This window comes from Aulonocara stuartgranti (genome assembly GCF_965226115.1).
Source record: "Aulonocara stuartgranti genome assembly, chromosome: 14".
In the NCBI taxonomy this organism is placed as follows: domain Eukaryota; kingdom Metazoa; phylum Chordata; class Actinopteri; order Cichliformes; family Cichlidae; genus Aulonocara; species Aulonocara stuartgranti.
The window spans coordinates 36,307,815-36,429,710 of record NC_138950.1 but is presented as its reverse complement, the minus strand read 5'-3'; the positions used below and the strand labels follow the sequence as shown (position 1 = coordinate 36,429,710).

General features: G+C 39.9%; 5 protein-coding genes and 1 long non-coding RNA gene across 9 annotated transcripts in view; 3 read left to right on the top strand and 3 right to left on the bottom strand.

Annotated features, from left to right (window-relative positions):
- Positions 1-1,532: 1,532 nt before the first annotated feature.
- Positions 1,533-33,656, bottom strand: LOC309687272 (vascular endothelial zinc finger 1-like). Of its 3 annotated transcripts, XM_082502126.1 has the most exons (7): positions 33,389-33,656; positions 26,910-27,667; positions 12,474-12,543; positions 11,867-12,035; positions 4,774-4,815; positions 4,106-4,171; positions 1,533-3,915 (listed from the first exon to the last, which is right to left on the bottom strand). In XM_082502126.1, exons 1-7 carry the CDS (start codon positions 33,419-33,421, stop codon positions 3,548-3,550), a joined length of 1,506 nt encoding a protein of 501 aa, XP_082358252.1. In that variant the 5' UTR covers positions 33,422-33,656; the 3' UTR covers positions 1,533-3,547. The 3 variants fall into 3 exon arrangements, with proteins under 3 accessions (XP_082358252.1, XP_082358253.1, XP_082358254.1); XM_082502127.1 differs by lacking the exon at positions 4,106-4,171; XM_082502128.1 differs by lacking the exons at positions 4,106-4,171; positions 4,774-4,815 and having other exon boundaries at positions 33,389-33,655.
- A 3,532-nt stretch (positions 33,657-37,188) lies between these two features.
- Positions 37,189-38,616, top strand: LOC309687107 (gap junction delta-2 protein). The gene has a single exon (XM_082501826.1). The coding sequence runs from the start codon at positions 37,312-37,314 to the stop codon at positions 38,416-38,418; it is 1,107 nt and encodes a 368-aa protein (XP_082357952.1). The 5' UTR covers positions 37,189-37,311; the 3' UTR covers positions 38,419-38,616.
- Positions 38,617-48,045: 9,429 nt separating this feature from the next.
- On the bottom strand, positions 48,046-55,920 carry mrps23 (mitochondrial ribosomal protein S23). 2 transcript variants are annotated; one of them, XM_082501814.1, is made up of 5 exons: positions 55,731-55,918; positions 53,892-54,071; positions 52,616-52,693; positions 50,472-50,595; positions 48,046-48,451 (listed from the first exon to the last, which is right to left on the bottom strand). In XM_082501814.1, exons 1-5 carry the CDS (start codon positions 55,772-55,774, stop codon positions 48,338-48,340), a joined length of 540 nt encoding a protein of 179 aa, XP_082357940.1. In that variant the 5' UTR covers positions 55,775-55,918; the 3' UTR covers positions 48,046-48,337. The 2 variants fall into 2 exon arrangements, with proteins under 2 accessions (XP_082357940.1, XP_082357941.1); XM_082501815.1 differs by lacking the exon at positions 52,616-52,693 and having other exon boundaries at positions 55,731-55,920.
- An 8,995-nt stretch (positions 55,921-64,915) lies between these two features.
- ngef (neuronal guanine nucleotide exchange factor) lies at positions 64,916-98,668 on the top strand. The gene is made up of 15 exons (XM_082501813.1): positions 64,916-65,994; positions 70,859-70,964; positions 77,280-77,627; positions 77,948-78,012; positions 81,670-81,920; positions 82,795-82,955; positions 83,057-83,209; positions 85,015-85,144; positions 92,081-92,155; positions 93,477-93,566; positions 95,635-95,792; positions 96,761-96,919; positions 97,549-97,628; positions 97,709-97,813; positions 97,947-98,668. Exons 1-15 carry the CDS (start codon positions 65,787-65,789, stop codon positions 98,159-98,161), a joined length of 2,304 nt encoding a protein of 767 aa, XP_082357939.1. The 5' UTR covers positions 64,916-65,786; the 3' UTR covers positions 98,162-98,668.
- Positions 69,934-70,934, bottom strand: LOC309687092. The gene is made up of 3 exons (XR_014270619.1): positions 70,843-70,934; positions 70,270-70,349; positions 69,934-70,146 (listed from the first exon to the last, which is right to left on the bottom strand). It is a non-coding gene; the product is annotated as an uncharacterized lncRNA (long non-coding RNA).
- A 22,866-nt stretch (positions 98,669-121,534) lies between the features above and the next one.
- nlk2 (nemo-like kinase, type 2) overlaps positions 121,535-121,896 on the top strand; it is a 45,401-nt gene continuing 45,039 nt past the window's right edge. The window contains exon 1 of the mRNA XM_082502125.1: positions 121,535-121,896. This exon is cut by the window's right edge and continues 1,421 nt beyond it. The gene's annotated coding sequence lies outside the window, so the exon portion shown is untranslated.

The following is a 121,896-nucleotide window of genomic DNA, read 5'->3' as shown; positions in this document are numbered from 1 at the left end:
ACACAGAATAAGGCTGTAGTTTATTTCTCTCTTTCTAGCAACCGATAACTTTCCTAAACAAATTACAAACATCGAGAACATTTCTCTGCTGACAGGTTTGATCTGTGCTGCTATAGTTTGATATTACTAACACTGTGCCACGGCTAATGGAAATACAAGCAAGACCTAATGTCCTACTATACTATTGCACTGGGGATTATTCTAGAAGTAATTAATGGCTTCATGTTCAAGCTCTAATTAGTAGCACCATTTGGAGTGGACAACATGTAGATAACTTTGTACTATGACCATTTTCCTATTTTGGTAATCTTAGATGACAGACAACACTCAGTATTCCGTATTGGAGGGATAAGGTATAGTTAAATCCACAAGCATTTGAATAACATTTTTATTATGTTGCGCTTAAAGCACCACACTGGCAATTTTAATTTTGAAACCAAAAAATTAAAAACCAATATAATTAAATTAAAAAAAATAACCAAGATGTGATTAAGATGGACATTTTCTGCCTTAAGTCAATAGTTTAGCAAAAGTATTGCTTTATCTGTTTACTAATGTTTAGCAACGGTAATAAAAATGATTATCGTTTGCAGTCAATGACTGCTGGAAGTCTTCAACCCATGGACATCACCAAGATGTGGACATCTGCCTAGGTCTCCAGTTTTGTCTTTACTAACTGAAAATATGAATTGACAACAGGTGACTGGTTTGGCCAATGAACATATCTCACTTCTTTTTCTCTTGGGCTGGTTTTGCAGTCTACCTTGCAACCTTATCTATTTGCCATTAATAGAAACAGAAAGTATAGTTGTACACTTCAGAATTCATCCTACTAATCCTATCAGAAGCCACGTCATCAATAAACATTTGTGGAAGCCGTACATGCCCGTGCCAAGGCTTTGTTTGACAAATTATGTAGTATGCTTCGGATCTCTTCCTACTATTCTGGTAAATGATAACATTGGTTTTATTTGTCCAAGACAAAACCAAAATGTTTTCTAACCTGGTCTTCTTTTTCTTGAGTGTAACCAATGGTTTGACTCCCACTCATATTGAGGTTAATAACTACCACATGCAAATTCAACATTTGTAATGATGTCCAGATAATTTACCAGCTAAAAATAATCAAAGAAGAGGTGTCACTTTGCCATGAAACTGTTTGTCAGCTGTCTAATTGGGGCCTGTAAAAAAAGCTGCTGTAATTCATAATAGTTAATACAGAATGTATGTAAAACCTCTTAAATTAAAATTGAAAGTCTGCATTTTAATCACATCCTAATTATTTGTCTTAAAATCCAGTGAGATGGTGTACAAAGGGCAAAATTTAAAAAATTGTGAGTGCGTCCAAATGTTTTTGGACATTTGCAGCTGTATAAAAACTGCAGCAAGTAAAACATGTTTTCCTTTTTAGTGGGATTTTTCTCATAATAAAAATAAAGTGACACCAGGCTTATGTATAAGACTCCTTATTCTCCTTTCTCTCCAGGCTGGACGGCCACATCAGTGTTGATGAAGTTTTTGCACCAATAACATGTAGTTAATAGAAAGGCTTTATCTACCATGGGTAAAGGCAATAAAATAGTGTTTTACATTATTGGTTTGAAAGGAAAGAAAAAGAAAAAAGGTCAGTGTAAAATGTCTGACATGTTGACACAAATGATGGACAGTGATGGGATCCACTATCTGCTAAATTAAAAATCTAACCAACTGAACACACCACAGAAACTTTGGGACTGCGCCACTTAAATTTAATGTCTTCTCTTTTGGCTTTCACGTTTAAAAAGTCTTAAAAAAAGCTAAATTTAATGTTTGACTTTTGATAATACCAGGATTTTAACAGGCAAAGCCTAAGTGACATTTTTCAGGAAGCAATACTTTCACCTGTCACGTTCAAATACAAAATAATACAACCCCTCCAAACTTAGTTCCACATAAACTTGTCTCCAGCAGTAAGGAATGATTGTGCTTCCAGCAACTTTAACTGTAGAAATTCTACTGGGGAGGGGCGCAAAATTTATCAAAACATACTCCAAATAAACATATCTTGTTTTAACTTTAAAACATATCAAATATAAAATACTGAGAAGTCCACTAAAATAAAAATCAGCTAAAAAGGACAAAAAAAAAGAAAAGAAGAAGCAACACAAATATTAAGACATTTCCTAAATATCAGTATAGCATCACACATTATCCATATTTTAAGATGTCCAGTTGCACAATATAATTTTTACTTCTCACTCTGATAAGATCAACAGTGTCTTGTCAAATAACTTGACAATAACGATCTTAAATGGTTTGCCTCCCTACAGTATATTGCGTTTACGGTAAAGACTCCTGCACTGAGTTTGCTCAATGTCAACCATTACAGTAAAATTATACATATTTGTAAAAGGGTAAAATGCAAATACAAAGTAGTTTAACATGGAACAGCTGGAAGTGTAATAACTGCCCAATAATTTAAAACCATGTTTAAGTGAAAGAACCTACTTTTTGGTTTGAGTCTATAGGTGTAATTAAAACTGTTCACATGATCAACTGTGAGTAATACAATTGACTAATACATCAATATTAGCATTATCAAACATTAAAATGGTACAAAAAGTAGAATTCATATTTGAGCAATATACTGGGTCCTGGAAACATTTGAGCGTAATCGTGTGATGACCAGGACACGTTAGCATCTACTGTGTTAGTCTCTTTAAAGGCAACAATTTATTCTCTCTGGTTTTCAGATGAAAAAAAAAAAATCTCCATACTGGTTAAAAGATTCCCCCACTTCTTTTTGAAAATATCATTCATGGGCAAAATTACATTTATAAAATTCTTTGGCTTAAACCTATTTCCACTTCTCCCAAACTATGAAATCACATGTTATCTGGTTAAATGATGACGATGTAACAAATTGGAATTACCTGAGCATGAGAGCTCATTCGTGACGTTGAAAGCAAGCAATGACAGCTCTTTAAAACATGGACATGTAAGACTGGCTCTGCCTTCAGGGATCCAACTAATAGGTTTGACAACTATTTATCAATATTATTGGACATATTATTGGATTTACAGATTTTGCATCAATATGATGTAGGACTGTGGTTTTTCAGGTTCACTGAATTAGGCAAAAAAACCCAAACAAACAAAAAAACAAAACAAACAACTCACAATCAACAAAGTCTTCCCCTATTAAAACATTTCTACTAATGTCCTAAGGTAAAATGCATAAAACAAAATGCATATATATTCTATAAAAGAACAATTTATGTACATGCTAGTACTCTGATTAATTAATTTCTGACCATTGCTAAGTTACAAAAATATGTATTTTCTGTATTAACTAAAAATAAAATTCATAATTACCACATAATGTTGTAATAATGCTGACCTCTGTAAGTAACAATCATTGGTTACCATCTACGTGACACATTAGTTCACCTTTTTATGCCCAGTACACTATCAACTCATTTAGAGGGAGATTTTACTAATATCTAATGGCTTTGTCCGTTATTAGGCAGTTAAAACATCACTAACTGTTACATGAGGAACAAAAGATCTACCAAGGAGGGGAGGATGGCAGAACCTGGGAAAGAAAAGGCATAGACTCCATGGGCCTCATAGCAATATTGAGTGGCCCAGTTATATTCATGGGCATAGGAGTGGTGATAGCTACCGGGTGGGCAATATTCATGTGTGCTGTTGTAGGGATTCCAACAGAGGTCAGGTTCACAGGGCCAGTGATGGTGACAGGGTGCTGCAGGTTAACTGGCGATGTAATGTTAACGGTGCTGGTGGCAGTATTAATCTGAGCTGTGATGGTAACAGCATTGCTGGAATTGACACTGCGGTTCACAGCAGAGGTGTTGGCTGCAGAGTTGGTGACAGGTGTCGTAGCCGCAGAGCTGTTGTGTAAGTTGTTGGCATCTGTATTAGAAAAGAAAAAAACAAACAAACAAAAAACACATTTAGGGCTGGTCAGCCTTATAGATACATATTACCCTTTCAAAACAAGGAGACAACAGCCCTCTCAGCTCCTCGGCTGTGGGTGACTGAAAATATCAATACATCATTATCACATAGTGTCAACTGTGGTAATATATTTGAAGAAACCTACCTTTATGAGAGTTGTCAATTAGGACTTGGAAGGAGTTATTTAAAATCTCTCCTACCGTCAACTCACCTGAGGGGTAAATTCAAAAAGCAGGATCAATAGACTAACCAGTTAATTATTGTTAATGTTATAATTAAAAAATTTAAACAGAAACATATTAAGGACATCTTAAGTTCTGCATATTCCTAAGGTTGGACACACACTGCAGTGTAGGTCTTAGACCAGTAATTAGCAGGCCTAGGTAAGCTTAGGATCACTGACTAGTTTCACTCTTGCCCACAGATAATTGGCACATTGCTGGGTCATTTGTGATCCGTTCTCAAAAAGAAAATCTAAATTTCGAAGTCCAGACAGAAATGACAGCTCGGTAATAGCAGATGGCCTGTGATGAAATGTAAAGGAGTGCACATCTACCCCGAGTGCTATGGTCCTTTTTGTGGTTAATTTAATTGATCTACTGATCCTGCTTCATGAAATTTAACCTTACATTAGCAAAATATCTATTATCTACACATGAGAATAGCCTCAACTGTACCAGTGCTTCAAGAAAAAAAAAAATCTCTTTGTACTTAGGTGACATGGTACAACATGAATTAAAACTGGCCACTAATGTTTTGCAGAGGTTATGCTTAAATAATTAGGGATTTCTGCTATTTCTGCTACGGGATTACCTTTTCGTGGCCCTGAGTGGTTCCACTGCCAGTCACTTATGCCTATTCAGAAATACAGACACATATTGGGTTACATAAACAAGGGGAGCACTGCCATTATTCTTGGAATCAACTTGATCAATTAGTCAAGTTGTGTGTAGGTGGGAATGGGGTACAACACCTCGACCAGGGTTTTAGCCTTTCTAGTATAAAATAAAACCAAAATGTTAGTCTCTCAAATTAAACTTTGTGTGTGCGTTTTTTTTTCTATTAGGGTAAGCAAGGCCAAATATATGATTTTCAAATAAATTATAAATGTCTGGGTCTTTGGGTGATTGATTAGCTAGGGCTAAAGAGGGTAACATTCCTCCATCTTGGCCTGTGCTTCGAGGATTCTGACAGTATGACTCATGGTATCAAGTTAAATATGTTGCAAGAATGTCAGTGCTTCTAGAATAAAATTTGGAAACGTGTACAAAACATTCATATTTACTTGTATTTTTTTCCCCACACTTGTGTTTTAAATTTACAGTTACAGAACAAAAATATTGAAAAATGTGTAGGTTGACATTTAAATCATGGCTTGTCTCTCATTTGACCCAGTTACTTCAAACCTACACTGAATTTTGTTACTACAATACACACATGGTGCATGCTTGTACACCTTTATTCTGTCCATAGAAAGTAGAAGTAAAGAAAGATTTTCTAAATGGATCAGTAAGTATTTTAAAGTACAATGGAAGTCAGAGCCTTCACCTTTCAGGCTCCTCTTCTGTGGAACCAGTTTAATTTGGATTTGGGAGACAGACACAGTCTCTACTTTTAAGATTTGGCTTAAAACTTTCCTTTTTGCTAAAGCATATAATTAGGTCTAGATCAGGAGACCCTAAATCCTCCCTTAGTTATGCTGCAATAAGCCAATGGTGCTGGAGACCAGTACCATTTCTTCTTCACTCACCTTTTTCACTCAGCATTCTGCATTAAATCAGTAGTTATCAATAATATCTGTCTCTCTTCCACAGTGTGTCTTTATGTTGTTTTCCTCCCATCACACCCAACTGGTTTCTGCCCTTTCCTTCCCACTGTTGACAAATGTTCACTCAAAGAGGTAATTTAATTGCTGGGTCCATTAAGCGTCTTTACCTTACAATATAAAGCGCTTGAGGCTGATTTGGCCCTATATAAATAAAATTGAACTAACTAACAGTCCTCTTTAACTGACAATGCTGGTAGAAACTAAGTGAGAAGACACTGCTGGCATGTGGACTGAACGCTTGCCAAATATCTGAGCAAATACTAATGTCACAGAAGCATACTGGTCACTGCATTTATGCTGGATAACTCGTTAGCAGTTGCAGATATACAAAATTCTCTTTCAACTTCATTTTTGCTGGTTGAAAGAATGAGGGATTTTGTGTCTGCAGTGATTTGCTCATGAATCACAGGTGCTTTGTGGTTACAAATCCATGTGGTGGACACAGGACAGCTGAGAATGAGACATCTTGGTCCTCTGCTTTGTAATAAACTGCTCGTTCAGCAGGTTTTGCAACATGTTTACCACAAAAAAATTTTTTTTTTCTTTTTACTTTTAGGTAACTGTAAATTTAAAACACAAGTGAAAACATCTTAAAAGTAAAAATGTGAAAATACAAGGTCAAATTTTTATCCTAAAAACTTTCCCATTATGTAACATTTCTCAATTGGTGTTGATACATTTACACCAACATTTTTTTCTCCTGGAAGCAGGTTTCTTTGAGACACTTCGTTGGTCTACGAGCAGACAGTCTTTGGGATAGGATTTTGGAAATCTGGGTGGTCACATTTTGGAAGCTTTAATAAATACTATAAATATCTAGAAATGAAACCTACCATCTAAGGTTAGAGATATGCTATTTCCCCTAATAAGACCAGGTTTTCCTCTGAAAGCTTTCCTTTATAATCCACACGCTTTGTAGACATCACCTAAACTGTCCAACTTCTAACATTTGCCCTTTCATGTGATGTGTGCAGTTTAGTAGTTAGGGATTACTTATAAGAAACATGTAAACAAACAAACAAACAAAAAAAAAAGGTGATCTCAAATTCCACCAGCACTTAAACCTGCACAACCACAGTAAGAAAATATAATTAAAACATGATATTGTACAGTTCTGTGGAGTCCATTATCTCACAAGAAAACAAAAAAAATCATTAAAGACTATTTCAAGTATACAGTACAGTACAAATGTCTTGAGCCAGCTTTCATTTCTTTATGACTTTCCAGGAAAACTGGAAATGGGTGTAGTCATTTTTTAAATGCAAGAAAATAAATGGAAATACAGTATATAAGGGGAAAATTGAGTTTTTACAATTTTAACAGGCTTGAAAGTCAATATACAAGTCAATATTGCTACCTTTACAGTTTAACACAGCCTGAACTCTCTTAGGCAAGCTTTCTTTAAATTTCTTTAAGTAGTCTTCAGGAATATTGTTGGCCGTTGGCTGCCTTTTGTTCTTTTCTCTGTCAAGATGATACCACAGTCAAATTAAAGTTGAGGTCCAGGCTCTGGGGAGGTCAATCCATAACTGTGTCTGTTTTTCAATTGAAGTATGCTTAAGCAATGATGCCAAAAGGACTGGCAGTCTATTCTGGCATCATTGTTGAAGAATGAGAGAAGCCATTTCCAATCAAATACGTTTTTAGATGGTAATGCACGGTGGATCGAAATCTCTCAGTACTTTTCAACATTTATAATTCTCTTCATTTTGATAAGATCCCCAATACCAATGGCTGAAATGGAGCTGCAAACCATAACAGTGCCTCCACCTTGTGGTAAAGATTGCATTAGACTATCACTCCTGACCTCCACTCTACATACTGATGACAAATTAAACCAAAAATCTGAAATTGTGTATCACTTCATAAGACCTGATGTCACTAATTATTAGTCCAGTTCTTGTGTAATTTAGCATACCTCCACCTTTCCCGTTTCCCCTTTCTTAAGAATAGTTAAAGAAAAGTTACCCTTCAAATTAGACCATTTCTGATGAAGCTTCAGTGAATAATAGATGGATAGATGGAATGATCAGCTGAAGAGCCAGATGCATCTTTCAGGTCTCGTGTTAGGTAATAATCTTATAATGATGCATTTTTAAGTATGTAAAGTGTATTCATTAAAAAAAAGAAAAGAAAAGAAAAAAATAGTATCTTCTAGCTGTCAAACTGCTATGTTTGGCATTTTTTCAAAGATTCAACTGGAGAACTGGGAACAAATTATGTGTTTTTGTCACAGGCTACTAAGGGTGGGCGGTATAAACGGTATACGGTAGAAATTATATAAATTGGGCCAACGGTAGAGATTTTGACTATACCGCTCTATCGCGATAGCGCATGTTGATGGTGTCATCAAGTTGCGCCTGTTTTGGTCGAAAGCATTGCAGCGGCTGCAAACAACATCATCATCTGCAAATTATGCCGGGTGACAGTAATAGCAAAGAGTCAAAGCACTTTTGGAATATGGGGAAAGCCAAAAACGGTGCTTCCTCCACTTCCATACCATTGATTCATTAATGCTGAATTCTCTCGCAGCTGCTCTGTTCCCATGTTGTTGCAGTATATTAATGACTAACCTTGTATTGTGGATGGATTATCTCAGTTGTTCTCCTGACTGAATTTTGGTCCGTTTATAGCATCCTGCCATGCAATTGCATTTGTCCCTAACCACCAGAAACCCTCACGTTAACTTTTATCGAGTAGAAAGAAGTTTGCGTTCATCCTTCAGCTTCACTTTGCTAATGTTATGCTAACATAGCTGTTTTGCTAGCGATCACGTAGGACATCACTGCTAGTCAAACTTCAGTAACCCTACAAACGTCACTGCGGTTTAGTTTTCTGTCTTCATTCCACTTCATGTTGGAAATGATAGCAGAGCAGTACGTTTAATTTTTTCAGAAATCTCTCAGTCAGAACATGCTATATCATGTGGAAACTAGCGAGCTAACTTCCTGCTAACTTTAACTGCGTTGAATTTAATAAATTCTGTCTTCATGGATGCCTGGATGTTAAACTTAATTGTTACACCTGGTAAAGCAGCAACGCTGATCATTTTATTAAAGATGAAAGAATTTAGACAGTTGTTAACTCTCAGTAATGCCGTAGTGTTCGTTTGACTTTGGGACCTGAAGCTGACAGAGTTTTGGACCCAGATTACTCCGCAAGGCTCCTGACTACGGCAGCTGTAATGCTCCGACAATCCATCAAGCGGTGCGGCTTCATAGCTTACCAAAGTCGTACTAAAGACAGATTTCTGTGCACATTGTCGATTTTTGAAAAAATTAAAGGATTTTAAGTGTGCCTTATAGTGTGTAAAATACGTTCTACAGAAGAAAAGAATATATCGTGATATATATCATTACCGCACTTGCTTCAAATTATACTGTGATATTAGGACTGGGCGATATATCAAGTTTTTAAATATATCGATATATTTTTATACAAGATTTGAGATGTGACAATATCGTTTGTATGATATAGTCTATGTTATGTTATAATTATACTTGTGGAACCGCAAGTTTGCCTCTCTTTCGCCCACTTTTGTCTCTACGCAACGTTACTCTGCCTCGGCTCTCTCCTTCACTGAACACAACTCCCCCTCCCCCATCGCTTCACCTGCAGGCAACGACAAGATGGACACAGCAGCTATCAAAGAGGAGCTGGTCGGTAAAAAGAAAAGATTTGGAGATTACCGTTTTAGTGCTGTCAGCGTGACATTAACGCCATAGCTGCATTAACGGGGCAAATCTCTGATAATGAGTTACCGTAGATGACCCTGCGCGTGGGGCTGGACGGCATCAACGAGCTGCGCTAACGCGTTGACGCCTAAAATCCTTTCATTTTCTCAAAGACCGACAGTGTGCCATATGTATGAATTCTGGTTGTGCTTACTAACCGCGAACGGATTTTGTGGTACACAGCGCTCAGAAACCTTTCAAAAAATTTTTTGGTACAACTTTGGTAAGCTACGAAGCTGCACTGCTTGATGGATTGTCGGAGCATTACGGCTACCGAGGAGCCTCGCGGAGTAATACGTACTCTGCTTCAACGTAATATTACCGTACTGTGTGTGTATAAGGACCACAAATGGCACCTGTAAGAGACATGGTTACAAAAAGGATTTCAAACTCTATGGGCTCAAATTGTGGTCATAAATATTTAGTACTTGTAAATCAGTTTTGTACTTGTAAATTAGGATTTGTATGTGTAAAAAGAATTTGTGTGCGTGTAAAAAAGATTTGTGTGTGGACTTAGCCCAAAAATACTTGTGAAACTCTGCACTCAAGTTTCAAGTTACAAATACGAATTTTGACCCTGTTTTTCTTCCTTTCATCTGATTGGCCAATGTCATGTCAATCACAAATTTAACTATCCAAACAGAGGGTGGGTTGGATGGGTTTGAAATGAAATAAACATTTCATTGTTTGCAATGATTCTTTTCTCTGTGATTACAGATGCTGCCCTGAGATTCCGACCTCAGCACCCCCAAGTGGCAACAGACAAATGATCCTATATATTCACTCTTTGTAGTAACTCCAAAATTAACTGATGAAAACAGTACTAAGACTAAAAAGTACCACATGAGATGCTGTCAGTGAAGGCTGCAGCCGTTTTATTGATAAAAGTCTAACATCCAGGTGACTGGTCTCACTATACAGGAGCATAAGCAGTAACTCAGCAGAAACCTGCTGATCTCAGATCTGCACAGCCTCTGCTTTTAACACTGACTGTAGTCAGCTGCATGAAAAGGACATGATTTGGAACGTCAAAGGTCTTTACTTGTATATTGAACTAAAAACTTTCACACTGTGTTTTGCTAATAGTGTGTTATTTATCATAAATTAATTAAGAGCCATTCATACAAGAGTAACAAGAGACAATAATGTGTATTTTAAATTTTAATATGTTTCTACTGGACTGAATACAACATTGTTATGTCAAAGTCCAGGTCCTCTGTGCTTTATCTGAGGATGATGTGCACTACTGCTAACATTACACAAGGCAAAGGTCGCCATCACATTGTTTATGAAGTGCTGGGTTTAAAGATGTTCTGTGATGGGTCTACGATGGAGATCTGAAGAAGATATCCCTCTGAGGGAGCTGCTAGTGAAGATAATGAGTCCTGCTTCATTCCTCCTGATGTTTCTGAAATAATGTCTCTCTCAGTGGGACAACCGAAAATCTGGCATAGGACAGCAGTGATGAAAGAAAGGGAGAAAGTTTCTGGAAACCTCTGGCTCCACAACACCTAGCTTGGTCCTGATGGTATCCTTCACTCATTTTCCCCTGGTGAAATGTGTCTGTGAGTAATAAGGTGAACTCTGGATCCTGGTATTAAATGAAAAGAACAAATTACACTTCTATTAACCTTCCACTGCTGTGTTTTTAAAATCTAATATTTTATTTTAAAGTTTCCATGATACCAGACTGCAGAGTGCTCTGTGAGTGCTATGGATCTAAAACTGCTTAAATCTTCATTTTTATATCATCCTCAGGCTTACGTTAAAATCTCAAAGGACAATATTTAAAAATCTAAGTAGTGCTGTATCATTCAAACCAAGTCTATGAAAGTAACATAGGCGTGTAGCATCACTAATTAGCTAGCAACAAGCCTCTAACACAGTGCATACACTAAAGGCTAATCTAGCTAACACATTAACAATAGGGGCTACAGAGTGATGCCAGATGTTGTAGAACTATAAGATGTTAAGCTGTGTCTTTTTAAATTATAGCAACATGGTTGTATTCACCTTCATTTAACGAACCATCAGTCGTGGTAAACCCATCAGCAGATATCCTCAAAATTGGAGCAGCTGGGCTATATAAAAAGTGTAGGCGGGTTTGTTCGCGGTTTCGTCCAGCGGGTGTGTGGGTGGGAGTGTGATGCAGCAACTCCACTTCAAGTCACTACTGTTCATACTTGGGCTCCAAAAGTGCAATATGGCAGGTAATTTTGACTTCATTTTGAGAGGAATTGGAGCCACGTTGTCCGTCTAAATGCTCCATATCTGTAATCATTACCGCAGCAATATTATTGCAAATGCAAAAGTGAGCAAATAAGGGAAGGAGATATGCACCTACCTTTATTGTTACATGGGCTGTTGAAGCTAGCTTGCCCATGGGTCTTGAGGTGACTTGTGATGTAGGCAGCACTTAGCATTTTGCCACAGATGTTGCAGGTCACTTTGCCTTCATGTCTGATCATGTGAGATCGCAGGCGGTCTTTGGTAGCAAAAGCAGACGTACAAGCCTGAGAAAAATGAGAAATCAGGAAATCAATTTTTCTTTTTCAACTTGTATTGTAGTTTCACTTCATTAACAAAACACTTTGCAAAAAGGACACTCTAGATAACTAGTGCAGCTTGTGCTGCATTGGTTGCCATTTTCTGTGATCAACCTCAAGATTGTTCATGTTACTTTCATGAGCAGCATGACTGATCACAAATGTGTTTTGCCAAAAACCATGGACTACCAGCCACTACATTTCAGAAAATGCATATTTGAAGCACAGAGAACTCAGATATTATAATATACAAAGTAACCATAAGACATGATACAAATGGAAATTAACAGTTTCTGAGTGGCAGCTAATCTCTAAACAAAACTGCCCTTTATTGGCCTGTGATGAAGACACACAATGTAAACTTAAAATAAACATGAAAGCAAGAGACCCAGTCACAACTCTTACCGTTACTTGGCATTTAAATGGCCTCTCTGAGGAATGGACGTGCTTGACATGACAGCTTAGATGATCAGGTCTGAAAGGTGAGATATATACATACCAATTTAAGGCTGGGTAATGTGGTAGTTACAGTAACTGAAAAATCCAGGCTAAGTTTTAACCCAAGAATCCCTTATACTATTAGATTTCCCTTTACATAAAACCCAAATAACACAAAACCGATCACAAAAACAATTCCAAACATTATTTTGCTTGTCAGGAGGCCAGAAATATAGATGCATGGTTTTCTATGAAGAAGGTAACACAAACTTAATATCTATCTGGGACGAATCACCTAATTTTATTGAGAAGTTTTATCATTTAATTAAAATCAGTAAAAAACTCACAATGAAATATTATGTATTTTAGGATTGAGAAATCCTACACTGCATAAATAGGTAGATACTTATGGAACACCAGGACTGCCATAATGAATTAATTAAATACACCATTAAATATTTAATTAAATGTGGCAATAATTAATTAAAATGTGAAAGAAATTATTAAATGTGGCAATATTTAATTAAATGTGTCAATAATTACATAAATATTTACGACACATGTAATTAATTAATTAATTACTTAATTACACATTTAATTAATTATTTATTTCACATTTTAATTAATTATTGCCACATTTAATTAATTATTTAATGGTGTATTTAATTAATTCATTTTGGCACAGTTGACTCCTTCAGGTCTCACCATGAAATAATTTTATCTGTCAACCTCACCCATCAAACTCAGGGGGCGGGGTTAACACTGATCGAGTCAAAACCATTGCTTTGGCCTGGTGGCCATTGTTTTTACCACACAACAACCGGCATGTGGAAACTAACAGAACTGAACTTTGAAAAACCCTGTTTGTGTGTCACCAAATACCGTTTTAATATTTTTTTTTTTTAGCCGAGAATGTAGTGGTTTAATCTTCATATGTCTGGTTGGTTTGTCAAGATAGAGCCTCTTTGCAAAAGTGCTTCGATGATTTCGGAGATGTCTGCCCAGTCTCACGGCAAAGCGTGGGACAGACCCGCTTGCCTCGCAAGCAATCGAGCTGTTATTACCACCGACAAAGCGCAGACCCCGGTACACAGCTATAATAACCCCCGCTGACACTGACTTCTTTTACTGAGGTTATATTCATCGGGTTTTTATTTCCTGATGTTCTTATGTGTCCTACGTGTTTCAGTCGCCAATTCTGAATTATAAATAACATTAAAAACATGTTTAAGGAGGAGAGAGAGGAAATAAATTCAATTAACAGCTGATCTTTGGGTTTTTGTTCAGTAATCAGCATGACCTGCGTATAAATGCATAAAAGAGATAACGTTGGCGTTTCTGTCATGTAGTAACTGCTGGCTTTAACTATACAAAGGTTGTTCAACACTATGAAACGCATACAGACTTCATGATGTTCGGCTAATATTTTTATTGTGAATATTAATCATGAGGGTAAACGGCCCTGTACACCACGGAGCGAGGTCAGCATATCCATGATATCTTCAGCTCTCCGAGTTAGCCCAGTTTCCCGGCTGACTAATCTAACTGTCATCTACGAATATGTCACGGGTCATATTAATATGATTTAACAGAAAATCATCCCTATTAATGCCAACTATTCCAGAGACGTGAAAATCTACAGCATAAAGAACAAGAAAATATAGCAGTCTAACGCAACACTAACAGAGATGAACCGTCAGTTTGTCACAGATCAAAGTGGAATAAAAGTGATTAGTTGAACAGGTGTTTGTGATCTGTGTTTTCTGCATTTTCATCAGCATAAGAGACTCAGCAGCAGATTAGAATAACATTTATACATTTAATAAATCACCAAATGAATACACGCAAGAAACGAGCAAACCTGTTCCGACAATTTGAGTTTGTATTCCCTCAGCTGCAGACTCGCTGCCGTTTAAATGTTTGAGAGGAAGATTAGATATAAAGCAAACGTCAAACATAGACTCAGTCTGCGTTCACATTTGATATGAGGCCAGGACAGATAATGGCTGTGTCCTGTTTTAAGATCATATATGTAAAATTGTTGTCTGGCCTGTGTCGATCCAGCCGCTCAGAGTCCGTTGTTACCATGGTTACTGCATAAGCAGCTGTAATGTAAACAGCTGGCACAGCTGAAACCTACCGGCAGCATGGGTGTTTATGTTTTTCATTGCAAAAGAACTGTTTGAATGGTCAACTGAAGTTAACTTGGATAAATTATAGTTAAGGAGTATTACAGATAACGCCCACGTGAGCTGTGTAACTGTTCACCACTACACTGAAATAAGTAGGCTATAACTGAAATACACGTGCTATATCATAAACTATGATATAAATAGGGAGGTCCTATTAACAAATTTAAAGGACACCTTCCTGCCTTTAGTCTCATTCATGAGCAGTATTAGTTTTCTTCTAACATCCAGAAGTCTGCACCATGTGTTTCATAGTTTGTAACAAGCCTTTGACAGTTAAACATAACATGACCGGGGAAGGAGAAAAAAATAAATAAATAAATAAATAATTTTATCTCTCTCTCTCTCCCTCTCTATATCAATCAACAACTAACAAACAAACTAAAAAAAACAAAACAAAAACAGTTAAGCTGGTACACCGGGGCTGTGAGCTCGGTGCACTCTGTCAGCTGACTGTTAGCAGAGCTGAAAACATCTGAGCACTTTTGCAAACATGTTCTATGTCGACAACCTGACCAGACATGTGAAGATTACGCCGCGACATTAGCGGCTAAAACACTATTAAAAGTGTAGTTGGTGACAGAAAAATGGGGTATTTTAAAACTTTACACCACCACCATTGCTGCCTGTGATTTAAAATGCATTCTAGGATACCTGGCTGCCCCAAGTCCACACAAGCAATCGATTATCTAGGATTGACCTGTCTTGACTTACTTTGCAACCAATCAAATGTTAGAGAAGCTGCTTGGGCAGCGTTAACCCCGCCCACTTCGTTTGATGGGTGAGGCTGACAGATAAAATTATTTCAAGGAGAGAGATGAAGGGGACAAAAGTGCCAAAATGAATTAAATAAATAAATTATTAATTAATTAAACCTGTCAATAATTATTTAAATGTGTTAATAATTTAATTAAATGTGTCAATAATTAATTAAATATGTCAATAATTAATTACATGCGTCGTAAATATTTATGTAATTAATTATTTCCGATTGTAAATAATTATTGCTACATTTAATGAATTATTTAATGGCGTATTTAATTAATTCATTATGGCAGCCCTGGCCTTCCATAGTTACTGGTAGTGTTACAGGCCATTTATAACTTTTGACAGCAGCGTCAGAGAACCTCAGAGCTGAGCTTATGAAGTCCTCACACTAGTTTTGGTCAGTTTTCATTTTTAAACCACAATTAAACTAATTAAACCACATTTATTTTTAAGCTCACTTTAACTAGTAGGTTAAACAAACAAACAAAGCCTTTGATGTTTTGTGACAACATCTTGCAAGGCTGAGATTAGGGCTGAAACAATTCATTGAATTAGAATAACTATTATAAAAAGTCCTCGACACAAATGTTTTGCTTTCATGCTTCATTTATAACATGGCTCAGTAGCACTCAGTTGTTACCAAGTAAATTCAAGTGTTTCACCCACATTTGCAACTAAAAATATACCTGCAATAAAAAAAAATATTTAGGAGCAGGCATGTGAATAAAAAGCATGACAACATTAAGCCCACGCAGCCCCAGTATTTCAAAGAAAAGACTGATAACACAACAGCTGATGATGATGTTGTTATTGTTTCATGTGGAGTCGGTCTGCACACAGCGCAGAGCAAAGAGGTGAAGCCATTATAGACATGGTGACCTTGGATAGAGTGAAAGAAAATGTTTTTTCCAGTGTCATCAGTTCCTAACAAGGACAGCATCCTCTCCATAAGCTCGAGAGCAGTACCATCACCGAGGCCTGAGAGAGAGCATTGGCGTTTGTAGGGTTACTAAAGTTGGGCTAACTGGTATATAATGATGTGCTACACAGCTATGGTTAACATAAAAAACATAAACAGTGAAGCTGGAGGATGAACGCTAACTTTTTCCCCCACACGATAAAGATTTCTGATGGTTAGGGACAAATGTAATTGCATGGCAGCATGCTGTAAACGGACCAAACTTCAGTGAGGAGAACAATACTGCTGCATGGGCTGGGCTGTAGTTACATTGTAAGGTTTTAAAAACTGAGCTTTAAAATGAATAATGATGATAAAAACCGAGAGGCCGACAATGATCAATGACTTTTTTTTGGGGGGCTTGTTCAGATTAGATACAACAAAATATAAAGCATTAAAACATGTTAAAAACACAGTTTTATTCAGTGTAGAGTAGCTTGGGCGCAGAAGCAGGTTACATCAGGTCATCATTTAAAGATTGGATATCCCACCTGTAGTGCAGTACAGTAGTTATTATTATCACTTGTCACATCCTGTTTATGACAGTTAAAATAAATAACATTCATATAAGAAATAAAATTGTCTGTGTAAACTGTATGTGGTGTTAAGTAGGCCTATACTACTGTACTTTAATGTTGGTGATAAGGGTGGTACTTGAAGAGCCATATACAGTGGAACCCCGACTTACGAAATTAATTCGTTCCAGAGGGTCTTTCGTAAGTCAAATTTTTTTTAAGTTGAAGCACCTTTTTCCATCGCCTTTTGAGTGAGGCGATGCTGGCTGAAGACGAAGTTCTTCATGCATGCGCGCACGCACGCACGCACGCACACACGCACACACACACGGGGTGCAACGATACTCGTATCGATATTGAACCGTTCGATACAGTGCTTTCGGATCGGTACGCATATTCGGTACGTATCGAACAATACAAAAGTTTTAATTTATTTTATCAACTTTGCTTCTGACGATGCTGTCTGTGTTGAGCGCTCAGTGGATCTGCGCTCGACAGTGCAGCCTAGGCGGAGTAGTCGAACGCAGATTCACTGAGTGCAGGGCAAGCTAGCGAGACAGAAGTTAAGCTCTCCTTGCAACATGGCAAATTGAACCTCCCCCACCCTCATTCAGATCTGGCGTTTGGAACTATTTGGGTTTTCATGTGACGTATGACCCTGAAGGTAAGCGCGTCATGGACAAAAGTAAAACAGTATGTTGGATGTGCCACGCAATGCTCAATTACATGGGTGGGAGCTATTGTGTTAGCGCAGTTAGCTCATTAACGTGTTGGCCGTCCAGCCCCATACACGGGGCGATCCGCGGTAGCTCGTTAACGGAGATTTGCCGTGTTGTGGCGTTAAGGTCATTTCAACGAGATTTACGCTGACAGCACTAGTGGGAACACAACGAATATGACTGCACATTTACGCCGACATCATCCTAGTGCAAAGACAAGTGGAAGCAGACAAAAACAACAAGCACGCATGCTACAAACTTTACCCGAGTCATTTAGACAGCTTTAGCACATGATTCTCCCTCATGGGGACCTGATATGTTTAATATGCTGCTGAGAATATAGCCCAGAAAAAGCGTATAGTATAGCTTTTATTTTGAAAAGAGACATTTCTCTGTAATAAACTCTCTTTTCCAAAGATGAGTGATTCCTCAATCAGATACAGGGCTCGCAAAATCGCTAGCCCGACGTCCCGGGGCTAGCGATTTTTCCAGTTGGGCTACCAAAATCTATCTCTGCCCTGCCCGTCGGGCTATCGTAGGAAGGAAAAATATATGTCAATGCTTTTGCATTCTTTCGGAAATTTAGCTGGGTAATTATGTCATTGGCATCGGTGAGCCACTGTCAATATGTGACATATTGAAATCGCGTTTGAATTTGCGCTTGTTTTTTGCTTTCACTTTGCAATTGCGCGAACTGCGTATAGAGAGCGACAGCACTGATTGGTGAGTGATGATAATTTGCGCACCAATTCCTCTGACATCGTCTTATTAATCGTTAGCTTACTATGCAAACATGACAAGTGAAATCTCCCGCAGCTTAAACATGTGAGAGGTTGATCGCGCAGAGAATCGCTGAGCGTTATGTGAGTGCGTGAGTAAAAGCAGCAGGATATATATTTTAGTTCTGCTGAGCCAAATAAGACAGGTCAGGGTGAAGAAGTGACAGCCAAAGAAAAGCTTACCACAAAACGGAAAAGTTATGACAAATCAGACTATAAGGCAAAAAGAAAGTGCAGCTTTATGGTTTCATGGACAAAAGAATTTCTGTGGCTGCAATATGACAAGCTAAATAACCAGGGGTGCACATAAGTGGTCCGCAGGTGCGCATTCGCTGTCAAAATAAAAAACGCGCACAAGATAAGAAGTTGCAACGCGTGTTTGCGTACATAAGATTTTCAGGAGGAGGACAGACATTTGTTTAGACCTCTTAAAGATGTCGAAGAAGCTCCTTTAAGCAATTACTTTGGTGTTCCTCCACCTCCAAACAAATGTCAGAAGGAGTCCGAACCACAAAAGAAGCGCGTATTCTCGGAAAAGTAGTTGCAGGAGGTGAGCTGGCTTCAAACAAATGATGAACGCACAGAGATGCGGTGCGGAATGTGCCGTGAAAATTTAATAAATGACAAATTAAAAAGGCATGAACATTTTTTTTGTATCGAAAAAAATATCGAACCATGACACCAAAGTATCGAACTGAACCGAACCGTGAATTTTCTGTATCGTTGCACCCCTAATACGTACGTATGTGTACATAACATTATGAAATTTAATTCTAAACATTAAAACTAAAACTTACATTTACGTTAATTAATGTACGTATGTACACTGTGCAATGATATATTTTAACTTTTTTTTTTTTTTTTTAAACTCGCTCATATTTATGCCTTACGATAGGCTAATTGCAAACGAAAAGCACGCGAAATAGCGTCTAATATTGCCCCACAGTGTGCTCGGTATCATGCTTACAATTTGCTTTCCTTTGATACTTGGTCCTTCTTTGCTCCTGTTACATTACAGTAAATCAGGGCTCTGCTTGGTCATTTGAAACCAACTTCACGCCCTCTTGTTGTCCTACCTGCTGCATTTTTCATTAGTGTCTTTGACAATTGGCCCCTGTTTAGTGGAAATGATGAATACTTCTCTTCATACTGGCTTACTTCCCAGCTTCTTTAAACATGCTGTTGTTGAGCAAATATTAAACAAACCTCATTTGGATCAGTCTCCAAACAGTTACAGGCCAATATCCAAACTGCTTTTTGTGTTAAAAATGTTGGGGAAATAAACAGTAGCAAAACAACTATTTCTTGGAGAAAAATAATGTTATGGACATTTTTCAGTCTGGTTTTAGCAAATTGCACTCCACTGAAACGTCTTTACTTTAAGTGTCTAGTGACATCGTGATGGCTGCACTGGAGAGTACAGTTCTGGTTCTGTTGGACCTAGCCTCTGCCTTTGATACCATTGATCATAGTATTATGATTAATAGGCTCAAGGACTGTTTGAGATTACTGGTTTTGTTTTAAAATAGTTTATGTCATATCTGAGAGATCTTTTGCCGTTTTTGTGAATCAAGTGACGTCTGAAACGACAGTTTTGCCTTGTGGGGTACCTCAGGGATCTGTCTTGGGTCTGATTCTCTTTTTGGTCAATATTTACCCCCCAGGCCAAATCATTAGGCATTACAATAATAATTCCCATTATCTCTATGCTGATGACATCCAGTTATACTTTTCTTTCAAAGTCTCTTTAGTTTTGTAAAATTGTCTAGTTTAAGTAATTGCCTGACAGATATCAAGCAGTGGTTAAAACAACTTCTTCCAGTTAAATTAAAAAAAAAAAAAAAAAAAAAAAAGAACTTTGATTATTGCTCATGACCATATGATTTCAGAAATTAGGCCGCATATCAGCTGCTTAAGACTGTTCTGTTTAATCAAGCATCAGAAACCTCAGTGTCATATTTGACAGTTCAGTGTTGCTAGAGCATCACTCCAAATGACTGGTTCAGAACTGTTTTTATCATCTAAGGCAGTAGTTCCCAAACGCTTTTTGCTAGGCCCCCCTTTGTTTTACAAGAAAAATGTTCGCGCCCCCCACCCCACGCGCACACGCACTAACGCATCCTCCAACCACACACACCCATATTTTGTTTATTTCACACCTCAAACATTTAGTAAACAATTAAGCTAATACAAGTAGACTGCAATAAATTACAGGTAGTAATAAAATAAACTACTAACTCTTTTATGCTACGTCCACACCTACTGTATTTTTGAAAACGCAGCTGTTTCGTCCACGCAAACGGCGTTTCGAATCACCAAAAACTGAGATTTTTTAAAAACTCCTTTTTTGCGTTTACGTGTGGACGAGGAATACAGAGTTCGTCACGCAATGTCAAAGTTATGTGCCTTTTTTCACGTCACGCTGTGCGCCACGTTATTGTTTACATGAGATGAATTGCAGAATGGCAGATAGAGAAAATACTGTTAAGCTGAATATCTGCAGTTTTACACGCTTACATACACACACGCAGTCACTGTCCCTCCATTTAGAAAGGCAGAGGCATCACGGTGTAATTATTTTACGTGTAGTTGTTTTTTTCCTGTGTAATAATATTCAACATTGCTATCAATACATTTTTCAAAAAAAATGCCTCTCTGTGCAAAACGGGTTCAAAAACATAAACAGTTGTAGGATACTGTTTGTCCGTGATTTGGACAGGGTGAACAAATCGTGGCAGGATCAGCCTGATATTATTTGTATCCCACTGTAACTTCACTGTATAAAGAGCTAAAACCTCCAAAAATGTCAGGAGTAGTTAGTTATTATGAGAAGTGTTTGCGAACTAAAAATCAAGAATGTGGGATACTGTTTGTCTGTGATTTGAACATCCCAGTGCTGCTCCCGACGAAGGGAAAACCAATTCTGAAGGGGAGACCTACCTCGGCACTTGTGCAGGTGAAACCAAAGGGAAGATATGCTTCACCATATTTTCTAGTCTTTGGCTTAGAATGAAGTCGGTTTGGAAACATATTCAGCTATGCTTCAGCTCCTGCTTTGTGTTTGTGTGGCCACCCGTGCTAGCAGTGTCCAAACGTTTGTTTTTTTCCCCCCCCTTTTCATACCGCGCCAATGGCCCCACACTTTGGTAAGGTCTGATCTAAGGACTGTTTCAAAACTCAAACTTCTAAACACCGCGTCTCTGTGGCTTTTAAACCCCAAAACACGCTGCGCCAAAAACTGGTCCACCCCAAGGATCGGTTCCCCCGTCACAAACAGAGTAACATAGACAGAACACAGAAGAGCTATCTCGTCAGGCCAGGACTCTGCAGTCTATTTACACCTACAGGCCAGTGGACACTCTTTCAATAATGAGGATGTACACATTCTGGACAAGGAGGAATGCTGGTTTAGGCGTGGAGTCAAGGAGGCCAGTTATGTGAAAAGGGAAAGACCATCTCTGAATCGAGGAGGGGGCCTAAGGGTAAATTTTTTGCCATCTTACAATGCTATGATTGCAGCCATTCCTCAACTCTCTGTGAATGGTACTCATGGCAATTGATCAGTGGTCTTTGATCAGTGGGCATAATTATGATGAATGAACTGACCTCGGAGCCCAGTGTTCTTTCAGTGGGGCTAGTTTCAGTCATTATGTAATGTTTTTTTAAGATTGGGGAAAGCTGCAGTCAGCTGAGACTGAAGAAGTCACCTGGATGAGTGACAAAACATTTCTTCCACTGAAAACGCTACATCCAGATGAACAGAATCAACCTTTGGGGATTTATTCTTTGATGAGAAATTTTTTATTTTTTTATTTATTTATTTTTAACCTTGATGGTCCTGATGGTTTCCCAACATTATTGGCATGACAAAAACCTGAGATGTTTTCTATGCACCACAGTGGAGGGGGCGTCATAGTAGTCTGGGGTGCTTTTTCCTTCAGTGGAACAATGGAGCTTCAGGAGGTGCAGGGGCGTCAAATGGCTGTAGGCTATGTCCACTGGGTTTTTTTTTTTTTTTCCTCAACAGGACGACACTACAGTACACAATGCCCACAAGAAAAGGGACTTCTTCCAGGAGAATACCATCACTCTTTTGGATCACCATCCTGCGTGTTCCCCTGATCTAAATCCAATTGAGAACCTTAGGGGATAGACTGCAAGGGAAGTTTACAAAAATGGACAACAGTTCCAGACAGTAGATGCCCTTCGTGCAGCCGTCTTCACCACTTGGAGAAATGTTTCCACTCACCACATGGAAACGCTTGCATCAAGCATGCCAAAATGAATTTTTGAAGTGATCAACAATAAGGTTGGAGCTACTCACTACTGAGTTCATGTTTGAAACTCTAATTTCTGTGGGGTTTTTTTTTTGGAGGTGTGGTCCTAAACTTTTGATCAGCAGTTTCATTCTTGTTTTCAATAAATTGCATGCTCCTAAAAATGTTTTATCTGACTCCCATTTCTTCTTGTTGCACGTTGGAGCTCAACTTGGAACTAGAGCATATGGCCAAAAATATTTATCACGATATGCATTTGAAAATTTGCAATAACGATATAACTGACGATATAATTGATGCAATACAAAATACAACTCCACAACTTTACTAGTGCACAAAACCCCCCCATTTATTTATTTTCACTTAAACAAGCTGTTTTTATGTGTATTAAAGCTATATAAAAATGTAACAGTGTAAATGCAAATTCCTTGCTGAAAGTTTAACCAAAAGGCATTTCCAGTAGAAATGGGCTGATATATCCTGAGCATAACCATGTATAATATCCACTGAAGTTAAAAAGAGGTGCTTTGCAACATTAAACTGCAGTGTGCCAAATAAAAAAGTCAAATACGCATTTTTCGGACCATAAGGTGCACAGGATTAGGATAAGGCACATTAAGCGAAACAAAGCAGACAGATAAATAAAACTTTATTCAACTCATTCTTCTTGCTTCCTCCACTTCCGTACCATTGATTTATTAATGGTGTATTCTATCACAGCTGCTCTATTCCCATGTTGTTGCAGTATATTAATGACTAACCTCATATTGTGGATGGATTATCTCAGTTGTTCTTCTAACTGAAGTTTGGCCCGTTTACAGCATCCTGCCATGAGATTGCATTTGTCTCTAACCATCAGGAACCTTCACGTTAACTTTTATCGAGTGGAAAGTGGAAAGTGTTAGCGTTGATCCTCCAGCTTCACTGTGTTTGTTATGCAAACATAGCTGTGTCGCTAGCTGTTTTCATAGATGCCTGGATGTTAAACTTCATAGTTACACCTGGTAAAGCAGCAATGCTGATCATTTTATTAAAGATGAAAGAATTTAGACAGTTTTTAACTCTCAGTGATGCTGCAGTGTTCGTTTGACTTTGGGACCTGAAGCGGACGGAGTTTAGGACCCAGATTACTCCAAGAATGACGAGCACCTTAGTCTGACAAATACGGCAATAACAACGCCTGCTTGCATGTTCTACCCCCCCCCCCAAAAAAAAGAAAAAAAGAAAAAGAAAAAAAAAAGTGCTTTGGTGGGCATCTGATGGATAAACACCGAACCAGTTCCACATCACTGAAGTGGCACCATTTTTACAAACCAATTCTGGTTCATCCGTTTCACTCAACGATCTGCTTTCTCCCTTCTCATTCTCCGTTGCCACCATGCTTTTTCGTTCATGTGTGTATGAAAACAAAAGGCACTGCGCATTTACCCATATTCTATCGCGATATTTCATTTTCTTATCGTTGCCTAACATTGTACCGGTATTACCGTGAACAGTATAATATGGCCCAGCACTAGATTGGAACCATGTTAAGATCCAACCATGCAAATTATTATTTTTTGGCCATTTTCAAGTAGTCATAAACTGGTGATCGGGACTGTATATCCTCCAAGATGACAATGCTCGTCCACACAAAACAGGGCTTATCAGAGAATTTTGAGTTGGAGGGGCTGGAATAGCCTGCTTGCAGTGCTGACCTCAACCCCAATGAACACTTGTGGAATGAGCTTGGATGTGCTGTTCATGCCAGAGTAACATACACAACAATGTTGACCGACTTGCGAAAAATCCTGGTTGAAGAATGAAATGCCATCCCCAAACAGGAACTAAGCTGATGACAAGAATGAAGAGGTGGTGCCAGGCTGTTATGGATATATATGGTTCTTCCACATGCTTTTGACCATTGTTTGTTAAATGAATAAATTGTTAAATTGCCAATATGTCTTTCTTTAAACTTCAATTATTCAATCCAAGAAATGACACCAAAGAAGAGTCCATAGCAGAATAGGTTGTTTAGCATTGGCAGTGGAGATCTGTTAATTTTTTTTTGTGTGCGCAACCCACATACTCAACTCCGCTTCGGCTCCATTCACTAAAAAGAGCCGAGTCTTTTGGATCCCAACCGGCTCTTCAGGTTGTTTTGTTGCTTTGTTAATTAATTTATTATCAGCAACAATATAAATTTATGCACAAAATGAATTACTAATGTAAAAAAAATGTTTTTTTATTTATATATGTTTATACATAAATATGCTTTTATTTATCCCTTTAAGACCTAGCATAGAGCAAGTCCGCCAGAGCTTATTTTTATGTTTTTACATGCTGTAGTACCATTTTTGGGAGCATTTCAAGTTGCTAAACATCAATACAATTGTTATATCCCAAATGTTAATATGTATGCATTAAGTCTATAGTAACTACATAAATTACAAAGTGCAATAAACTAGAAAAAAAAAAAAAAAAAATTGAAAATCTTTAAAAAAAACAAAACAAAAAAACAAACAAAAAAAAAAACAACATATTTCTAGTTCGAGAAATTTAAGTGTCCCTCAAAACTGTAAATACAAAAAAAGTTACAAAACATAGTTTCCCACCACAGGAAATTTATTTTGAGTGTCTTCATAGTTTTTTTTTTTTGGAGACATCAATTTTAATATACTGCAGGAAAATCGAAAATAAATATTATAATGTAAATTTGCAAAAAAAAACAAAAAAAACAAAACAAAAACCAGCATGTGCATCAAAATAAACTATTTCCAGCAGTGCAATTTGAGTTCTAAGCATCCCAGAAACGATACAGAAAAGCATCAAGTCAACATGATTTAAAAGCACCAGTATAGGATTATACGGCCCCGAAGGTAAGAAACTACATTTACATAACTTCAGGTTTTGGGCAGGCAATGGCAGACATGCAATAGTTCACGCTGACGTCTATTCCAACGTAGGAAGTGTTATGAACAGCTGATTGGATCGGCAAAGCATGTTTCTAGAATATTATGTTTTTGTTGCTACAAATGCTTTTTAGGAAATTTTTGCAAGGCCATATGTGGAAGGAAACCATGACTTGGGACAAGGTGATGGCATGAAATTCCTCTGGTTTCATATGCCAAAAAAAAATTATTGCTCTAGCTTATGTGGTTGCAGTTTTACAGGGATTTAGAAATAGTTACGCAAAATGAAGCGTGCCCGCTTTGACCGGTCACTCCACATAAAATGTAAAAAATAAATTATAAAATACAAAAAAACAACTATTTACATTTCAACTTCTATTTAAATTTTCAGCTTTTTCCTTTTAAACAAATTTAAAGTGAAACAACACAAAACACTGCAAACCACAACACAATAAAATATAAATTAAAATATGCAAAACAAAAAGAAGATGCACGTTCTCTATCATATAGGCCTGTGATGATTTTTTGGAAGAGTGTTTTCCCTCTCTCTCTCGCTCTCTCTCTCCCCCCCCCCCTCGCTCTCTCTCCCCCCCCCCCCTCTCTCTCTCTCTCTCTCTCCCTCTCTCTGCTATTGGGAGTGTAGCTACCGCCCCCCCCCGTTCACGGCAAATACAAGGCTCACGTGGGCGTGAAGCGAGAAAAAAAAAAAAAAAAAAAGTGAGAGAGAGAGGGTGAGAGAAAGAAAACAAACAAACAAAAAACACCCTTTGTTCACTTCAAAGATCCGACTCTAGGAGCCGTTTCGTTTGCAACCGACACAAGACTAGTGGCTTAGGCCCCTTTTCTTTTTAGGTGCCACTTGTTTGAGATATAAATTTTTTCTTTCTGCACTAGTTGCTCTGCCCTCTTATTCTTTCATATCCCCCCCCATTTTTCTGTCCTCTGTCAATACTGGCATTGGGATATTACATATGCACTCATGAATAATGACAGAAATAAATACGTAAATGAAGAAAAGAGAAAAAAAAAAAAGGAAAGAAAAAAAAAACAAAACAACAACAACAACAACAACAACCCCCCCCCCCCAAAAAAAACCCAAAACCAAAACAGTGTGTACCCTCAAATGGAAAAAACAGTGCGACAGCAGCCTGTCTACAGCCTAAAACTGAAATATAAAATTGAAGTGATTTTTTGGGGGGCTGGCTATTAGTGTGATCCCTCAAAAACAGTGTAGTGTAACAATTATGATTCCTTAAATTGTACAAATTTAGAAGAACTATAACAATAGAGAAATCAGAACCACATACCTAGAGAAGCCCTTCCCACAGACAGAACAGATGTAGGGCTTGTGAACCCCCCCATCATGGGAGCGGACATGGTATGTCATGCGATCCTTCCTTTTAAACCTCTGCTGACAGATGGGACATTCAAACGGCTTTTCGTCTGAGTGTGACAGCTTGTGGCGATTGAGGTGATACACATCTCTGAAGGCCTTACCACACATGTCACAACCATGGTTCTTTTTCACTGGCTTGGGAGGCTTTTTAGGGATGCTCTGTAGTTGTTGGTGTTGCATTGGGGTCATGCTGCTAGTGCCTGTGGATGCTGATGTTGTTGCTGTAGTCAGGACACCTGTGGCTACAGTAGTTATGTATGACGGATTTCCACTATTCTCACGTGGTACAGTGGATATGAGTGGCACCATGGTAGGAGCAGTCTGAGCCTTCTTAGGCCGTGACACCATCTTAACGCCAGTGTGGCAAGACTCGTGCCGCCGTAGATGGTAGCTGTCCCGGAAAGCTTTGTTGCAGTAGCCACAGATAAAGGGAGTCTTTGACTTAGGTTCCTTTTTAACCACAGCAACTGGAGCCACTTCACCAACTCCTCCAACAGCCCCAGTAGCCACATTGTTTTTAAGAAGTTCTGTAGCACTGACAGGTGGTTTCTGGTCCAACGGGATTGGCAGCACTGGTTTCTGATCAGGTGGCTCTGTCCCAGAATTAAGAAGAGGCAACAGGCTGTTTCCAGCTACTTGGTGTTGGTGATGCAGAGCCTCATTGGCCTGCTGTAATAACAAAATAAAACAAAATAAAAATCAAGAAGAGGACCTTTGAAAATTATGTTAATAGATACACATATCATCAAGGATTAGTAAAGTTAAGAAAGTACTGTGTATCTACTCTAACGGTCATGAGGATCATAGAAATGCTACAAATTAAAAAACATTAATAAATAGAATTTCAAAAAATAACAAAAAAAAAAAAAAAAAAAAATACTGATGACCACCAGTGCTACCCTATAGCCTCCTTGTAGACATGCCTATCGGTATTAATTTAAAAATCCTACGCTGCCTTGTTCTCGAGTTATCACATTCATAAGATTTTCAGAAAATGTGACTTCGAATTCATTTGAAACTTAGTAAATGCAGCAATGGCAGGGGTGGGCAACTCCAGGCCTCGAGGGCCGGTGTCCTGCAGGTTTTAGATGCGTCTTTGATCAAACACATGAACTAATCATGTGATTCAGGTGTGTTGATCCAGGGTGATATCTAAAGCCTGCAGGACACTGGCCCTTGAGGCCTGGAGTTGCCCACTCCTGACATATGGTGAAAAACCTAGGTGACTTCATTCTTGAGTTTTCACATTCACAAACTTGGGTGCTCATGCTGCCCGCCTAGTAGGGCGACGACAATACCCCATCAGTCTTTTACGGCTGAGGAGTAAAAGGTTTATTAAATAGGTTTGTGGTTTTCACAGTAAAAGCCTTTTTTACTACTACTACTACTGATTTTTAAGGTCATACAGTATGTGGGGAAAAACCAACAAAAACTAAAGCCATACATGTGCTATTGTACTGAAATAAAGGACACCAGGGGGTAATTTTAAATTGGGTTTGAGTTTTTTAAGAGACAGGAAGGAGTTTGTGAAATTAAATGGTTGTTGCTCCTTACGTATGGACACTGCTTGTGGTGTACTGCAGGGGTGAGTTTTAGGCCCCAAATTCTTAAACTTATACATTAATGACATTTGTAAAGTGTTCAAAGCGGTAAAAAAAAAAAAAGAAAAAAAAAGGGTACCATTTGCTGATGATACAAACATTTTCTGCTCTGGTGATTATCTGCAGCACTTATCGGATGAGATGACAAATGAAATAATTAAACTGAAGCTTTGGCTTGATTTTAAAAAAAATAATCAAAAAAAAAATCATTGAACTTAAATGAAACTAAAACTAAATGTATGTGTGCGGGTGTGTGGGCAGGAACACGAGGCAGCCACTACACCTCAAGTCACTACTGCGCAGATTCTGGCTTCAAAAGTGCAACATGGCAGCTTCCACAAACAGGACATTTTGGCTTCATTTTTGTATAATGGGAAGAAGTGCAACCAAGTCGGCAATCTTTTCTACAGTCACTGGTACATATTTACCACAGGTTTCAGGTTTTTCCAATTAGGTCATAGTACCTGGTACTAGGTACTAAAATAGTACCTGCTCGAATGGGTGTTCCAAGCAATCTGAGCAGGTACTAAAATGTGATGTTGTCAGACTGCATGCCCTGCACTGGTGTGCCTAACTTTTTTTTCTTAGGTGCACCCGAATTTCTCAACTGCATCGTTTAACACCGCAGATTTAAATGTACACTTTATAAAAAAAAAAAAAAAAATTGCTGTCCATACAGGCAATATTGACTTGTATATGATTAACTAACAAGCTTGTCAACAAACTTCTTTATTTGGAGCACATTTTTACAAGAAACATAAGTTACCATATTTTTTGGATCATAAGGTGCACTGGATTATAAGGCGCATTAAGCAAAACCAAACAGTCAGATAAGTCAAACTTTACTCAACTCATTCTAGTTTGAAATCCGCTTTGTAAGCATGTCTCTTAAAAGGTGCCATTTTGGGGTCCTTACATACACACAATACAGTAATTAGAGCAGGGCGATATGACCAAAAATATTTATCACTATATACATTTGAAAATTTGCAATAACGATATAACTGACGATATAATTAATGCGAGACAAAATACAAAATATAACTCCACAACTTTAGTAGCGCAAAAAAACCCCATCAATTTATTTTCAACAAGCAGCTGTTTTTTTTTAAATGTGCATTTATGTGCAAATGCAAATTCCTTGCTTAAAGTTTAACCAAAAGGCATTTCTAGTGGAAATGGGCTGAAATATCCTGAGCATAACCATATATAATATCCACTAAAGTTAAAAAGAGGTGCTTTGCAACATTAAACTGCAGTGTGCCAAATAAAAAAGTATTTTTCGGCCCATAAAGTGCGCCGCAGATTAAGCGAAACAAAGCAGTCAGGTAAGTCCAACTTTACTCAACTCATTCTTCTTGCTTCCTCCACTTCTGTACCATTGATTCATTAATGCTGTATTCTATCACAGCTGCTCTATTCCCGTGTTGTTTCTGATGGACAAACACCAAACCAGTTTCACATCACTGAAGTTGCACCATTTTTACAAACCGATTCTGGGTCATCTGTTTCACTCAACAATCCGTTTTTCCCCCTTCTCATTCTCCGTTGCCGCCATGCTTTTTCGGCAATGTGCGTATGAAAACCAAGGAACTGCGCATGCGCGTTTTACCCAAATTCTATCGTGAAATTTTATTTTCTTATCGTTGTGTATCATTGTACCGGTATTACCGTGAACGGTATAATATGTCCCAGCCCTAACGGTAATATTATGCTGAGGCATGGTACATATTACTCTGTGAGGCTCCCGACTACTGTAGCCATAATGCGTGAACAACCCATCAAGTGGTGCGGTTTCAAAGCTTACCAAAGTTGTACTTAAAACATTTTGACAGATTTTTGAGTGCCAGTTACCACATAAAATCATTTCGCGGTCAGTAAGCACAACCGGAATTCATACATAAGGCACACATTTGTATGAAGTCTGTATTTTAAGTGCACCTTACAGTCCAAAAAAAATATGGTACTGAAAAAGTTCCTGTGATCAAAGTTCTTCGCTGAGCTGAAATTTTAACTTAAAATATGATATGATATAATGTGTGTCTGTTGTTGACCACACAGAGACTTTCAGAGTTGCGGAGATTTTTTTCTTTTTTACTCAAACGGCTGGTCGCACTGGCGCTCCCAGCCATGTTTTTTTTTTTACAAAAAAGGAAGTAACCATCAACACTGACATTTCAACCCTGTGTCAAGCTTATAAACCACAAATGTTTTGAAACACTGTTCCAAAGTGCGGTCCAAAACCCCACATCATGTGATCACAGCTAACTCAGATTTTGGTGCAATTCATCCCGGTGGCTTACCTGCTGCTTCGTGGCTGTTTTTGACAATGTAGAGCAAAACCTGATGACACTGCAAACTCACAGAAAGCCAACCCAGCCTGAAAGCAACTTGAAAACTAATATTTTTCTATACAAACATTTACATATGACAAATATAGCCATTGATACTTTTCTTATTCATTTTAAATTTCCGTAAGCGTTATCAGCATCAAACATCTTCCACACTGATTGCTGTGGCCTATGCTTAACTTACCTAATAAAGTAGGCAACATTCAAATCCTCAAAACTTATCAAAATATAAATAGAAATTAGCAACCTTTTCTCAATACATTTTATTTTATGAACTGGATGCACTGAATTAATTAACACAATACGAGGGGGTAGTATAGGCATTACATTATTTAACTATTTTAACTCTTTCAATATTTGAACACTTTTCTTACTGTGTTGTATAAGGAGTTTTCCAAAACATACATTGATCATAATTATTGATATTGAAAAAGCAGGTTCAAATGAAATTTATTCTACAAGCCATCAGATTTCTCAACATGATCAACAGGTTGCCAAGTTGGGGGGGGGGGCGTAGCTCAGGAGGTACAGCCGGTCATCAATGATGCCTGGCTCCCGCAGTCTGCATGCCAAATATCCTTGGGAAAGTTAATAACCCAAAGTTGGTCTCCGATGCATCCCTCAGAGTATGTGTGTGAATGTTAGCTAATAAGAACTAAAAGCAAAGAACAAAGTGCAATGAAGGATGCAAGAGTCTGCATATTGTGTGCTTATGTTTTTTATGTTGATGTGATTGATTTTGTTGTGGTGTGAACGAATGTCAGGTGACTTCTGCTGCAACCCTGGTATAGTATATAGCTTTGTTTAGAATTTTGCAATGATCACCAAATATAATTTTCAATATGTGATCATAGCCACAATGGCCAGCAGGTGTCCCTGTCAAGATGGCTGTAGAACTGATTTAAAACCTTGGCACAATCGCAGCGTAATTGCTTTGACTATTTCACTGATTCACAAAGGCTCACTTTACCTATCATGACTATTTAGTACCGCATTTGTATTAGCATTTTAGCAATTGGCATGGGTCGGCCAAATTCCTCCTTTCCGAGCAACAACAAGTAGAGTAGATTGCTGGATAGTGTAGTAGTAAGACTACACACCTTTGGAGCGGGTATCCAGTAAGGGTCCTGGATAGACCCATGTACTCTGTATGTGACAAATAAAGCTTGCTTGCCAGCTGCTCTATCATGCTGCTCCAAAAAAATATTTATACAAATCTTCTAAGCTAAACATCATTAAATAAGATAATGGAAAAAAAATTGTACAACTGCCACTGTTAATACAATGTATAGATTAATTATGGTAAGACTCCTATTTGAAAAACTGTTGGCATGTCTACAAATCTTATATTGATGCAGGTAAATATTGTCTTGCTGTTTATATTCAGATCTCATGAAAAGACTAGAAAAAAAATATCAGGTTATGGCGCAGGGTTTCTTAAGGTTTTGCAGTTAAGATGTACACAAAGTGTAGATTTAATACCAGTTGTTCAGAGAACATGATACACTATAAAAATAGTGCGTGTCAGTTATACTTAAACAGATACAAAGTTGACTGCGGACAGTAAAAATTAAGCAAAAATTAAACACCGACCTTCTATAATATGGGATTATTTCATAAAACTTAATTTATTCGGCATATAGACTATATACAATTTACAACCTCCTTTTCGTTTCTCAAAACAAGATTAAATGATCAAACAGCATGTGAATTGATTCTGAACTTACTTACAAAACTAATGAACCAGATGACTTTATAGTTTATTTTTCTAGTTTGCAAGTCGTGGCTATTGATCATTGATAAGATAAAGGGTAACGTTTGGAGCCTTGAATGTGATTTAATCACTTCTCTTGGCGTGCTAAGTAGCCCCTTAGTTATAGTGCTAGGGTTAGCTCCGTTCTTGTTAACGGGGCCAGTCAAGAGCTTAAGCTCCCCACCGCTTTCTTGCTTTGTTAACCCTCTGTACTATTGCAATAGCCACGGTGCACACGGGAAAAGTGTCTGGTTAGCGAATCCGTTAGCCTATTAGCTTAGCTTACCTATATACAATAGCAAAAGCTTTGCTTAAAGCTAATTTGCTAGCGCGCGCATCACCAAAATCCGAGCTACAAATTAGCTTTATAGTCACATAATGTGACCATTAAGCTGTAAATGGTACAAATTGCAAATTATGAACCGACACAGATTTCTGGCTATTTAACTGATACCAAGCCTATACTGTATCTAAGTTGGCAACACAAAGTCTGGAGCTCTTGGATTCGACAAAGCTAGTTAGCAGTTCGTTACAGGAAACCACTCAGCGGAGCTATCTAGCAGGGTATCGCTAACACCTTTGTTTTTCTTGGCTAACTCTTAGTAATTTCAGAAACGGATAAAACCCATTTAGCAAACAATATTTACGCTTTATGGCAAACGTTTATGGAGACTGTGCCACTTACTTGAAATAAAAACGTACTCCAGCTCGGTTCCATTGCAACACTTGGGCTAAAATCTGAAGGAAGCCTATAAGGAATCTACAACAAAGCAGCTAAATATGGCAGCGACAACTTCCTGTAACCCCAAGGACTAAATCAAGTCCAATATACTTTTTTTAAACTTTACTTTAAACAATTCCCCTTTCATATAGTTCACATATATTTTGTCACTAGAGACTGAAAAAAAATGTTACAAGACAGATGTACTTAAACATGTGACATACGTGCTGCTGAATCAAACTGTGCTGTACGGACTATTTCGTTATATCTCTCTCTCCTTCTCTCTCAGTCTTTATATGTACTGTTAATAGTAACAAATAACAAGTTATCTATCCCTTATTTATTCCATAATTTAATCCAATATCTCTGCCCCCTGCACAACTGCACCATAAACATAAATATGCAATATATGTTTCTATTGTACATATTGTCTGTTTTCTATTATGTTACATTGAGAACTAATAAGTAACCAGGCTAGTATCAGCTTTACTGACCATAAATAACTACTGGTCAGTAAAGCTGGTTCTGATAGATGTTGAGGGCAATTCTTTTTATTCCTAAAAAATTCTTAAGTGAGTGAAGTAGGTAATTCACTCACTTGGGAATTGAGTGAACCCAGAATCTTCATTTCTAGCTTTTCTTGTTTACAAGCATCAGGACCAACTCATCTTGCTTGATGTTGACTTCATTCTTTGTTTCACAGTGCGTTTTTTGAGGATCAACTTTTCACAAAAGCGCGACATTGAGCGACGGATTCAGATCCAGAAAATTTGGAAGTTCATGTTGTTTTTTTGTTACACGCTCAGTGTGTAAAGGCCTTTAATCCAAAATTGATAGTTGAGTCTGAAATCAAACATGGCACAAATTCCTCTAATTAATCAACCATTTACTTGCCAAATGCTAAAAACTTATAAAAATTCTTTTCACTGCACTCCAAAGGCCATTAAAGGCCAAGAGTGTTGCAAAAAAGCGATACAAAATTCATAATTTTCCAGATCTGAACTTACTGTGTAACGTATATACAGAACTTAAGTCATTCTGTGATTTACTATAATAAATCACAGAATGCTCACTTACATGTTTAGCTTTTTTCACAGAACTCACAGAGAGTAACTGGTCTCAGAGCAGTGAAAGCAGAAACAGCCCAATAGATCCAAACCCAGGATTTTCATGTGAGGCAGCAGTGCTGACCACCTCACCAACAAATCAGCCAAATTTAAATCAGGCAATCTTCTGTTTTATTAGCTATAAGGTCACTTATCAATTATTTTTGAATAAATGTACTCAGTTCATTTTATTTTACTTTGATTTATGATGTTGTTCACATTTAGCTAACTGGGTATTTTAGTTTTATCCTGCTTTGCTGAAGCTAAATCAGCCTTTTTCTAAATCGGTATAAAATCATAAGTTAGTAACAAATTTGAGAACAAGACACAATTCATCGGAGAAGCTGCTCCTGAACACTTCTCCAGCACAATTATTTCCACTGTTAAGGCCCTTGTGACAAGAGAAGAGAGTCTGTGTTATGATCTACAGAGTCTGGGACTTGATTACATATGCAAAAACCAAAACATTTTTTTCCCTTTTGAACTCCGCTGCTGCATGCTATCAAACGATACAACAGATGTGAACATACTGACTCCAGCTGAAACCTGCTATAGTCTAGAAAGTAACAAAATTTGTCTGTAACTTGTACTGTTCGAGGTGGTTCAAGCAGAGCCTTTGCAAAGACCTGCATTATGTTTACTTTCCAGCCTGTTCCATATGCTTTTTGTTTTACAGTTCCCGGGTGTTCAGAAAATGAGCCCACTCATTGTGCTTTGTTGTATTGTACATTGCCAGCCTTTTTGTAAAATAGCACAATGTCAGCTTCAGATAGACTGGCTTAATGTGTGTTCTCTCTTTCCACACTCAGCGGGATTCAATTCATCAACATTTTAAATCAAAAATAGCCATGCAAATGGTGCAGTAAAGGCTACATTATGCGGATTTATGCTGCAAACCTTAAGGTTAGGTGAGTTCAAATGGGATTCTATTGAGTTCAAATGCTGCTTTTTCATGGTTGTATTTTTTTAACACTTCTCTGAGTCTACTAAAAATGCACTAAAAAAGTATGTTATTGTCCAGGAAGAAAATTGAAAATGACCAAAATTTGGGTATCCTAAGGTAAAGTTTTCTCTATATGATTTGTTGTTATTCATATAAAGATTTTCAGTGAGACCTTTCAGTAGATTATAAATAATTTAAACATTTTAGAAAAAAATAACCACCATCAGAGTAAAGATAAATATGTAAATAGCTTTTTCTACAATAACAATAATGAGCTAAATACTGTAAAAAAAAAAAAAAAAGAATAAAAAAGATAAAAAAAGAAAACTGAAATGAGTTCCTGTAAAATCCACTGTTTAGGGTTGAGAATGGTTCCTTGATATATTTCTTTTGAAGGGGGGAGGGGGAAGCACCATTACTATACAACAATAATATTACCAGTGTCAGACATTAGGTTTCACAATACTTCATTTGCTATAATGCTTTATTGATTTGCCTGAGCATGCATGATCAGTAATGTGGTTTTGGGTGTTTTGGGTGAAGATGTAAAACAGATAAAACAAAAACCTTTGGCCATTTGATTTTATTTTAAATTTTTGTCTGCTTGTAAATTTAAATTTCCAAAAAACCCTAACCCTAGCCCTAAACTAATAAAACTGAGAGTTTTATACAAAGATTCTAGGTTTGACAGCTGCAGTTAAGAGCAAAGATGATAGACAGAAAATTGTAAAATATAAAACAATAGTCACATCACTGAGATCAATGAAAAATACTCCCAGGTACTATATTCATCACATAAAAGTTGGGGAATGAAACAGTTCAGTGTCCCACTTGCAAAACGGAATAAAAAATACAGTCCAAATTTCAACAGAGAACAGCAGTTGTCCCCCCAGACTCAACACCCTATACGTAATAGGCTGACAGTCACCAATATTAATTATATATTTCACAGAATAACAGCAAATGATTACTATAAACTGTTTTAATCTAAGCCATCTTGAGTCTGGGGCACATACCTGCAGACAGAAAAATATGACAGCACTGTTTTCAGTGTGGAATATAAACAGTGTAGATTATGAGTACAGTCAGATACACCTGCCCTCAATTAACTCAAGCCAATCACAGCGATTGGCTGACCAATTGTGAAACACACAAAGCCATTTCCCACAGCAAATATGGAGATGAGTTTATGAAGGTGAGTTGCTACATAGGCTGCACTGTAGTCGACCATGTTACAAGAGAAATGCACAACATTTCCCTCTGAAATGAAGTGCAGCAGAAGTAGAAATTAACACATTAAGTACATATTTAAGACATATTTAGATATTTTCATATTTAAGTGTAAGTTCTTCAAATTTGTACCTAAATACAGTTTTCAATAAATGAACTTAGTTACGGTGACAAACCACTCAGAACTGTTGGAAGGTCTCTTTCTGCTCTCTAAAACAGATGTTTCTAAAAGCATAATTGTGATCCTGAGATGCTTCAACAAACTTGACTGTAACAAATATATTTCAATTGTTAAGTGATAACAAAAAAGTGTTTTTACATGGCAAATGCTTTATTGTATATATAATGTATTTAAAATCTAATATATAATATATTATAATGTAATATATACAGTAGTGAGTTAATATAAGTTAATATATTTTCCAGAGTTTTCAGCTACATATCAGAGTCTTCATCAGTGAATAATATTACTGCTTATCATTTTACCAAGAAATTGGCAATAGGTTTAAGCTAGTATATATTACTTCAGTCAGTTGAACCTAGTCTGAGTACACCCTAAGTTGTCCTATTATTAATAGCCCCTTTTACTTTCTGTCTAAGATTAAGCCATGGGTGACTGGTCCATACTTGGTCGCTTTCTGTCTGAGGTCCAGAACCACTCTACAGTGATAGGCAAGATCTGGCTCACTATGTTGCTCATTTTCCGCATTCTGCTGGTAGCCTTGGTGGGTGATGCTGTCTACAGTGACGAGCAGTCCAAATTCACCTGTAACACCCAACAGCCTGGATGCAACAACGTCTGTTATGACACATTTGCTCCTGTTTCACATCTACGGTTCTGGGTCTTCCAAATTGTACTCGTCTCTACTCCATCTATTTTCTACATAGTTTTTGTACTGCATAAGATTGCCAAGGATGAGAAGCTTGATGGCCAGAGGACACAGCTGCTATCCCAGAGAGTTCCCAAACAAAGGTCCGGGGAAATTAGGAAAGATGGCATGGAAGCAATAAAGGTCAACATCCCCACTTACTACCCTCATTACAGTGGGGAATGGAATACAAGTGAGAGGGAAGATGTAAAGAAAAGCCTTCTGGAAGAAGCTTATGATGAAATGGGAGAGGACCCCACCCAGCAGTCCAACCAGGTTCTTCTTATTTACATTCTTCATGTATTACTACGATCTGTACTGGAGATCACCTTCCTGGTCGGCCAGTACTTCTTGTTTGGGTTTGAAGTGCCTCACCTGTATCGCTGTGACTCGTATCCTTGCCCTACTCGTACAGACTGCTTTGTATCACGTGCCACTGAGAAGACCATCTTCCTGAACTTTATGTTCAGCATCAGCTTGGGCTGTTTCATCCTTAACATTGCAGAGCTCCACTACCTGGGGTGGATTTATATTTTTCGCATACTCTGCTCAGCTTGCTCCACCTGCTGCCGTCAGGAGCAGAATCCTGTCAAATTATACTCAAACCATAACCCCCTGATGCTGCAACTCAGGCATTCTGTGAGGGGTCAGGTGTTTCTGCAGACTCAAGCAACCATGGCCCAGGAAAAGAAAGGAAGCCTACTTGGACATGCCCCAGCTATCTCGTTTGAAACAGACTCAACTGTGGAATGCACCTCCAAGAGAAGTCCAGACAGCAAAGACAAAGTAAAAGTTAAACTGGCTAATATGGCCAGGCTGGGATGGACTAGGAAGTCTTGGCTATGAGAGAGAAATTTTTTGTATTTGTATTAGCTTTGTAAAAAAAACAAACAAAAAAAAAAAACGGACTGAAAAGGGAACTAAGGCCTAGCGTACCCCTTTTTTAAAAATTGCTTTTCATTTAAATAATTGAATATATTATGGGAGGGACTTTCTGTGTGGGACTCTACTATTAGTTTTAGCTATTGTGAAATCTAGTGCTCTAAAGTAACCCAGCTAATACCTCTTAAACACCAAAAGTACATCATTATGCAAAGAACACTTTGTTTGGAAACCTGGAGTCATGGAATGATATTACTAGACATGTAATAACTCATAACTGGACCAGGGAAATTTCATTTGCAGTATCTTGTATCTAAAACTTTATTATTTTAACATTTTGAGATCCAAGAGTTCAAAAACTATGAAAAAAAAATCACAATGCAAATGATACAATCACTATATACAATTGACAGTTGCAAGTTTCACAAAGACATGTATAAAAAGTTAAAAATGTGAAATTTGGTGAATTGCTAATGCTAATTTAAATCTGTATGTACAACTTTGCTCCACTTTGGATTTAAAGCGTGTGTAGATTTTTATTATTGGAGTGTATAGTAGGTGAATGTTGAGGGGGCTGTAATCTGCATTGTCAATGGGCTTCTTAGAATTGTTATAGATTGCCTTGTGTTGCTCCTTATATGTATTTATTTAAGTATGTTTCTGTTGCACTATCCAGTGAAACGTCACTTATTCCTTTTGCACTTTGTAAACCTTGGCAATCACCAGAAATAAAATGTTGCTTTATGTTACTTCTGTCTTCAGTGTACTGCATTTGAGTGCACAATTAAACCCTACATTCCACACAACAGTTCATGTCAATATCTAATGGTTGTCTAATTTGGGCCTTCAGGCACTACTGCATTACACACATGCATCTGAATTGAAATTCACTATCGTAACTCAGGAACACCTAAAAATTGTGGTCAGTGTAATCGTTTGTTGCTGCATGTAGAAATGTAATTTTAAAATTTAAAAAAAGAACTTTTAGCTGCTCCCTTTTGACAGTGGGTTGCCACAGAAGGTAGCTTCACATACTTGATTTTCTTTTTTAGACGAAATGCCCTTCCTGACAAACATGGACTGAAGTACTGTGGCAGTCCAGATGAGTCATGAAATAAAGAGTTTTGTGCTTTCATCATGACTTGTACAATAAAGTACATTAGTAAATTCATTTAAATTCTAAATTCTAAATTAATCTCTTAATTTTTTATTTTTCTAATTTTTAATTAAAAAGCTGATTTTCAAAGTCTTTTTGAAAATGCAATTTAAAAAGAGAAAATAATAAATGGATATAAAAAAACAGACAGACAGACTTCATTAATCCCTGAGGGAAGTTGAGTTGTCAAAGCAGCATACATACAACAAAAGTCAAGAACCCATATAAAATGAAGTAATAAAACATTTATCAATAGATAAATATTATAAACTGGACTGGACTCATAATTCAGACGCCTTCTACAGGCAAGTAGTGCGGAGACTCAGGTCTTTTGGAGTGAAGGGCCCACTCCTGAAGACCTTCTATGACTCTGTGGTGGCCTCAGCCATCTTTTACGGTGTGGTCTGCTGGGGCAGCAGTATTTCTGCTGGGGACAGGAAGAGATTGAACAGGCTGATCAGAAGGACCAGCTCTGTTCTAGGATGCCCTCTGGACCCAGTGGAGGTGGTGAGTGACAGGAGAATGGCGGCTAAGCTGTCATCCCTGTTGGACAACATCTCCCACCCCATACAGGAGACTCTGACAGCACTGAGCAGCTCCTTCAGTGACTGCGGCACCCACGATGTGGGACGGAGAGATTTCGCAGGTCTTTCCTCCCCACTGCTGTCAGACTCCACAATAAAGACTTTAACTGATCAAACACACACATCCACACATGTGCAATAACACTAAGTGCAATAATCTTTTCTGGCATCGTTGTATTTTACTCAATTGTATATAGCATCTTATCTTATTCTATTCTATTGTGTACAGTTGTGTACAGTATCTTATTGATATCTTATTCCAATGTTTTTTTTCCTAATGTTTCTATGTAACTTTGCACTGTCCACTGCTGTAACAAAACAAATTTCCCACGCATGGGAGTAATAAAGGTTATCTTATCTTGTCTTATCTTATCTTAAGATAAATATAGATATAGTTAACCTTCCTGTTGTGTTCGGGTCAAATCCGACCAATTTACAAATGAAAAAACTCATAAATATTGTGTTTTAGATCCGATTACCTCGAGTCCTTATGACATCCTCCACACTATGCACTTGAACATATAAAAGTGATGAGCACCTCTTTCGTTGAATTTTGAGTGTTTTAATCAACTTTGTTAGATCTGTGGTGTTCCCGGTCAGAAAAGTGACCGCCATAGCAAATGAATGGGAATCCACCTATGGGAATCCTAGGGAACAATATGAGAACAGCCCCGCAAAGGGTGGAGACTGAGCAATACTGGAAGAGCATTAAGAAGGACGAAACCCATAATGGCAATGCTCAGTGGCTAGTGGATCTAAAGAGCAGACCTCCAGTATGAAGAGTGGGACAGCATCAGGCCCTGACATAGTTCATGGCTACTGGCTGAAGAAGCTGACTGCACTCCGTGAACTTCTGGCAGCACAAATGAACCAGCTGCTAGTCGATGAGACACCTGGAATGGCTAACCGAAGCCTGGACGGTCCTGATCCCCAAGGACCTCCGGAAGGGTCCCATCCAACTACCGGCCACTAACCAGCCTCAGTACTATATGGAAGCTCCTGTCAGGCATCATAGGAGCTAAGATGAACTTGCACATGGTTCAATACATGAGCGGGGCACAGAAAGGAATTGGCAATACCAGCTACAGGTAGACTGAGCAGTCAGCTGAGACTACAAGACTAGACTGACCAACCTGTGCACTGCCTGGATTGATTTCATTTCAATTCAATTCAATTCAATTCAATTCAATTCAATTCAATTCAATTCAATTCAATTTATATAGCACAATAACAGCCACCTCAAGGCGCTTTATATTGTACAGTAGATCGTACAATAATAGATACAAAGAAAAACCCAACAATCATGTGACCACCTATGAGCAAGCACTTTGACGACAGTGGGAAGGAAAAACTCACTTTTAACAAGAAGAAATGTCGGGCAGAACCAGGCTCAGAGAGGGGCGGTCGGCGGTCATCTGCTGCGACCGGTTGGGGTGAGAGAAGGAAAACAGGATAAAGACAGGTCCAAGCCAGCTCCGATCAGCCAGAACCCTATTACCATGGTTCAGAATAGGTAGATATCTTCAGCACTCAGGCTCACCCAAGCCCAAACTTCTCGTTGAGAAAGGGGTGTCAATTGCATTTAGGGACCAGTTGATCCAATCCATAATTCCTCTTTTAGGTTTTAGAGAACAGACTGTGAGAGAATGTTCCAGGGAAAAGTAATACAAAAAACACGAGACTAGACAAGGACATAAGAGGCTAAGCATGGAAGCTAAGGGAGAGGAGGAGGAGGAGAGGAGAAAAGTGTGACCGCCTTCGTCAAGAGCAAGAGCAGATATGGTTTCATGTAAGGAAACCCAAAGTTCCCTAAGGTGGAACCTGTGAACTTCGAATTTAGTTGATTTCCAAAGGCGTTCTACTTTCCTACAGATTCTTTTGACCTTCCTTACGTCATCATTTATCCATGGATGAGCTCTTTTTGAGGCAACAATGACAGATTTCATAGGTGCCACTGAATTTAAAATTTCCAAGCAGTGATTGTTAAAACACTGTGTAGCAACATCAGCATCAGTGCAGCCACTGATCACATGAGGGTCCAACATATTAGAAAACTTCAAAGCAACATCCTGATTTATGAACCGCTTATGGAACATGAGATTAGAAGGTGGTGTGTACAGAGGGAAGCTAAGATTAAAAGTAACACAGGAATGGTTACTCACTTGTACGTCCTTAACACACACATTAGTTATGTCTAAGCCAAGAGAAAACACAAGGTCCAAGGTGTGGCCTTTAACATGGGTGGGTCCAGAGACATGCTGAATAAAATTAAAAGAGTCTGTAATGGATAGAAAGTCAGAGGCCATGCTACAGCTAAGATCATCCACGTGGAGGTTGAAATCCCCAATCATTAAGACCTTCTCAAGTTTAATAATGGAAGATAAAAAGTCGGTAAAATCTTGAATAAAAACACCAGCGGGGCCTGGATCAAATGGCCAGAAGGCAACATTGCAGACATAGAGGACAGCTACAAGTACCTGGGGATCCCACAGGCAAATGGGAACCATGAAGAGGCCGCTAAGAAAGCTGCAACCAGAGGGTCAGAGGGCCTGCAGAGGGTCAGGCAACTCTTGAGGAGTCAGCTGAACAGTAAGAACAAGATCCGGGCTATCAACACCTATGCCTTGCCCATGATCAGGTACTCTGCTGGGATAATAAGCTAGCCAAAAGAGGAGATAGAACCCACTGATATCAAGAGAAGGAAGCACCTTACCATGCATGAAGGGTTTCATCCCAAGTCCAGCATCGTGAGGCTGTACATTTCAGTGGATTTTCTATCACATACATTGTGTTAGCTCTGTGCATAAACTGGCAGTCTGTCCTGCCTTTGCCCTGTGGCAGCTGGGATAGTCAACCCCCCTGCAGCATTGACACATTGTATTCCAATTGTGTAATCGGATCATTTGTGAACTCAAAGTATCTAATCAAAATGTAAGTAATTACCAATTATAACAATGAGAAAACAAACATAAGAAGTAATTGTGTCACATAAAACTGACAAACAAGGATAGCTACATGTTGTTAGGTGAAATAAAAGTGGACAGATTACTCAGACAACCACAACTGGAGTGAAACAGGTTTTTTTTTTTACAGTGTAGTCATGGGAAACACAAGATGGTGAGGCGAGGGAGATGTGCTGGTGGGAAACTCTAACTATCTAGAGAGGGAAAAGGAGCATGAGGTTTGCGAGTAAACGAAACAGGGCATAGGAGAGCAGTTTACGTACCTGAGGAGAGCTTACTTGTCACATGTTTACTCTGTACTGGGGCAAGGGCAGGGAGCCGTGGTGGAGACAGACGTGGTCCAGTGATCATGCGGGTGAGCTGGGTTGCGGGGTCCTGAGTTGATGTATCCAAAGCATAGTAGAGCTGGCAGATGGGGAAGTCAAGCTGGCAGGAAACACAGAATGAGGGAATCCATGAATACCTTGATGAACGTAGTTAAATATAAAGACGGCTGGCTCATTACCACTTAGGCTAAGAAAATAATCTGATACTTGCTCTTTAAATAGCCCATCTGATGATGTTCCACAGATGTGCCTAGAGAACCCTGAGGATCATTGCCTCGCCTACCTGCTCCAAAAAAGGAAATGCAAGCACACATGCCATCCCAGCTCCTAACACATGTAGTCTGAAAAACAGCAGTTTTGTCAAGTTTGCAGGTATATCAGTACGACACATTCCTACATAGAAAAAACTCTTTAAAGTCTCTAATTCAGTGAACCTCGATTAGTTCAGCCTGTTTGGATAAATACAGTTAGTTGATGTATGATCTTAACTGCTTCAGCAGTTCCAGTTCAGGATCACAGTGAGGCTGCAGCTGGATATGTTAAATAAGCTTTACAAAATTTAACAATAAACCTGCATCCATGTGTTTTATTGTCCACGGGATGAGAAAATCAAAATGGTAAACTGTAAATAACTGTGGAATATGTGAATACATGTTTGTGTGCCTCCAACCATTCAGAGTTCCTCCAGCCTCCTCTGAAAGGATGCACTGAAAGGCTCCCCTACCAGTTTATAGCAGAACCATTAAGGATGCTGAACTGCATGATGGCCTTACTCCTGAGAAGCCATCCTGTTATTGAAGGAACCAATTAGAAGCTATTTTCAAAGCAGCTGAGCAGATTTCATCTCAGGTAAGTGATTAACAGTTTGTTCATTTGTTCTGCCACTTAAAATACATTCTTAAATGTACTTTAAGTGTCTGGATCAGGAGTGGGCAACTCCAGGCCTGGAGGGCCGGTGTCCTGCAGGTTTTAGATGTGTCCTTGATCCAACACAGCTGATTTAAATTGCTAAATTACCTCCTCAACACGTCTTGAAGTTCTCCAGAGACCTGGTAATGAACTAATCATTTGATTCTGGTGTGTTGACACATGGGTGAGATCTAAAACCTGCAGGACACCAGCACTTGAGGAGTTGCCTACCCCTGGTCTAGATTAATGTTATTCACGAGAATTCATTCAGAAAATCCTTGCAGAATTTGAGGTTGGTAGATTGGTTACCATACAGCAAACTAGCTATTCCCACTGAATTTTGAAGGGTAGTAGTAGAGTAAAGAGTAAGACAGTTTAAGCTATTCTTGTAAACCACTGCTATTTACTCACCAGCACCTTAGAACGTTCAAAAATTTGGTATTGGGTGGACAAAATTCCACAAGCAATTCCAATTCGCAACAGTCCTTTAAGTTTCAATGGAGCAGAAAATGTCTAATTTTTGAGAGCTGCCTGTGTGTACCTTGTAGAGTTGGAAATGGAGGTGGCTGACCTCGAGACTGGGAAATCAGGTGCAGTAGTGGTAAAAGTGTTTGTGCAATTTAACAGATGCAAATTTATCTGGTAGTAATGGTAAGAGAGCAGCTGTACCTGTAATAGAGCATGAGTTAACAGGATTTTCCTGCATTTCTAGAACTAATTTTGGTAAATAGACTTGTTCTTATATAACATTTTACTATTCTACCTGAGCACCCAAAGCATTTTTATACAACATGCTCCATTCACCCAAGCACTTTTTCTGTATGCTTCTTTATTTCTATGCTAGCTCTTAGTGCTTCCTATCTAATATTCACACACATTATTAATCTTATGGATGCTTCGATGAGCAACTTGGGGTTAGTATCTTGCCCAAGGATATTTGACATTCAGACTGGGAGCAGCCAAGGACTGAACTAGTAGATGACTTGCTCTACTTCCTAGCACCCAAATAATGAACAACAATGGTTCTTTCCTTGTATTGGGTACCTTTTTATGCTTGAGTAATTCATAGGCCAGCAGGTCATTTACTAATCAGAAGACTCATGATTTGACCCCTGGCTGCTCCTTGGGCTCTCTGATGCATTAATCGGAATATGAATGTGTAAGACAGACAGATGATAGAAAGCACTTCCTTCATACAAAAAAAGTTGTTGTATGAATGGGTGAATGAGAGATGTTGTACAAAAAACGCTTTGACAATAAAAAACCACCCTTTTCCCTGAAAAGTGTCAGGCACAAGGCCTGGACTAAATGAATGGCCTAAATAAATGGCCTCCACTCTGGAACAAAGTGCCTGCTTCCTGCCTGTTTAGAATGTCATCATTGAAAGAGTTGCCACTGGTCTGTAGGTTTAACTAGACTGCAGAGTCTCTTCTATATTGTGCTCTTTAGCCAAAGGTTGTTTGGTTTGAAATCCACAGAGATGCAGTGTTTTGAGAAAATTATGTCTCTGTTCCAATGCCCCTGGCACATAAGGGATCACTAAAAGTTTTTGTTTAGATTGTTGTTCTCTCCTGGAGCATTCCTTAGGTACCTTTCCAGCTTTGTCTGGCTGGGATAACTACACTTACTCAGATATGATGTTCTTCTACTTCCCTGGCCGCTGTCGCTGTGGGAATTTTGTTAGCTCTATGTTATAGCGTCCTGATGACACCCAATTTCTGCACCAGTGGATCATTAGATTCAAACGTTACATTCTGATCTGTATGGTAGGCGCCCAGGACTAGGTCTGTTTACATTATATGTGCTTCTCTTAGGTAGTATCATTAGAAGGTGGTAGAAGTAGTATCAGCTTCAAGTTTGGGTTTAGGAGACAGACACCCTCTCTACTTTTAAGATTTACCTTTAAACTTTCCTTTTTGCTGAAGCATATAGTTAGGATTGGATCAGGTGACCCTAAACCCACCCTTAGTTACGCAATAGGTCTAGGCTGCTGGGGGATTCCCATGATACACTGTTTCTTCTTCAGTCCCCTTTTTCACTCGATATGCATTTGTTTATACACCTCTATGTACTTGATTATTAGTTATTATTTATCTCTGGCTTTCTTCCACAGTATATCTTTGTCCTGTCTTCCTCCCCTGGCAGCGCTGTCTGAGGGCAGAAAAAGGTCTAAAAAGGCAGGATCACCGATGGCAAGGATCCACCACATCTAAGATCTAACCCGTACACACATGCCACGTATTTTAACCACTTCTACAGCCCTTCTGTTTCGAAAGATTCCAAGGTGGATCACGTCGATGCAGTTCCTCTGGTACCAACACCAGAGGTGGTGGGAGTCCTCCAAATCGCTGGCAATGCAGGGGAGGATCAGCATTGAGTCACGGATATTAACCTCCTAGGACCTGGCATCCACCTATGTGGACATCACATTTTGGGCCTGGTACCCACTTACGAGGACGTTATACTGCCACTGTTCTATCAAAATTTAAAATGAATGTCCTCATATGTGGATCTAATTTTTCTCAGGAACAAAAATCAGGTAAAAAAAAAATCTTGTAATTCTTTGTTTTTACATTCATCGGGTCCCAATCAGACGAATTGGCAAATAGAAATTAAAAATGAACCGAGAGATGGCACCATCTTGGACTTTTAAATATTACCAATACTTTTGGAAAAGCTAGCTTGTCATTTTTCATATTCTCCCTGCTCAACCTGATGTTTATCTATTTTGATGTGATCAGTGATTGTGGTACATCCTGACATTTGATTTTCACCCAGGTGTCATCCACGTACCCAAACCAATGCGTTTTTTTTGGTTTTCTAGAATAGGACAACAGAGCCCTGTTTTCCACTGAGAAGCTGAACAGGTATATCTAACAAAGTGGCTATTGAGTTTATATCAGGCTAAAACCAGCAGTAGTTTACAAACAGTGGACAAACATTCTATGTCCCCAAATAAAGACAGGTCCGGCCAAGTGAGTGCTTTTAGTTCAAACTGTTTTCCTCTTTCTCAGTCTGTACATCCTCGATTTCTTTCCTTGTAACTTGTCCCTCTCCTCGAGGTTTGGAAGGTGCAAAGAAGACATAAGAAACAGGCAGAGTTAACAGGAATTAATGCCATCCTTTTGTTGCAGCTAAATTATGTCAAAAGATGAATGGCACAGCTGCATTAAAACTATTGCATTGTTTCTCTGCATTTTGTGTTCTTTGGCATAACTGAACTGATGATATGCTTTATTTTAAGGGCGACTTTTAATTAAATTCTCAGTGTAGTACCATCTTACAAAAGACCCAATAATTTCTCTCACACACAAAATGAAGGCCAAAGTTTAAAGGCAGTTGATCATCTTAACAACCAAAACAACTTATAGATATGATAAAGTAGCTGTTGGCATAGTTCTCCCGAATTCAAGCTGTAAGACTATTTTATATATTTAAAGTTAATGTGCAAAGGATACACCCTGTGCATACTCGCTTCCTCCTCTGTCCACGTGGTGCTTGTAGGTATTGAGGCATCATTCAACATGTTACGCAGAAATTAATTTCCAGGTCAGCAAGAAGGCAAGATAGATGAGGTGCAAACCACAAAAACTAAAAACTTGGGAAATTTCAGATCAGAAAAGTTCAAAACTATTACAATAATTTCACAACAATTCTACATGTTATAACAATGTGTTTTATTGCCAGACATAAGACCTCTAAATACTTATAACATTCTTTTCTGGGGTTTTTTTTGTAACTTTTCACCTGCACTGACATGATTTATAGCGCCATTGAATCTTTAATGGCAACATGCTGCCGCTGGTGCAGTGTGCAATGGGCTTTCAAGAAATTAAAAACAGACAATTGTTGGGTGTCAGAAACAAAAACAGAAATACATTGATCATAACAGCTGGTAAGAGAGAAAATATGCAGTTCACCAAATGATTCTTGAGCTACTGTGATCTATGAATTTTTATCTTCTGTTGTCTTCGTTGTGTCAGTCCCAGCGGACTGCTGCTCTGCCAACATGTCTATCAGTTTCAGGTCAAGCACAGGATCCCTGGACTCGGCCAAAACCTGCAGAATAAAAGCAACACAATGATAATATGCAATAATCAAAACAAAACTGTGTTTGTACTTGTGAATTAGTAATCTCTCTCTCTCTTTATATTTTTGTTTTTATTTTGTAATAAAAGCAAAAAAGCAAGCAAACTTTTTCCCTTTTCGAGGTGAGTTTTGAGGTGAAGAATAAAATGAATTTAATCCATTACCTGACAAAGTTGCTGGTTTAAGAAAAAGTGGCTATAGTAATTTATGACAAGAACTAGTCAAAGAAAATAATTTCAGACATTTCTGAAACAAAAAATGAGTTTAACTTCCCCTCACTTTCCCTTCATCCAGAGAAATCCCTGGGTTAGGCCTTTTTCACAGGAGAAAAAGTATTGAAACAATTAAGATGCATTTATTCTAAACACAGCGTTTCAGTGGCTTTTAAACACCAAAATACGCTGTGCCAAAGATTGGTCTACCCCAAGGATTGGGTCTCCCATTGCCAGTGCCAGAAGAATTGATATGATTTAGACATTGGGGAAACCAAACAACCTCTGGCTAAACAGGGACGAACGCTGGTTTGAGCAGGGAGTCAAGGAGAACCCACTCAGGAACCCATTGCACACCCATTTTTCTGCTGTAGCATTGACCCGTATACATGAATTATATGGAATGAAGACACAGTTCCAAGAGCAAACACACTTGGCCAGTGCTGACAGTGGTCATCCCATAATCTCTGACAAACTATCCCCACTGCTTCACTGAATGGAACACAAGTAAGAGAGATGTAACATGTGAGACCATTGTTCAATCTGCCTCCATAGTGACATCTCTCACCTTCTCAACAAAATCCAAACTGTTCTGGATGTGGTGTTCAGAGCTGCCTACCAATGGGTTGAGGATCGAAGCCAGAAACGTTGTGATTTTATAGGTGACCCAGCTGATCATACAGACAATTGGTCTTAAAGGCACACCCTGTTTATCCTTCTTCAGTAAACAATACAGATTTGGTGTAGCTTCCCCTGGGTGTAGCCTGTGGTAGGAGGTCTGGTCAAGGGGTTTGTCTTGTTGTAACTGCTTCAGACAATCTTTCACCCTCTTCTTGTAGTCACTTCCTGGGTATCATTTCAGGGGCTCCTAAGCATTTCTTTTTCCACCAAGCATGGACAAAATTGTCCATAACCTCTTTAAGATCACCATTTAATATTGTGAACAGCAGATGAGACAGTGACGTTTGACTTTGATTAATTTATCCTCAGCAGCAGAGGTGACTCTTGGTTGTCCTTTCCTGGGGCGGTCCTTATGTGAGCCAGTTTTGTCATAGCACTTGATGGCTTTTGCGACTGCACTTGGGGACACGTTCAAAGTTTTAGCAATTTTCCAGACTGACTGACCTTCAGTTCTTAAAAGTTATGATGGACTGTCATTTCTCTTTACTTAGAATTCATATTATGGAAAGAACCAATCAGCTAACAGTTGTCAAATAGGGCTCTGAGCTGTGTACGACCCTGACCTCTGCACAACACAACTGATGGTCCCAACCCCATTAAGAAGGCAAGAAATTCCAAAAATGAACACTGACAAGGAACATCTGTGAAGTGAAAACCATTTCAGGTGACTACATCATGAAGCTCTTTGAGAAAATGCCAGGGGTTTGCAGCAATGCCAACAAAGAGTGGCTACTTTCAGGAATCTAAAATATACCATATATTTAGAGTTATTTATCTTTTTTCCCCTTTGCTCCATAATTCTATATATCTTGCTTCATATATTTGATTTCTTTAGTATGTTTCTAAAATGTAAAAGTGGTAAAAATAAAGAAAAACTATTAAATGAGATGGTGTGACCAAATTTTGACTGGTTAGATGAATCTTTGGATGTACTTGGCACCTTTTTCTTTAGTAAAAACCTTTCGTTTTCACACGACTACATAATTTAGCTGACTGGCATAACATAGTTTGCAGCTGGCAAAAATGTGACCATGTCAAAACAGGGCAAACAACATTTTTGTAGGAACCCAAAGTAATAATTATAACAAGAGTCTTACAGGAGGAGCTCCTCGCCTTCTCAGGATGATACCTTCTTTAAGTAAAGCCTTCCCAGTCTCTTCAAACAAAGAGGACTTATCCAGCATGCCATGGCTTTTTAACTCTCTGTACTTGTCAACAAACCTGCGGGATTAAAAAGATAAGAGGAAGAGTGTGAAAATTGCCTGTCAAACTGTTATCGTTGCATTTTTCATAGATTTAACTTAACTTACGAATGGTAGGTGTATGTGTAGTAAAAATGATTCATGGCGTTACTTCCATTTGCTTTTGACACAGTTGCAATGTATGCTAAATCTGGTTCTTCACACTACTGAATTCCTCTGACCCTTCTTTTCAACAATGTCCTTGTCTTTGAGCCTTGTTTGTTGGGGTCTCATATTCAGTAACGTCACTCAAGTATTCCTTAAAAGTTTCTGTTGTCCTTTTGTCTTTTATTGTCCTCACATTGTACTGATGTGTACAACTGCAGTAGCCTAAGCTTTAACACATGCTCTGCTGGTGGCTGCCCCCCTTCTAAGATCTGTGTATCAACCTAACATGATGTGATCAAACTTTATTCCAACTACATGATTGCTTTGGCATTGTGGGGTTAGGGTTAGTCACTTAGTCCCTAAACCCTAAACCCTTAGTCACTGGTTTGTTGTGTTCTCTGTCAAAACATGGATGTTGAATTTCTACTGGCCATGAACCATTTGTCACCAAGCTCTACTTGAATGAGTCATAGATTATTGATAAACTGCTAAACAAAAATGCAAGTAATAGATTGAAAATGAGTTTAAAAGCATCTAATATCCAGAGACAATTTTAAAAGGTTTTCAGAAAGACTGGAGTACTGTGTGTGTTATTCTGAACTAGGGGTGGGCGGTATAAACGGTATACGGTAGAAACGATATAAATTTGGCCAACGGTAGAGATTTTGATTATAGCGCTCTACCGCGATAGCGCATGTTGATGGTGTCATCAAGCTGCGGCTATTTGGGTCGAAAGCATCGCAGCGGCTACAAACAACATCATCATCTGCAAATTATGCCGGGCGACAGTAATAGCAAAGAGACGAAGCACTTTTGGAAGATGGGGAAAGCCAAAAATTTTGCTTCCTCCACTTCCCTACCATTGATTCATTAAGGCTGAATTCTCTCGCAGCTGCTCTGTTCCCATGTTGTTGCAGTATATTAATGACTAACCTCGTATTGTGGATGGATTATCTCAGTTGTTCTCCTGACTGAAGTTTGGTCCGTTTATAGCATCCTGCCATGCAATTGCATTTGTCCCTAACCACCAGAAACCCTCACGTTAACTTTTATCGAGTGGAAAAGGGTTAGCGGCCATCCTTCAGCTTCACTGTGCTAATGTTATGCTAACATAGCTGTTTTGCTAGCAATCACATAGCATATCGTTATATACCAGCTAGCTCAACTTCAGTAACCCTACAAATGTCACTGCTGTTTAGTTTTCTGTCTTCATTTATGTTGGAAGTGATAGCAGAGCTGTACTTTTTAATTTTTTCAGAAATCTCTCAGTCAGAACATGCTATATCATGTTTAGGTGGAAACTAGCGAGTTAACTTCCTGCTAACTTCTAACTCCGTTGAATTTAATAAATTCTGTTTTCATGGATGCCTGGATGTTAAACTTGATTGTTATACCTGGTAAAGCAGCAACGCTGATCATTTTATTAAAGATGAAAGAATTTAGACACTTTCTAACTCTCAGTGATGCCGCAGTGTTCATTTGACTTTGGGACCTGAAGCTGACAGAGTTTTGGACCCAGATTACTCCGCGAGGCTCCTGACTACGGCAGCCGTAATGCTCCGGCAATCCATCAAGCGGTGCGGCTTCATAGCTTACTACTATGAAGCCGCACGTCGTACTAAAGCATTTTTGACAGATTTCTGCGCGCCATGTACTGCATAAAATCGGTTCAAGGTCAGTAAGCACAACCAGAATTCACACATAAGGCGCACTGTCGATTTTTGAGAAAATTAAAGGATTTTAAGTGTGCCTTATAGTGTGTAAAATACATTATGCAGAAGAAAATAATATACCGCGATGTATATATCGTTACCGCATATGCTTCAAATTATACCGTGATATGGATTTTAGGCCATATCGCCCAGCCCTATTCTGAACACAGTCAAACATACCTCTGACATGTAGAAACAAAGTTTGATTTGGAGAGATCAAGAGCCCGCAAACCTCTCCCATACTGCTCATAGAATCCCCTAGCAAAAACAAAAATCAAACAAAAAAACCCCAAAAACAACACAAGTTAGAAGTTAGTGAGGCCTACAAAAATATTTCACTTAGTATCAACACTTAGTTATCACTGTTTAAAATGTAAAATTGTTCCAAACCAAGACTAAATGCCCAAAACATGTGTCCACTCTGTGCTGATCAGAATTATGGTTTTGGTAGAAAAAAAGAGGAAGAAGAATATGCAAACTACATGTATTTTGTCTATATTCCTGTATTTATATAAGAAAAAAAATCTGGGTTAACATCTGAAGAATATTTCTCCCATTTCTGTGTAGTGTTATTTATTTAGGAAACAAAGTGGACCTATGGCATATTCATATTTTGTGACAAATAACCATTCATTTCTCCTCTCTCAGTCGAGACATTTAACATTTTACTTTACAGAACAGAGTTTTTTTTTCTTCTTTTTTACAGCGCCCATTCAAAAGGCAACAAGTAGGTATTAGTAATCCTTACTGTCATCGTTGTATTTTTACTCAGTTGTATATAGTATTTGTATTTGTATTCTATTTTTATCTTATTGTATATTTATTTTATTTTATTCTACTGTATATAGTATTTTATTCTATTCTGTACAGTTGTGTACTGTATTTATTCTTATTGTATTCAAATTTTTGCCTCATAACTTTTGCACTGTCCACTTCCTGCTGTGACAAAACAAATTTCCCACGTGTGGGACTAATAAAGGTTATCTTATCTTATCTTAGCAATGTTTCAGGTGATTTTTTCCCTTTCTTGTTGCATAATTTGATGACTTATCAATCTTCAGTGAACTGGCTCATCTTGCACTTGAAGGAACTATATGTAATCAAAATGAAATAAATTTTTAATTATAATAATATAAATGAACCTAGCCCATGGACCAGGTTGCATATGGAATAATGTAACATGCATTTCAGGATAATGTATGAAGTATAATACTTTGCATGTTGTTACTGTGAACAGAAACTTATTCTCAAAGAATTCAAATAGAGTATCTGAATACCAGTCTCTTAGATGCTCCGCTTCCGACTTTTAAATGAATGCTATCAATCTGAGAGACTGATAAAGCCAGAAATGTATATTATGTGTGTGCTAAGGTGCCGTTTTCACAATATTTATAAAGGAGCCTTCAGATATAGGGAAAAAGTTATTTTCGTTGCCATGAGTGTGCCATGAACTTACGTTCTAATTTTATCCTCACTGTAGAAGATTTCAGGCACAATTTCCTGTTTCTTAGCAGAAGGGCTGGTAACTGGTTTCACATGAAGTGGGGCCCTCTTTGGTGGAAAAGTCTTGTACACATCATACCAGAGAGGTTTTTCCTTTGGCTTTATGACTCCAGAGCGTATCAGGTCTCTAACCCTGTTGATAATGTGAAAACACACAATTCCTTATCATTAACTGTACAGGAGAATGCTTTACAAAGGATGGCATTACAACTTCTAATACTGAAACGCTTTTTGCACAAGTTGTTTATGCTTTAAAAATAAAATAAAGTCAGATATTTTTTACCAAGTCATCTCTCACATCCCATGATTTTTAATGTTTGCTGCTTGTGACTGGCTACAGGACTTTGACTGGCAGGCCCCAGTCCATCAGGATTGGCAACAGGACTAAAGCCAGCATTATTACAAACACTGGCATTCCACAAGGTTGCGTCCTCAGTCTCATCCTCTACACCCTGTACACCCACGACTTTGTCACCTCCAACAAAGTAACATCATTTTGAAGTTCGCAGACAACACTGCAGTGATCAGTCGCATCACTGGGGGGGACGAAGCGGCTTACAGGAGAGACACCGGTCTGGTGTCATGGTGTGAGGACAACAACCTCACACTCAACACTGACAAGACAAAGGAGATAATAGTGGACACGGGGAAGAAGAGGAGGCCTGTTTATCAGGGGGCCTTGAAGTGGAGAGGGTGAGCAGCTTTAGGTACCTGGGCGTCTACATCTCTGAGGACCTCACCTGGTCACTGAACACCACACAGCTGGTCAAGAATGCTCAGCAGCAGCTGTATTTCCTGAGAAGGCTGAGGAATTTTGGTATGTTGGCCAAGATCCTCAGCAGGTTCTACAGCTGCATTGTATTGAGCATACTGACCAGCTGCATCATTGCATGGTATGGCAGCACTACTGCTATGGACTGCAAACGCCTGCAGAGAGTGATAACAACTGTGGAGAAGTTCATCAGGACTCCGCTGTCCTCTCTGCAGAGCATCTACCATCGCAGAGTCCAGAGGAGAGCTGCCTCCATCCTCAAAGACCCCACACACCCCGAACACAGACTGTTCACACTTCTGCTCTCGGGGCGGAGGTTCAGAAGTGAGAGATCCAGAACATCCAGAGTCAACAACCCCTTGTTCCCCACTGCCATCAGACTCCTGAACAGATGACCTATTTTTGACAGTAGTAATAATATATATATATCTCATATTAAGCCAGCATATTAAGCTATAGCTCGTTTGCACACATCCCTGTTTCAAATCTCCATATTTTGTCTCCCTATCTATCTTCATTTATTTATTTGTATTTGTTATTTTGTTTGTTTGTTATTTATTTGTTAAAAACTCAAACTCCCACATTACTATTTCATGATCACATTATTTCAAGAATGTAATAAATATGTTTGTAAGAATTTTAACGCTAACTAGGTACACGTATTTGCAATATTTATCAGGATCCAGCAAGCGCTGTTTCGGCGCATCAGATAGAGAGCAGAGCTTTTAATGTCGCAAAACTGGTCGCATGCCGATGACGTCATCACGTCGCCCCCTTTTTAAAGGGTCACAGTTCCCGTGAATAATGTTTCTTGATTAATTAAATTATTTTAATAGTTGTAAACCCACGTGTTGGCTGAATAAAACACGTATTACTGCCCAAGGCTAGCACATATACTGTACCAACTAAAGACTCTTTATAGTGCCGGAAATAGTATCACCATCATCGACATTGTGGATACAGCTAAAAGCCACATTAGCTTCATCATTACTTGATAAAAAGCGTAAACATTGGTCTTACCTTGTGAATACCGTTCCAAATCTCTCTAGTCTACTACCTGCCATGTGGAGCTTTTCGTCGACAGATCTAGCTATATAATTCCCCTTTTCTAGAAAAAATCTGCATTAAAGTTGACCATTGTTTGCAACACTGTCGAAACAACCCGTTCGGATGCTGTCATGCGATTATAGTACGGGTGCCTTGAATGGTCAAATTGTGCGCATTGATACTGAAATATTGGTTCATCCGATACCAGACATTTATGTTCCAGAATCGACTTTCCTATTACATTATCGATATTATAGTAATTTAGGGTAAATTTGTAGCTTATAATTTACAAGAACACAGTGGAAAGTAACTATATTATTGGATTGTCTGAATAGGAACTACTTCTTCTGCCTATCACAGTGAGTTGGGAAATACGACTGTATAAATGCATCACGGCTCACGTGTGCGCGCTAGTTCAGTTTTCTATCATAAGTATGGGGCTATTTGAGCTCCACAAAAAGCAAAGATGCGGTTTGTGACACATGTGGCAAGGCCACAAACCTTGTCAAACACAAACAAAAGTAAATTGTAACAGAATATGATGAGGCGAACTGGAGGAGGAGGAGAGACTTTGTGTCTAGGCATTGTGTTCAAATGACGGGAATTCGCCGCATTCTTAAAACTGCAGAATCCCATTTGTTCAAATTGCAGAGTATTTACAGCGTATTATATAGACTAGGTATATATAAAATATACAGTAAAACGGTCATTGTATGCTTTAAAAAACTCAAAATATTTCATACATAAGATAAATAGACAATGACATGTATCTATAATGTTTTTTCTCAGCTTTACTTCATAATTAAGCAAGAAGAACAATAGTCTGATGTCTTGTAGTCATACAGTTGTATTTCCGAATACGGTTTGAAATACACTACTTTTCATTTTTATTTACCAAACACATCAAGTTTTTACGCAAATGGTAAATGACCTGAATTTGTATAGCGCACTTAGTCCCTATGGACCCCAAAGCGCTTTACACTACATACAGCCATCCACCCATTCACACACTGGTGTTGTAGCCACAGCTGCCCTGGGGCACACTGACAGAGGCGAGGCTGCCGGAGACTGGCGCCACCGGGTCCTCTGATCAATGCCAACAACTCTCTATCGAAAACGTTGTACTTATGCAAAGTATTGGTATCGATACCAGCCTGAATTTTACTTGGTATTGGATCCCAACAATGCTGGATCCTTTTCCAGCCTGATCTCTCCAACTGTGGAGGTATTGTACAGACGACACAGGAGCTGTAACTTTCCATTCCGACTTTATTCATCTCCAAACTACAACTGGACACATTGCGCCAAAAACCAGCAGAACCCCTCCCCCCGACCTGAGTGTGAGTGGAGCCCTTTGGTGGGCCACCACACAACCATTCATTATGGAGGTGGATGCCTTGGATCCTGGGGTCAGGGCTGTGGTTTCTCAGCAGTCTGAAGGTAAAATAAATCTGTGTGCTCCAGAAGGAAACTATGATTTTGGTAAACAGGAATTGCTCTCTATTTAGCTGGCAATGGAAGAATTGAGGCATTGGTTGGAGGGGACAGAGTATCCACTGGTTGTTTGGACAGACACAAAATTCTCTCTTAACTGTTGCCAGAGAAGAAAGAAACCGTCCTCTTCCATTATTATGTACATGGTGGTAAGGTGTCTTGTGGGAACTGACGGATTGAAACAAATGAGTGTGCTGTGTGCACAACAGTGTGACAAACATTACCTGTCCTTTTATTAACTGCAATAGTGGTGATCATTAGCCGCTAACTAACTGGGTAAGGGTGTCATGGGCCTGTAGCACTGTCCACTGTTTTAGGGAACACATTTGGTTTTACAGTAAGATACAGGGCTGTTCCCTGCCTTTCTGGGGGGCTTATATTTCACTATTAACAATAACAACAACAACCAAACTATCCAGAATGAATTTTGACATAATTATGAATTATTATAATAATGATATTTAAAAACAACACAGTTTTAAAGAAAATACATTAAGACGCCAATTAAATATATTAGATTTATATTTCAAATATGACAAAAATGCTGATTTTACAGCAGCAAAATTATTGTATCTCTACAGTTTAAATGTGTAATAAGCTCACCCATCTGCCTAGCACAGAGTGGATAGTGAAACTAATTGAATCATTATAAATACAGTATTTTATATTTATTACTTTTTATTAAATTTCTCATTACTTAATTATTATAGCACTAGGAATAAATAATAAGGGAAGGATGTGGATCAGCGCTATGATGCAAACCTGTGGCCATAGTACATATAGTCTTCTGGAGAAGGTAAAAATGTCATTGTGTGTGCATGTGTGTGTTTTATGTGTATAGATTTTTTAAAAATTATTACTCATTGACCAGATATGCCCTGTAAGGACAGGGGGAGGAAACAGCTACAAAAGGAGCTATGTGAGGTTGCTAAAGGTATTGGAGCACCTCACCAGCTGGATTAAAAGAGCACAGGTAACATTAACACATGTACCAGTTGTTGAATTGCAGAGGTATTCAAGAATGAAATCAATAATAAACACAACTGCAATGTTATGGTTCTATAACATGTTTCTATCATTACTTTATTAAGGATTAGGTGCAAGAGTTGTTAAGTGTGGACAATTAAATAATAGATTAATGCAATAGCAAATTGTGCCTTGTTCTCAGATGGACCACAAGTGGAGAGTGACAGATCAGATGAGGAGATGGAAGGAGGAAGAGAGTGAGTCACAGGCAGAGGCAAGTTTATTTTCCACAGTTTTTTTCATCAGTTTCATCACCATATGGTTCCAAGTGCTGTCACCAATCTTTGCATTATATTTTTTATCTCATAACACTTGTTTAATCAGCTACCATCTCTCCTATGGACTTTTTAATGTCTACAGTCTCAGATCAACACAGTCCCGCCCTCCAGCACTATCAGCATGAGCACCACCAGCAACCCTTTAACAGCAACATTGTATGCCATCAGCTAAAACATAGGCTAGGTTTGCTTTGCATTGTCTCCACATGATCACAAAGATATAGTATGATGCGATTCCATATTAGACTCTTCATGCATGTCGGTTGTTGTTATTCAGCCTGGTTCTATGTGCCCCTTTTTAACTTTGAGCACCCGCCCCTTCAAACATCTCTGCATGACCCTCGCCACTCCTGTATGGTCCTTCCAAGGTCAGAGGAAAGTGATTCACTGGGCTCATACTGCCAGATTCACTTGCTATCAGGTTGAGAATCTAACTGCTTCTTTCATGCAACAAAACCTCCAGTTCTCCACCTACCAGGTTATTAAAGCTATTACCCACATTGGGTCATTCTTGGGAACATATTGTGTTTCATTTTGTCACACAACTACCACCCTCATGTAATACTGTAATATTAACTATTAGTGATATTTTTTCCAAAGCTGTCCATTTCATAGTTCTCCTTAAAACTTGAGACTGCTCAACTTCAAAGTGTTTTTCGCTTGCATGCATTCGCTGAGGATATTGTCTCCGACCAGGAGCCTCAGTTCAAAGCTCGTGTCTGGAAGGAGTTGTGTTCCAAACTTGGGGCCCAGGTCAGCCTCTCTTCTGGTTTTCAACTGCAGACTAATCGACAGGTGGCGCTGGCTAATCTAGAGCATGAGGCCACTTTTTGCTGTATTACATCTACTAAGCTATCTCTTTGGATTTTCTAGCTTTTCTGGGTGGAATATGCCCATAACTCCATGACCTACAAACTCAAAAGTACTCTGTTCCCTCTGTCCAGCACCACATTTGTTGTTGCCGCTGTCTATGAAGGTGCATCTGTGCCAGAACAGTATAAGGAACAGAATAAATGCATTGCTGACTGCCCTGCTATGAACCAGACCAGAGAGTGGTTGTCCAATAAATATCCCTCTATGAACAGAATCTAAAAAGCTTGCACCTAGTCTTTTTCTCTTTTTCTCTTTTCATGCCTCCCAGCTCAAAGTGGTCTGGACCAGTCAACTGCCCTTTCCTCCAGTCATAAGAAATATAGATCCCCTTCCCTTATTTAAGTCATAGCTCAAAACATACTTGTTTAACCTGGCTTACTCACTTTAATACAGATCTTGTTGTCAAATCTTGTTTATTTGTTTTTTGTATCTTAATTTATTTTAATCTACTGTTTTATTGATATGTTTTTCTCTCTTTGTAAGGTAACCTTGGCTTTTAGAAGAGCACCCTCCAAATAAAATGTATCATTATTATTATTATAATTATTATTATTATTATTATTGTTGTGTGTAAAGTGATTCTGACCGGTGAATCTGTGAAAGAAAATTTACCTTTATTTTCTTTGTTAAGAGATAAGATGAGATAAGAGAGATAGCCTTTATTTGTTAGTTGCAGTTTTTTTGCCCACAACCGAGATGACAGACCTTGCCGACCGTACATACAATACACAAACATCACATTGGGGAGACAGGTCAGGCCAGGTAGCAAGGAAAAAAACATCAAAATGTGTAACACAAAAATGATAATACAGGAATGCACAGATATCAACACACCATAGCACAGTAAACACAGACAAGCAACATGGGAAAGTGTTCCAGTGTGTACAACTGATCTGGGACCGCTGCAATCTTTGATTGCGCCTCCAGCTGATCCAGTGTCCACATCGGATGGTAGGTAAGCGTTGGAGGAGGCGTTGGATCCGGGGTAGGGAGGGTGATGCATCAGTGAGTGCTTATCAGTATCAGTATATGTATGTGTGTGCGTGTCCATAGTTCAGCTGAGACAGTGTCCTTCGCCCTGCCAGGCTAAGTAAACAGTCTTCCAGCCAACCCAGGTGGCCTTGCATGGAACGGGAAGGAACAGACTAAACACAGTCGTTATCAGGGAGTTTTTGTTCAGCTCCAGCCTTGAGCCCACGGCTGGCGCCGAAGGGGTAACCGCATTATGATGGTGATTTTTCTTTTCTTTTGCAACAACTCATGAGAATTTCAAAGCTGTTCTTTAACACTCCGTCACTGGACTCTCAATCTCCCGTTGGAGAGCTGCGAGCTTCTCCATGATGTTATCAAATTTCCGCTCGGTGGTCTTGTCATTCTTGTGCTCAAAGAGCAGATTCTGGGACCTCACGACCGCAGTGAACTGCTCCAAGATGTAATCCAACTTCCGCTCAGAGGTGTTATTCTGAGTATTCACTGCAGCTGTTAGCTCCTCCAAGCTCTTAACCATGCTGCATTCAGTGAGCGCATTCTGAGAAGTCACGCCTCGTCCCATCATTTCAATCCCAGCGGGCAGCCTTGGGGGGGTTTGAACAGCCGGTTCCGCTTTCTTAATTCTCCGATAAGCCAGGGCCAAGCCAGCTCCGATCAGCAAGAACCCTGTTATCATGGTTCTGAATAGGTAGATATCTTCAGCGTCCTCGATCGACAGTCCCGCCAGGCACACGATCCTCTATTTCTGCCACCCGTCCATCGTGTATCCGGCAGGGAAAGTCCCTCCAGGGCACTCAGGCTCTCCTGAGCCCAGACTTCTCGTTGAGAAAAGGGTGTCAATAGCATTCAGAGACCAGTTGAATCCATAATTCTCTTTTAGGTTTTAGAAACAGACTGTGAGAGAGTGTTCCAGGGAAAAAGTAATACAAAAATCACGAGACTAGACAAGGACATAAGGGCTAAGCAGGGAAGATAAGGGAGAGGAGAGGAGAAAAAGTGCGTCCGCCTCCTCCGAGAGCCAAAAAGAGGAGGAAACCCGTGGAACGGTTTTGGGGAACCCTTGGTGCACACATGTTGCTGCTTATAGTGCTGAGTCTGACCCTTGTATGTGAAACACTTGGTTGGTGCTGACAGTGGTCCTGTTGCTGAGGTTGGGGTCATCCTGTAAACTCTTAAACGACCTCCACTGCTTCGGTGACTGGAACACAAGTAAGAGAGATGTCACTGATTTTGTCACTGAGCAGTGACAAAATTCTCAAGATAGTCTCCCTTTAGAAAACCACCAGGATTTGTCTCAGCATCACAGTAAAGTTCATCCCTTTGCAAGGATGTTTTTCTCTGCTTGAGTGAGTTAGTCAGACAAATTTCCCCCCCACTTGTCCATGTCCCTAGTGTGACATCCTGTCTCTGGCCACTGAGGACACACTCTGTATTTTGTTGGTGTTTCCAACGCACAACAAGTAGGTCAAACGTCTTTCGTTGCCTGGTATTAGACTTTTCATGTTGTGGTACACGAACCTTGTCAGTGAATTCAGAACTCTTTTCAGAGTATTCTCATCTGAAAGAGTTGTAAGTCTCTGTCTTGATCTGCCCCTCTTTTGATTTTAGCACACAATGGTAAAATTTGTTTGTCTGACCCATTCATTGAGCAGCTGGCTGTGTGTTCTGGAGGATTTTTGTTGCTTGGAGTTCCCCTAATTCAAGAGCTCATTTGCAGACAAATTAGATTTAAATAAATATTTTAGACTAGATTTAGGGGTTTTATTCACTTTACGGATTCATGTTTATATATCTTGGGGTTTTTTTTTTAAATGAGAGAAGACAAATTTGCTCAAATTATAAGTTTAATTTTTATGTTATTTATTTCAACTTCGTCATCATCATCATCATCAGTTTCTTTCTCTCATTACTTTTTTTTTTTTTTTTAATTTGTCTGTTTTAGTTTATGCTTAGTTATTACTGTGGTCATTGTTAATCCGTTAATTAATTTCTTATTTTCTCAATCCTTAAATCATATTTCTTAATTTTTTAATTAATTAATCTTATTTTTCCATTCTACCCATGTCTACCAGGGGCTGGGGAGTGGCCTGCAGTATCACCCTCCTTCTACTGGATGGTGGTGCTTTAGCTCAGTCCTACTACTAGTTAGCACTGTTGCATTTTTTTTATGTGTAATACCCTCTTTTGAACACACAATGTCACACTCTGTTGAATAGACCCGTGCTTACACGAAGTCGTGCACCTTTTAAACAAAACAAAGACACGACATAGAACAATAACAAACATTTACACCACTTTCTTTTAAAAAAATTGGAAGTATGTTACCCAAATGACTTAAAAACCATGTGGATATATCAATACAATTGTCACCATGTTGCTTTCATAACATTTTTTTTAAATTAAACAACTCAAAAAGCAGTGACCACTATTTTACCGGCCTCAATTTTTCCCACAGTTTCAAATCCTGTGATTACTTGTTGCTTTAACCGGACCTCAATTTTCCCTGCAAACATCTTTATACGATATCTTTTATGCCGATTATGTGTAGTCGTTGCTTTTCTAATGATTTAGCTTACACGGCTTTAAATGCTATACAAAGTTTATAAGGTCCTCGTGCTTCTGAGAGGAAAATCTCAACACATATGTTGTCGCTTTTCTCCTTAAGGCAGGGGACTTTAAACTTTCTATATTTAAATTGAAAATATTATATCATATATAAATTATGGTTAGAATTTTAAATTGTTTTACATGATGTGATGGACCTTCATCTCTCTGGCTCAGAGACAAAAGCTGGCGCACCCAGGCAGTAAACACTTTTATTGCATGTGGTAAAAACAGAATGTTAACATGATTGATCAAAAAGTTGAAGGGAAGCCCTTAGACCCCATGTCCAACTCGAGTTTCATCTCCTACACCTTTTGGATATCTCCCTATAAGGAGATGACACTTCTCACATCACCATGGCAACTAGCTCCTATCCTCCGCTCAGGGCTGTAGAGAAAAGTGCCCATTCCATAACACCTGATTTATGGCCCTGCTTTTTCTCTAGTAGTCAGCATTAAAGTTTGTACCTTCTGGTGCCATCTCTAGTGCAGGCAAACTAGACAGGTCAAAGGCATTAATCATCCATGTATAGGGATGGGAATCGAGAACCTGTTCTCTACAGGAAATGTTTTCTAGTAGTCTAAATTTCTTGTAATCGCAAGTCTGCTTGCCTATTGATTCAGCCTATCGGTTCATACTCTTACATTACATTTAGTTGATTTCAGTTGTCGGAGGAGCAAAATACTAGTGCAGTCTACAGCTTGGATATGGACATAACATATTTTAATTGCACAAAAGGACAAGTGTAACAATGGTTGCATTCAGTTGTTTAAAGGAGGTGGCAGAAACACTCAGGACAGTCAAAAAGTCATGACCACACCATCAGTTCATCAGTAGGATGAACAAATTAAAGGTTTTCAGGCCACACTAACAGTAATGTTCAGTGATAAGCACAACTGAATTATTCATGATTTTCATAAATTCAAGATCTTCTATAGACATTTGAGGTTAATTCTCTTGCTTTCTCATTGAAGAAATGGTAGATAGGGGGCAGGGTTTAATAAGAATATTTTCTTCTTCCTGCTCCTTTTCACACATGGTTGTTGTGTTTTGTTGACAGAAGATGTGGTTGTTTTGTTTGATTTGTAGTACCAAGTGTGAAATAAATAAAAATGAAATGAAATGAAATGAAAGTCACGATTGTATTGCTTTACCAACGGCTCCTCTATGTGAGCAATGGAGATTTGGTTAACTTGAATGGTGGGAATGCTGCTCCCCAACTTATAGACTTCTCTATAAGGTAGCGAGAACTAAAATCCACACATACACGCACCCACCATTGTCCAACATCAGTAATAACACACTTATCATTTCAGTAGCAAGACACCCTTGCAGAAAACAATAAAAAGTGGGAAATTTTGCTGCATGCTTTAAACGTTAAAAAGTACTACCACCTGGTGGAAAAATATAGAAAAAAAAATTCAAAGTAAATAGTACAAGAGCAAAATATTCCTTGATGTTAAGATAAATGTGGGAGCAAATGTTGGTTATCGGCCAGCTTAGCTACTTCAAGCTAATCCAAGGAAGTGAGATGGTGCATTGGTTAGCAATGTTGCCTGAGTTCAATGCCACCATCTGTGTGGAGTTTGCATGTTCTCCCTATGCTTGTGTGTGTTCTCTCCAGGTACTCCAGCTTACTCCCACAGTCCAAAGACATGTGATTGTAATTCTAAATTGCCATAGTTGTGAATGGTTATGTTTCTATGTGTTAGCCCTACGTCAGATTGGTGACCTATCCAGGGAGAAGCTCGCCCCTCGCCCTATAGGATAGGCTCCAGCAACCTGCAAACCTGATAAGAGAATGGATGGATAGGTGATAATTATTCATTCATCCATCTATTCTATTCGGTCAATTCCACATTCTTTATTTAGTTATATGATAATTATTAACATAATCGTTCTGTTTTCCTTTAAGAGTAAATAAAGCAGGAATCATGTAGGTTAGTGAATTCCACAGTAAACCATCTTCTGTTTGTAGAAACTGTGCAGGATCTTTATTTTACAGTAAAGGTTATTCCAGTAAACAAATTCTTTGCACTTCCTTTTTTGGTTGGTACTGTTCAAAGGCAGAGAAAGCAACTTTATTGCTCTGTTGAAAAAAGGAAAAGATGAACTTTAAACTCTCCTTGTCAGCTGACTAGAGATAAAACTATTATGTGGGACAACGGATCAACAGGGTCAGAAACTCTTGAAGAACAAAGGCCAAGAACAAAAACATGCCTTGATTTCATGAAGGGATCTGAGAAATGTAGAAGGCACAGACATTTATAAGCATTTCCAAGTGGCTTTTCTGGTTCTGCAACAGAGAAAGTTTTAGAGCAGAAAGGCATTATAAGCTGGTAAGACTAGGTTGAGTTCAGGAATGTTGGCACATAACAGGGTGGTGCAAGGAGGCAGAAAGAGGGAGGGACACAAACAGAGGAGGGACAAAGAACAGGAGAGAGTCATAAATGTAATAATTACACTGTAGTCATAAATAAGCGTCAAGCACTCTTTCCACAGGTTACCCATGTAGTTAACAACATTATTGCTGTACGGATAGGAGCAAGAGAGGGCTGAGGATTCCCTTTTCTGATCTTAAAATTGTTTTCAACTGCATTCTTTTTTTTTCTTTTCATTTTTCACGTGAATTTCTGATTCCAAGTGATGGATTTATTCCTGGATTCTGGCTAACTATGGCAAATTTCTTTCCACTCATTTCCTCAACACCAAACAACATTTTCCAGTCTTAGTTTTTCACGAAAATTGAGCAATAGATTTCACTATGTCTGTAGCTACCCTGTTCAGGGGTAAGTGGGGACAGAAACCAAAAGACGTCACAGAAAAGCAACCAGTTGTGGTTCAACCAAGCCAAGAGGAACATGATGATGATGACTCCAGCACTGGATTTAGTAGAGAACCTATTCGCAGAAACTCCCGCTTTTACCGGTCAATGAGGAAGAAGAGACTGATCTCATCTGAGCAATCTGAAAGTAAGACAAGAAGACTAGTACAGAATTTGGCTGTGACCACAATTCAACAATGAATTTGCAGTTAATTTGAAGTTAATTTTAGCTGGGCTTTTAGCCCAGCTAAAATCTTTTTTTTTACTTAGATGCTAGATGTATAGTTAACTTTAAATTAATCATTTATATATAACTGTGCTTAAGCTAGGTTATGAATTCATTTCTCACACGTTGTTATCAAAGGCATCGTGTTAGGGACTGCTGTAGTTAATGGTGCAGTTGTTATTGAAAGTAGAACAAAGGCAGTTTCTATCCTTCAGTAGAAATCTACATGAATACAACCTGAGAAACTGGTTCTGTTTGAACCGCGTACAGCGGTGAATAATGTATTTCCCACGGGTAAATGGACTGGCGTTCAACCTATGACCTCATCAAAGCAAGAACAACCTTGAGTTTAAATGTTAAAATGAACCTACCTGGATAACGATATATTGTTAAGTATATATACTTAATGTCTTGCTATATATATATATATAACCCCAATATATAACCCCAATTTTGAACAAAGAAACAAACAAGCATGCTGTTTAAATGCTGTGTAAATAAGACTGGGATTTGTCTCTGCCTGATTTCCCCAATGACTTTCATGTCTGCTTCAATGAGCCCCTCTAGGACTACACTCACTTCACCACCAGGTGAACTACGACTCAGCTTGACCTCAGCAGAAGTGGCCCACATGAAGTTGCAGGCCCTGACAGTATACTAGAATGGACACAGAGATTGTGCCAGTCAGCTGTCAGATAATGGGATCTCATCAGTGTTTCATACAGCCTGCAAACCTTGAGAATAAGGACTTGTATATATGTCTCCTATTCTTGGACCACTTATGCCCTCAGTACAATAATTCAACAAACTCAGCAGCAAAAACTTGCAAAACCTGACCTGAGCTTCTCCCTCTTCAGTTGGTTCCTGGACTTCTTAATCACTAGATCCCCCTAGGTTGTGTATGAGACCTCTCATACACTGCTCGGTAGAATATCAAAGCTCTCACATTGTGACGTTTGTAGATGACACAGGAGTGGTGAGATGGAGAACCAACAGTGATGCGTCTGACTACAGGCAGGAATTACAAAACAACCAGCAGGCTGGTGCTCTAGAAAACCAAGGAGATGATTGTGGATTTCAGGAAGTGTAGAATCCCCCCCGTCACACTCCTATACATCGAGGGAGTAGCTGTTGAAGAGGACTCCAGCTGTAAGGATCTCAGTGTACATCTTTAAGAGGACCTTTTCTGGAGTCACAAGACATCCTTCCTTGTTCAGAAGACGTACCACCGTCACTACTTTCTTAGAAAGTTCAGGTTCACTGTATTTTGGGGCTAAGTATTGACCACAACAGGAAAAGACTCAGCTGTGTTTTAGAAGAAAGGTCACACTGTCAAAAAAAAAGAAGCCAAGTAAGTCCACTGTGACCAACCATTATTGAACACAAGGGGTGGATTATGACACCAGCTATTAGTCAGCTATACTCCTACTTCTACTACACCTTGCTCCAAGTCACCATCAGTAATTCACATGATTGTGTGTTGGAGTAATGTCATACAGAGGTTTTACACCTTGGTCCCTTACAGTCAAAATTATTTTTTCCCCACATCTCAGCTCATGTGACAGCCAAGATGGTTACTAGTGGCTTGTGACTACAATGACCAGAATGAATGAAAACCTACGCAGGGATCTTTTTAAAATCCTAATATCTATATCTATATATCTATATATCTATATCTATATATCTATATATCTATATATCTATATCTATATATCTATATATCTATATCTATATCTATATATCTCTATATCTCTATATATCTATATATCTATATATATCTATATCTATCTCTCTCTCTCTCTCTCTCTCTCTCTCTCTCTCTATATATATATATATATATATATATATATATATAGAGAGAGAGAGAGAGACGGAGCAATACTGGAAGAGCATATGGGAGAAGGACGCAACCCATAACGGCAATGCTCAGTGGCTAGTGGATCTGAGGGCAGACCATAGCAACCTCCCTGAACAGGGTCCAGTAACAATCACGGTGGGAGACATCCATGCAAGGGTCTCTAGTATGAAGAGTTGGACAGCACCAGGCCCTGACATGGTTCACGCCTACTGGCTGAAGAAGCTGACTGCACTCCACGAGCGTCTGGCAGCACAAATGAACCAGCTGCTAGTTAACGAGAGACACCTGGAATGGCTAACCGAAGGTCGGACGGTCCTGATCCCCAAGGACCCCAAGAAGGGACCAGTCCCATCCAACTACCGACCAATAACCTGCCTCAATACTACATGGAAGCTCCTGTCAGGCATCATATCGGCTAAGATGAACAGGCACATGGGTCAATACATGAGCGGGGCACAGAAAGGGATTGGCAAGAATACCAGAGGCACAAAACACCAGCTACTGGTAGACAGAACAGTCAGCCGAGACTCCTGTACATGGATGACATCAAGCTGTATGCCAAGAGTGAACGAGACATCGATTCACTGATCCACACTACCAGGATATACAGCAATGACATCGGGATGTCATTCGGGCTGGAGAAGTGTAGTCGGATGGTAACAAAGAGAGGGAAGGTAGTCAGGGGATCGAGCTACCAGAAGGCAACATTGCAGACATGGAGGACAGTTACAAGTACCTGGGGATCCCGCAGGCGAATGGGAACCATAAAGAGGCCGCTAGGAAACCTGCAACCACCAAGTACCTGCAGAGGGTCAGACAAGTCCTGAGGAGTCAGCTGAATGGTAAGAACAAGATCCGGGCTATCAACACCTACGTCCTGCCCGTGATCAGGTACCCTGCTGGTATAATAAGTTGGCCAAAGGAGGAGATAGAAGCCACTGACATCAAGACAAGAAAGCTCCTTACCATGCATGGAGGGTTTCACCCCAAGTCCAGCACTCTGAGGCTGTACACTAAGCGGAAGGAAGGGGGCCGGGGACTGGTGAGTGTCAGCACCACAGTCCAGGATGAGACAACGAACATCCAAGAATACATTGGGAAGATGGCCCCAACTGACCGAGTGCTCAGTGAATACCTCAGGCAGCAGAAACCCAAGAAAGAGGAGGGAGACGAGGAACCATCATGGAAGGACCCTGCACGGTATGTACCACCGGCAGATAGAGGAGGTGGCTGATACCCAGAAATCCTACCAGTGGCTGGACAAAGCTGGACTGAAAGACAGCACAGAGGCACTAATCATGGCAGCACAAGAACAAGCTCTGAGCACAAGATCCATAGAGGCTGGGGTCTATCACACCAGGCAAGACCCCAGGTGCAGGCTGTGTAAAGATGCCCCTGAGACAATCCAGCACATAACAGCAGGGTGCAAGATGCTAGCAGGCAAGGCATACATGGAACGCCATAACCAAGTGGCCGGCATAGTGTACAGGAACATCTGTGCCGAGTATAACCTGGAAGTCCCGAGGTCAAAATGGGAGATGCCCCCAAGGGTGGTGGAGAATGACCGAGCTAAGATCCTGTGGGACTTCCAGATACAGACGGACAAAATGGTGGTGGCTAACCAACCGGACATAGTGGTGGTAGACAAACAGAAGAAGACGGCCGTAGTGATCGATGTAGCGGTTCCGAATGACAGCAATATCAGGAAGAAGGAACACGAGAAGCTGGAGAAATACCAAGGGCTCAGAGAAGAGCTCGAGAGGATGTGGAGGGTGAAGGTAACGGTGGTCCCCGTGGTAATCGGAGCACTAGGTGCGGTGACTCCCAAGCTAGGCGAGTGGCTCCAGCAGATCCCGGGAACAACATCGGAGATCTCTGTCCAGAAGAGCGCAGTCCTGGGAACAGCTAAGATACTGCGCAGGACCCTCAAGCTCCCAGGCCTCTGGTAGAGGACCCGAGCTTGAAGGATAAACCGCCCGCAGGGGTGACCTGGGTACCAGTTATTTAACCTAAAAACAATTACAGACCTAGATAATGGAATTTTAATATAAACCTTCAAAACATGTCTAAAAGCACTCTTACCTTAAGCTATGTTTCTTTCCTCTTGCAATTTTTATAGCAAATCTCTGATGTTCAAGTGGAATGGCCTTTAATCCATCCATTCTCTTCCACTTATCCTTATCAGGGTTGCGGGGGGACTGGAATCTAACACAGGGCTGAAATGTTATAAAGCCAGAAGAAAAAATGGAGATTGATTCATTCAGTCTTCATCCAACTACTGGTCCCAGTGAGATTTCCTGAATCCTTGTTGTTGAATTACACTTAGTCTAGCCCCTCACCAATTTGCCTTTGGAGAGCCTATCAGGCACAAATTGCCTCTGAAGACATAGGTCCTAGGATCACTTTGGCACCTAAATCACTTTAACATAATAAGACAGTTACTCATAGCGGAGGGATGTTTACATTCAAGTGATAAAGTACTTTAGTGATAACTGAATAGCAGAGTTACAGGTCAACAAAGAGGGCTTAGTATTCTTTTCATTTCCTATTACCAGTAGACACCTTTTACTCTGACAAAATACTTTACCTCAAAATTGAAATGTTTATCTCATGGCTGCTGGCAGTGACCTGTGTCTGTACAGAGTAATTAACTTTTTAAGGTGCTCTGAGTGTTTGAAAACCTAGAAAAGCAATGACAATCTAACACTTCAGCCAGTTTAATTACAAAAATTCATAAAAAAAAACCCCCCCAAACTACTTCACATAGGAAACAGGTGTGAGTGAAAGAGAAAGACAGAAAAACAGATAGATTTTTTGTAACCCACTAGAAATAAGTGATTAAAATGTAGCCATTTTAACTACTGTGTAATTTTCAAATTCCTCCCTACTATATCTATAAATACACTCTCTACCTTTCTAACTTTCCAGATTCCACCAGGCTTACTTTGGACCACAGTCCATCCAGTAGTGCAGGATCTTCCTCCTCTCATTCTCCCTTACCCCACAAGTCACCTTTGTTGCCAGGGGCTAGACGGTGAGTCTGCATGCCTTCACTGCCCAACCCTGTAACCAAACACACCCAGAAAACAAACAATCACATAACAATGCTTGCTTGAACATTGTACACTGCTTTATAATTAACACCTGGCACTCTTAGTGGCTTATCATATCTGTGATAAGCACACAAGTCTCTGTGAAAGTTAAGTCTTTGTTCTTCTCGTGGTTCTAGGTCGTTAATCAAGAGTTTTCTGTTTTGACTTTTGAATCGTGTTAATTCATTATTGTTTTGATTGAAGAAGTGGGATTTGTTTCTAGATTCTATTAATTATCTTTGCACTTATGAGTTTTCCTATCTCTGTTTGTTTCCAATTGTATTATTTTATGTAACTGATATAGTCATAAATTACTTTATGTTTGTTAGTTCCCTTCTGGTCTCTTAGTTTCATCTCTGTGTTTTGCCTTTATTATCTCCCATGTTCAGCCGGTCTTGTCTTGTGTCTGTTTACCCTTTTGTGTGTGTCAAGCTCAGGTGTCTTAGTCTTGGTATTAGTTCCTGTTTTATTTTGATAGTTCCTTGCCTCATGTGCTTTATGTTCAGTTTTACTTTTCCCAATTTCTTTACCCTGATTAGCTTCAGCTCTGTTCCCTGGTATTTCCCCATCTCCCTAATTAGTCTCCTGTATATATTCTCTGTTTCCCTCTGTCCTTTGTCAGAGCACTTGCCCTTTTTTTGTCTTCAAGTTCCTGAGTGCTTGTTTTTTAGTGGTCTTCCCCAGTGTAGGTTTTCTGTTGACAGAAGAGTTAAAAAATAAGAGACAAAAATACCCATCAAGTCAAGCAAATTTATAATATTTGAAATTACTAATAAGAACAAAGGATTCATGTGGTGAAAGGTGTAAGATAATCTGATTAAGTATGTCTAAAGTGGTGCATTTTAAGAAAAGATTTGAAAATGCAAAGATGTTAAACTGACTGGATCTTATATACCCCTTTTCTAATGAGCTCTGAGCTCTACCTGAGCACTCATTGTGCTTTATACAATTTGCCTCATTCATCCATTCATATAGAGAGCAACTTGGGATTAGTATCTTGCCTAGTGATATTTGCCATGCTGGAGCATCCAGGGGTCAAATCACCAACCTTCTGATTAGTAGATTACCTGCCAGATATGCTGGCTTGACCTAAAAAGTCACATTTGACTTTTTAGTCACATTTGACATTTGACAACCATACATATGACAGTAAAAAGGCCTGTATTGTAACTTGCGTCTAAAGATGGTGACTTTGCCTCCACACCTAAACAGAAACATGAGTACATTCCGGGGTTAAACTGGGATTCAGCAGGTGGGAGAATCCTAAAATCGGTTGTAGCAGCTCAGGGTGGGGAAAAAAATCACAACTCACAATAATTTCTTTTGTGGGCTCCATCGGATTTTCAGTGTATTGGCTGTGATCAGCTGACCATTCAGCAAGATGTGAGCACATTTATGAGCAGTCTTCACTAATTTCCCTCCCCTACATTGACAGCATACTGTTTATACTGTATTAATAGTAGGTGGTATAACTTTGGTATGAAGGGGAAACTCAGTGAATGAATCTTAGCATCATCAGCTTAAACTTAATTCTCAATTTTAATAATTCTTGATGCATTTTTTTTGGTTTGTTATTTTGCTTTGATTCTTTGTAAGGCGCTTGGAAAGTAAAGGACTTCTTTAAATTTCTTGAAGATGTTTCACCTCTCATCCGACAAGCTTCTTTAGTTCCAAAACTAAAGTGTCCCAGTCCCATCTGTACTCCACCATTTCGTTTTAAAACTAGAAACTTAAACCACCACTCTCCTTAGATTACCATAACCTGGATGACTGAGAACCTACACAGATACTCTGATTCTTTGTTTAACGCACAGCTCTGTAACACTTAGTTGTCACCATGTAAACGTGAGCGTTTCACCTACATTTGTGACTAAAAATGGACCTGCAATATAAACATGTATAAGACGAACGTGAATAAAAAGTAAAATAATCTAAGGAGCTTGAAAAGAAAGCGACTGGTCCTTTTGAAGTTTCTTCACAAAACTTAAAGAAATGACATGACATGTCATTTACATCATGGAGCCTTGCTCTTAAAAAACTGACAGAGATGTAACACTGTCTGTGAAGCTGGATTTAAGAAATAAGTGCTTAAAGTTAAAGTTTTAAAAACATGTTTAGTGCCATCTTCTGTCAATAAGTGATGTCATGTGCTTGGTTGGTTGGCTAATAGACTTAAATTAATTTATGCTAGCTAGTTAAGGAGAAAATTGATAACTCAGAAGAAAATAAGGACACTAACAAACAAAGATTTTTATGATAAGAAAACAAGTGTCCACTTTCACTTTACTGGCTGTTGAAGACACTCTGTGTATTTTGCTGTGGTTTCTGACACACAACAAATAAGTCAAACTTTCTTTGTTGCCTAGTCTTAGACTTCTCATGCTGTGCTAAACAAGCCTTCTCCATGAATTCAAACACCTTTTTAAGAGTATTCTCATCTAGAAGCATAGAAAGTCTCGGATCTGCTCTTCTTTAGCACTTCTCTGGTAAAATTTGTTTGTCTCACCTGTTCATTAAGCAGCTGGTGCTGTGCCTTCTGGAGGATTTTTGTTGCCTGGAAGTCCTTAACTGAAGAGCTCATTTGCAGACTTTTAGAAGTAATCCTGTTTTGTCTTCATCTGAGGCTGAATTCTCAGGTGGTTCCTGCAATTAGCCATCTTATGTGCTGTTTGCTCATACTGATGTACAAGCTTTAGGCAGTCCTTGCCAAAGTGGGTTAAAATTGTATGTAGTTCACATACATGGGTCAGTACCAGACAGAAACATGGGTGTGCCATGGATTCCCCAATCTCACCCACTGTGGCCAACTTGTACATGGAAGAAGTGAAAAAGAGGGCTTTGTTATCTTACCCTGGAACACCACCAAGTCATTGGTTCAGGTATGTAATGGCACCTGGGTGAAAATCAAATCTCAGGACCAACCACAATTCACTGATCACATTAACTCAGTGGACCAACACATAAAGTTCACCAGGGAGAATATGAAAAGTGCCAGGTTACTAATGGGGGACATTTAAAAGTTGATGTGTACCATAAACCTACGCATACGGATTAGCATTTAACGTTCGACTCTCATCATCCACTGGAGCATGCACACCATCCCCACAGACACAGTGGCCAGGGAAGCAGAAGAACGTCACATCAGGAAGGCCCTGAGAATATGTGGTTATCCCAGCTGGACTTTTGTTGAAGCTGGGAAGGCGCATAAAGAAAGCTCCAGTCGATCCAGGGGAGGACAACCACTGCCTAAGCGGAAAAAAAACCCCTGGTGATGCCATATGTGTCAGGAGTATCAGAACAGTTGAGATGCATTTATCCCTCTGTGGCGTTTAAACCCCAAAACACGCTGCACCAAGAATTGGTCCACCCCAAGGATCGGGTCCCCCAACACAAACGGAGTAATATAGCGTACGCTGTTAAGTGCCATGATTTATGTATCGGGGAAACCAAGCAACCTTCGGATGGCACAACACAGAAGAGCTACCTACCAACTCTGCAGTCTATTTGCACCTACAGGCCAGCGGGCAGTCTTTCAATGATGAGGATGTACAAATCCTGGACAGGGAGGAACGCTGGTTTGAGCGTCGAGTCTTTCCTTTACGGGAAAAAGGAAAGACCATCTCTGAATCAAGGAGGTGGCTTAAGGGTACATCTTTCACCATCTTACAATGCTGTGATTGCAGCCATTTCCCAACCCTCTGTGAATGGTAGTCATGGCCATTGATCAGTGGTCTTTGATCAGTAGTTGTTGATCAATGGTCATGATAATTTGCATATTAATGATCAAGGAACTGATCTCATTCAGTGGTCCTAGTTTCAGTCATTGGGCACTTCTCATCTTTCAACATTGTCAGAATATGTCTTTTTCCCCTTTTCAATTCAGTTGTTTTAAGTAAACTGTGAAACTTTATTTGTTATTTTTTACTGTAGATGAAGTGCAAAGGGTTTAACTATTGCAGTGTGTACTTTGCATTAGATGGAGGAGTTGTACAGGGAGGCATAGGCAGGAATGATTTCCTGTGTCATTCAGTGGTGCATTTGGGTAATCTCAGTCTCACACTGAACTCCTTTGACTGGTCAGCACGTAATGGAGTGGTTGGTCCAGCATTGTACTTATCTTGGACATCATCTGCCTCTCCAACAGCACCTTAAGGGAGTCCATCTCCATCCCCACAACATTACCAGCCTTGCGGATCAGTTTATTGAGTCTCTTCGCATCTGCGACCCTTAACCTGATGTCCCAGTGTGGAACAGCATAGAGGACAGCACTGGCCACAACAGACTAATAGAAAATCCTGAGCATTGTCCAACGTCAAAGATGTCTCAGCCGCCTTAGAAAATAGACAGAACTCGGTCCCTTCCTGTACAGTGCAGTGGTATTTTTTTTTAACCCAGTCCAGTTTATTATCTATGTGTACTCCGAGGTATTTATGGTCCTCTACAATATCGACCCCCTGGATTGAAACAGGGGTCACAGGTTCCTGGTCCTCCTAAAGTCCACGATCAGTTCTTTGGTCTTTGTTACGTTGAGCTACAGATGATTCTGCTCACACCACGTTACAAAGGAGCCAACCACAGCCTGGTACTCTGTCTCATCACCCTCTCTGATGCATTCAGTCACTGCAGAGTCATCAGAAAACGTCTGAAAATGGCAGGTCTCTGTGCAGTGGCTGAAGTATGTGGTGTAGCGGGTGAAGAGGAAAGGGGAGAGCAGCAGTATATTAATGACTAACCTCGTATTGTGGATGGATTATCTCTGTGGTTCTCCTGACTGACGTTTGGTCCGTTTACAGCATCCTGCCATGCGATTGCATTTGCTCCTAATCATTGGGAACCCTCACATTAACTTTTATCGAGTGGAAAAAAGTCCTCTGTTCGTTAGCGTTCGTCCTCCAGCTTTACTGTTTATGTTATGCTAGCATAGCTTTTTCGCGCTAGCGATCACGTAGCACATCATTATATACCAACTAGCCCAACTTCAGTAACCCTACAAACGTTGCTGCTGTTTACTTTCCTGTCTTCATTTATGTTGGAAGTGATAGTAGAGCTGTATGTTTTAATTTGTTTTAGAAATCCCTCATTGTATATTATATTTAGAGGGAAGCTAGCAAGCGAACTCCCTGCTAACTTCTAACTCTGTTAAATGTCATAAATTCCGTTTTCATGGATGCTTGGATGTTAAACTTAATTGTTACACCTGATAGAGCAGAACGTTGATCATTTTATTACAGATGAAAGAATTTAGACAGTTTTTAACTCTCAGTAATGCTGCAGTGTTCGTTTGACTTATGGACCTGCAGCGGAGTTTGGGCCCAGACATGGCTAATGACATCAGACTTACAGACCGGATAGGTCGGGGCTGGTCAAGGATAAGTCTTTCCAGGGTTTTCATGATGTGGGAAGTCAGTGCCACAGGTCTCTAACCATGGGGGGGCACTGGGACATGGCGTTTTTGGTACAGAAATAAGGGATGATGTCTTCCACAACACTGGACCCTCTGTGGACTTAGACTCATCATGAACAGTTTATGATAGACTCCACAAAGCTGGAGGGCACAGGGACTCACCTTGTCTGGTCCAGCAGACTTGCCCGAGTGGAGTCTTCTCATTTTTCTCTGAACCTGGTCATGAGTGAAAGTGACAGGTGGGGGAGGGGTGTCAGGACTTTCACAGGAGGCTATGGTGGAATGTGGAGACAGAGGGAGAGTGGATTGCAGGCTGACTACAGGTCAGGTCAGAGGGGTGAGCATTTACCTCAGTTTTGAATCTGTTAAAAAACACATTCAGCTCATTGGCTTTGTCCTCACTGCCCCAGCTTCTTTGCTGTTGGATGACCTGGATGCAGTGATTGTCGTCATGCTACTCCACACCTCTGTCATGCTATTCTGCTGGAGTTTCCACTCCAGCTTTCTCCAGTAATTGTCCTTAGCCTCTCTCATCTTGCCCTTCAATAATGCCTGAACCATTCTCACCTCGCTAATTAATTAACAATACGTTGACCAAGTTAATCCAAGTCTTTCTCCAAGTTTCTTCACTTACATCTACATGAAACTAGTTATATAAACTAGCAGCTAATTTAAAGATTTCTCATGCACAAGGGCAATATATTTTCCTGTGATAATGAAAAAACCTAATTATAATATCCAGTAAATATGCACACAAATTTAAGAATTTGCTGTTGTCAGTTAAGCTTTAGATGATGTGAATGGCTTCTGTACATGTATTTCTAAGGTGTGTTTCTTGTTTTTCTTCTGTCAGATGTAGTCCTCAGCTCTCGCGGCAGCCTCATCATTCCAGAGATTTGTTGCCAAGCAATGGTGAGTTCAGTAGCACACATGCTCTGTACAACCAGAATGCTGCGGATAAGAGAAGAGGAGGAGTGGGAGGAAAGAGGACTGTGGAAATATCAGCTGCTTCATACAGCCAGCAAAGAGATTTTACAGCAGAAATGAGCACGGACTGGACTCACAACAGTGACAGTGAAGCCATAGAAGAGCTTTCTGAGCAAACAGCTAAAGCTTGCACTGTGAAGGATACCAGAAGGAAGACCATGAACTCACAACAGCCTAATTCTGAAGGAGACCAGGATATCCACATGAACCACAGGTCAGATCAAATTACTTTAGAAATAGAGATATAAATATTTTAGAAATAGAGATATAAATTTATAAAAAAAATTAAAAATCATTTGAATTCTGATGAAAGCAAATAATATGACGAGAAATTAGACAAATAAATAAGATAAAAATGCTTATTGTTTTTTCACAAAATAAAATTACACATTGTAAGAATGTATATTATGAATTATATTATCTTATGAAAAGATTTGAAATTTAGTAGTGATGACACACACACACACACACACCCAGAGAAAGCGAGAGATAAGCGCTCTCTTCACAAAGGTATGTCCTTTTTTTTCTTCATAGGGTGCTGAGAAATGGAGAATGCTCACAGACAATCTGCCACAGTCTCAAAATCATCAAAAATATTGGTGAGTTTGACAAAGGGTGAGAGTAGTGCATATATTACACCCACCATCAGAGCTATTGCTAGAAAACCCTTTTGTATTTGTTTCTATATTACACCATTCATGTAAGCTCTCTAGCACTTTACTAATTCAATAATATGCATGATAAAATCTTCCTGTATGTAGATTCAGATCGCTGACTGGTTAAGCAATTTTGTGCCTCATATAGAGTTTCCTGGATTGATAGACTACTCCACACAGTCTAATTCACTTTGGATGATTTTTACAGGGATTAGTAGAAATTTACTCATGATGGCAGCATTTAAGAATATAATAAAGAATTCTAAATCTTAAATGAAGAAGAGGAAGCCTGAAAATTGACTAAGAAGTGGAACAATACAGTACACATAGACCATATGTTTCTCTAAAGTCTGTGCATTTATTTTTGCTATGTGTGAGACTGTACTTTCACCCTGCTCTTATGTAATTCAAGTCCAGTTCTACACCCACAAAAGTAATCTGCAGTATATGACTGAGGAAGATTACACAACATGTTCCAATTTCTGCACCAGCAAACTTTCAGCCCACCTGTGAGAAGCACAGTTTAGCTGTGTTGGGGTGTCTGTAGCTCAGGATGTGGAGAGGTTCATCTTATAATTTGAAGGTTGGTAGTTTATATCCCTGGCTGCTCCAGTCTCCAGTCTGCATGTCTAAGTATACTTGGGCAAGATACTTAATCTCAAGGTGGTCTCTGAAGATATGCTCCTCAAGTATAAATGTGTGTGAATGTTAGATAGAAAGCACTTGGGTGTAGGAAAAATAGTGCTTGAATGATTGTTTGGGTTTGGGATTGATTGTGTGTAAATGTGTGAATTTGTAAAGGGCTTTGCATGCTCAAGCAGAATAGAAACGAGCTATATAAGAACCAACCAGTCCAATTATTAATAACAAATTTTAATTATCCAGAGTTTCTATTAATATTTTGTTAGTATATATTTAAGTTTTTCTAAGGAGCTTGAAAAGTAAGTAAATGGACTTCTTTATGTTTTGTGAAGACGTCTCACCTCTAAACGTTTTCTTCAGTTCTAAAACTTATCCATGGAATGAACCAGTTTTTCTACTTCTTCGGTTTTGATTTTGACCCAGGTATCACCACATATCATATCAACTCAGTAGATAGAAACATAGTTCACCAGGAAAGATACAGGGAAGACTCAAAAGATAATGCACTGAGGAGCATATAAGCCTTAACACTGTTTAACGAGTTTACCAGAAGCCCCCCACACAGTCTGGTATCTAGTGTTTCACTCCCATCACCACCAGGAACAACAACTTGTGATGAATCAGAAAAGATGCACAGGAAAAAAGGTCAGACCCCAAGCAGGGAGAAAAACAGAATAACATAATATAACATGACATAACATAACACTGTTGTCACTCATGTAGCAGGATACTCAGACAAACTGATCCAGCTACACTCTCAGAGAAAAACTGGTTCAATCCAAAGACAAAACTAAAAAATACGAACTAAGCAACATAACGTATTCTGTGCAGTGCAGCACATTTGCACTACATTTTTTTAATGCAGAAACCAAACAGCCACTCTATAAATGCATGATGTAACATAGAAGAGCCACCTCAATAGGACAAGACTTAGCTGTACATCTGCAACTAAAGGATAAAGGTCATTCTTTTGAGGATGCCAGTGTTCACATTTTGGACTGAAAACTAAAAGGAGCCATCTATGTCCACTGTGAACAACCATCATTAAACAGCGAGGGTTTGTTATGACACCAACTGTCAGCCACCTACAATGCAGTTTTGAGATCATTTCCCAGGCGCCTCAAACCGCACTCACATCTTAGGTCAGGTGTCCTCAATAGGTCACAAAAAAGGTGGAGACAATATCTCACAATGGTTTCACTTGAAACTTCTGGTGATAAGGGACAACACCCAGTATGGGTTTAAATACCTGGGACTCTCCACCATTTGATTTAGAACTGAATAAGCCTCCTGGATGAGAGGTGTCTTCTCAAAACTTAAAGAAGTCCAGTCATTTTCTTCCAAACTTCTTAGACTATCAAGGCCCGGATGACTGAGAACCTACACAGAAATTAAAAAATGTCATGAGAGTTTGATAATATAACAATACAAAGAGCATGCACACAAAGTAATTTAGACACCCCATTCTCAATAAATATTTGCCTAAATTCTGGATCGTGGTTCTATTGATTATTTGGAAACACCGACACATACTAATACCAAAAACAATTCCTGTATATTTTGGTTTTATTTTTATTTAATCTGTAAGTATCTTTGGTGGAATGGTGATTAGCACTGGCACCTCACAACCAGTGAATTGATCGATAGACTATATGACAGTTAATTTTGAGATAACTGCTAAAATCGACTTTTCAAAAAAATTTACAAATTACCACAGGGGAACAACTTACTGTAAATTAGCCACTGTTAGCCATCCCAAGCAGATGGGACATTAGGCCAGCTGGGTGACAGTGAAGTGTAGCCCTAAACAGAAGCCCCTGGTACACCACCAGTCTCTGCACATTTCAAATTGATTTTCCCCATTCACACATCTGCTGAGGAAAAAACTCTTTAGCACATGTTTTCTATAAACAGCATTCTGGACTTTCTGGACACCACTCGGGTACCTGAGTGGTGCTGGGTTGAGATTCACGAGTCTGGAGCGGAATTAAAAACATGACATTCATTTAAGGTTATCACGTGTTTTGTGAGCAAATGCTTTTGCATATTCGTAGTGTTTCCCCCCTTAAATGAAATATCTACTTTGCAAGTATTGCAAGTTGCCCTGTTGTCATCCGTTCTCGTAAAGTATAATCAAACTTTTGAGCGTTTGAGCCGCCGTGTTTCCTGCCAGGTAAATGACGCTCCGCAACGTGGTGACGTCATTCGGGGCGACTGGAATCGATAAGGGAATCGTTTGCAAAAATGGCAAAAAATTCCAAGGAATTGAGACAGTGGGAACCGGTTCTCAACAAGAACCGGGTTTTGATACCCATCCCTATCCTCAACTGTACCTAAAAGTGAAATGTGGATTATTAAACACAAGGTCTCTCTTCTAAATGACTGTTTGTAAATTATATAAATGCCCCCAAACTCCCAAGTGTTAACTCATTTGATCCTGAATTAACACACTTACCTTTGTCCACCCTAAATGGAAAACTCTAAAGTCAGTTTTATTTGTTGCTATCTATCCTCACTGTTTCTATCTGATTTCGCAGACCTTTTATCTGATTTAGTGGTCAGTTGAGCTAAAACTGAATTATAGTATAGGTTTTGTGGTTTCTAACCAATTTCATTTTACAATGACATCTAGAAGTGATGGAATTTTAACTTGTTCTAACAGTGGCATACTATTATAGCACCACACTCAAATTCAGTGAACTCTTTAAAACAACCCTATAACAAATGTTTGTGAAGGCAGACTAAATGGTTAGGTGCTTGATTTTATACACTTGTGGCAATGAGACTAAAGAAACAAGTACATTTTCAGTTTAACTGACTAACCCAGAACTTTTATCCATATACAATAGTGTATGCCTTCTGTCTAGACACCGTATGAAAGAATGGTAATTGAAGCCACTGAAAAAATAAGCTGTATATGCATACTTAACGCGCACTAATCATTTTTTGACTCTTTAGCCTTCCTGTACCAGGAATACCGAGACACCTCCAAGCAGCAGGAGATTGAGCAGCGGCGTCAGCGTGACAACCTTTTTCCTGGGGTCAAGGCAGGGACTGTGGGGACAGACTCTGGTGTAATGTCTCCACCAGTGTTACAGCTGCAGCTGAGGAATAGTGCTCAGTCACTGACCTTGTGGCAGAACCTGGAAGCTGTGCAGGCAAGCGGTCTGCTTACTCAGTTACCGCACAAAGAAATTATAATGCAAGAGGTGAGCAATTTTGTGATGCCAAAAAGTTATTTGGATTGAGTAACGTTATTTATTACAGTAACATGTTTGATTTCAATGACGTCTTTAGAACAACTCCTTGTTTCACAAATGTTTGTAAAGGCAGACTGTATGGCGAGAGACCTTTATTGCAAACTGGGTTAAGTGTAACTAGATTATGTGTCTGTTATCTGAATTCACTTACCCTACAATGACAATCAGGATAAACAGTCACATGAAGCTGGTTATGAACTCGCTATATTAATCCAAGGTTTTGATTTTATTCACCTGTGGCAATGGGACTGAAAACACCTGCATTTAAAATTTAAAAGGACTGGCCCACTATGTTTAGTGTACTTTATTAGTCATAAACTTGGGAAATCCTTTAGAAAAAATACACTAAGCTCCAGGAAGTGTAACGATATGTACGTTTGACCTTAGCAGACTCAATCACAACAGGCACTTAATAAAGAGATCTTAGCATATGTGTGCATGCAAAACATATAAATGGCATACAAATAGACGAATGTACCAAGTGATACTAAAATATTTCAGTGTAGACCATAGCTTATGTGATAAGGTGGATAATCAATTAATTGTGGTGTTGGTCATTTGGTATTTGATCCTTCTACAAGTTAAAATTGCCCTGGGCAAGACACTGAACCCAAAAGTTGCTCCCAAGCGAACCACTAGAACTGGTGTGTGAATGGTTAGATAGTAAAAACACACTGTAAAGTGCAATGGTTAGAAAGGACTAAGTAAAGACTATTTGCCCAACTGGTAGACAGACTGACAATGCTGCTGAGAAACAAATTAAAAGACAGCTGCCCTGGTAGTGATTTGTTTATACTGTATTGAAATTTCCTTTTGTCCCTAGGCCATGTTTGAGCTGGTCACTTCAGAGGCATCCTACTACAAGAGTCTGGAAATTTTAGAGACACATTTCCTACGTAACCCTGTTTTAGTGAACACGCTAAGCCAGTCCGACATGCATTTTCTGTTTTCCAACATCGAGGAAGTGATGAAAGCCAGTGAAAGGTGGGACAGTATATGTTAACCAAAATCAGTTTATTAAGTCTTAACTGTGAAGTTTAGCCACACAATGTGCTTGAGTTATAGAAATCTCATAATTTTTTCAGGTTCCTGATGGATCTTGAACACCGAATTGAGAAGTCTATTTTGATTCCTGATGTGTGTGACATTGTTTATTACCATGCAGCAAAACACTTCAATGTGTTTATCACATACGTCATTAATCAGGCGTACCAGGAGAAGAACTACAGACGCATTTTGTGAGTATTATATTTCATATGCCTTCTTCATACACAAATAGTTAAATTATGGAGTGTTGTATGAGTCATTTTTTTTGTTGTTGTTAGAAAAATATGAATGATCGTAATTTATATTTATTTACACTTATATTTTTTAAAAATTCATTTTTCATAGTGTTTTTGTTTCTGTTAAAACAACACAATATAGTTCCTGCTATTTTTGTAAGCATTGCTGTTAATGATAAATACATGCTTGGAATTAGAGAAAGTTTTAAAATAAATATCATCTGTTAATGTTTTAAGTCTCTGTTAAGCAAGTTTTTGTAATGACAAATGTTGAGAAAATGCACAGTGTTGTTGGGTATGACCAGTACAATGGGAGAAATAATTATTTGATGCCTGATGAATTTTGTAAGTTTGCTTATAAATGAAATCTGTTAATAAATTTTTAATAGAGACAGACAAAATATCAACAAAAAAAAGATGCTTTTACATAAAAGTTATACATTTATTTGCACGCCATTGACTGAAATAAGTATTTAATCTCTAAGCAAAACATGACTGGGTCAACTTTGGTTGCCAAGTACAATAGAAAGACATTTCTTGTAGTTGGTCACCAGGTTTCAGGAGGGATTTTGGCTTACACGTCTTTAAGAAAAGTCTTTAATAAACTCAATTTAACCTAACCTAACCTAACCTAACCTAACCTAACCTAACCCCTAACCCAATTTATAAAACCCAGATTATTGGCTTAATCCCTTTCTAGCTTCTAATTTTTTTCCTTTGTTTTCACTTCTTTCCAGGTAATTGGGAAATTTTTAAGGGGATTCTGGTTTCTTTCTTACTTTTTTGAAAGTGTTTTTACATTGTCTTAATTAACGGGGTTCATATGTATGTCATTGTAGTGATTTTCAAAATGTGCTCTCCAAATGTTGTCAGTTTGGATAGGTAATGATTGTGGGTTGTTTGTATTGTAGCTTTTCTGCCTATCTCATATCTAATTTTGGTTTCATTTCATATACAAGTTTCATGGGAAAATAATTTTATTTGCTTTATTCATGCAAAAGGCAGTTCATATTTAATTGCATGTAAGACTGCTTTTTTTCTTCACAATGTTTGGTGTTAGCCATGTATTGTTATTTTTTATTTTGCATTCTTGTTCAAATGTTTAGTATTTTGCATTTAAAGGCTGCAGTTATTGATTTTATGTAGGTGGACACTAAAGGTTTGATGTCATTAGTGACCATATAGGGACCTTATTTGTATCATCTTTGGTAGGGCCATATTTCTTTTGGTTATATATGACTAAAAAGAGACAGGAGAAAGAGCTAGAGGTGGCAGAGATGTTAAAATTTTTATTGGGAGTGATGAGAATGGACAAGATTGGAAATGAATACATCAGAGGGGCACCTCAGATTGAATGATTTGGAAAGATGCTTTGCAATGAGGAAGGGTGAATAGCAGAAGACGAGAGAGGAGATATATGTACTGTATGTAGTAAAGAAGGATATGCAGAAAGTGGGTATGCAAAAAAGGATAGGAACAGATTGAGATGGAGGCTAATGATTTGCTTTTATGAACCCTAAAGGGTGCAGCTGATTGCTCTTGATTCTAGTATGAATCTCTCCAAAGAACCTCCTTTTAACCTACCATTAAATATGTACAGGCCAAAGACATGTCATAGACATACTGCTGCACTGCCACTTTCCTTATCTATCAACACATATAGAGATAAGGAGAAGAACATATAGTATATGGAGAACATATAGTATTCAAATAAGCAATGTGTTTGAATGTCCAAGTTCTGATTATGACTGTCTGTCCAGAGACGGAAACCAGCAATTTCGGGACACCATGGCTACACTAGAAAACCATCCATGTGTCAAGGGCCTGTCCTTTACATCTTTCCTCATCCTTCCTTTTCAAAGGATTACAAGGCTCAAGCTTCTTGTTCAGGTGAGTTTACCAACACTGTTATATCTAACTATCTATCTATCTATCTATCTATCTATCTATCTATCTATCTATCTATCTATCTATCTATCCATCCATCCATCCATCCATCCATCCATCCATCCATCCATCCATCCATCCATCCATCCATCCATCCATCCATCCATCCATCCATCCATCCATCCATCCATCCATCCATCCATCCATCCATCCATCCATCCATCCATCCATACGTAGGGATGGAAATCGAGAATTGGTTCCAATAGTTCAGTTCCTTGGAATTTTTTAGCCTGCTAGACAAAGCGTCAGAAAGAATTGGCTGAAATGCTAAAATTGGGAGTAAAACAAGTCACATAGCATGTTGTGTAGCCCCCATAGTTCTTGTGGTGAAGACAGATACGTCTATACAGTTCTGTGTAGACTACTGGTAGGTGAATGAGGTGTCAGTCAGGGTGTTGGGTCTTTGGCTACGTTCACACTGCAGGTCTTAATGCTCAATTCTGATTTTTTGATCAAATCCGATTTTTTTGCCTGCTCGTTCACACTACAAATAAAATGCGACAGCAAACGCGCTCTAGTGTGAACGCTCAAAGCGGCCCGCATGCGCAAAAGAAGCTGTCACACACAACGAGCTCTGTTTAGACAGCAACAGTATTGTTTGACTGATGGCCCTTAATATGCAGACTTCGGACTTCGTTTCCCAATTTTTGCTTTAAGTTATTTTGTTATTTACATAATAATGTAAATAACCTAATAATGATCCTTATTGCTGTTTAAGAGAGGAGCGGTGCTTCAAATGATAGCTGCAGATTTCTGTCAGAATCTGCAGATTATACAGTACAAATAAAATGTTCACGTTGTCTTCCCAACAGTTTCACTAACATCTACACTGGATGGCCAGGAAGCGTTCGCGATGTCTTCTCGGGCGCTTCTCTGGCGCTGATAATTGGCTTCAGTCTTGTGTCGGTGACGTAAAAGGCGGATTTAATGCGACTTGACCGTTCAAACAGCAGTCGCTTTCTAAAACATCGGATATGTATTGGATTCAGTACCACATACGAAAGTGACCCAGATCGGATTTGAAAATATCGGATTTGCGCCGTTCACACTGTCATAGCATGATCGGATATGGGTCGCATAGGGTCAAAAAAATCGGATTTGATGCGCTTTCGCCTGCAGTGTGAACGTAGCCTTTGACCCAGCATTTTTAGTTTATTTTGTATTCGTGATTCTTTCCGTTGCATCATGAAGATGTTTTAAGTTCAAGTTTATACAGATTAGTCTTGAGTTAGTTCTTTCATCCCTCAGAGATTATTTTTATTTCTGGTTCATGTTTTCATGTCTTTGTCTCATCTCTGTGTCTCCTCTGAGAGTCTGTCATGTCCTATGTGTATGTTTTCCCTGTCATGTCTCTGTTTATTCCCTCTCCGTCTCATGTTTGTGTTCCCTATTTGTTTCTCGGTTCCTTAATTGTGTCTCTGTGTTTCATCTCCCTCACCTGTTCCCATTTTCCTCACCTTGTGTTTCATCCTTTGTCTCCCCGAGTCTGTTATATGCCTCCATGTTTTGTAGATCCCCATTTCTACTGTCAAGCTTGTGTGTCCTTGTCAATGTTCGTGCGTTCATGTACTTCCTGTTTTATTTTGACAGTCACTCGTCCTGTGCTAAATGTGTGTAGTAATGCTTCCCCTGTCTCATTATGTCTAATTTGTTCCTGTTGTGTTCCCATGTATTTCCACTTCCCTCATCACCCAGTGATATATATTGTCTCTGTCTTCCTCACCCCTTTGTCAGATCATCTGTTCATCTTCCTCACGTGTTCCAGGTTTTCATGTTTCTAGTTTCATGTTCCTTGCTTCATGTGTCACATCCTTAATGATTTAGTTCATGCCCAGTTAATGTTTCCTAGTGACCTCTTGTCATTGTTTTGCATCTTTATTTAGCCTCAATAGCCTTAAAACCTAGTTTTGCCCTCAGAATGTCTGCATTTGGGTCCTTACTACAGCAATGACAGCAGCTGCAGCCAGTGACAGTGTCACAGTTTGACGTTTACTCCATGCCCCAGGTCCTGGATCGGTTTGGCACTGCTTGTTTTTTCACAACATTGGATTTAACTAAGGACTACTGGTAGATTACCTTGCCTCTATAGTTCAAGGAAAAACCAGCCTTCTGCACTCTGTACGGTTTGTAAAAATAAGTCACAGTTCTGTTCGGCTCGTTTGAAGCCCCAACCACCCTTCAATGCCTTATGGCTGTTGTGTCATGCTGCATATCCTTCCATCTACTTGGATGACGTTATCATCACCAGTGGAATCTGACCAGAGTATGTGAGTAGCCACAGTCCTGGAGTCTCTGAGGCTCGCAGCCAACCCAAAGAAGAGTGCAGTAGGACGACCAGATGTACAGTATCTGGAGTACCACTTAAGAAGTGGTCAGATACACCCTCAGATAGAAATAACAGCAGCCTTCACATTCTGCCTGCATCCCAAGACCAAAAAAGAGGTGAGATGGCTCTTGGGGCTGGCTGGTTACTACTGGTGGTTCATGCCCGACTTAGTTGACCAGCCCCTCACAGATCTGGTCCAGTGAACAGAGCAGTGGCAGGCAGGGTTTGTGCAAGTAAAGAAGGCTCTTTATGGGGAACGCCTGCTCCACAGTCCTAATGTTTCCCTACCTTTCATTCTGCCTACTGATGCCTGAATAAGGGGCTGGGGGCAGTACAGTGGAAAAGGAGTGCTTCGCCATGCAATGGGCAGTCGACTATATTCGTTATTGCCTCCTGGGCAACCCTTTTACCCTCTGTTCACTCCATCGCATGAAGAATGCCAATACCTGGATCAACCAGTGATATCTGGCTCTCCAGTCTTTTAAGTTCAAGGTGATCCATAGGCCATGGGCGCAGATGCTTGTGGCTGATTTCCTAAGACAGGTTATTTGAATATCTGAATTTAAGTAGGATGCAGGAACTGGGGTGTGTAGAGCAGCAAAAGGCAGCTGTCCCCAGTTTGGAGAGTTTCCTGTCTGACAACAACCTAAACCTTGCCAATGGAGTCATAGACAACATTGTTGCATTCTTTGTCTCTTTGGTTTGGTTGGTAATTTATTTCAACATGTGAACAATATACAAGTACATTTAGAAAAGAAATAAGAGAGAAAAAAAAACTATACAAATTACATACAAAAAAAATACATTCTTTGTCTCTTTCAGACAACAGATCAGTAAATATTTTCCAGGGACAGCAGAAGTGAATAGCTGGATGAGAAACGGCATCAGCATCAAAGCATCTGACATGTCTGAAGATTTTACAGTTGTTCAGCAGGAGAGTTTAATAGAACTGTCTTGTGACGAGACACTGAAGTCCCCTTTCAGAAATCAGACATGGTTGGACTTTTGGACACAGCTGCCCAGTAAATACTTTAGGGAAAGCCATGCACTTTCTTTTTCCATTTGTGACAAGCATGTTGAATGCTAAATCAAATCTCAGACTGAAGCTGACCTCAAATGACCTTTATATCACAGAACTGTCTGGAGCCATGCCCATCCTTTTCATTTGGTATGTAGGCTGTTTCCAGGAGCCAGGAGCATAAACCAGCTGTACTCCACTGAACCATCCAAGATGTGCTCTCAGTGGCAGGGGAACAATATGAGAACAGCCCCACCAAGGGTGGTGACAGAGCATATCGGAGACGGCGGCAACTTATAATAACAATGCTCAGTGGCCCGTGGAGCTAATAACAGACCAAAGTAACCTCCCTAAACAGGATTAAGTAACCATCATAATGAGAAGACATCCAAGAAATAGACTCAAGCATGAAGAGCTGGACAGCTTGAAGAGTTGGACAGTTCTTACATGTACATCTACGGTCTAAAGAAGTTAACTGCACCTGGCAGCACAAATGAACCAGCTGTTAATGGATGAGACATACCCAGACTGGCTAAGTGAAGGCAGGACAGTCCTAAACCCTAAAGACCTGCTTCAACACTACATGAAAGATCCTGTCATTGTAGCAGCTAAGATGAACAGCTATATGGCTCAGAAAGGAATAGACAGAAAAACCAGAGGGGCAAAGCTATATCTACTGATAGATAAAGCAGTCACTCGAGACCATAAAACCAGACCAACCTGTGCACTGCCTGGATGGACTATAAAAAAGCCTATATTTATTTACTTCTATTTATTTATTTATTTATTTAATCGTTTGCAAAAATGGCAAACAATTCCAAGGAATTGAAACAGTGGGAACCGGTTCTCAACAAGAACCGGTTTTCGATACCCATCCCTAAAGAGGAGGAACCATCATGGAAGGACAGGCCCCTGCACAGTATGTACCACCGGCAGATAGAGGAATTGGCTGACATCCAGAAATCCCACCAGTGGCTGGACAAAGCTGGAGTGCTAGACGAAATCAAGCTGTATGCCTGGAGTGAAGGAGACATCACTCCAGGCCACCTGGAGTGATGTAGTGCACAGAGGCACTAATCATGGCAGGAGAGGAACAAGTTCTGAGCACAAGATCCATAGAGGCTGGGGTCTATCACACCAGGCAAGAACCCAGGTGCAGGCTGTGTAAAGATGCCCCTGAGACAATCCAGCACATAACAGCAGGGTCCAAGATGCTAGCAGGCAGGAACATACATGGAACGCCATAACCAAGTGGCCGGCATAGTATACAGAAGTGTTTGTGCCGAATATGGCCTGGAAGTCCCGAGGTCAAAATGTGAGACACCCCAGGGGTAGTGGAGAATTGCCGAACTAAGATCCCGTGGGACTTCCAGATACAGGCAGAGAAAATGGTGGTGGCTAACCACTGGACATAGCAGTGGTAGACATGCAGAATAAGACGGCTGTAGTGATAGACGTAGTAATACCAAGTGAGAGCAACATTAGGAAGAAGGAACACACTGAGTTGGACTGATTGATGCTGTTTGGTTATTTCTAACCAAACAGTGATCCAGGAGCAGGTGGCAGTGAGGAATGCTGGTTCTCACTTCATCCACAGTTCCCATATGCGTTGTAAATAACCTCCCTCAGTGGGTTTGCTGGCATAGTAACAACCAATTCATTCTGTGTTATCAGTTATGTATGGTTTGTTCCAGTATCCCTATCCCACTACTCATCAGTATGTCCTGTTTCCTGAAAACTTGACGTGGACCTTGTTAATCTGGGCAATATCTGAGTCAGTTAGACTTCAGTTATTTGTCTCTTGTTCATACTTTGAGGTAGGCTTAGGTACCATGGGGGACCATGATTTTGTTCCAAAGACAGTGTTGCATAAACACACACCTCAAACAAACAAACAAACAAACACACAAACACACAAACAAGGGGTTCTTAAACAGTTTAAGCTGCTTTGGTGTTAATCAAATTAACAACAGGTTCACTAGATGTGTAACAAGACAATTCCTCAAAAGGTGAAAGCCACTGACATTTTTTTCCTGATTGTTTTTTCACTATTTTTTGCATTTTGCCAGTGCCACTACTTGTAGCATAAGAAAACAGAAAGTTACTCTAGGTCAGGGGTGGCCAACTCCGGGCCTCGAGAGCCGGTGTCCTGCAGGTTTTAGATGTGTCCTTGATCCATCATAGCTGATTTAAATGACTAAATTGCCTCCTCAACGTTTCTTGAAGTTCTCCAGAGGCCTAGTAATGAACTAATCATGTGATTCAGGTTTGTTGATCCAGGGTGATATCTAAAACCTGCAGGACACCGGCTCTTGAGGCCTGGAGTTGGCCACCCCTGCTCTAGGTCTTCAACCTATCAGCAGGACCGTAATCTGTTCCTCTGTGCAAGGAGGCACAGGATGAGTTCAAGGATAAGCCAGCAAGCCAGTGGTGTGAATGTCTCTAAACAATCAGAAACAGACTTCATGAATGTGGCCTGATGGCCCCACATCCTGTAGTAGACCCTTCTACTCTCTACCCAGAATTCTGGATCCCAGTTGGTATTGCCAAACCACTGGTGCCCTGTGGTTTTTACATATGAGAACAGGTTTGTTCAGAGCACATGTTACAGATGTGAAAGGGTCTGGAGAAGCTGGGGAGAACATTATACTGCCTATAACATCATTCAGTATGACCACTTTGATGGGTCAATGATGGTCTGGGGTGGCATATCATTGAAGGGACGTACAGACCCCTACAGGCTAGGCAAAAGCAACTTGAGGTCCAGGGTTATCAGGATCCTTGGACCCATTGTCAGACTCTACACTAGTGTAGTGGTTCATGGGTTTCTCCTGATGCACAACAATGCCTTGTCTTATGATGCTAGAGTATGCGGGCAGTTCCTGGAGGATGAAGGAATTGATACTATTGACTGGCCCCCACACTTACTTGAATACAGTAGAACACCTCTAGGACATTATCTTTCACTCCATCCAATGCCTCCAGGTTAGACCTCAGAATCTTTCATTTTGAATGCACACAGAACAAGGGATGTCAAAATAAAACAGGAAGTAATGAACACAGAGACCAAGACTAAGAGACAAGAGACAAGACTGAGGGGACAGAATGGGGACACAAAAAGGAAATAAAAACAACCTTGCGGTAACTCAATGCAGAAATATCTGGGACATAACAATGACACTATAATAAAAGGTCAGAATTACAACAGTACAAAATGTAAAAACTATAATACAAAGATAATCAAAACTAGAAACCACTAAGCATCCCCAAAACTCAAAACGGACCATCACAAGTAGCCTGCTGTTTTTTTGTTTCAGTTTGACTTTTTATAGGTGAATAGTTTTGCATTCCATCAAATGATGTGGTCCTTTCTATCCCAACTGACTTTAAATTTCAACATTATCTACCATGCTGTTTTTTTCCAGTGAAATCTGATGTGATTTTGAAGTGTTCCTTTAACGTTTTAAGCAGTGAACGCTTGCAAAGAAAATGTATATGATGATGATGATGATGATGACCACTTTGTCTTCGACAGAACATTCTGAAAAAAGCTGAAGAAAACTCAGAGAGGGAAGCAAATGCCATAAAAGCACATCATGAACTGGAGAAGGTGAGCAACATTTTTCATTTTATTTCCTTTTTCAGCGTTTGATTTTCTAATAATTAATTGATTTATGACACTATTACTACTGCCCCATTTTAAAAACATTTTTAGTTGAACTTGAACTTGGTGGCAGCAACATATGTCTCGAAAAAGTTTTGACAAGGTTTATTACTGTGTAGCGTCATCGACTTTTCTTTTAACAACAGTCTGGAAATGTATGGGAACTGAGGAGAAGAATGCTTTCCCATTCTTGTCTGATATAAAATCCTAAGAGATACAATCAAAAGGTCTTATTTCCCATTTTGTTTCATTATGTTTAGTGTTTTCAGTTAGTGAGAAGTCTTGACTGCAGGCAGGTAAATCTAGACTCTTATACGATGAAACCTTGATTTTTAAAAATATCTACAGTAAGCAGTTCAGCATTTTTAAAATGGAATTCACATAAGGCATTATCTGGATGAGCGCATATGTTGTTGTATATACCTTGGTGTGCAAGGTTGCCAGTATCACTAATGAGGCCTCATATTGTCAGAGATGCAGGCTTTTGAAGCAAGCTCCCATTAGTCAGATGATCGCTCTTGTTTTTAGACTGAAGGATACAATGAATATCATTTAAAAAACAAATTTCAAATTTTGATTCATAATGCTCTTTGCACGATAGAACTTTTAGGTCAAACTAGTACGGTAACTTTTGTACCACTGGTGCAATAGTAAAATTCCAATGGTTCCTGAAAGCAACAACTCTGTGCTTTTCACTGATATTTGGGTCATTACAGTAATCCCAGTCAAGGTGCCACATTAAAATCATTACAGATGTTTTAAAAAAATGTTGCAAAATAACTGTATGACACCAGCAACATGTTAGGCTTTAGAGTATTAAACTGTATTTTTTGGACGGCCAGTTTTGTGGAAACTGGTGAATCACATCTTTACTTTTGCTAACTTGTCTACAGCAAGTTAAACCAATTAGCTGCAAAATGTTCCTCCCCTTGTTTCTTTTTAGCATTACTTTTTCAGGCTTTTGTCAACTTTTTAGAGAATGTAACAAATTCAAAGTGATTAAATATTTTCATGAAATAGTCAAATGTTTTATTTTATACTTTTTTCATTCCTTGTGTTGTATTGTAGCTAAAATATTGGTTTATGAGATCTGCAGGTATTTGAATTCTGTTTAATTCCATTAAAATGTTATAGAGTTGGGGTTGCAATATATACAACATACATAATAATATAACACTATGGACAGTTTGAATTTATGTTTAGTCTTTTCCTGTTTTATGGGGTAAATCATTTTTTTCTTTGTCTCTAATTTTTGTTTCTTTCTCAGATTGTAAAAGAGTGTAATGAAGGGGTGCGGAAAATGAGTCGCACCGAGGAGCTTATCAGCATTGAAAAGACACTTGAGTTTAAATCCAAGGTAAAATACATGTTATTGTAACAAGCTTTTTCAATCAAGGGGGAGTATATTGGTTTTTGGACCGAAGTGCAGACTCATTAGACAGAGTGAATAAACAAAAAATAACTTTTTTTTGTAGTTGGTCACCAGGTTTGCACACATCTCAGGAAAAATGCTGGCCCATGTCTTTTTATAGAAACTCACAGCACAACGACTTTCTTGCCTGCCTCTTGGCAACTCAAAGGTTCAGCTAACTCCACAGGTTTTCTTTAGGATTGAGATCCTCGTTTAGGTGGCACTCTCACTTGGTGTTGACTTTCTGCAGTACAGTATCACTTTTAGTCAATTGGTGTGTAACTTGGCCAAAACAATGCCGGACTCTATAGTTTTCTCTGCTCCCCTTCCCAGTTCCCCTTCAGTCACTCTCTGTCTGTCTGAGTGGTGTCCAAAACTGATGTGGACTTTAAAGTTAATTGAGAAACTTTCTGGGGAAAACCTGGTCTTGTTAGAAGAGACATCCATCGCACTTTGAATGGAGCTGTTTATGTGTATTATTTCATAATAATATTTAAATTTACAATAATGAGGAACACATTTCATCAACAGTAGATGTCTTTCTGAAAGTGCTGTAGCTAAGGGTTCTCTTTAGCATTATAGCCAGGATGACAAAAAGTCAGAGTTCTGTTGAGTCAAAGCATAGCAGCAGTCATCATTGGAGTTAATTATTGCTTGGGCCACATTGAGTGCTCTGCCTCTCACCAGACTGAAACACAATAGGACTCTAATGGGATACATGGCGATGATAATTACTTCCTGTTTGGAAGTGAGGTGGTAGAGAACCATCATCTCTGCTTTTCCAGCTGAGCTCCATGTGTGGAGAGGGGTTTCTGGAGGGAGTCTGAATCCAGTGAGTTCATAATGGCCATAATCATTCTGTCACCAAGCCAATGCTAGGCCAAGATGCACTTGCTGGACACAAAAGGTCAGCATTAAGGGTCAGTCTGCACTAAGATAAAAAGATTTCATACCAGGAAGCAGACACAAAACTAAGAACTGTTTTAGACCATTAAATTGTGACTGGGACTGTAACAATCTGGTTGTGACTGTGGAGAAACGTCAGCCTTAAGATGACAGCTGTGAATGACGGCATGGGCTACAGGTTCGATAGCAAGGGAGGACCAGGGGACTGTGAAAAACACTTTTTTCCCCAATATTTTTAGTTGAATCTATGATCATCACATATTTATCAATAATAACACAGTTTGAAGGGCATAGAATATAATATTTTTTCTCCCAAAAGGTGATTACCAAATAGCTATTAGCTGAAAACTTGGGATATTTTGGCATTATGTGGAACACATTTGAAATTTGAGGAAACTAGCAAGTGGATGGTAAAAGAAGAAGTGGCATAAAAACTGATCTGCAGTAGATGAACAGTACCTGAAAGTATCTAAAAGTCATGTCCTTAAAAATAGGAAACAAAAAACATTCAGCAGAGACCTGACACAGGAGAAGAGAGATGCATGTCCACTAAAGCCTCATCAGACATGGTCTTAATGGTAGGGTACTTCTGGTAATGAGGATACAATTACCATCCTAATCATCAATGCTTCACAGAGGTCAAGTAGCAGACTCCTTTTAACATCGGGAGTTAGGTTTTCTTGCTCAAATTGCAGCAAAGAAAACACCTAACGGAGATCAAGAACTGTTTGACCTTCATTTGTTAATTTGTTGCAAGACATGCAGCAAATGAGAAGTCTAAGGAGAATTCTGGTCAAGTTCTGGTTCCAACATGTACCTGTTTCTTTTTGACACACAGAGAAAATGTATTGTTTCAGATAATTGATTTAGATTTATGGACATCTTGAGCTGGCTATTATTCTCATTGTTAATTAAACATTCATTAATAAACAGTTGTGTTTATCTCTTTGACTGAGATGTTTTCCATATCACCCAAAGCAACTGCTTTCTCTTTGCTTGTGGGTAAATGGTCACTGCTATGTTAATTGAATTTCCAAATGTATTCTGTTTTGGAACAATTCAGTAAGTCTGTACCCCTTTTTGTTTGTTATTTCTCTTAACCTTGTAGTCTGTGCCCATCATTTCCCACTCACGCTGGTTGCTAAAGAAGGGCGACGTACAGCAAATGGGTGGACCAAAGAGTACTAGGACCATGCGAAGCCGTAAGCTCTACCAGCCTGTCTACCTGTTCCTTTTCAATAATCTGTTGCTGGTCACCAAACGCAGGTAAGCATTTAGTAAAGTACTCTAACACAATAGTTTTGTAAATTTTTTGAATAGATATTTAATTGGCACCTGACATTGATTTAGGTTCAGTTCTGAATTTCAGTCTTTTGACAAAAACCTTTATTTGCTTGGTCAAATATAACACTTCTTAAAAATCTCATCAACCAAATTAAACATCCAGGGTATACCCACAGCCGAGATCTTTTTCCTGCTCATGGATGGTAGGATTCATAACATAACATAACATAACATAACATAACATAACATAACATAACATAACATAACATAACATAATTTCCTTAGGGATTATTAAGGTAATCTGATTCTGATTCCGGATCATGTTCAGTAAGACACTTAGTTATGTTTGTGGTGTGATATACATGTAGAAAATTGTTTGGCCGTGCTTGGTAGGACATATATGTTGATGTCCACTGGAGCGTTGTGTTGTAGCTTGTATTTTGCCCCTCTGGTGTTCCTGCTAATTTCTTTCTGGAACAGGAGGGTCGAACCTACAACACGCTAGTTTAAGATTAGCTAGTCTAGACTTCAGATAAGCGGAAGAAAATGTATCGATGAGTTATTGTTTTGTTATTTTAGATTTTAACTCTTATTTAAGTGATTTTTATGAATTTTTGAACAGCTTGCATTATTCATAAATGGTTTTCAAATTTTCTTAGTTTCTTAGTTTTAGACTAGTTAATTAGTCTACCTTTTTTGCTAGTTTAGTCAATTATATAATTATATAATAAGCTGATATTCCCTCCTACTGTACTGACGATAAATTAAATAATGTGTTTAAAACAGCTTCACTAAAAACTAAAAGCTATCTTTACTAAGGATTACTGTTTAGACTACTTTACTAAAGTGTGCCAAATAAAGTGGAAACTGCGAAATGTTTAGATTACAACAGATCATTTTACTGTTGCTCTGTAAAACAGGGGATATTAATTCTGTTACACTGTTACCAGTGGGGACAAGTTCCAGGTTATTGACTCCTGTACACGGGCCATGTTGAGAACAGAAGATCTTGAAGACCAAGGTCAGCAGCTGGCCAATGTTTTTAATCTTAAGCTGCTTGAGAACCAAGATGAGCGTGAGGTCAACTATATGCTCAAGACCTCCAGTATGTGAGTATTCAGAGAAGAATCCTCTTAGGATTCCATTAAGCAGTTTCTATCATGTCTTCTATTTCCATTATTTGTAAAATACAGTGTAAAGACAGGAAAAATATGACAAGGCAAGAAAAATATTGCGACAGTCAAGAAACCTAAAGGACTGGGCCTTCCTTTGTATGTGAGCAAACTTTGCAAAATTGTTTAAGTAAAGCAATTTAGTCCTTCTGAAGCTTTTTACCACTTCTGAAATGTCTCCAGTTATGCCACAGAATGGGTGAAATCATGAACTTCATTGTAGTTTGTAAAGAAATTTCCATAAGTTCATGTAGGAAACAAGTCTGTGCATGATATTGATAAGCTGAACTACTGAGACAAACTAAAGTGTACATTTGCCTGGATCATTAAATGCAGAGTAAGTGCAGGTCAGTGGGGAGCAGGAATAATCATGCTCCAAGTATGGTCCAAGATCACATGTTCTACAATTCCCTCTATGGAAGGAGTCATGGCATTGGCTTGGATCTTACAGGTTTAAATTGTTTTGTATGGACTGTCTGCTTGCAAAAAAAGGTGAAAATACCATAAAGCAACGTGGTAGTCGGTTTTCTTTAAATGATTATTAATCAGTACTATCATGTGGGCAGGAGTGATAAGCTTCGATGGATATGTGCACTCACTCCTAACCGGCGCACACGCTTTATGTCTACTAGTGCCCACCAACCAGGTGAGACAGAATACGGAACCCACAAGTAAATTTCTTTGTCTGTGTAGACATGAATTTAAGTTGTCTATGACTTTTATCAGATTCTCCACAGGTGCAGTGTATTCAGTCATACTCAGCTCAGGAACCAGATGAACTCTCTACTGAAATGGCTGATGTTCTGAACCTCCTAGAGAGAACAGATGATGGTATGTAGATACAAAATCTGCTTATGTTTGTTATCAAAAACAATTGCTTTTTCTACCTAATACGTTTTGGTTTCTGCATTATTTTCTGTAATTTTGTCTTTGGTCACCTTGGGTCTGGTCTTCTTTATTCCAGGCTGGATGATGGGTGAACGGCTCCATGATGGTGAAAGGGGATGGTTCCCTAGTCGAGTAGCAGAGGAAATCCAGAACAAGGAAGTCCGAGCTCAGAACCTGAGAGAAGCCATCAGGATCCAACAGGCCCATGAAGGTGGCCTTCATGCTGGAGCCAAGAGTGGCGTAAGGGCAGGAAGACATGCACCAAAAGGCTCCATCTTCTCCAAATCATGAAGTAATCAAATGGGGGCAGCAGTGAAGAATAGCAGTTAATTTATAACAGTAATGTAACTTTATTTTTAGACAATTGCATCGTATGCCCTCACAACATAAAATATTTTTGAAACTCCACAATTGTAGCGTGAAAAGGGAAAAAAAATATAGTACTTGAGTCAAAAACTCAAACCAGTGATATTCTTTCAGGGCAAGCAAGGCAGATAAAACTAAAACTAAAAGTCACCATGCACAACTGGTGCAAGAAATGCTTCATATTGCATAAATGTTTACATGTGTTTGCAGGACCGCACATTTGTGTGCAATGGATTAATAAGTTAAATGTTGTCAAACCCCCTTATTGAGAAGGTTTTAAAACTGTAAAGCTGTAGTCATTTCATTATAAAGTTACTTTCATTACACTTACATAAAAAGACCCAACACACTACAAATGGACAAAATGATGAAAAGATGTTCATCAATTTACAGAATTTACGGAAACTATAACAATAAAAACAAAGAACGCTTTGTTTTGTTTCTCTTTGGCGGTCAAGCTATCTATCACTGTATATTATAAAGTAATGAAGTTTTCAATTATTAAATTAAATCTTGTATCAGCAACCAAGAAGGAGGACCTAATGCTGACTTCAGTTTAATGAGTTCAACAGAATGCATTCAAGAACTAAAATGTACTCAGAAATAAGATTCTTAGTGTTCATTTAAACTCACTCTGTTTTGTCTCAAGTTTCACATACAATAAGCTCTACCCTCTTTAGACTGACAACTAATGAAAAAGAAATTTGACAACTTCTGATTACAACATTGCCAGTGATTTGTATGTCAAGACCACTCTGCTGCTCTCCATTTCTCTATAACCATCATTATCTGCTTGATTCGTTGCAGACCTGTACTATAATTGTGATAAACATTTTCTGCACTTTAAATGTGTACGTATGTACAATTTTATATATATATATATATATATATATATATATATATATATATATATATATATATATATATATATATATATATATATATATATATATACAGATACAAGTAATTAAAAACCACATGCATGGCTTTTGTTGTACAAAAAGGGGCTATTTTGTTTCTAGTGTGTGTTGAACACACACAGTTCTCCTGATTTTCTCCTGATTTCTGTTCTACCACAATAACCTCAAGCTGCAACTCTTGTTTGCTGTCAAAGAAAAAACTATTCGGAGTGAAATAGCACATAAAACACAAAATTTCATGAAAACAAACACAAAAGGGTAAAAAAAAAAAAAAAAGCAAAAGCAATTGATTTTAAATTAACTGTCTAGAATGTAACTATGAACAGCTATTCACTATGCATGACTCCAAAATTCTGTTATAATATAATGTTTGTGCACAGTAATGAAGCATTTTCATCCTTGGATCTAAAGGATTACAATTAGTAATTTGTAAGATGTATACTAATGTTAATAAAAACAGATGTGTGAAACTTGCTGATATCAACTGAATTTAGAAATCTGAAAGTTTGTTTTTGTCTACCCAGTGCAAGGAACAATACACACTTCCAGAAGCCCTTGTTGATTTGATATATGCCAGTGGAACTAATGGCATGCTTAGAGTAGAAAATATAATTGGTTTAGAAAATATTAAAAATCCTTTTTGTTTTTTTTCCACTCTCTGGTTGCATTCTTGCACTTGCAGCCATTGTCATGTGTCACAGAGATGGACCCAAAAAAACAGAACAGCTTAAATCTGATGGGAGCGCAGGTGCTCCCATTGGTTTTAGGTCAAACGTTTAGGCCAAAGTACCATAATCTTGAACCTTTGGCAGCAACCCTGTGCTTTTCAGTGATATTAGGGTCATTACAGTAAACAGTGCATATCCAAATATTGGTATGTAACACAGAAAACAACACAGCAAACAGCAAAAACAAAACAGTAAAAAAAAAGAAAAGAAAAAAAAAACATTATAAAAATAACCCTAAATGCCCAATAAAATGTCTGTTTTTGCCATCCAACTCAATCATTCTCTCTTCTCTTAACCAACCTTCGTTGTCATTGGGCTGCTTGACACTGCCTGGGATTACCATAATCACCCTAATATCACTGAAACACGCAGAGTTGTGTAAATCACAATGCAAAATAACAAGGCATAGGAGCTAATCAGGCTGAAGATCTCAGGCAATCTAAGAAGAGAGGGAAACGACAGTGGCTGAAAAAACATATTTATCCTTAGGCAGCAGTTTCAGGGTTCCTTCTGTGTTGCCTGGTCTGGCTCCTGGAAGAAAACTAACAGTGGAAAACAATATCGGTTGGTGTTTTACCGAGTGGGGAAGAACAAAATGATTAGAGATGTGAACAGGTTGGGGGCTTCTGTTGATTGAGTGCCTGCACCACATTTGCCTTGTAATGATAGAAAAAGTAATTAGTTAGATTACCCATTACTAAAAAAAGTAATAGTGTTAGTAATGCCGTTTATTTTAACGTCATTATTCCCATCACTGACTGCCTGGTTCTGAGGAAACAAGAACTTACAGGGAAATATAATATTCACAGCAGTTCATATCTTCCAGATTTTGTCAGGTTTCAGCCTTATTCATAAGTGGATTCAGTTCACTTATTTCACCTTGAAGTTCTACACAGAAGTTGTAAGCAATTCGAATCTTATAAAGCACCTCTCAACGTCACATGCTTCAACAAAACTAGTCACCAAACATCTGTACAGCAAATAATAAAAGCAATTTTGGTGTAAAATTACCATAATATTGCTGTTGAGTTGGACAAGATTCACTCACACTACGGCATATCCCACAAAATAACATCAACTGTGATGGACAAGGGCCTTAATTTTGTCAAGGCCTTCAAAAAGTACCAGCCAGTTGAGGAGGATGACTCTAAGAATGATGAGGATGAGGATGAGGTAACTTTTACAAACATGAACGATGCCTTAAAAAACCGTGTTGGTGATAATGACAATGATGATAATGTTGGTGTGGTGATCACTTTGCGACCACATCAGAGATGTGCATCGCACACATTAAACCTTGTTTCTTGAAATGATGTTGACAAGCAGTTACTATCACGACCAGAAGTAAAAGTGGTATATAGAAGTGCTACCACAAAGTGCACAGGGTTATGGAACAAGGCCAGTCATTCAAAAGTGGCCGCAGAGACAGTGGATGGCATTATTGGAAAGAAACTGCTAGTTCCTTGCACTACCAGATGGAATTCGTTTTATGACTCCATGGCTAAAATCTGCGAGATTTCTCTGGTTGAGCTGAACACCATCTTCTCCAAGTTTGGGTTGACAGCCATGACAGAGCAGGAACATGAGTCCTAAAGGGAGTACTGCACTGTCATGAGGCCATTTACAGTGGCCCTCGACATTCTTCAGGGAGAAGACAACACGTTTCATGGGACACTCCTACCCACACCGGAGACACTGATGTTTAAGAACCTGGAATTGAGCAGTAGTCTCCAAATTCTTGATAATATTCCAGAGGTTCACCTCCCCTGTGGTGTCATTATGTTTATTTCAGTCAGCTGTTTCCCCATGTGTTCCCACTTCCCCTGATCACCTCCTGTGTGTATTAAGTCCTCTGTTTTCCTTTGTTCACTGTCAGGTCATCTGTTATGCTCACCATAGTTGCCACAGTTCTTCATAGTTGTCACAGTTTTTTCATAGTCATCATAGTTTTTTCATAGTTATCATAATTTTTTCACAATTTTCATGTTTGAAAACAGCAAAAAATGTGCATGCTCGTTGTGAGCTTGTTCACCCTCGATGGCAGAGCACGCTTGCTCAAGGACGAGCATTGGTTAATGGTCGTCATGTGACTAACACAAGCCAGATCCTTTTATTTAGCAAAATTGTAATTAATAATAAAATGTTATTGTTGAGGGGTACAGGCAGGACTGCATACGCACACACACACATTAAAAAAAATTTAAAAAAATAAATGTCTCAAGAAAAGGGCACTTAGGGCACCCTTCTGGAAAGGGGCAGGTGCTCAAACCCCTTCTGCCACCCCCTCTGCACAGGTATGGAGGAGGTACAGAATTTGTCACCAGAAAACAATCTGAAGCTGAAAGTCCTTAAAATGAAAGAACTTCTCATGGATATCAGGAGGCACAGACAGATCCACTCCACTCTCATCATAAATGGAGAAAAGGTGGAATCTGCCTCCACCTTCAGGTTTCGGGTCATCCACTTCTCTGCTGATCTCACCTGGACCCAGAACACCAATGCCCTGGTAAAGAAAACCCAGCAGTGGCTGCACTTCCTCCATGTCCTGAGGAAAAATAACCTGGATGGAAGCTGCTGCCGGCAGCACTGCTCCTCAGTGGAGAGCATGCTCTCCTACTGCCTGGGTGCAGTGTACTTAGGGGCCACTAGTGAGAACAGGTAAGCTACACAGAGGGTAATAAACACTTCCCAAAAATCATTGGCTGACACTATTCAGACCAAGTCTTTTTTTTCCTATGATTATTTCCAAGTAATAAATAAATAAAGATTATTAGAAGATTAGGATTATTTTAAAAACAAACAAACAAAAAACATTTATTGTCTGAGGGGGCTGTAGAGATTTGCTAAAACAACTCTTATTCTCCAAATTAAATTCTCAGTAACCTGAACTCATTTATTGAATAAACTTATAATAAAATATTACAAATACACTTATTCAGCAATGGCGATGGTTGACATTTTCCCATGATGTTCCCCATAACACCTGGGATTGATTATTTAAAGATGACTTATTTTTCACAATGACCATCGACTGTGGGACAGACTTGACTGGGGAAAAGAAAAGGGAGAAAGAAAGAGGGAAAGAAAAAGAGCGGGGAAGAGGGACGGTGATAAGGGGCAAAAACTAACAAAACAAACAGACAAAAAATACATATATCAATCACCTGGATCACCTGTTGAGAAAGAAAAAAGAGAAAACAAGCAAAGAAAAAGAGAGCAATATAATAAACAACAACATCGCGATGATCTATGTGAATATAACAGTAAATACTAAATATTAAATATTATTGTGCAGCACGTAAGATCCACAGCGCACAGTGTGCTTTGAGGTAGGAGCCAAAAAGGGTGTCGTTTTTTTGTGTGAGCACCCGTGTGTATACCTGTGAGCGTGACCACGCTTGTATTTAAAAGGTTCCTTCATATAATGATCTGCTAGAGGGTGTGGGGAGCCAAAGCCCCATCCTCCTGGGCATGAAGCAGGTATGGAGGAGATCAAGGCTCCAGACATCCAGAGGCCGTAAGAGCAAAGGAGACCAAGGAAGACCAACGGAGGGGAAACCGTGCCACTAACCCGGAAAGAGCTGAGGAGAGCCCCAGATGAGGGGTCACTCAGCAGCCGTGGAGCAGAAGCCAGGGGGGGTTGCAGCCAGCTGTGCCAGAGTGACCGAGCCCCAGGCCGAGAGGCCGAGGGCACCCCACCCCCGAAGGAACCCGAGCGAGCCCCAGGCTCCAGGCCCCGATAAGCGGCCGCCAAGGAGTGAGCCGGTGGGTACCTGGACGCCCATCCCCGGACACAAAGAACCACCAATGCACCGATGTCTGCCACTGGCAGGGGGAGTGGTGGGGGGAGAAAGGCCTCCATACCATGGAGGGCCTGAGATGTCCCTAGTGAGGTGGCGTCTGATACCCAACCTGACATATAGACACAAACAAACAGGCACACGCAGATACAGACATCCATTCCCACCCTCATGCTCTCATATGCAGTTACTCAGCACTCACCCAACGTGGAGACAGACATAAAGAGACACTGTACACACAATCACACTCCCCAAGCGTACTCTAAGCCCCAGGTCTAGGTACCCTTGCCCCTGGAGGGGGAAACTGCACCTAGACCCAGGTAGTGTTACCCTTTTCCCTGGGGTGGAGAGAAGCAGACTGCCCCGACTCGGCAGCAGCAGGGAGGCCCCACATTCCAGACCCCAATCGGACGGCCAACTCCTCCTCCTAGCCAGGCCCATCCGGACCGGGGCCCAGTTCAGCAGCGCCGCCCGGCCCCACAGAGCCCGGGGCAGCCCACCCAACCCCACCACAGAGAAAACTGCACCCACCCCGTCATCCACTTATCTTCCAGACATAGACGCCCAGGCTAGGATCTTCCTCCACCTCTCCTATATCTCTCCCCACCTGCAGAGTCAGTTCCTGGAGAGAGGAGACCTCCTGCAAGATGTAACAGCTTCCCCCACCAGTTGAAGAGCCCCCCAGGTGGCTTGATGCACCGGCGGCACCCTGCACCAGGGCTGAGCCCCCATACACCCACCTGCCCACAACCCCGGTGACACACCAACCAGGACCCAAGCCCCCAAGGCCCAGCCAGGGCCCCAGCCCGGAGACGGAGCACCCCCAGAACCCCCCGCCTGCCCTGGACCCACCCAGGGAGAGCCAGGCTCCCAGGTCAGTAACCCACGTCCGTCAGCACAGACCCTCCCCTAGCCCCGCTGCACGCAGCTATGAGGAAACCGTCACCTAAGAGCCAACAGAGCCCTTAACAGGCCATGACCACAACCCCGGGTTGAGCCCTCCAAGCAAAACGCTTCTGGGGAATCCCCCGACGCCCCAAGCCTGTCCCTACCCCCACACCAATCACAACAGCGAAGGTGGGACCAAACTATGACCCCCCCACCCCCACTAGGTGATGGAGCTGATCAAAGGAGCCCAGAGCAATTGATCTGATGTGGTGGCAGAGGCTGTATCAAGACTAATGTAATCTATTAGATAATTTCTATATTGGTTAGAATTAAGATTATTTTTATTTTCTACTTCATGAGGACTGTTTTCTTGGCTATGCATAGGGCAGTGAAAACCATATGGGCTATATTCTTTTCTGTAGTGACATAAGCTGTTGTTTTGTATACAAATACACATAGAAATATACATATATTTCTATGTGTATGTGGGTTTGTTTTCATCCAGTGTTTGGGGTGTTGTATCTTAAATGTACAAACATTACATCATAACAGACATCCAACATGACAAAAATCCTGTCCCCCTGCTGGCTGGGCTCTCCTGAACCCCAACATGACACACGAAGCTGCTGGTTGGGCCCTAAACTCCCAGCTGACACAACAAGATGCTTGGTGGACTCTCCTGAGCACCGAGCTGAGACCGAGAAATTAAGCTGCCAGTTCAGTTTCTGCACAGGGCCTGGGCTGAGCCTTAGTCTCTGAGGACACCAAGTTAGCAGCAAAGCTTGTCTCTCTAGACATTGCCAAGGTTGCACAAACACCAGAGCCAGTCTCTAAACACACAAGTCCTAGTTCCATGAAAGCTGACTTTGACCCTTCAGAAGTATAATATTCAGTCCTGGAATGTGCTCTCCGACAAACTGTTTCATTCACAGCAGACTGTAATGAACTAAAAGTCTTTGGAAATGCTCATTTGGAAGGTAAAATTATCTTTAACTTGGCAGGATATTTAACACAAATTAATTGTTTGCTGCTTTGCTTAATTGTTTTTCTACTTCTTAACCGATCTCTCTGGTTCAGAAGGAAACATGACAGGCCCCAACATGTTACATACAGACATGACATTTGATTCAGAATTGGACAAATTAACACTGGCAAACTTGGAAACATAAGGTAAGGTATCACGAACAGATTCCAAGATGCAAAGTTGTTCTTAAGCTCACACTCTGAGACAGCAGTCTCATTTATTAGAAAGGCAGCCTTTTCCCTCTCAGCCCTGATATTCCCAAAATCTGACTTTAGTCTTTCATTTACAGCCTACGACTCTGTCAACACGGAGGAAAGCAACACAATCTCTCTATTTGCCGACCTGAAAACAAAACCTAGTGAATCAAGTTCCGCTGGATCGGCGGTGCATGGGACAGACAGAATCTGAAGTCAGTATTGTCTTAACCCTCAGGGAGACCTACGGCCATTTTTTCGTCCTTAGCGTTTTTTAATATTAGGCCATTTTCACTGTGTTGAATAGAATATAGCCAAACCTTCCAACACTTTTTTTTTTCCTTTTTTCTTTAGAATTGCAGTCTCCGTTTATTCGATTAGCTTAAAGTGGCTAAGCTACAAACCGCCATCCACTTGAGGTCCTAGAGCCATAAATCGCCCCATTGACTTCCATTATAAACGCTATTTTTCACTGCAGAATTATTACCGTTAACATCTGGGTGACGGCTTAGGTTTCGTTTTTGTTTTGTAGAAGAGGCCTTAGAATTGTAATTTTTTTATTTGTCCACCGGGTGGCGCCCTTGCTCCACATTTGACCCGGGGCTGGAAAACAGCGGGCTGCTTAGACAGACCTGCGGGGAATGAAGCCTCATTTCCGGCGTGCAGCAGCGGCTTCGCCCGCTGATCGGGCGGGACCATTTTCGGCCCCTAGGACCATATGAGGGTGCTTTTTTTTTTTAGTCAACAGGAAATGACGTATTTGTTGTCACGTGGTATCGGATGTGTGTGCTGCAAAAATGAGTCCCCGGTGATCGTGCCCCGGTAATCGTCGCGACTTACCCCGGCAAGAATGCACTTATTTCGGCCTAGAGGAGGAGCATTTGCCGCCTGGAGACCATTTTCTGGTCCTGAAAAAAAAAAAAAAGGCGATCGAAATGACTGTTGGTGCCAATCTTTAGTCCATCTAAAGGCCTAATTATAATAACAATTGAATATTACCTCAAATGTTTTTTTTGGAAAATATTCAAGTTTTATGTTTTTTGGGGCAAAAAAAGCAGTGCGCTCATGTGACGAAACCGGGATATAAAGGGTTAAAATCCGCGAAATGTAATTAAAACTTGACATGAATATTTCAAGGAGAAGTAGGTCTAAAAGATTGGCTAATTTAAAGTGGAATAAAATATTAATGTATAAATTTTTTATAGCACTTTTTTGGGCGTGGTCGATTGGGACCGATAGTGTGTGCATTTTATGAAATGCGCTCCTGCAAAAAAAATAAAAGGCGATCGAAATGACTGTTGGTGCCAATCTTTGGTCCATCCAAAGGCCTAATTAAAAGTACAATAAAATATAACTTTCAAATGTATTTTATGGAAAATATTTCATTTTTTCATTTTTTTCGCCAAAAACGGCCGTGCGCTCATGTGACAAAACCGGGATATAAAGGGTTAAAATCCGCGAAATATAATTAAAACTTTATATGAATATTTCAAGGAGAAGTAGGTCTAAAATATTGGCTAATTTAAAGTGGAAAAAAATATTAATGTATAATCTTTTTATAGCACTTTTTATGGCAAGGTCGATTTTTGGCTCTAGGACCTCATAAGGGGTACTTTTTTTAGGACCCCCCAAGGAATCCCAGCTCTCTCAGTTCTAGAGAGAGCTGATGGCGAGAAGCTGCCATTACTCTACCCCACTACTTGATCCAGTGGCTTGATGTCCACTCTATTCAGAGAGGCTGTGGTTTCCTATGGCGATGGGGTGAGCCGACAGCGGAGGCACCGCTTCTTTCTTGCCAAGGGTGTAGAGGAAGCCACTGGGTCAGCTGACTCCTCATCCTCACCCCACATTCTGGCCATAAACGCAGCTGGGGAGGACTAGTCTGATGGCGGGAAAGCAGCAAGGTGACACCTGGAGAGCTGTAAGGCAGTAACAAGGCAAGGAACCTCAGGGTCTACTCCTCCACCTCGTCGTTGCCCATCAACTCTGCCACAACAGTCCCATGCAGCATGTTGGATGTTCACACCAGAAGTCCCCTCTTCCCAGGGAAGACTGTCATTGCTGTCATCGTACAAAAAGTAAAACAAGAACTGATAGTGTGCCACTATTTCAAAGACTGTTTGCTTTGTTTCTGTGGACTTTTTCCAAACTAAAGAAGCAGATTTTTGTAATGGTAAATGGACTGTTTCTTACATAGCGCGTTCCTATTCTGAGTACTCAAAGCACTTTACACAACTTGCCTCATTCACACATTCATACAAGCACTTTTTTCTGTGCAAGTGTTTTCTATATAACATTCACACACATTCATACTCTGATGCATCAGAGAGTATCTTGAGGTTAGTATCTTGCCAGTGATATTTGGCATGGGGACTGGCACAGCCAGGGATCAAACAAACAACCTTCTGATTTGCAGATAATCTGCTCTGTCTCCTGAGCTACAGCAACATCTTTTCATGTGTTTGTGAAAAGACACACTAGCTGAATGCTTGGACATGAATTGAGCTGCGGTTTGGGGAAGGCTTCGAAGGGGACTGGCGACGGCTCCCGGGCCTGGCAGATCCCCATGTACTAAATAGAAGTGAAGAAGTTAAAGAATTGAGAACAAGGAGGGAGGGTGGGGCACGTAAACGAGAATGAACAGTTGCAGAACTGGGGGGAACCTATATAGATGGCAACTGAAAGGAGCGTGTTTGGAGGCGTGGTCCCGCTCCTGAAATTCAGATACATAATCTCCAATTAAAAAAACATTGTTTGGCATGTCAGAGAGCCCCTCTAATAAAACAATGTTTGGTGTCTCTGAGAAAGTAAAAAGAGGTTTATTTTTTCTTTGCCCACCAGTGTGTGTGTAGACTACAAACCAGTCTTTGACATTTCTATTGCTATGCTAACTATTAGGAAAGAGACAATGTCTTCTGCTGCTAATCTAATCATCCTGTTTTTGTTTCCAAGCCAGCACTTCCTATAATTGTTAACCCGTTGAACCCCAATGCCCCCTGTACCAGGGCAGATGGGGAACATCTGGTTTTACAGGCTGTGCCACGAGTTCCGTTATTTAAATATAGGTGTTTATGGTATTTACAGAAATGCCAGAATATCAGCTAAAAGCTTAGGAAACAATTTCCTGATTACTAAACACAGCTAAAACAACAAATAATTAAAGAGCAGGTAAACAGATTCTGCAAAAAGATCTAAACACAAAGTGCCGATTTCTACGTTCAAAAGATGGCATATAAAAATGGACAAACAATGTCTCTGCTGAATGCACAGATCTCACAGATATCAGTTTTTTGTCCGCTCCAGCAGATATTCATTAGACAAGAAACAAGAGACCAAAATTACCTTTTGCGTTTGAAGAACGTTAGCATGAATTCTGTCTTATCTTTACTGTCTTGCTCCAAAGAAAATCTATCTCCTATTGTGCTTGAAGAGCAGTTTCCCATTGAAAACATTATTTTTCTGCTCAGTGGTTTACACTTAAAGCCCCAGTCCGCCGTTGTTTAAAGCATGGCTGTCTTCTTTTGTATTTTTTTTGTTTTGCTAGAATTACCAACAGGAAAGCCTAATTTCTGCTATTCAATACCTAAGCAATTTCATCTTTCAGAGATGGTGCTGAATTGTGCCAAACTGAAAAACATCAAGCTATGCTGTTTTTCACTTCAACAGCATCAGTCATGCATTGGTAATGTCCATATGTTGATTGATGATTTTCTTTAGTATTTGTTCTACTGCAACATATTTTCAAAGGGGTTATCTTGGGCCAAGATCTCTGGCTCAGGCAACCCGAGACCCTTTGGCTGAGGTGGAGCTGGCTCAGAAAACACAGGACCGTCTGGCACTGGCTCTGGCTCAGGACTAGACTGAGCTGGGCTAGACTTGGTCAAAGGTGCAGAGCGGAGACCTCTGGCCCCAGCACAGACTCTGGTGGTGGGAAAGCTGGTCCAAGCTCTGGCCCAGATTATGGTGGTGTGGACTGCAACAGTTCAGGCAGGTGGGCCTCGGAGCCATTTCTTCTGACAACCCAGGCTCACCTGAGGTACAGGAATAGGTGAAAGGACTGCCTGAACCTTAGCCTCCCTCACCCGAGGAACAGAAACAGTTGCAAGGACAAGCTCAGGTATGGCCCTAGGAGAAGCATCACAGCCCACATACAACACTCACAAAAAAAAGGTCTTGGAAAGTAAGCAATGTTATACTTGACCAGCTCAGATACCCCACCGATTGTTTTTGCTTTAGCTGGCAAAAACAAAACAAACAAACAAACAAACAAAACCCCGCAAGCTCAAACTCAGAAATGTGCATTTCTGGACGCACGAAGGAGACTATTTTTTTTATCACTGGTCATAAACAGAATACTCAGTTGTTTGCCCACAAACGAAACAGCTTTATTTCCGGTTGTTTTAGAAACATTACACTTGGTTTAGGCAAAAAAGGCAAAAAACAAAACTCAAACATGTCTTGGGTCAATGACCTCTGTCCCCCAAGTCATCTTCAGAGATTCCTGCATCTTATCCCTGTGTATCCTGTACCATCTCTTTACTCTGTCAAGGTGCGTTTGTGTTTCCGAGTTCTGTTTCTTCCCGTTTAGCTTTTTTGTGTGCGTGTTGTGTTCAGGTAGCTTCCTCTGCCTTCCTAGTTACGTTTTGTTCAGCTGTGTTGTCCTAATCTCCTGTGTCATCTTTGTTGCGTCCTCCCCACATGCTCTGTGTTCGGTCTTTCTATTATGGCCGGTTGGCTAAAACCAGTTCATTGGACCCAAACACAGAAACAACGGAGGCAAAAGGTTCAAAAGTGATAACCAAACTTTTATTTAGAAATCACTCTGACAGTCAGGTGATGGCTATGAACTACACAATCTCGAATGTGAGCAATATGTCTGAACATGAGCTCTGAACTAAGAAATGGAACATGAACTAGAAATTATGAAGTGAACACATAAGCTATGGAGACAACTCAGGGAGAGAATGGTGGCTCAGGCAGCGGAGGTCAGTGGCACTGGAACACAGAAAGAGAAATATAAGTGATGGCAGCGATTTTTCATGTAAGAGGAGTAAGTAAACAGGAAGTGTTTTACAGGTTTTGCAGGTGGAGGCTGGCGTTAGTGGAAGGCAGTCAAAGTGGTCCGGGTGAGTGTCCAGAAGCCGAGGGCCCCTTTGAGCAGCAGCAGGGAGGCAGGCAGGTGAATGAAAACCCAACAGAGCTTGGCTGTGACTGTGATTACCAAGTAGACCAGCATCCACATCCACAGCATGTGAAACCTGCTGTGAGGACAATGAAAGTGTGGCCAGAGGGGACAGACGCAGTGCTCCAGGACAGATTTAAAAACACAGACTGGAATATGTTCACCCACACAGACCTGGACCAGTACGCCTCATCTGTACTGGATTACATCTCCGAAACCACAGACAGTGTCACCACCCAGAAACGGATCACCATGTACCCCAACCAGAAGCCTTGGATGAACCGGGATGTTCGTCTCCTCCTGAAGGCCCGCAACATCGCCTTTAGGTCAGGAGATGCACACGCCTACAGCACAGCCAGGGCTAATCTAAAGAAGGGCATCAAAAAAGCCAAACACCATTACAAAAAGAAGGTAGAAGAACACTTCTCCAACTCCAACCCCTGACGCATGTGGCAAGGACTCCAGACCATCACAGACTACAGGACCACCAAACCCTCCCCTGCATCCTCTGATGTCTCCTTCCTCAATGAGCTCAACAACTTTTATGCTCGTTTTGAGCGAGGGAACCCCACAACCACAACCGAAGCAGACGTGACGCCAGACCACCAACCTCTGACTCTCTCCCCCACCGATGTAGGAGCGGTGCTGAGCAGGATCAATGTCCACAAGGCTGCAGGTCCTGATGGCATCCCCGGGCGTGTTCTCAGAGCATGTTCTGGGGAGCTTGCAGGAGTGCTCACAGACATATTCAATCTGTCCTTGGCCCACGCTGTGGTACCGGCCTGCTTCAAATCCACCTCCATCGTCCCGATACCCAAAAACTCCAACCCATCTTGCCTCAATGACTACCGCCCAGTAGCACTCACCCCCATCATCACTAAGTGCTTAGAGCAGCTGGTCCTAGCACACTTCAAATCCTGTCTCCCCCCCCCCACCCTGGACCCCCACCAATTTGCATACCGCCAGAACAGGAGCACAGAGGATGCAGTCTCCATCGCACTGCACTCTGTCCTCTCACACCTGGACAACAACAACACATACGCCAGAATGCTGTTTATAGACTTCAGTTCAGCATTCAATACAATCCACCCCTCACAACTCATCAGGAAACTGACAGACCTGGGCATCAGTTCCCTCATCTGCAAATGGTTACTGGACTTCCTGACCAACCGCCCCCAACACGTCCGGCTGGATAACTGCTGCTCATCTACCATCACAATGATGAGCCCTTTCCTCTACTCCCTCTTCACCCACGACTGCAGACCTGCTGATGGTTCCAACACCATCATTAAGTTTGCAGATGACACCACGGTGATTGGCCTCATCAGTGACAACGATGAGGCCGCCTACAGGGAGGAGGTGGATCGTCTGGCTGAGTGGTGCGACAGAAACAACCTGCTGCTTAACACCGAGAAGACCAAGGAGCTCATCGTGGACTACAGGAGGAATGCTGACCCACATCCACCCATCCACATTAAGGGGACGGCTGTGGAGCGTGCGAGCAGCTTCAAGTTCCTGGGAGTCCACATCTCCGAGGATCTCACCTGGACGACCAACTGCTCCAAGCTGGTCAAGAACGCTCACCAGCGCCTCTTCTTCTTGAGGACTCTGAGGAAGAACCACCTGACCTCAGACATCCTGGTGAACTTCTATCGTTGCACCATCGAGAGCATCCTGACCAACTGTATAACAGTCTGGTACGGGAACTGCTCTACCTCGGACCGGAAGGCGTTGCAGAGGGTCGTGAAAACTGCCCAGCGCATCGCCGGAGCACCACTTCCTGCCATAAAAGACATCTACAGGAAGCGGTGTCTGAAAAGGGCTGGGAAAATCATCAAAGACCCCAGTCACCCATCACATGGACTCTTCACCCTCCTGCCCTCTGGGAGGCGCTACAGGAGCCTCCGGACTAAGACCACCAGGTACCGGAACAGCTTCTTCCCCACAGCCGTCAGACTCCTGAACTCTGCCTCCTGACATCTGACCCACGTTAACACATGGACTGAACATACACACACCCACAATGGACAACTGTACCCTCAAACACACAATAATAACATGGACTGAACCACCACTCACAACCACTAGCACTTTATATAGCCTCTGTAGGAATTACAGTACATCTCACTTATCTTAACTGCACTACTGTATAGCTCTGTGTAAATAATCATTCTGTACATTTGATAATTTTTAATCCTACAACTGTTTACAACTTGCATAGTTCCCATTTCTGTATAACTGTATATCTCAGATTCTGTAAAGTTATTTATTTCATATTCTGTATAGTTTTTCATATTTATATCCTTTTCATAGCCTGTACATAGCTTGTACATACTTATACTTATAGTTATAGAATATTCACAACATACTTCATACCATGTACATTATAACATACCATAATAGACCTATTTCTGTAATATATTCACATATCTATATTATTGCTAATATATATTGTAATATATCTATATCACTAAAGCACTTCTGGATGGATGCAAACTGCATTTCGTTGCCCTGTACCTGTGCATGTGCAATGACAATAAAGTTAAATTCTATTCTATTCTATCCTGAAGTGGCCGAGAGTGAAATGGTGGACCGGAGGATTCCTGAAAACCACAGGGAGAAGAACATCAGGTAAGCATACGCCAAAAACTAAGATGCATAGAAACAAATTGGTGGCTTCACACTAACACAGATTAGCAGAAGATAGATCGTGATTTGAATGAAGTAGCTCCACCCAGGGGTGGAAACTCCAGCTCTATGGAAAAATATCCACTCACCCACTCACCCAAATCATGACAGTTTCCCCTTTCTTTTCCCATATTTACATCTCTGGCTCCAGCTCCATAGCAGCAGTCCCCAACCCCCGGACCGGTCTGTGAGTCGTTTGGTACCGGGACGCGAGAGTTGAGGTTCGGGTGTGAAATTGATGGTTTTCAGGGTTTTTATTGTTTTTATTGTAACTTGGTTTCCCTGGGTCTTTTCCTGTGTGTTATGAATAAATCTTCTTTCTTTTTTTGGTAACAGTACTGGTTTGACCTCAGTTGTAAACATATGCAGCAGTAATATAAATCCATTTAACACTGATAGGGAACTTTTCTTGCAGAATTACAATTTTTACTTTTTTAATGCTTTATGTACAACTTTCCAGTTATATAGTTTTACATGTAGTGAGGTGTTTTCATTATATTTTATTGCTTCCTTTCCTAAAGGAGTTATATGAATAATTCCTCCACCAACTGCCATTTCTAAAAGGTCATTTCTGTCAGGTCCGTGGCCTGGGTTTTGGGGACTGCTATAGAGCACATGTTTGCAGTAGGTGTCCTGTGAGGACCAGACCAGATAAAAAAAAGTTAATGAGCTCAGAAATCCTCCACATTGGAGGGTTTTCGAGAATGAACTGTCTTTTTAAAGTTATGCCACAGCATCTCAATCAAATTCAGGTCAGAACTTTGACTAGGCCACTCCAAAACAGCCCCAGACCATCACACTACCAACACCATATTTTACTGTTGGTAATGTGTTCCTTTTCTAAAATGCTGTGTTACTTTTACACCAGATGCAATGGGACACACATCTTCCAAAATGTTCAGCTTTTGTCTCGTCACACAGAGTATTTTCCTCAGTCTTCATCAAGATGTTTTCTGGCAAAACTGAAACGAATACACCACAAATAAACCCATCTAAAAACGAAATTGATCAATTTCTCTACAACATAACTTGGGTGTCTAACAAAATTATTAGACACCCAAGCAATGGCACTGGATTCACCACTGACGCCAGGTGAACTCCAGGAAGTCCTGATAAGTATGCCCAATAATAAGGCTCCGGGTCCAGACGGCTTTCCAGCAGAATTTTACAAAAGATTCTGGACGATTCTAGCACCAATTTTTCACAGAATGTTGCAGAAAATCAAAGAAAATGGCAGACTACCACCAAATATGAACTCAAACATTAGTCTCTTACTAAAACCAGGCAAAGACCTTGTATTTCCTTCAAGCTGTCGTCCAATATCCCTTATTAATGTAGACCTTAAAATAATCTGCAAAGCTCTCTCAAAGAGATTAGAGAAAATAACCCCCCTTTTAATTCATCCTGACCAAACTGGTTTCATAAAAGGTAGGCACTCATCAACAAATAGACGTGGACTACTTAATTTAATAGACTACTCATACAGTAAAAACATTGAAACCATAATATTGTCTCTTGATGCAGAAAAGGCATTTGACAGAGTTAACTGGAAATTTCTATTTGCAACTTTACACAAATTTGGTTTTGGAAACTCTTTCGTAAGCTGGTTAAAAATATTATATAATTCCCCAACAGCTTGTGTCAAAACAAATGACCAAACATCCTCCAGGAGCACCAGGCAGGCAGGCAAAAGGAGAGGATCAAAAACAAAGACTGGACATTTTGGGACTAACTTGGATATATAGAGAAAACAACTTCTATGAAAATGTCATGTGGTGTAAGTAATTCTCATGTTTTGTTCTGTGCATATGTATATGCTATAATTTTAATATATATATATATATATATTGCATGTTTATTCAATTCAATTCAATTTTATTTATATAGCGCCAAATCACAACAAAAGTCGCCTCAAGGCGCTTCATAGATACAGAGAAAAACCCAACAATCATATGACCCCCTATGAGCACTTTGGCGACAGTGGGAAGGAAAAACTCCCTTTTAACAGGAAGAAACCTTCAGCAGAACCAGGCTCAGGGAGGGGCGGGGCCATCTGCTGCGACCGGTTGGGGTGAGAGAAGGAAGACAGGATAAAAGACATGCTGTGGAAGAGAGACAGAGGTTAATAACAGATATGATTTAATGCAGAGAGGTCTGTTAATACATAGTGAGTGAGAAAGGAGACTGGAAAGGAAAAACTCAATGCATCACGGGAATCCCCGGGAGCCTACGTCTATTGCAGCATAACTAAGGGAGGATTCAGGGTCACCTGGTCCAGCCCTAACTATATGCTTTAGCAAAAAGGAAAGTTTTAAGCCTAATCTTAAAAGTAGAGATAGTGTCTGTCTCCTGAATCCAAACTGGAAACTGGTTCCATAGAAGAGGGGCCTGAAAACTGAAGGCTCTGCCTCCCATTCTACTTTTAAATACTCTAGGAACAACAAGTAGTTCTGCAGAGCGAGAGCGAAGTGCTCTAATAGGGTGATATGGTACTACAAGGTCATTAAGATAAGATGGGGCCTGATTATTTCAGACCTTGTATGTGAGGAGCAGGATTTTGAATTCAATTCTGGATTTAACAGGAAGCCAATGAAGGGAAGCCAAAACAGGAGAAACATGCTCTCTCTTTCTAGTCCCTGTCAGTACTCTTGCTGCAGCATTTTGGATTAACTGAAGGCTTTTCAGTGAGTTTTTTGGACATCCTGATAATAATGAATTACAGTAGTCCAGCCTGGAAGTAATATATGCATGAACTAGTTTTTCAGCATCACTCTGAGGCAGGATATTTCTAATTTTAGAGATGTTGCGCAAATGGAAGAAAGCAGTCTTACATATTTGTTTAATATGTGCATTGAAGGATATATCCTGGTCAAAAATGACTCCAAGGTTCCTCACAGCGTTACTGGAGGCCAAGGTAATGCCATCCAGAGTAAGAATCTGGTTGGATACCATATTTCTAAGATTTTCAGGGCCGAGTACAATAACCTCAGTTTTATCTGAATTAAGAAGCAGAAAGTTAGCGGCCATCCAGGTCTTTATGTCTTTAAGACATTCCTGCAGTTTAACTAATTGGTGTGTGTTATCTGGCTTCATGGACAGATAGAGCTGGGTGTCATCGGCATAGCAGTGAAAATGTATGCTATGTCTTCTAATGATGCTGCCTAAGGGAAGCATGTATAATGTAAACAGAATTGGTCCTAGCACTGAACCCTGTGGAACTCCATAATTAACCTCAGTGTGTGAAGAGGACTCTCCATTTACATGCACAAACTGGAGTCTATTAGATAAATATGATACAAACCACTGCAGCACAGTACCTGTAATACCTACAGCATGTTCTAATCGCTCTAATAGGATATTATGGTCGACAGTATCGAACGCTGCACTGAGGTCTAGCAGGACAAGCACAGAGATGAGTCCACTGTCAGAGGCCATAAGAAGATCATTTGTAACCTTCACTAAAGCTGTTTCTGTGCTGTGATGAGCTCTGAAACCTGACTGAAACTCTTCAAATAAGCCATTCCTCTGCAGATGATCTGTTAGCTGTTTGACAACTCTTTCAAGGATGTTTGATATGAAAGGAAGGTTGGAGATTGGCCTATAATTAGCTAAGACTGCTGGGTCTAGAGATGGCTTTTTGAGTTTAACTGCAGCCACCTTGAAGGCCTGTGGTACATAGCCAATTGTTAGAGATAGGTTGATCATATTTAAGATCGAAGCATTAATTAATGGCAGGACTTCTTTGAGCAGTTTTGTAGGAATGGGGTGTAAAAGACACGTTGATGGTTTGGAGGAAGTAATTATTGAAGTTAACTCAGAAAGATCAATTAGAGAAAAAGAGTCTAACTTAACATTAATGGTACTAAGAGTAGCTGTGGATAATATTACATCTGTAGGATGATTATTGGTAATTTTTTCTCTAATGATAAAAATTTTATTTGTGAAGAAGTTCATGAAGTCATTACTAGTTAATGTTAAAGGCTGACAAAAAGTCAGAGTACTGAGCTCTGACTTTTTGTCAGCCTGGCTACAGTGCTGAAGAGAAACCTGGGGTTGTTTTTATTTTCTTCAATCAGTGATGAATTGTAAGATGTTCTGGCTTTATGGAGGGCTTTTTTTTTATAAAGCAGCAAACTATTTCTCCAGACTAAATGATGATCCTCAAAATTTGTGACACGCCATTTCCTCTCCAGATTACGAGTCATCTGCTTTAGGGTACGTGTTTGAGAATTATACCATGGAGTCAGGTACTTCTGATTTGAGATACTATTTTTCACAGGAGCTACAGTATCCAGAGTCGTACGTAGTGAGGAGGTGAAATTATTAACAAGATAATCGACCTCTGTTGGAGTAGAGTTCAGATAGCTGCTCTGCTCTGTGTTGGTACAGGGCATTGAAGATGATAACAGTGGGTGGATTATATTCTTAAACTTAGTTACAGCGCTTTCAGAAAGACATCTACTGTGATAAAGTCTACTCTCCACCGCTGTGTAATCAATTATTGTAAATGTAAATGTTATCAGGAAATGATCAGACAGGAGAGGGTTTTCAGGAAACACTGTTAAATGTTCAGTGTTCTCGAAGCAAATGCTTCGAGAAGCTGGTCAGGGACTTCATCTGCTCTGCACTACCCGACTCACTGGACCCTCTACAGTTTGCATACCGCCACAACAGGTCCACTGATGATGCCATAGCCCTGACACTACACACTGCCCTGTCACACCTGGAGAAGAGAGACACGTATGTGAGGATGCTGTTTGTAGATTACAGCTCAGCATTCAATACCATCGTTCCCTCGAAGCTGGACAGGAAACTGCAGGATCTAGGACTGAGCAGCTCCCTCTGCAGCTGGATCCTTAGCTTCCTGTCTGACAGACGCCAGGTGGTCAGACTGGGCAGCATCACCTCATCCCCCATCACACTGAACACTGGTGCTCCACAGGGGTGTGTACTGAGCCCTCTCCTGTACTCACTCTACACCTACGACTGCACAGCCACTAACAGCTCCAACATCATTGTGAAGTTTGCGGACGACACTACAGTGGTGGGTCTTATCACCAACGGTGATGAGACGGCTTACAGGGAGGAGGTCAGCGCCCTGACCCACTGGTGTCAAGACAACCATCTCACCCTCAACGTTGCAAAGACAAAGGAGTTGATAGTGGACTTCCGGAGGTGCAGAGAAGTACACACCCCCATCACCATCAACGGCGCTGCTGTGGAGAGAGTGAGCAGCTTCCGGTTCCTTGGAGTACATCTGGCTGAGGATCTTACGTGGTCAGTACACACAAACAAAACAGTGAAGAAGGCGCAGCAGCGCCTCTTCTTTCTCAGGAGACTGAAAAGATTCGGCATGAGCCCCCGCATCCTCAGGACCTTCTATCACTGTACCATTGAGAGCATCCTCACTGGATGCATCACCACCTGGTATGGCAACAGCACCGCCTACAACTGCAAAGCTCTCCAGCGAGTAGTGCGGTGCTCTGAACGGATAATTGGAGGTGAGCTTCCCTCCCTCCAAGACATCTACAGGAAGCGGTGCCTGAGGAAAGCGGGGAGGATCATCAAGGACTCCAGTCACCCCAGCCATAAACTGTTCAGACTGCTTCCATCAGGAAGGAGGTTCTGCAGCATCCGGTCCCGTACCAGCAGACTGAGAGACAGCTTTTTCCATCAGGCCATCAGACTGCTGAACACGTCATAGACACCTCAGCTTCACTACTGGAACTTCAACATTATGCACTCCACACTGTATATAAATGCCACTTGTTTTGCACATATTCAACTCTGTATATTTATATATTTTATTATTATTATTATTATTATTATTTTTTTTTTTTTACTATTTAATTTGTAAAAATGTGTATACACACACACACACACACACACACACACACACACGTAGGAAAATATTTAGTATACACATCCAGAAATGCATACACTATTATATATTGTACATATATTTATTAGTTTCAGGTTGGCCATTCTTGTATTTTGCTCGTTTGTGTTGTTGTGTTTGCACATCTCTGTTGCTTGTGGGGCTCGCACACAAGAATTTCACTCGCATGTGCTGTGCCAGTGTGCCTGCACATGTGATGTGACAATAAAAGTGATTTGATTTTGATTTGATTTGATTTGATTTGAGTTTCTTTTCCATATGTTAAAACAAGATCTAGAGTGTGATTAAAGTGGTGGGTGGGTTCTTTTACATTTTGAGAGAAACCAATTGAGTCTAATAACAGATTAAATGCCATGTTGAGGCTGTCATTTTTAGCATCTACATGGATGTTAAAATCACCCACAATAATTATTTTATCTGAGCTCAGAACTAAATTAGATAAAAAGTCTGAGAAATCAGACAGAAACTCTGTGTAAGGCCCAGGTGGACGATAGATGATAACAACACTGGTTTCTGAGTTTTACAACTGGGGAGGACAAGGCTAAGCATCAGACTTTCAAATGAATTAAAAGTCTGTCGTGGTCTTTCATTAATTAATAGGCTGGTGTGAAAAATTGCTGCCACACCGCCCCCTCGGCCTGTGCTTCGAGATTTCTGGTAGTTAGAATGACTCGGGGGTGTTGATTCATTTAAACTAACATAATCACCCGGCTGCAACCAGGTTTCTGTAAGGCAGAGTAAATCGATTTGTTGATCAATTATTAAGTCATGTACTAACAGAGACTTGGAGGAGAGAGACCTAATATTTAATAATCCACATTTCACTGTTTTACTCTTTGGTTCAGATGTGGATACTGTATTGTTTTTTCTTTTTGATGTTTTATGTTTAATTTGTTTATTGCTGGTTTTTAGTTTGTTTTTTGTCTGTTTGGGAGCTGACACAGTCTATGGAGATGGGTTTTTTTTTGGGGGGGGGGGGGGTAGCAGGAGGAGAGAAGCTGCAGAGAGTGCGGCGTGTAAGACTGTTTATGTTTGCATGCTTTTATTTTTGAAAGTTAGCTGCTTCCTAATCACATATAACCAGTTAAAAGAATTACTTGCCTGTACAGTGCAGTAAAAAGCTCGAGTTGTCTTTGTCCTGTCTTCCTCCCCTCATCAGTCACAGCAGTTAGCCGCCAAGTCTGGTTCTTCTTGGGGTTTCTTCCTGTTAAAAATGAGTTTTTCCTTCCCACTGTCAGCAGTTGTTCAAAGGGGTCATTTGATTGTTGGGTGTGAGAAAAGAGCTGCATTACAAAGTAAATGAATGCTTATTCACAGCTGGGTTCTTAATAAGTTCATTGTGGATAGTGTCTCATAGAATATAGAGTGCTTCAATTTTTGGTTTGTTACAGCCTTAGTCCAAAATGTATTCAATTTATTTTTCACCTAAAAATTCTACAAATAATACCCCCCACCCCCAAGAAAATGAAGACAAAAAGTTTACTATTCTTGCAAATATTAGATATTATTATGATATCTATATGTATCATCATATGTGTATGCACATCTTACATCCAGTATTCACGTCCTTTGACATGACATTTAAAATTGACCACAGGTCAAGACAGATCTGGGCAAGGGTACAGAACCTGTGAAGCTGCTTTCAGGAATATAATGCATCAGCAACTAGAAATCCACTTTTTTTCTTTTCTTTTACGGAGCAGTGTTCTTTGTATAGAGAAGTAGTAAGTCTGAAGTCATATCATATTTTATTATTTTAAAATTATTTTCAATTCAATCATTTAATTTTAATCCCTGGTCTGGATTCTGAATATTTTCCTGCAATGAAGTGAGCGGTGTTTTTCTCTGCATCTATGTGGAGATCATTGGGCTTTTCGGTCAGCTATCAACCCCGCTGTCACCCCAGCTAACACGCGCCACTGGCTGCTCGTTGTGACAATCAAGGAGGTTACAATTACGTCATTGCCGTGCGGAAGACGATTGGTTGGCGACCCTGCCTAATCTCAGCGCTGAGCGGCTAAGGTTTTGTTCACCATGTTGGATGAACAGCTCATTTCAGTTACCTCGTGACCAATACTTTTATCATGTCACATAAGCGTCGTGAGCTTGAGGTGTAGAGGATCAGCCGAGTGACGTTTTTTTTCCTCAACTGACAGCGTCAAGGCCCAGCGGAACCAACGGAAGGACTGCTGTTTTTATGTGGAGATACAGATACCCATTAGCTAGCTCTGAGTTGTCAGATTGAATAAGGCTGTCTAGCTCCTGGCGGTAGATTTTGTCCCACAACAAACGGATTTAACTTGTTAGTCTGTTTGGATGCGCGCTTCTGAGCCGTAT

What these genes read in the sequence shown, in the direction of transcription:
- LOC309687107 (XM_082501826.1), top strand. Translation starts at nt 37,312, where the DNA reads ATGGGTGACTGGTCCATACTTGGTCGCTTTCTGTCTGAGGTCCAGAAC.
- mrps23 (XM_082501814.1), bottom strand. Translation starts at nt 55,774, where the DNA reads ATGGCAGGTAGTAGACTAGAGAGATTTGGAACGGTATTCACAAG. An exon ending in TTTGGAACGGTATTCACAAG is followed by an intron (nt 54,072 to 55,730) that starts GTAAGACCAATG and finishes CATTATCAACAG; the next exon opens with GGTTAGAGACCTGATACGCT. An exon ending in AGTGAGGATAAAATTAGAAC is followed by an intron (nt 52,694 to 53,891) that starts GTAAGTTCATGG and finishes TGTTTTTGCTAG; the next exon opens with GGGATTCTATGAGCAGTATG.
- LOC309687272 (XM_082502126.1), bottom strand. Translation starts at nt 33,421, where the DNA reads ATGGAACCGAGCTGGAGTACGTTTTTATTTCAA. An exon ending in GGAGTACGTTTTTATTTCAA is followed by an intron (nt 27,668 to 33,388) that starts GTAAGTGGCACA and finishes TTGTTATTACAG; the next exon opens with CAGGCCAATGAGGCTCTGCA. An exon ending in AATTGACAACTCTCATAAAG is followed by an intron (nt 3,916 to 4,105) that starts GTAGGTTTCTTC and finishes TTTCTAATACAG; the next exon opens with ATGCCAACAACTTACACAAC.
- ngef (XM_082501813.1), top strand. Translation starts at nt 65,787, where the DNA reads ATGTCTGTAGCTACCCTGTTCAGGGGTAAGTGGGGACAGAAACCAAAA. An exon ending in TACTAGTGCCCACCAACCAG is followed by an intron (nt 97,629 to 97,708) that starts GTGAGACAGAAT and finishes GACTTTTATCAG; the next exon opens with ATTCTCCACAGGTGCAGTGT. An exon ending in CCTAGAGAGAACAGATGATG is followed by an intron (nt 97,814 to 97,946) that starts GTATGTAGATAC and finishes TCTTTATTCCAG; the next exon opens with GCTGGATGATGGGTGAACGG.